This window comes from Podarcis bocagei (assembly GCF_964188305.1).
Source record: "Podarcis bocagei genome assembly, chromosome: 4".
Classification (NCBI taxonomy): Eukaryota; Metazoa; Chordata; class Lepidosauria; order Squamata; family Lacertidae; genus Podarcis; species Podarcis bocagei.
The window spans coordinates 8390202-8532777 of record NC_138128.1 but is presented as its reverse complement, the minus strand read 5'-3'; the positions used below and the strand labels follow the sequence as shown (position 1 = coordinate 8532777).

The window sequence follows — 142576 nt, the reverse complement described above, 5'->3', positions numbered from 1 at the left end:
TCAATAGCAGAAATCCTAATCCACCATGGCAGACCTGAAGATCATTGCCGTGTTATTACCATAGGGGAAAAAGTCACCGAATCAATTTTCTTTTATCACACAACAGCCTTTGTTTCCAGAGCAACAAGGTGGCAAGTCATACAGCTCTAGAGACATAAAAACTGACAGTTCAATTGGTTTCAAAATTTGTTGCACTCACAGAGACACTTTATAAAAAAAAAAAAAGAAGTAGTAAAAAAGAGGGGAAGGAACCCTCTGTGGCTGAATGCTTTCAGGAACCTTTCCAAACCGATGACGCCCTCTCTAGACAAACAGCTGTAGTGTGAAACAAGCTGTCTCCCTACCAGATGCCCAGCAGATGTTTTGGAAGATGAATTCCACCAGCCAAGGATGAATTCCTCCACCAACACTGGAGGGCACCAGCTTGGGGGAAGGCTGGTGTGGACTGCGCGACTTTGGACTGCGAGCGAGGGGCTGGGTGCCTTCCTTCTTGCAGAAACAAGAAATGAAATGTACAAATCTATGTTGTGACTGCACTTGGAATACAGTGGTACCTCGGGTTAAGTACTTAATTCGTTCCGGAGGTCTGTTCTTAACCTGAAACAGTTCTTAACCTGAAGCACCACTTTAGCTAATGGGGCCTCCTGTTGCTGCCGCGCTGCCATCATTAATCATCTTGGTTGTCCTCCTCTGCACAAGTTCCAGCTTGTCAATATCCTTCTTAAATTGTGATGCCCAGAACAGTTCTGGTCTAGGTGTGATCTGACCAAGGCAGAACAGAGCAGGGCTATTCCTTCCCCTGACTTGGACACTGCACAATCTACTGTTGTGAGATTTCATAGCTCAGTCCTCGTCCGCCACCTCCTTCCCTGGCACAGCCTGATGCCAAGGCTGCAGCTGAATGCCTTGGCAAATGCCACCCACACTGCAAGTCTGGAGCATGAGGAAGTCTCACATGAATGGGGAACAAGCAAGAAACCCTGCCTGCAAAGAGTCCAGCTAAAGCAGGGGTCAGCAAGCCATGGGCTGGATCACTCCCGCAGAGATCTTCCGTGGGCCGGGCCAGCACAGCATGGTGCCAGAAATTGCATCTGCGCTGGAAATCGCTTCTGAGCATGCCCAGATGCCGAAAATCGTGCCTGCACAGAAGCAATTTTTGGTGTCTGGGCATGCACAGAAGCAATTTCCAGCACCGCAGACATGCACAGACCCGATTTCCAGCATCTGGGCATGTGCAGAAGCGATTTCCGGAGCCGCGGAAGAGAGTCCCCACGCTGCGCTGTGCCAGTTTAGCACAGTGTGTGGGGACTCGCCAAGTGGGCGGCTCAGTTCGGGGGCGGCTCATGGGCTGGTTAAAAGGCCTCCGTGGGCCGCTTCCAGCCCATGGGCCTTGGGTTGTCGACCCCTGCAGCTAAAGCATGAACAAATCATTTTTCTCGCTAGCCAAGCAATCTCCTTCCTTTGTGACTCTCTTCCTTTTCGCCACTAGAGGGAGGCAAAAACCAGCACATCCCAGAGGGGAGACGCAGCCCCAGGCTGTAAAGGATTTTGGGTGTGTGTTAGAATCTTCCAGTGATTCCTCTGACTTCTGTACATTCCAGAGGTGCCGCCTATAAGCAACAACATGTATCCCTGAACCTGCACCGCCTTGCTCATGACCACCCTCCCCTTCCAACTTCAAAGCACCTCTAGGATGTTCTTGAGAGCATGCAATTAATCTGCACCATAAGGTTGACTGTGTGAGTCAGCTCTGCAACAGAGTGCCATCGTCCTGGGGCAGCAGGTGTTTCCAATTCTGCCTGCCAGTGCCTGCTCAGGGTCCTGCTCCCCTCCCTGCTTGCACAGCTGCCGACAGATCCAGGTCTGGAGCTTCAGTGGTGGCCACAGCAGGAGATGGAGGTCTCCTGGGGCAGCAGCTGCAGGCAGGTCCTGGTCTTGACCCCATGGCAGGCAGGCTTTGTATCTCCTAACACACCTCTCTTCTTGTGAAATTTTGCCTAAAATACATTCACAGAAGGTGCCAGGTTCAAATTGCTTGCATTTCAAAATAGGGCTGGGAATGTCTTCCCTCTGAAACCCTGGTGAGCAGCTGCCAGTCAACGGAGAGCCAGAGCGACCAGCAGTTTCCTCTGCTCCTGATTGCACATGGGAGATCCGTGATCAGCTCCTTTTCATGCTTAAAAGGAGAGGAAGGAAGAAGGCGGTGGGGTTGCCGTGGCATGCAATGCTAATCTTCAACAAGAACAAACTCTTCAAAGTGAAGCCCATCTGGGTGGCTGCTGGGCTTGGCATAATAATTCTTATCGCAATCATTAATGGGTCCTTTATATAGCAGGGTAAATTTACATTGCAATTTCCAAACACTGAGCGTATCATGCTTGGCTTGAGTCAGCGGACAAGCAGAGGTTGCAGAGAGGCCTCTGGCGTGTTCTGGAGGCCAGGGGTCTTGCTAAGGAGGAAGGATTTGCAGGCAAGAGTTTTTACTACACTTCATGGTGATTTGCCTCACGATGGTATTGGGGCAGTTATACACCATCCCTCTGTTTGCCCGGTGCTGTTTGTGCCTGAGAAAAGTTTTGGGAGAGACTTGCGTCTTTGTTTTCGATCAGTGTATGTGCTGTTGTTGTTGTTTAGTTGTTTAGTCGTTTACCCCATGGGCCTGTCTTCCACTGCCTCCCGCAGTTTGGTCAAACTCATGCTGGTAGCTTCGAGAACACTGTCCAACCATCTCAGGGACGCGGACTTATAAAAAAATTGGGGGGGCCCCGGGAAAGCTCATGAATAATAAATAAGCTCATGAATATGCAAATAAAGTGGTGCCGCCTCCTCGTGAGCGAATAGGGGAGAGCGTGCTGCGCCTATTAATCAGCTCCGAAGGAAATTGGGTGGAGCTTTTGCTCGGGAGGGAGGGCAGGAGGCATGCAGCCCGACCCTGTGCATTTTGGGCTGGGGGAGGGGCGGCGATGGCGCTCTGCTGGAGGGGCGCCGGAGATTATTGGGGGGGCGGAGCCCCCCCAAACAAATTTTTGAGGGGGCTCGGGCCCCCTCAAGCCCCATGGAGTCGGCGCCTATGAACCATCTCATCCTCTGTCGTCCCCTTCTCCTTGTGCCCTCCATCTTTCCCAACATCAGGGTCTTTCCCAGGGAGTCTTCTCTTCTCATGAGGTGGCCAAAGTATTGGAGCCTCAGCTTCAGGATCTGTCCTTCCAGTGAGCACTCAGGGCTGATTTCCTTCAGAATGGATAGGTTTTATCTACTTGCAGTCCACGGGACTCTCAAGAGTCTCCTCCAGCACCATAATTCAAAAGCATCAATTCTTCGGCGATCAGCCTGTGTTGTAGCTTCCTGCTAAAATCCTGTAGCTTCTCACAACCCTAATATTCCAGTTTCTTTCTTTCTGTTGTCCTGCTGTGGTTGCACTGCAGCACACAAGTGGTCTTCCAGATGGCAATATAAGGCAGTTATGCCAGGAAAGCACTGCAGAAGCCAAATGATGTGTGGACAGCCCAGTATGTATCCACCACCGATGCCCTATTATTTCATCAATGGCACATGGCAGGAAACTAGACTTGTACGCCTCCTTCCGGCAACTCCTGCAGCCCAGCTGGTGCCAAACACATTGCTCTGATTTCTTTGGACCACATCAGCGAGGACCAGAAGGAGGTATTGTCATCTAGGAAGCCCGGGACGTCCCTGCCCAGTGACCCAGGCCCATGCCCCGAGGAGGTCACTGATGCAGCGGTTTGACTTCACCCTCGGAAGCACACTCCATTGTACCTCAAGACAGATGGATGCCACCAGAGATGTGGAGAAATTATGCAAGCAAAGCTTTTCCTTGAGACTGGGCCAAGGCAGGGAAAGCCTCCGCTGCTAGATTTCTTCATCTCAGGCTGCTCTCCAAGGCATACAAGACGAGACAGCGAAGACCTGCTGCGGAAGCTGGGAAGCTCAGCATCTTCACGCTGTTGCCAGCCACTTGGTTCACTGACAGGGATAGATGCCCCAGGAAAGTCAGGGCTGTGCTTTGTTAAGGCTGCTGGGAGTTCATAGCTCTGCGATGGGGAGACGGGGGACCACAGCTCCCAGGATTCTTAAGATGTGCACTGGATGTGTTTTAAATGTATGGTGAGGATCTGCTCTGTGTTGGCTATTTAGCAAGCATTTATTCTGGTTTGTCTGCAGGGAAATTTGATTATGTTGATTCGAGCAAGCGCTACATTCCCAGTGAATTGTCCCATCACCGTCCTTATAGAAAAATGGGTTTCGTTTGGGGCAATCAACTTTAAATGCACAACCCGAATTGAGCAGTTTGTGACTGAATCCCACCTGAAAACAGGGACAGTCAGGAAGTACCTTGAGGCTCAGCCCTGACAGGGGCCTCTTGGGTGCTTCCAGACATGGGATGGGTACTGCATGTAAATTTTCCCATGAGTGCATTTCGGACATTGAAATGCCATTCCATACCCCTCACCCCATTTTATTCCCCATTTCAATGAAAAACCGGATCATCTATTTTTTTTTACCTGTTGCCAATGAGAGGTTTCCATTTGCGATACCTAAATGGCCCATTAGCAGTATTAAGCCCCTGGATGCACCTATTATTCGTTGTACAACGTGTACTTTTGCCCGTGCCAATCTGATCTCCTTGGCACCAGTCTGCCACCTGCAATTCTGGCAGAGAAATGACTGCACTTTCTAAGGTACAGGGAACCAGCCTTCCCATTCAAAACACATGAGATCATCAAGCCCACCTCTTTCACCTCCTTTCATCTACGTACTTCATTAGGTGCTGATTGCTTGCATGATGGGGATTAATTATTCCATTTAGCTTGGCAGAGGGGGGATGCCAACATCCACCCACACAACTCCTTCCCTTTCATCTCTCATGACTGCATGTATCTGAGAGTTACTTAGAGCACACCCCATGCATGAGTTTCTCTTCCTCCTCTTGTGTGGTCCAAAGGGTGGTGCCTTTTAGAGAGATGAGCAATTCAGAGACTGAGGCTGTCTTCATGACAGGCCAGTTCAGATGATGCCTCTCAGCTAATCAGACCTCAGTGCAAGTTTGGAGCAAGAATGTTGATCCTGAACTGATTCCCACCACACCTATGCAGGCCATTAAGAACACATCATCTTAACACTGGCAGCATAAATTCAACAGTGTAAAGGAGTTTTGATGGATGCAATAATAGAATACTGAATGGTATAGTTTTTGTAAAATATGCAGGAATTTATGATATGTAAAATGAACCATGGAAAGAGAAGAAGAGAAGTCACAGATATCTTAAGGATGTAAAATGAGTATTTTAAATTGTAAAACAGAAAATTTAATAAAAATTATATTTAAATAACAACACATAGTATTTCCACAATGGTTAATTGGTTTCTGTTTTTGACATTTTAATGCGGTTTCTACTGCATGGTTTTATGTATTTCTACTGTAAGCCCTTTGATATTTTTAATGAATTTGCAGTCTATAAACATTTTTTTAATCAATAAAATTGGTGAAGAAAACAAAATGCCTTAACTGTCAAAGATAAGGTAAAAACATAAGGAGGGCTTCCTGGATCAGGCCAAGGGCCCACCCAATCCGGCATCCTGTTCTCACAGTGGCCAACCAGATGTTAGGATATAGTTCCGTTCCACCTTTAGAACCGGCATGTGGAGTTGTTGTATATCACATGTCTGTTTACTTCCAGCACAGTCTGCTGGGAACGTCAGTTGTATATAGCTTTTGCTTATGCTGTTTTGCTTGGACACGAAGGGAAGCAGACATGTTTTTCCTTCGTCCTGATGCTCAATAAATGCTTGTAAATATGCTTACATATGCCTCTGTCCTCCACTTCTGTTGCAAAGAAGTCTTCTCTCTGCTGGCTTGCGTGCTCAGTCTCTAAAGGTCTCTGAGGCTTGAGTCACAGTTTTGATGCTGTTCCAAGAACCGGAGTTCACCCGGCTGCCGGTGGGTGGGCTGGAGCCAGCAGGGGACCTGCCAATTGCCCCTGTCTCCCCGGACGCATCCCAACACCAGACGCCCATGGGAACCTGAACACAACAACACTCTCCCCTCCTGTAGTTTTCAAAAACTCTTATTCAGAAGCATTGCTGCCTCCAGGTGTGGAGGTAGATTATAGTCATCATGACTAGTTGTAGCCATCATCGGCCCTCTCCTCTGTGATACATAGTTGGTAGAGAGATAGACCTGTACGGTTGGAAGGGACCGCAAGGGTCATCTAATCCAACCCCCTAATAAGCAGGAATCTTTTGCCCCATGTGGGAATCAAACCCACAACCCTGAGATTAATAGTCTCATGCTTTACCGACTGAGCTATCCCAGGCTTCTAATTGAATTTCTCTGTTGTTGTTGTTGTTTAGTCGTTTAGTCGTGTCCAACTCTTCGTGACCCCATGGACCAGAGCACGCCAGGCACTCCTGTCTTCCATTGCCTCCCGCAGTTTGGTCAGACTCATGTTTGTAGCTTCGAGAAAACTGTCCAACCATCTCGTCCTCTGTCGTCCCCTTCTCCTTGTGCCCTCCATCTTTCCCAACATCAGGGTCTTTTCCAGGGAGTCTTCTCTTCTCATGAGGTGGCCAAAGTCTTGGAGCCTCAGCTTCAGGATCTGTCCTTCCAGTGAGCACTCAGGGCTGATTTCCTTAAGAATGGATGTGTTTGAGTTTCCTCCAGCACCATAACTCAAAAGCATCAATTCTTCAGCGATCTACCTTCTTTATGGTCCAGCTCTCACTTCCATACATCACTACTGGGAAAACCATGGCTTTAACTATACGGACCTTTGTTGGCAAGGTGATGTCTCTGCTTTTTAAGATGCTTGAATTTCTCTAGTTCTATTTTAAAGCTACCTAGGGCCACCACTGCCTCCTGTGGGGGCGAGTCCCATCGCTCAACGAAATGCTGCATGAAGAGGGACTATTTTGTCTGCCCTGAATCTCCCCATATTCATCTTCCCTTGATGCCCATGACTTCTAGTGTTATGAGAGAGGGAGATAAAAGTTTTCTCCATCTGCTTTCTCCATGCTGTGCATCGTTTCATAAACTTCCCTCCTGTCCCCTCTTGGTCGCCTTTCCTCTAAACTGAAAAGTCCAAAATGCTGCAACTTTTCCTCATAGGGGAGTCACTATGTGTCATCATCATACAGCGAAAGGATTTTACAAATATAAATTAATTACAATACCAGTTACCGTATTTTTCACTCCATAAGATGCACTTTTTTCTTCCTAAATAGTAAGGGGAAATGTCTGTGCATCTTATGGAGCGAATGCGTGGTCCCTGGAGCCGAACTGCCCAGGGGCAAAAAGCAGGTTGTGCTTTTTTTTTTTTAAGAAAGTGGGAAGGGGGTGTTGAAACAAAGCCACTGAGCAGCTGATCTGCAAGTGATCAGGGAGGGAGATAAGGGGCGCTAGAGATAAAGAAGGCTGCCTGGGAGGGGGAAGGTAAAAGCCCATGGATCCTCAGGATTTTTGCATTGGGTCACCCCAAATTCACCATCAGATCACATAGCATGTCCATGGCTATAGCCTGCACCCCAAAAAAATCACACACCCACTGTTGCGTGGGGCCGCAATGGCGCAAAAACGTGGTTACAAAGCATGAATCCACATGGATCCTCAGGAGTTTTGCATTGGGTTACTCCAAACTCACCATCAAATCACATGTCTGTGGCAACAGCATGCACCACAAAAATCATACATCCACTGTTTCATTCAGAATATTTTTTTTCTTGATTTCCTCCTCTAAAAACTAGGTGCGTCTTATAGGGCGAAAAATACAGTACATACCCATAAAGTGAGATTCCTCTGAATCTCGAGACTTCCCCCCATCCCCTCCGTGAATCCTATTGTCAACATTTCCAGCTGCATATTGTTTCATAGTCTATGTTTTGTATCTATCCATATTATCCATGGTATTTGTTACATTACAAGTGAGATTAAAATCCTGCTCATGTTTTCATCTGCTTACAGTGGTTTCCTAAATAAATTATAATCTATTCCCGTTCTTTCTTGAATTTCTTGTCTACTTGGTCTCTGAGTTTCCCGGTCAGTTTTGCCCAGTGCTTTTTTTTCTGGGGTACGCATACCCCTAAACATTTTGTGAATCTTTGTACTTTTGTCCATTTACTCTATTTATTTTTCCAGGTTTTAACTATAAAATGGTGATTTTCCTGAGTCAAAATGTACCCCTAAACATTTTTTTTTAATAGAAAAAGCGCCAGTTTTGCCATTTCTGCATAGTCTAACAGCTTAATTTGCCATTCCTCACCGGTAGGCACTCTTTCTTCTTTCCATCTCTGGGCTAGTAGCATACAAAATAACTTTTGTAAAAAAAGAAAAGAAAGGCAGAAGCCTTTTTTTTAAAGGAATTATAGGTATCGACATTCCTTTTTTATTTTTAAAACATTCTATTAGTTTTTAACATATCATTTCCAACAATTATTAAACATACTTTTATATCTTATACAATTTTTTTGACTTCCATCAATCACTTCTGAAAATTTTCCAATCTTTTCACTTAATATTTCTTATTTTCACTATTACATTTAAATCTCATAACTAATATCTCTCTTCTTTGCAATATTTCATATATTTCTCCTTACGAAACTTCTTGTAATCCTACTAGCGTAATTTGCTGATTACAGTTGCTCTTCAAATAGTTCATATATTTCTTCCAATCTTCTGTAAATCTCTGGTCCCGCAGGTTTCGAATCCTTCCTGTCATTTTATCCAATTCTGCGTAGTCCATGGTACCAACATTCCACAGGAACTGAAATAACTTTTTATGTATGTGACAACAGCAGCACGGATGCTACTAACCCAGGGAAAGGATTCTTGATAAGGCAAGATTGCCTGCCAAACAGACAGGATGGTAGGAAGTGGAAGGGTTGACGCTCAGCCATCCCCATCCCATTCCCCTGCTTACCATGGAAGTTGCCATTAGAATAAGAAGAATAAGAATAAGAATATCTTTATTGTCATTGCCCCATTCGGGGACAACGAAATTACTTGACTGCTCCATAAAAACACTAATTAAACAATACAATATAATACAGCAAGGGAGATTAGATGACTTTCAAAGTCCGGGCTTCCCATTCAGGGCCGAGATCGCTCTGGAGAAGAAGCTGTTCTTAAGACGACTCGTTCTTGTCTTCATCGTGCTGTATCTCTGTCCCGACGGCAAGAGCTCGAAGAGACAGTGACCAGGATGCGATGGATCTTTTACTATGTCCAGTGCCTTCCTATGGCACCTTGTGGCATAAATCTGCTCTAAGGTGGAGAGTGGGCAGCCAACAATGCTCTCTGCTGCCTTAACAACCCTGCACAACCCCATCCTGTCCTGGGTAGTACAGCTTCCGTACCACACACATAAGCCATAAGTGAGCACGCTCTCAATGGCACAGTGATAGAAGGCAAGCAGCAGTTTCTGCGGAAGATGGTCTTTCCTTAGTATTCTCAAAAAGTACAGTCTCTGCTGCGCCTTCTTCACAAGCCCCCTTGTGTTGACACTCCAGGACAGATCCTCTTGTAATTCAATGCCCAGAAATCTGAACGTTGTTACCCTCTCCACACAGACCCCATCAATAAAAAGTGGCTGGATGTTGCTCTTCTGTCTCCTGAAGTCCACCACAAGCTCCTTTGTCTTCCTTGTATTTATGAGCAAGTTGTTAGCTCTGCACCACTCTGTCAGCCGCTAGGGAAAGGGTATGCTTCTGTGTCTGGGAAAACCCAAGAGTACATGTAAGAGATTTTTGTTTCTTGTTATTTCTTACTTATTAAATTTCTATACCACCCACCCCTTTGCCTCCAGCATTTGTCAGGATGCCTCGACCTTGACCGGAGTTTTCTGTGATGCAAGCATGACTGGTGATCGCCTTTGATGCCTGAATCACAAGCCCCCTCTTTGTAGGATGCTGAGCTGTGGAGCGCTGTGGATGAGAGATGCTCCCAGAGATAAGGGCCATCAACACAGAGGCTGTTTGTGCACAGGGAGGGAGATGCAGAGGTGGCAGCAGGAACGGGCCAAGGCAGGCCTGTGGAGGAGTCAGGAAAAAATTCCAGGCTCCTGTGGGAGGCCATTTGGACTCTGCTGGCCTCAGCTGCTTCCAGGGGTGGAGGGGAGGGTGCAGGGAGAACAACAACAACAACAACAAAGCTCCAGTGGGGGAGGTGAAGTTGCCAGCAGGGTGGGGGCACAGCTGGGATGGCCATCTGTCATGGATGATTTAGCTGTGATTCCTGCATTGCAGGGGGTTGGACTAGATGACCCTGGGGTCCCTCCCAACTCTACAACTCTGAGAGCATTCACCCATCTAGCTCAGTCTTGGCAACACTGACTACCAGCGTTTCAGACAGGCAATCTCTCCCAGCCTTGGAGGTGGTTAGGATTGAACCTAAAAATTTTTAGGGGTACTCTCATTTTGACTCAAGAAAACCACCATTTTATAGTTCAAATTGGGAGAAATAAATACAGTAGGACAAAAGGCTGCCATCGGGGTAGTAATAGAACTGATGATTCACCGTGCTAGAGAAGAAACTAAAAAAATTAAAATTTTAAGTTTCTTCTCCCATTAGATTCACAAGCTGTTTAGGGGTATGTGTGTCCCTATGTCCCCCCCCCCAGAAGAAAAGCACTGGTCCTGCTGCAAGCTGTGTCACCAAGCTGAAAGCAGCAAGAGACGGATGGATCTGTCCACTGAGGTTTCTCTCAAGTCGTTGGTTGGTTTGTCTCAGCTAGACAGTCTGTTTATTGAGCATTCACCCTGCATTTATTCCATTTTATTGGTTGTTCCGTAGCATTTCACCCCACGTTATGCCACATTATTGCTGCCCAGATGACCAAAGTGGAAACAAAGAAAGCCCGTGGTATGAAAATCTGCAAGATTTCAGTGGGAAGTGACAGGTTATGCACTGAAGCCCCCCCCCCCCAAAAAAAAAAATTATGCCGGCACAAAAAGTATGGAAAGCAGGATTGCGTGTGACTGCCCTGATGACCTCATGAGCACAAGTCATCAATGAAACGGAAGCCTGAAGGAGCCCACTCTGATGGTGAAAACTTTGGAATTAATGCCAGTTGTGTGGATATTAAAGACATAGGAACCCTTCCAGAAGAAAACTTGGCCATTCTAATCCTGATGCTAAAATTCCAGTACCAAACAGTAACTATATTGATTATTTTATTTATCTGGTGTATGTCAGGTAGAGATACCCACATGCTTGGCCAGAATGAGTGGAGAGAAAAGAGGACTAATGGGGGGGGGGGGACAGGACTGTAGCTCAGTATGGAGAGCATCAGCTTTGCATGCCAAAAGTTCCCTGTTCAATCCCTGGCATCTGCAGGAAGTGCTGGGAATGTCCCTTCTGAAACCCCGAAATGGTTTCAGCATTGATGATTTTACGCTAAGTGGACCAATGGTCTTTCTCTATCTAAGGTAACTTCCTGTGTTCCTGTGACTGAGAGGGGAGGGGACAGGTCCTGTCAAACTCCGCCCACAAGTGCAGACAACAAGCGGTGGAATAACAATGAACACTCATGGGTGGAAAAACAGGAATGTGTGGACGCTTAACATGCCAAACCCACACACAGAAAAGCTGGATCTGTGTGGCTTGTTTCAGATCTAATGTCCCTGTCCGGAAGCACCCAAGGTTAATTTTTTTATATGCTGCCCTGGGCTTTCTCTCGACTTCTGTCCAGGAATCTTCCCAGTCAATTGAATGCACATGGCAGAGAGTTAACGCTTCCTTGTCTTAGGTGACACAGTTGCTTCAACACAGTGCTGTTTTTCTGGAAAAAGAGGTGCCAGAAGAATTCACTATTAATGCCTCCCTTGTTCTCTTATAATGGCAATGGCGCCCACCTGAGAGGTGCTGGAACTGAGTTCAGGCTGGGGAAAAAGCCCCGCTTCTCCATCTCTGGAGACCTATGCACACAAATTGAGGGTCTAGGGCAGGGGTAGGCAAACTAAGGCTCGGGGGCTGGATGTGGCCCAATTGCCTTCTCAATCCGGCCCACGGACGGTCCCGGAATCAGCGTGTTTTGACATGAGTAGAATGTGTGCTTTTATTTAAAATGCGTCTCTGGGTTATTTGTGGGGCATAGGAATTTGTTCATTTTTTCCTTCAAAATACAGTCCGTACCCCCCACATGGTCTGAGGGACGGTGGACCGGCCCATGGCTGGAAAAGGTTGCTGACCCCTGGTCTAGGCATCTATTCCTAGGTCTGAGCTATATGGAGCAGTTGCAGCAACTGGGCACACCACTCCCCCCCCCCAGGGGGTTTAGTTTCCTATGTATTCCACACCAGTGCTAGAGACTTTGCCATCCTTGTAATATTGGCTTTATGTACAAATAAACAAGCAGGGCAATAGCCGAGGCCAAGAGGCAACGTATTTCCTGTCCTCTGCATCTGATTGCCAGGGAGCCATTTGTGCAGCTCCTTCCTGCAAAGCTGCACCCCAGTTTACAACAAATGATGGCCACCAAGTTGGATGGTATTTAAAAGGAGTTTAGACAAATCCACCAGTGATAATGGCATACTATGCCTCTGAATGGTGGGACGTGGGTGGCGCTGTGGGTTAAACCACAGAGCCTAGGACTTGCTGATCTGGTCGGCTGTTCGAATCCCTGTGACGGTGTGAGCTCCCGTTCCTCGGTCCCTGCTCCTTCCAACCTAGCAGTTCGAAAACATGTCAAAGTGCAAGTAGATAAATAGGTACCACTCCAGCGGGAAGGTAAACGGTGTTTCCATGCGCTGCTCTGGTTTGCCAGAAGCGGCTTAATCATGCTGGCCATATGACCCAGAAGCTGTATGCCGGCTCCCTCGGCCAAAAAAGCGAGATCAGCGCCACAACCCCAGAGTCGGCCACGACTGGACCTAATGGTCAGGGGTCTCTTTACCTTTACCTATGCCTCTGAATACCAGTTGCTGTAGGGCGAGAGGACTGCTGTGCTCAGGTCCTGCTTTCAGAGTGTCCCTAGGCATCTGGTTAGCTCCTGTGAGAACAGAATGCCAGACTAGATAGGACATTGATAAGTGTGGTATAGTGGTTAGAGTGTTGGGCTAGGGCCTGGGAGTCCTGGGTTCTAATCCCCACTTGGCCATGAAGCTCACCTTGGGGCAGTCACTGCCTCTCAACCTAAACTTCCACACAGCTGCTGTGAGGGTTAAAGAAGGAAAGGGGAACAGTGTACACCCCCTTGAGCTCCTTGGAGTATAAATGCAACCAGTGCTTTTTTTCCCTTAAAAAATATATGTTTAGGGGTACGCTCATTTTGACTCAAGAAAATCACCATTTTATAGTTCAAATCAGAGGAAATAAGTACAGTAAATGGACAAAAGTACAAAGATTCACAAAAAGTTTAGGGGTATGCACACCCCTATGTTCCTCCAGAAAAGCACTGAATGCAACAACAACGATGATGATGATGATGATGATGATGATGATGATGATGATACTCATCTGACTGGGTTGCCCCACTCTGGGTGGCTCCCAACAAAAATAGTAAAAATACAACACAACATCAAACACTAAAATCTTCCCTAATAAATTAACTCTGCCTGGAAGAATTCAACATTCAGTCTGCCTTTCCCTTTGCCAATCTCCAAGGGGGGTGGGGGTGTTGTCAGTTCCCCTCTGCCTCCTCCCTTTCAGCTGGAAATGCATCTTCTCAAAATTCTGATGGGCATCTCTCAAAACATTCAGGCGAGATCCCCAGCTATCACAAGGCCATCTCTTGGCATTTAGCTCCTGTTGATGAAGCATCAGCCACCCACTCGCTCCTATTAGCCTGCAATCAGCCCTGACAAAGGCATATTTTGAGGGTCCTGCTGTTCTCTCAGATATATCTAGATATCTCCCCCAGTTAATGCCAGGGCCCATTGAGAGCAGAGGTGTCCATGACGCATGAATGAAGGTGTCGCTTTACACATCCAGGTCCCCAGGAGAGGAATCTAGGGAACGGCCCATTCACAAAAGCAGCAGGAGGCCTTCACACTCCCTCTCCCTTCCTCATGCCACAAGCTGTGCCAAGAATGCAAGTTCTTCAGCAGCATTTATTCTTGTGTGCATTGACATGGATGGGCCTGGCAGTTGTGTAAGATCTTACAAGGGCAGGAGAAAGCTCTGCATGTAGAACACCCTGTTCACAGGACCTGGGCACATTAGGTTATTTTTTTTTTAAAAAAAGATATTTATTAGCATTTTCACAAATTTTATAAAACATAAAAATCACAAAAAACACCAAAAAACAAAAACAAAAATACATACAAAAAGACAAGAGAAAAAAAACAAAAAAACCCCACATATATAACTTCATTCCCTTATGTTCATGAAAATTTCTTTCCCGACTTCCTCATACCTCTCCTTACTGCATTCCATTCTCTAATTAATTCTCTTCAACAACTCCTTCCCTTGATTTCTATTAAACTTTTCAGCTTTCTTTTCATATTTACGTAATAATTACAGCTAGCAGCCCCTTAATTTCAGAATCAACATCGTCTTAACATTCTGCAATTTTACAATATTTCTTAAGATAGTCTTTAAATTTCTTCCAATCTTCTTCCGCCGTCTCTTTCCCCTGGTCTCGGATTCTGCCAGTCATCTCTGCCAGTCCCATATAGTCTATAACTTTCACCTGCCATTCTTCCACGGTGGGTAGTTCTTCTGTCTTCCAATACTTTGCAATGAGTATTCTTGCTGCTGTTGTAGCATACATAAAGAATGTCCTATCCTTCTTTGACACCAATTGGCCGACCATACCCAGGAGAAAGGCCTCTGGTTTCTTTAAGAAGGTATATTTAAATACCTTTTTCATTTCATTATAAATCTTCTCTGGGCACATTAGGTTAAGAAGGATCTCGATAAAAATTGATCCTGAGAGGTTAAAAAAAGGACAAGCCAAACCACTAAGGGCTTTGGGTCACATGCTGAACAGATCTGGCCTGGTCAAACAATAGCTGGGAGTTGGGAGTGTCCACAGTTGGCAAGTCAAGGAAGGGGGCATTTCAAACAGCTGCAGTTCAAGAATCCATACTGGTGGAAACAAAACTAAGAAATTTTAAAGGCTAACCCCTTCTAAATCTGCAGGTGTTTAAAGTACTACAATGCTCTGGCTGCATACACATGAGATTTGATTCCAGAATCAACAGAACCCTCAGTTCTTGTTCTTTCTACAGAGTCCTCACACAAGCTAGATCTACTGTGTAATTTATTTTTTAGCTCCCATAAGCGCTTCTTGAGCAATTGGCTCAAGCATTGACTCTCAGTGTGCCCATTTGAAAACAGATGGAAACAGGCATAGGCAGTCCCAGCAATGTTGTGTATCCACACCTGTACAATGACATTGATCACAATTATTGCTTCCTATTTCATTCACCTGAGGCATGTGCAGAGAGGAAAAGGGATGGATAGCCTGACCAAGGGGAGAGTTTTCAAATGCATATCAAGTAACTAGTTTGTTAAGTGTGCTTGTTAAGTGCTTGTTAAGTTCTTAAGTGTGGTGGGAACAGGTGGTTCTGTGATGGAAATAGAGACCTCCTAATAACTCTCTTGCCAACACCTTGTCACTTTGACACCTTGTCACCTTGCCTACAAAGGTCCTTATAGTTAAGGTTATGCTTTTCCCAGTAGTGATGTATGGAAGTGAGAGCTGGACCATAAAGAAGGCTGATCGCCGAAGAATTGATGCTTTTGAATTATGGTGCTGGAGGAAACTCTTGAGAGTCCCATGGACTGCAAGAAGATCAAACCTCTCGTATTCTGAAGGAAATCAGCCCTGAGTGCTCACTGGAAGGACAGATCCTGCAGCTGAGACTCCAATACTTTGGCCACCTCATGAGAAGAGAAGACTCCCTGGAAAAGACCCTGATGTTGGGAAAGATTGAGGGCACAAGGAAAAGGGGACGACAGAGGACAAGATGGTTGGACGGTATTCTCGAAGCTACAAACATGAGTCTGACCAAACTGCGGGAGGCAGTGGAAGACAGGAGTGCCTGGCGTGCTCTGGTCCATGGGGTCACAAAGAGTCAGACAGCAACGACTAAACAACAACAACAACAACAACTCCTCTCCCCCCCTTTAGCAAACTACAGTTCTAGGATCTTTTGGAGGGAAGCCCTGGCTGTTAAAGTAGTGTAAGAGATTATCTGGGGAAATTTTTACTTGTGGCACCATACCCTACAGCAGGGGTCAGCAAACTTACCACGCCTCAGGCCAGTGTCTCCAGTGCCGATCACGTGGCGGGCGGAGGGCGGGGAGCGCGTGCCCATACGTGTGCACACATGCTATTCCCGGCGCACTTCCGGGTCGGAGGAGCACCGGAAATAGCTTGTGCTCATGTGCATGGGCCTCCTCCAACCCAGATGTGCACCGGAAATAACGCTTGCGCATGCGCACAAGCTATTCCCAGTGTTCCTCTGACCAGGAAGTGGGCAGCCGCGTAGCGCAGTGCCGGTAAGAGTGGACGGTGGCAGCAGGCGGCAGTCACCGTGGGCCGGATAAACAAGTCCCTTGGGCCTTATCCAGCCCATGGACCTTAGTTTGGGGACCCCTGCCCTACAGAGTATCACAGGGTGGTGATCTGAAAACGGGCATTTTCTGCCATTTCCCCTGCACTCTGGAATACACGTTCCTCTGCCAAACATCATCCATCAGTTGCTTCAGATATCTTGTGAAGACATATCATTTGATTAGGCTTTTCCTGATGCATGAAACTGATCATATTGTTGAGGAATTCCTATTTTTAATAATACGGCTTGTTTTTATTTAGGAACCGTTTTGTGATACTGATCTGCTTGTTTTTATTTTGTAATTTTGTATTAATATTTTTTTTAAAATATTAAGCACTTTGGAGTTGCCTTTAAATAAAGAAACAAGAAAACAAAGCAGGCAGATTTGGTCTCTTGTGCAACGAGCCTGTTTCGCCCTCCCCCCCCCCCCAAAAAAGATCAGGCTTTGCAATAAGGAATGAAAGTGACAGGCAAATGCACTGGGAAGCAGGAGATAACAACTGCTTGATGAAACACCAGCTCTGTAAACATTACTGCCTTAAAATGCAACGAGGTCATTCTTTTTCTCAATTAGGATCAAAACTGGGTTGCACTTCCTAAGAAACAGCAGACTAGATGTGGTTAACCTTGTGTGAGCTCTGCTTCCCAAACCAGTGGTGGGAACACACTGGATGTGGAGTAAACAAGACTGTGTCCACAGCCATCATATAACCTCTCCACAAACAGTGGTAGCTGGTACCCATTGGGAGTGATAGGGTGAAAGGACAGAAGCCGGAGCCAAGGCCAGACCAGACGGAACTGGCAAATTCTGCTTTTGAACTGGCAAATTCTACTTTTGTCCCCATCCTTTTCCCTCCTGAATTCCACAAGGACAGTGATGGGATTGAGCCATGTTAGTGTTATAAATTTAATATACATAAAATGATGTGCTCAAATGCATTGTCTTTAAAAAGTTGTAATGGAAAGTTTGCCTTGGGTAAAAAGGTTCCACTCTGGCAAAAGCGTCGGAGAAGGCTGGAATTTTCCCATTAGATTGAGATAAACTACTTTTGATGACTCATTTCTGGAAACACAAGCTGCAGAGTTCTCACAGCAGGGAGGTGAAACTTGAGAAGGCAGCTTGTGCCTTTTGTAGATGGCTGGTGGCTGCAAGTTCTGTGATGATGAACAAGCTTAGGCTCTAGTTCTGGGACCAGAGAGAGGAAAGTTTACTGAACTGCATAAAGGACTGAAACTTATTGCTTGTTTGCTATGTGTTACTTTGTTATTTTGCAACATTTATCTTATTGTAGCTAGTATTTAAGAAAAGCTTTGAAGCACATACTTGTGGTGGAGAGAATTCCTTTTTACACAAAGCTCCAGATCAGGGATTGTGCTGAAATACTCTGACAAGGAGGAGGGATTACTGAAGCAGTATATTTGATGCACTTTAGAGCATGTAAAAGTGCTATAAAAATTAAGCTTTATTCTCAGCCCTGAGATCGCAGGTCTCCGGCTGTACTGGTGTATTCCGTTTGCAAATTCCCTTTTTTCCTTGGTGAACCTCAAGGTGGCATATATGGGCTTCTCAGGCTGCCTTGCATCCAGGAGGACCTGAATTCCAGGTGCTGTCCAGGCTCAGATCTGCCTAGCTTCAAAGAGGTGTGTACGTCTTGCACCTTTGAGACACATTCTTTGTCCCAGTTGAGAAACCACCGAGTATCATTAAAGGGAAGGGGGAGAGGAAGGTTACTAAGGTGGGTCAAGGTTTGTAGGAAAGAGACAAGAACCAGATTCAGCAGGTCGGATACAGGCTGGATGTTGCTTCTCTACCATAAATCCATTATATTTGTGATGCTATAGTGGGAAGAGGTAAAGTCCACATGAAGAATGGGGTGGTGCATTTCAGGTCCCAGCCAGCAGCAGGCAGGACACGGGTCCACTCTGTGTGTGTGTGTGTGTGTGTGTGTGTGTGTGTGTGTGTGTGTGTTTGAGAGAGAGAGAGAGAGAGAGAGAGAGGGAGGGAGGGAAAGTAAGGCAGGCTTGAAAATCAAGGCATCCACGTGCACTAAGTTACCTCTCCACTACTGGGCCAAACGGCTCACATTTTCAAAAATTAAAAATAAAACTGAATACAGTGGTACCTCGGGTTAAGTACTTAATTCGTTCCGGAGGTCCGTACTTAACCTGAAACTGTTCTTAACCTGAAACACCACTTTAGCTAATGGGGCCTCCTGCTGCTGCCGTGCCGCCGAAGCCCGATTTCTGTTCTTATCCTGAAGCAAAGTTCTTAACCTGAAGCACTATTTCTAGGTTAGCAGAGTCTGTAACCTGAAGCGTATGTAACCTGAAGCGTATGTAACCCGAGGTACCACTGTATTTGGATGGACAACATGAAAGCTTTTCTCTCTAAAGACCTTTTTACATGCATGATAGCTGCAGCTAGGATTTCAATAGCCCAGCAATGGAAAACCTTGAAAAACATACATTTGTCTTTGCGGTAGAGGAACTTATGGACTAGGGCTATGGTGGAAAAAACAACAACACATAAACTGCCCATGTTTCAAGGGGGTGGAGGATCCAGGTCACTCGTCTGTCATCTGATGGGATTTTCATTTCGCTTTGAACTGATGCAAAAAAAGAAAAAACCATAATAAAAACATAACTTTAAAACAAACTTATATCAAAGAAAGTAATATTCAATAATCCATTAGCATGTAATAGTACATAATAAAATTAAATACCAGCAAACAGCAATTAAAGAGAAATTCACTCTTAACAATGGCAACATATGATTGCTAAACTATAATCAATAGAAATGACAGCAAGACACAATGCATAAAATACCACCGGATGTACAAAACCATGTGAAAGAATCACATTGAGAAACAAAGGCAGGTTTGCTTGGTCTAAGTTATGATGTAATACCCTGCTACCGCACTTTTGGGTTGTTCATAATAGCAATAAAGGAAATTTCAAAAGCCCCAATTTTGTTTTTCAGTGACAACCCGCCTTCCTTTCCACCAAATGCTACAAGGGGGCACGCTTTCTCCTTCTTTCCAAATTGCCATTTGTTTTGTTTTGAGGCGCCAACCTCAGGAGCAACAGTTGAGGGGCTGCTACTGCTGCCCCTCATAATCTGCAGCCTGAAGTCGTTGCTTCACCCTACCTAATGGTAGGGATGGTTCCACCTATGTTCACAGGGAGAAATTCAAGAAGCAGGAAGCTATCTACGTCAAGGCCAGCTTTTGCAAAATATCCTAGTATTTCATAATTCAGATTACACAGCTCAAGTACATATGCCTTTCCCTGGTTGCAGGATCCCAGGCTCACCGGCTGCAGTCAGAGCGATGGCTTCCTTATCGATGGAAGAAAAAGGGGACAGTTAGAACCCAGCCCCACCCTTTCGTACCAACCAAAACGGCCGCCATGACCTTGGCTCGAGGTGGAAATCCATGGAAACAGACACACTAGATGTGTCATAAAGCAGAGCTTATTTACAAAGAAAACAGGAACTGGCGAGACCTGAATTTAAGTAAGAAGCTGTTAAGACATACTGCGTAGGTTTCATCTAGAAACAAAAGCTGGAAAAGCAAACAAATCTCTTTAAACTTCTGCTTTATTGATGTGGGCTTGAAAAGTCTAGTCTAGTCTATGCATGGGGTTTATTTTGCCTCTCCCCAGAGACTCCCAAGGCTCAAATGTGTCCTTTCTCCAGGGATTAGCCTGCGTCTCATTGTCACCTGGGGTAAGAGGCTAAAGCACATCCCATAACTGCATCCGCCCTGCCCATCTTCCCCCCTCCCTCCCTTCACTTGCCTACGCTGGACTAGGGATGGGCAAGAATGTCAATCACAGTTTCTCATTTTTGCAACTCTTACATTCAGTTCTCCACATTTCCTCATGCTTGGTTTTGTTATGCTTATGATGGTGACAATTTCAAAACTTCTCATGAAAGTTCACCAGCATTTTGATGTGAATCTCTCCCACCAAGCACATCTTCGCACAAACACTTTGCCTCCTATACAGATTTCCAACGTCTTTTTTGGGTATGTTACTTTCAGCAAGATGTGTGCTATGTTTATTTATTGCGTTCCTATCCTACCTTTTTCTCTAAGGGCCCCAAGGTTCTCCACCTCCCTCGTACAACAGCCCTGTGATAGAATTGTAGAGCTGGAACGGTCACAAAGGAATCTCAGGTGAAGCATCCTTGACAGATGTCTCCTGCGATTTTGTGGGACTCCAAATCCCATCAGCTCCAGCCAGGCTGGCCAATGGTCAGGAATGATGGTGTCTGGAGGGTCAACTGTTCTAGAGAAAAAGAATTAAATGCTTCCACCCTGCCGACTCCATGGTCGTCCTCCTCCTCTAGGAATGCTGCCCAGCTTCTCCTTATCAGTGACACAACAGTGGAGTACCTGTAGGTCTCATGGACACTAAGCTGATGAGGCGCCATCTCAAAGCCAGGTAAGCAAGGCACTGGACTCTGGGAAGGAGACATTAGACTCTGACAGGGTCCTAGAGTCTTCCTGTGTGCTGGGCACGGGGGTAACCCGAGAACCGCGGTCCAGGTCCAGTCCAGAATCCGAAGGTTCCACTAGAAGCCAGTCTGACAGGGTCAAGGCAGGAAGCCAGGCAAGGACAGGGACAGGAACTCAGACAGGATCTGGCATACAGCAATGTTGCTCCCACAACCTGGGGCAGGGTCCAGCAGTCTTTTATCTTTGTAGGGGTAACGACCGGTCCTGATCCCCCGGTGACTCACCCCCGTTTCGCCTGAAGGCGAGCTCTCCCCCTGTGAGTACTCAGGTCTCTCCTTCTCTCAAACCTTAGTCTCTGCAGCTCGGGAGACGTCGGTGGGTTACCAGACCCAGGGACCGCCTCAGCCTCCCCTGACCAAACCAGTAATGGAGCAGCTGTAAGTGATGGCCCAGCTGAAGGCAACGAGGTAATCCCCACATCTCGAGCCAAGGCAGGCTCAGGCCCCTGACTCGGCCCAGCTGGTGTTTGTTGCAGGGGAACCTGTGCAGACTGGGACTCTTCAGGATCAGGCCCCAGACTTGGTTCAGGTGATGCCTGAGGCAAAGGATCCAGTGCAGACTGAGACTCCTCTGGTTCCAAGTCTGAGCCCGAGTCCCAGGCCATCACACCCTGCCTCTTCTCCAAAGCCTACTTAGTGCTTTCCCAGCTTTGCGTAGGAGGTGAGGACCCTACCGGAGGCCCCCCACCTCCTTCCCAAAGCTCAGGGCCTCCTTAGCCACCTTTGGAAAGGCTGCACAAGGGCTGGAGGCAGACAAATTGTGGCCTCACACAGGGCGCCATAGTACCAAAGTCTGCCACTGCCCTGCAGCCCTCCCCCAAGCTGCTCCCACCTGTCTCACCCCAGATGTCATGTTTGATGCCAAGTGTGGGGCAGGTAAAGATGTAGCTCCCACCAGGTTTGCAGCCACCTGGTGAAACCCAGCGCATATGCAAGTGGATGGTGCTGGTGAAAGGTTGTGCTTGAGATCAGGTGATTGGTGCCGCCTGCAAACTTGGGGCTCAGCTACATTAGTTAAACAGCAACACTTTGAATTTGTTATAAACATGCAGCACCACATGGCGCCAGAGAGCAAACAAATTCTCTATGTGATTTTTACATAGCGTTTTTCCTCTCCTTTTGTTATAACGATTTAATTTCTGACTTATTTATAGCAGTTTCCCCCCGTGTGTAGATCCACCCTCAGTCAAAAAAGAAGGGAGGGGGAGGTAAGGATTCCACAAACAAAACCATAACAAAGATGTGTGTGTTAATTACATCCACATTACTCTTTATATCGGTCCTTGAGGTTTTGTTAAATATGATTAGAAAGGACCAAGAGGTTAAAGGTATACAAGTGGGAGCTAAACAGTACAAACTGAAAGCATTCGCTGATGATTTAGTATTGACTTTACAGGAGCCAGAATTTAGTACTAAAAGGGTTTTGGAACTGATTCAAGAATTTGGACAGGTAGCAGGTTTTAAGTTGAACAAGATGAAAACTAAGGTTTTAGAGAAAAATTTAACTGTGTATGAGAGAGAGAAGTTTCAGGAGGAGACAGGTCTAACACTGGTTAAGAAAGTGAAATACTTGGGGGTTAACATGACTGCTAAAAATGTGAATTTATTTAAGGATAATTATGAAAAATGTTGGATTGAAGTGAAAAAGGATTTAGAAATATGGACAAATTTGAAGTTATCTTTGTTAGGCTGAATTGCTGTGATAAAAATGAATGTGCTGCCAAGGATGCTGTTTCTGTTTCAAACATTGCAAATTTTGGATAAGATAGATTGCTTCAAGAAGTGGCAGAAAGATATTTCCAGATTTTGTCTGGGAGGGCAAGAAGCCTCGAATAAAATTTAAGATACTAACTGATGCCAAAGAAAGAGGTGGATTTGCCCTGCCAGACCTTAAACTCTACTATGAATCAGCTGCTTTTTGCTGGCTGAGAGAATGGCTGCTTCTTGAAAACACTGATGTGTTGGACCTAGAAGGTTTCAATAATGTATTCGGTTGGCACGCATACTTGTGGCACGATAAGGTAAAAGCACACAAAGCGTTTTAAAATCATATTGTTAGAAAAGCATTGTTTAATGTCTGGATAAGATATAAGGACTTGTTGGAAAGGAAAACCCCAAGATGGTTGTCACCAATGGAAGCGAAGGCACAGAAAAAACTCAATATGGAGGCCAAATGGCCGAAATATTGGGAAATTCTGGAACAAGATGGAGACAGATTAAAATTGCAGAGTTTTGAAAAATTGAAAAATAGAGTGCGAGATTGGCTCCATTATTATCAAATAATGGAGACATACAATTTGGATAAAAAAGTTGGTTTCCAGGTGGAAAAATCAAAATTGGAAACAGAATTGTTAGAACCAAAAATTAAGAATTTGTCAAGAATGTATAACTTGCTGTTGAAATGGAACACTTAGGATGAAATGGTGAAATCAGCTATGATTAAATGGGCACAAGATGTTGGACATAACATAATGATGGCTGACTGGGAACAGTTATGGACCACAGGCATGAAATTCACGGCATGTAATGCCTTAAGAGAAAATTTAATGAAAATGATTTATAGGTGGTACATGACACCAGTCAAGCTTGCAAAAATTTATCATTTGCCCAACAATAAATGTTGGAAATGTAATGAGACTGAAGGTACTTTCTTTCACCTTTGGTGGACATGCCCAAGGATTAAGGCTTTCTGGGAGATGATCTATAATGAAATGAAAAAGGTATATAAATATACCTTCCTGAAGAAACCAGATGTGATGGCCTGGGATTCCGATTCGGAGGATGAAACAGAGGAATCCCAGCCTGCACAGGAGTCCCCGCCTCCAGGGCCGGCTGAACTGGGGCAAGGCCTAGAGGCTGAAGAGCCTGCACCTGTGGCAGTGCAGCAGGAGCTGGCCCCAGGTGAAGTCCTCCTGGCCCCAGAGGGGCCTGATGACTCAGTGGCCACAGGTGAGCCTCCTCCAGGGCCCAGTAACCCTTCGGCCTCTCCTGATCTGCAGAGGCTTAGGGCAGAGAGGCGAAGGGAACTAGTTGCCCCCAGGAGGAGTGCTCGCCTTAAGGCCAGAGTAGGCGGGGCTCCTGGGGGTCGGGACCGCCCCTGACCTTAGAAGAGGATAAAAGCCCACTCATCCCGGCCCCAGGTTGCGGGAGCAACGTCGTTGTTGGCTTCGGACCTTCCTGTGATCCTGATCCTTGCTCGGCCTCCTGTTCCTGACTAACCGGTACTCCTGTTCCCTGCTCGGCTTCCTGTTCCTGACTATCCAGTACTCCTGTTCCCTGCTCGGCCTCCTGTTCCCGACCATCCGGTGTTCCTGTTACCTGCTCAGCCTTCTGTTCCAGCGTTCCTGTTCCCCGCCCGTCTCTCTGCATCGGACCTCGCCCCGCTTCGTGTGGACTCTGCTACACTCACGGTACCTTACCCCCGGGACCAGCACAGTTTGCTCCCGCCACACCCACACTCCCCCTTCGTAGGGGTGCGTTCGGGAAGAGCCAGAGGCCATGGAGGACCAGGCGGCTGCACTGGTGACTTTGGCCCAGGAGAACCAGGCCTTAACTCACACCGTGCAGCAGCTCAGTGACGCGGTCGTGGCATTTCAGCAACGCTTAGAAGCCCTACCGGCTCCTGGGGCCGACGCCCCGACTCCTGGCAAGTACCCAGTGGCTTTGCCTGAGAAATTTGATGGAGCCCCGGCCAGCTTTCCTATGTTCCTGGCCCAGGCCAAGCTATATATTCAGGGGCGAGCCCGGAACTTTCCTGACGACCGCACCAAGGTGCACTTTTTGATTAGTTTGTTAAAGGACCAGGCGGCCAAGTGGGCGTTGCCGCTACTCAGGCAAGACTCCCCCTTGCTGGCAGACTATACGGGGTTTTGCAATCGTTTGGAGGCCGCGTTCGGCAACCCCCAGAAAGGGAGTCAAGCCAACCGGGCGATTCGGCGGTTGAGACAGGGCAAGTCCACGGTGGCCGCATACACCACAGAATTCCGGCTGCTGGCACAGGACTTGACCTGGAACGACTCGGCTCTCCGGGACCAGTATCTCGAGGGGCTTTCAGATGAGATACTGGACCAGCTGGCCACGATGGAACGCCCCACCACGCTAGACACCCTTATCCAATGGAGTCTACAGATTGACGATCGGCTAGAGGACCGGCGTCAGGCTCGGGACCGCCGGCACCTCCAGTTCTTGGCCCCAGTGTCGACCAGCAGCCCCACGGGCCCAGCTAAGTCATTGGAGGAACCTATGCAGCTTGGGGCAGTGCGGCCACGCCTCTCCCCCGCAGAGAAGTCGCGGCGTCGGGAGGGGAATCTTTGTCTCTATTGTGGCGGAAGCGGACACTATGCAAGGTCCTGTCCTGAGAAACGCCAGCCGCAGGGAAACCACCAAACCCCAGTAGCTGATGGCCCTGGCTACCTGGGGTCCCAAACAGCACAGAATGGGGCCGCACCAATTGAATTACAACACCTTATGGTTCCGGTACATCTATACCCTCCAGGAGGGCCATGGATTCTTACCCATGCGCTGGTGGATTCAGGCGCAACCCGCTCTTATATGGATGCTGCTTTTGCTGCCCAGCATCGGGTGCCACTGCGGAACAAGCCAGAACCGGTGCAGGTGGAGGCAATCGACGGACGGCCCCTGCGTTCGGGTGCCGTCACTCAGGAGACCCAGCCCCTGGTCCTGTGCCTCCAGCAGCACCGTGAGATGCGAACTCTGGATATTGCCTCCATGCCCCGGTTCCCCCTGGTGCTTGGGATGGACTGGCTGGAGGCTCACAATGTGCGGATTGACTGGGTCAAACGGACTGTACACTTCCCAGACCCCAGTTCTCCTGCTGAGACTGAGATGCTAGCAGCTGCGCCCACTGAGGAGGTTGCTGCAACGCTTCCCGCTGAATACCGGGACTATCACGACGTGTTTGAGGAACGGGGGGCAGACCAGCTGCCGCCGCATCGGTCCTTTGACTGTGGCATAGACCTCCAGCCCGGAGCGCCTCTACCGGTGAGTCGCTTATACTCGTTAACCGAGCCAGAGCGCGAGGCTTTACAGGACTTCTTGCGCAAGAACCTGGAGCGTGGGTTCATTAGGCCTTCTACCTCGCCCACTGCTGCGCCAGTGCTCTTTGTTAAAAAGAAATGTGGGGAGCTCCGCCTTTGCCATGATTACCGGGCCCTGAACAAAATCACCATCCCGGACCGGTACCCTTTGCCCCTTATTTCGGAGTTACTGGAGCGGGTGCAAGGGGCGCAGGTGTTCACCAAGCTAGACCTCCGGGGTGCCTACAATTTGATTCGGATCCGCGCCGGGGATGAGTGGAAGACCGGATTTGGGACCCGGTACGGACAGTTCGAATACCTGGTTATGCCCTTTGGTTTGTGCAACGCGCCTGCTGTGTTCCAACGGTACATCAACCACGTGTTCCAGGACTTGCTAGACAAGTACGTGGTGGTGTACTTGGATGACATTCTGGTTTACTCCCGTGACCCGGCGTGCCACGAAGGCCATGTCCGGACCGTGCTGCAGCGCTTGCGCGAGCATCGTCTGTATGCAAAGCTCAGCAAGTGCGAGTTTCATCAGCGGTCAGTGGACTTCCTGGGTCACCGACTCTCACCAGGTGGGGTGCAGATGGATCCTGGGAAGGTGGCAGCGGTTCGAGAATGGGCGGCACCTCGGAACCGCAAGGACCTACAGCGTTTCCTGGGGTTCGCCAACTATTACCGAACCTTCATTGCGGACTATGCTCACCGCACCACCCCGTTGACCCGACTACTGCGCCCCAAGACGCCGTTTTCCTGGGACAAGGAGGCGGAGGAGGCGTTTCAAGGGTTGAAGGCCTGTTTCCAGAGAGCACCAATCTTGCAACATCCGGATCCTTCTCGACCCTTTGTGGTAGAGACTGACGCCTCCAGTACGGCTCTCGGTGCCGTCTTGTCTCAGCAGCACGGACCGGAAGCGCCACTTTTACCCTGCGCCTTCTATTCCCGCCAGCTCCTCCCAGCGGACCGTAACTATACTGTGTGGGAGCGGGAACTACTGGCCATCAAGGTAGCCTTTGAGGTCTGGCGCCACCATCTTGAGGGGGCACGACATCCGGTGGAGGTGAGAACCGACCACCGGAACCTCGAGTACCTCCAGACCACCCGCAAGCTGAACCAAAGACAGATCCGGTGGGCGTTGTTCTTTTCCCGGTTCCAGTTTCGGATCCGCTACATCCCTAGCTCTCAGAATCAGAAGGCGGATGCTCTGTCCCGGAAACCTGAAGACAACGCAGACACGGTACAGCAAGCAGAACCCACCACGATTCTACCTCCGGCTGCATTCCTGGCCACCCAGGAGGCGCAGCCACTGCAGGTTCGGGTGCGGGAACAGCAGCGGGTCGACGCTTGGGCCCAGGATCGTCTCCGGGAGCTGGCTGAAGGGTCCAGTCCACAATATCCGGGGCTGGTCCTGCATCAGGGCCTGCTGCTGCACCACGGTCGTCTGTACGTCCCGCCAGGGCCACTACGGTTGGAGGTTCTCCGGATGGCCCATGATGCCCCAGCAGCGGGGCACTTTGGACGGTATCGGACCACCCATTTGGTCAGTTGGGAGTTTTGGTGGCCCTGCCTGAAGGCTGACGTGGCTCGCTACGTTGCTGGTTGTGATGTCTGCCGTCGCGCCAAGGGTCCTACCGGGCGACCCCCCGGCCTACTTCAGCCATTGCCAGTTCCACCGCGCCCTTGGCACACGGTTTCGTTGGACTTTATAGTGGAATTACCCTCGTCTCGTGGCTGTACCTGCCTTCTAGTTTTCTCCGACCATTTCACCAAGATGGTACACTGCGCTCCCTGTCCATCTGTACCCACAGCCAAGGAAACTGCGCAGCTGTACCTTCAGCATGTCTTCCGCCTGCATGGACTACCTGAGCGCGTGGTGTCCGACCGGGGCGTTCAGTTCACATCCCGGTTCTGGCGAGCATTACACCGGACCCTCGGGACAGAGGTCTGCCTCTCGTCAGCCTACCACCCACAGACCGATGGCCAGACGGAACGGGCGAACGCGGTGCTAGAGCAGTACCTCCGGTGTTACTGCAGCTACCAGCAGGATGACTGGGTCGACCACCTGGCATTGGCGGAGTTCGCCTATAACAACGCGGTGAATCCGTCCACCCAGCAGACCCCGTTCCAGGCCAGCTATGGTTATCATCCACGGCTGTTTCCAGAGGTGCTGCCGGCATCCGCGGTCCCGGCAGTGACGGAGTGGCTTCAAGAGCTCCAGTCCCAGCAACAGCTTTTGGTGGAGCAACTGCACCAGGCCAAGGAAGCGTACAAAGCCCAGGCCGACCGCCACCGCCAGGTGGGGCCGGAACTTCGCGTCGGTGACCTGGTTTGGCTCTCCACTCGCCATCTCCACCCCTCTCGACCTTCGCGGAAGTTGGACGCCCGCTTCACCGGCCCGTTCCCTATCGTGGACCAAGTCTCTCCTGTGGCATTCCGTCTCCGGTTACCCGCAACCCTGAAGGTGCACCCGGTCTTCCACAGGTCCCTTTTGAGTCCTGTGGCCCCACCCGACGAGTTCCACCCGAACCGTCCCCAACCGCAGCCAGTGTTGGTTCGGGGAGAGCCTGAGTACGAGGTGGAACGCATCCTGGACTCCCGATACCGCAGGGGAAAGCTACAGTATCTCATTGACTGGAAGGGGTATGGACCGGAGGACCGTTCCTGGGAACCAGCGGCCAACGTCCACGCACCTGCCTGCCTCCGAGAGTTCCATGCGACGTACCCCGGCAAGCCGGGTCCGGACCCTCGGTTGAGGGGGGGGCCTGGGAGGGGGGATGGTGTGATGGCCTGGGATTCCGATTCGGAGGATGAAACAGAGGAATCCCAGCCTGCACAGGAGTCCCCACCTCCAGGGCCGGCTGAACTGGGGCAAGGCCTAGAGGCTGAAGAGCCTGCACCTGTGGCAGTGCAGCAGGAGCTGGCCCCAGGTGAAGTCCTCCTGGCCCCAGAGGGGCCTGATGACTCAGTGGCCACAGGTGAGCCTCCTCCAGGGCCCAGTAACCCTTCGGCCTCTCCTGATCTGCAGAGGCTTAGGGCAGAGAGGCGAAGGGAACTAGTTGCCCCCAGGAGGAGTGCTCGCCTTAAGGCCAGAGTAGGCGGGGCTCCTGGGGGTCGGGACCGCCCCTGACCTTAGAAGAGGATAAAAGCCCACTCATCCCGGCCCCAGGTTGCGGGAGCAACGTCGTTGTTGGCTTCGGACCTTCCTGTGATCCTGATCCTTGCTCGGCCTCCTGTTCCTGACTAACCGGTACTCCTGTTCCCTGCTCGGCTTCCTGTTCCTGACTATCCAGTACTCCTGTTCCCTGCTCGGCCTCCTGTTCCCGACCATCCGGTGTTCCTGTTACCTGCTCAGCCTTCTGTTCCAGCGTTCCTGTTCCCCGCCCGTCTCTCTGCATCGGACCTCGCCCCGCTTCGTGTGGACTCTGCTACACTCACGGTACCTTACCCCCGGGACCAGCACACCAGAGGCCTTTCTCCTGAGCATGGTCGGCCAATTGGTGCCAAAGAAGGATTGAACTTTTTTATGTATGCAACTACAGCAGCAAGCATACTCATCGCGAAGTATTGGAAGTCACAAGATTTACCCACCTGGGAAGAATGGCAGATGAAGTTGATGGACTATATGGAATTGGCGGAAATGACTGGCAGAATCCGGGACCAGGGAGAAGAGTCGGTGGAAGAAGATTGGAAAAAGGTTAAAGACTATTTACAGAAATATTGTAAAATTAATGAATGTTAGAAAAATGTTGGAATGAAGTTATATGGCTTTAGTAGAAATGTTATAAGGAATTAAGTATAAATAGATTAATAGAGAATTAAAGGGAAAAATAAGGTTAAAATGTGTTAACATAATTATAGGATAGAAAACAGAGGAAGATGGAAAGGAATTGCTGAAACAACTAATAGAAGTGGAATACGAAAAGGGAGGTGTGAGGAGGTCATGGAAATAAGTGAATGAAAGATTGAAACTATTTGACGTGTTTTAAATTGTTTTTGTTTTGTTTTCTTAGTTTAAATTGTTTTTGTTAGTTTAGTGTTAGGTATTGTTTTTGTATTGTATTGTTTATCTTCTTTTCTATGTAATGTCTAAATTGTTGGAAAGTAATAAATATTATTTTTCAAAAAAATAATTACATCCACTTCATTAACATCAGTTTGGCCCACGGTCTTGAGTAGCTGACTAGGCTAGGCTCCGGCCTCAGGGCCAAAGTACATGTGGGAGCTATTAAGGATCAGTGTGACCCCGCAGAGCTGGCTCTTATCAGGGGAAGAGGCTGGCAAGAGGCTGACTGACTTGCTGCTGAAACACACATCTCTGCGTTATCCAGGAAGTGGTTATTGCCTCCCTGGAAGCCATAGCAGCTGAGAGGAGGAAGAGACTAAGGCTGTGTCCTCACACTCCTGTTTCCTGTGCCCTCTTTGCACTTCCAGTGCTGGGTTTTTAAACCCGTGTTCACACGACATTATCCCAAATGCGCATGTAACTTGTACTTTCTATTGTAATAAAATAGCGCTGCTTGATGCGTCGTTTCTCAAACTGTCCTCACATGGATTGTGCTGTTTTCAATTCACCTCTAGAACAAGGTAGCATTCAGCCACACATTACAAACATATGGCTAGCAGTGGCGTAGCGTGGGGGGTGCAGGGGGGGCGGCCGCACCGGGCGCAACATCTGGGGGTTAGGGTTAGGGGGCGCAAATCCACGGGTTAGGGGGCGCAAATCCACGGGTTAGGGGGCGCAAATTACTTGCCTTGCCCCGGGTGCTGACAACCCACGCTACGCCACTGATGGCTAGGGACCCCCAGCACCCTTAACAAGCCACAGTTCCTGGGATTCTCCCATGTGCTTTAAATGTTCTTTTAGATATACGGTGTGTGTGAGACCAAAAGTATGGACGCCTTTGCATGGGGTAAATACATTCCTGGCCATCAATAACTCTCCCCCCCCCATGTGTACACAGAAACAAATCAGAGACAACTGAAGGTGAAATCCTAACCCTGTCTACTCAGAAGTAAGGGGGTTAGGACTGGAGCAGCTTTAATCCTGTAGAGAGGGGTGAGAAGAGATATGAAAGCATCCATGCTCTCTGTTCAGCTATACCAGCACTTGCTTTGGGCTTGGCTCCTATTGCTGTTGTCAGGTTTCTCCTGCAAATATTCATATGGTTTTAATTGAGGAAATGCAATCAAGCAGATTTCTTGACTGCAATTTCTGGTTCAGTTATGACTCCAACGTAACTTCAGGCCATCAGCCACAGCATCTCCTGACACCTTATTTTCTTTTTTTTTTTTAAAGACAGCTATTGCGGAAGGGTTAACCCTTTCTCCACACTATTTTCCTCAATGGAAATTTACCCTCTCTTTTCCCTTTCTTTATTTTTCATTCATGATAGGGATATGAGGCTCACCTTGCAAGGCGGGCATAATTTTACACCACCTGGTACCACCAGACCTGTAGCCAAGCAGGAAGGCAGTATAAGAATGAATGAATGAATCTTTATTTGCGTCAGCCATCGGCCATAGCAATAAAACAGCAATACAATATACAAAGAGTAGAAATAAAAAGTGAATTACCTGTATATAAAATACATTGCAGGGTTTTGAATCAATAGGAGGGCAGTGTAAAGCTCATGAGTCTGGGGTTTCTCTGGGCCTCAAGGCTGCAAGCAAAGGCACACCCCTTTCCCTTCTGCTTGCTCAGATGAGCCATAAGCAACCAGCATGTACAATGGACACCTCTCAAGTAGGCCATGGTTCACGGCCAGGCTCCTGCAATAGAACATTTTGTTTCTTTATGTTATGGTTCTCAATTGTCCCACCTACAACCATACTTTGTTAGCTTTGTGAATTGCATGCCATTCACAGGGCAGATATGGGCTGTTTTCTCGCCAAAGGATCAGCTTTCACCTTCCTTCTGAGTTGCTGCATTAGCAACCTCCCTGGGACGTGAGCCTGGGCAGTGCGCGTGGAAGTCCTGGGCTGCCCAGACAATAAGATCTCCCTGTCAACCACACTGATGGGGTCCAAAGGAAAGCAGAGCAATACATCTGGCACCAGCTTGGCTGCAGGAGTTGCTGGAAGGAGGTGACAAGGTGCCATCTTAAGAGACTCCAAACCAGATTTGCGTAGGAATGCCCCAAGTGTCAATACTTGTCATGTTAATGGTTGATCTCCATACTCTCTTAAGAACATAAGAAGATCCTACTGTATCAGGCCAATGACCCATCAAGTCCAGCATCCTGTTCCCACAATGACCAACCAGATACCTCTGAGAAACACCCGCAAGCAGGATCCGTGCGCAAGAGCCCTCTCCTCTCCTGTGGTTTCCAACAACTGGTATTCAGAAGGCAGCCCTGTTCAGGGAAGTTTTTAATGTGTGACATTTTAATGTATTTTTAAGCTTTGTTGGAAGCTGCCCAGAGTGGCTGGGGAAACTCAGCCAGATGGGCAGGGTACAAATAAAATATTATTATTATTATTATTATTATTATTATTATTATTATTATTATTATTATTATTAAGAAGCACTGCTGCCTCTGACTATGGAGGGAGAATGACCATCATGGATGGCCAACACCCCTGCTTTTTAAATTTAGCTTTTACTTATGATTTTTTCTGTGACACAAAACAAATAAACAAACAAGGAGAAGTACATCTAGTGTCTCCACTTTCAATTCATAGAGTCTTTTTTCACTGTTCGTTTACATTTGGCATCTTCTTCTTCTTCTTTAGCGTTAACTCATAGCTGAGTAAGATTGTCTTCCATAAACACGGTTTTAACAGTGAACCCGTAAGTGACTGTGGGGGCCAATTCTGGATCCACATGTCCTTCCACAGTGGGGACATAGGTTTCCGGGTGGAAGATGATCAGGGTTTGCCAAATGTGCCTTCCTCTTAGCACATTTCTCCGTTTCGTCCTGAGTTCGAGCGTCTTCAAAGCCCATGACGCCTTTGGTAAAGACCTGTTTTCCAACTGGAGCACTTCCAGGCCAGTGTTTCCCAGTTGTTGGTGTTTATACTACATTCTTTTAGATTTGCCTTGAGAGAGTCTTTAAACCACTTTTGATGACCACCAGCATTACGCTTTCCATTCTTAAGTTGGAAATAGAGTAGCTGCTTTGGAAGACAATAATCAGGCATCCACACAACATGACCAAGTCCAACAAAGTTGAGGTTGAAGAATCATTGCTTTGACACTGGTGATCTTTGCTTCTTCCAATACACTGTCATTAGTTTCCCTGTCTTCCCAAGTGATGCGTAAAACTTTTCAGAGACACCATTGATGGAATCTTTCAAGGAGTTGGAGATGGCGTTTATAAGTGGTCCATGTTCCACAAGCATACAGTAAGGTTGGTAGTACAATTTGGTATGAGACACTATTGTCATAAATTTTGTGGGGAGAGAGGAGAGAGAGGGAGAGGGTTGGGGGCATGGAGGTGATGAACTTTTCATTCTCTTGCATAGTGTTTGAGCAGAGTTTTTTTGTCAGAATCTCGTGCGTAGGTCCTTTATTTATATGGTCCTTTGTTTTTATTGGCGTTGTGAGAGATTGGAGTGTCCAATCCCTTTTAAAGCCCTCTAGGTTGGAGGCCATTGCTGCCTTCTATGGGAGTGAGTGCCATAGTTTTAACTATCCACTATGTGTAGAAGTAGGGATGCAGGTGGTGCTGTGGGTTAAACCACAGAGCCTAGGACTAGCCAATCAGAAGGTCGGCGGTTCGAATCCCCACAACGGGGTGAGCTCCCGTTGCTCGGTCCCTGCTCCTGCCAACCTAGCAGTTCGAAAGCACGTCAAGGTGCATGTAGATAAATAGGTACTGCTCCAGCAGGAAGGTAAACGGTGTTTCCATGTGCTGCTCTGGTTCGCCAGAAGTGGCTTAGTCATGTTGGCCACATGACCTGGAAGCTGTACGCCGGCTCCCTCAGCCAATAAAACGAGATGAGCACCGCAACCCCAGAGTCGGCCACAACTGGACCTAATGGTCAGGGGTCCCTTTACCTTTACCTTATGTGAGGAAGTACTTTCCTTTAGGCTCTTCTAGCCTTTGGACATAGTCATCTTTCTGTTTTAATGAGCAGGTAGTCCGAGCTGCATCTTCTGGTGTGCTTTTATTGACTATTGCTCCTGCGTTACAGGCCACGGCTGAAATTGCCTTGACTGGCTTTGCGTTTTGAAGTTTATGGTTTTATTGTGTTCTCGGGAAGAGCGAGCAGCACCCTTAAGGAGTCAGGCAGGCGAGAAGTCAAGGGAACAAATTTGGGGAGTTTCTCGGAATGCCAGCAGACCTGACTTCCCTCTTTTACACATTAACAGCCCAGCCATCTGTCTGCCACCAGTGCAAATTGCTGACGAAGTCATTTCCAAAATACTGGAGCTATGTGTGGAAGCAGAGTCAAGTAAGGCAGAGACAGAAGGTGAAACGTAGTGGGATGGGCAGGATCCAAAACATGCTGGATTGTCAGAAACCTACAACTTGGCAGATTCCCTGAAACCATGGGTGTAGGCAAGGGTGATGCCCGTGCCAGAAGCCCCTCCAAATATGCCCCTCATCACAATTTGTTTTGGTTTGCTGTATTTTATTTTATTTTATTTCATGCACCAAATATGTTAGCGGCAAAGTGGGACATTAGTAAGGTCAGAAAACATAACATGGCTGGTTGCAAGGTGGTATGTACTGAGTTGAATAGGATCCAAAAGGCAGCAGTCTGATTGGTCCTAGAACAATAGGATTCAGAATGCAGCAGTCTGATTGGCTCTAGAACAATAGGATTCAGAATGCAGCAGTCTGATTGGTCCACAGGAGCCACCCAATCCAGCTCCAGGTAGAAGTGAATCCGCAACCTGATTGGCCTACAGGTGAATCCAGGAATTAGCCAATCATGTGGGGCCCATTGTGGAAATAATGTATTTAAAGCAGACATTCTGGGGGAACTTCCATTCCTCCTCACCACTATGAGCTGAATAAAGAGCATGAAATCCACTCTCGACTCCGAGTATATTTCACAAGCAATGCAGCGAAGGATAAATTATTTTGTTTTGTAAAGAGTCAAAAAATAAGCAGCCATTTGGAAAAAAACAAAACAAAACCCAAAAAAACCCCAAAAGGGGGCAGTGCCAATTCTATTAAAGATCTGACCATTCTCCAGATCCTGTACTGCTGTCTGAATCCCCAAATTCAGAATTTGACCATTCCTGGCCTAGAAGAGCTTGAAGGTTCAACAACTTTTGAAGGGAGGGGAAACATTCCCAGGGCATCAATTTGTAGCTCTCCCCCTAAACCTCCATGTAGAAAAAGGACAGGAGATGAACCTGCAGGAACAGGCCAATGGCATCCTATTCTCACAGTGGCCAGCCAGACAGATGCCTGTGGGAAACTTGCAGGCAGCCTCTGACCACAAGAGCCCTCTCCCCTCCCATGATTTTCAGCAACTGGGATTCGGAAGCATTTCTGCCCCCAACTTTCCTTTCTCTGTTCCCAAATCTTCCAACATTCAGCTTCACTGGATGTCTACGAGTTCCAGTGTTCCAGTGACGGAGAAAAAAACATTTCTCTATTCGCTCTCTCTGTGCCGTACATAACGCTATAAACTTATGACTTGCCTTTTCTCTATATTTAAGAGATCCAAACACTGCCGCCTTTTTCACAGGGGTTAGAAAATGACCTTGGCCATTTCCCCAGAGTGGCTGGGGAAACCCAACAATAATAATAATAATCTCCAGGGAATTGTGCGACAATAGAAAGCTGCAATTTACCAAGCCTACCTCACTGAACTGAGTTCCACCAAAGACGGGTCACGTTCCAGGAGCAACCGGATAGACCTGCCTCTGAAATAGTCTCTGGCGATTAAGATCAGATTAAAGCAGGCATGTGGCAGCTCCTTAGAGCAGTGTTTCCCAACCTTTTTTGGGCAAAGGCACACTTGTTTGATGAAAAAAATCTCGAGGCACACCACCATTACAGCCCCGTGACGTCAGCGCGCAGTGTCACTTGAGCTCCTTCTCCTGCTCGTTCAGGGCCGGGTCGCCGCCGTGAGGGAAGGGCGCCGGGGCGCTGCTGCTGCTGCTGCCGCTCCCGGCAGGCATGGGCCCAGCTGAGGCGGCGGCGGCTGTTGTGGTGGTGGCGGCGATAGCGGGCGGAGGAGTATGGCTGGAATATGCACTATGGCAGGGGTTGGCAAGGTTTACCTAGCCTGGGCCGGTTCACTCCAGCGGAGATCCCTTCGTGGGCCGGATCGCCCGCGCACTCGCATTTTTCGGCATCTGTGCAGACGTGATTTTCGGCACTGTGGAAGCGAGCCCCCATGCCATGCTGGTTTAGTACAGCATGGCAGGACTCGCCGAGTGGGCAGCTCGGTTCAGGGGCAGCTCATGGCAGGTTAAATGACCCCCGTGGGCCTTAGGTTTCCAACCCCTGCACTATGGCAACAGAATTTTATATTTTAGTCCCTTTCCTAATAATGTCCAACAGCCTACCTTTTTTCACTGCTTCCTCTGTTACAGTGAGCCGTCCACCACTACCACAAACCTCTTATAGCAGTCAGTCACAACCAATTAAGATCCCACCCATCAACTTTTATCTCTTCTTTCTTTCTTTTGCCTTGGTGTGCATGATTTTACACTTACATTGAAACTCATTTGCCATTTTGCTGCCCCTTCACCACATACGGAGAGTCTACTGTGGCCTTCACCATCCTGAATAATTTGGGAGTAACCTGCAAACTTGGCTGTGATCATTTTGAATGACTTGAAATGCATCAGTCCCAACACACTTCTTCCTTCCATTGATAAAGGAACTTGGTGAGAAAGCAAGCCTTACAGATGTTTCTGGAAAGGCCCGTTCCCCTTACATTTCAGAATGCAGTTTCAGAAAGCAAAGCACATTAATCTGCTCCTTTATTTTACCATAGCATACATGTCACACTGCACATAACTTCTTTCCAAACAGAGACAAGCAAAGTGATCCAGTTCTCGAATAAAAGACCCCTACATTGTCAAATAGCCTGTGGTGTTTTTTTTGTTTTTGTTTTTAAACTTTGTGCTTTCTACTGGAGCCTGTCTACTGTCAACCTGCATACAGCATTTTGGGGGCGGGGAGGAATCAGTATAGGTACAACAATATCACGTAGCTTTTTATCACACTGTGCAAAATGTTTCCTTCGGGCCATGGGCTTACTCCCCTATCCCTCCCCACTCCTGTGCACGTTTATCCCGCGACTTCTTGCCTCTAGCTAAGGTATTATTTTTAAAGCCAAATGCCAGGCCACCTTCCTTTCCGCCGCCCCCCTTTAATTACAGGGACGTGAGCGCCCGCTTTCATTCATAACTATTTGCAACGGTTCTCGAAACCGCCTCCCGCGCGGCCTCCCAAGTTTGCCCACCCGAACCCGTTCCGCGTCTCCCGGAGATTGAATCGCGGGAAGACCCTCCACATTCAAGCCTCGCGCTTCTCCCTCAAGTCATTCCCCGCCGAGAAACTACCTCTCGTCTTCCCCCCGCCTTCCCCAACGGCCCACCCGGGGACTTGTTGAGGGGGCGACACTCGGGCCGGCCGAGCTCTCTGCCGAGTCGGCCGTGAGGGAGCCTGCCCGCCCGCCCCTCGCGAGGCAGATTCAAATGGAGAGAGAGGACCGAGCCCTCTCGCCTCCCGCGCCATTGCTCCCTTTCCCCCCCTCACCACGAGGCCCTTAAATATTCGCCGGCGGCGACGCCGCGGCCCCTCGAGCGGAAGAGTGGCTCAAGCCACTCACCCGCCCGCCCGCCGCCGCGCTTGCCCGCTCGGCCCGGAGTCTCCTTTCGCCGCCGCCGCCGCCGCGCTCTTCACCACCTCGCCACCGCCATGTTAGGATCTGGTGCAGCACGGACTGCGTCAGTGGAGGAGGGGAGGGAAGCGGGGAAGCCTTGGAGTGGCGAGGGCGGGACGGGGCGCGAGCGAGCGAGGATGTCTGCCGAGGAGAGCGGGCTGGAGGGGAGCCCTCGGGCGCCAGGGCCCTCTCTCGACCTCTCCAGAAATGGGGCGGCGGCGGGGCAGAGGTGCCCGGCGGCGGGTGGAGCAGGAGGGCGGCCAAGGCCAGTGAGGGAGTAGGGTTGCCCGGGGCTTGAGGAGCCGTCGCCGGGAGTTGCTGCTGCTGCCCGGACATGCCGGCTCGCGCTCCTCCCTTTTGCGCACGCTGCCCCGCCGCCCACGGAACACCAGGCAATCTCTCGCGGCACACTAGTGTGCCGCGGAACACCGGTTGGGAAACACTGCCTTAGAGATCCATCATGCTCCCACCCAGTGGCACATGCAAGAACAGAAAACATCTCTCTGGGGGCTGCTGCCACCCCCCCACGCTGCCCTCTGCTTCTGTAATGTAGCCTGTAACTGGGAAAGGCTGTGAATAAGGAAGACACATCCTTGCTTGTTCTGCAGGGCACCTCCTGCCAAGCAGCTGTGCCCATTTCCAGGAATTACGCCTCTTGCAAAGGCTGGCAGCCATTGTTGACATTTCCACTTTACCCGAGTGGCTCCAAACCGGTGCCACGATGTGCCGCGTCCCAGTAAGCAAGAGCAGAGGAGGGAGACGGCATGGGGGCACCAACCCAGTGCGAGGGATCTACTGCCTGCCCTCCATAATTTGCCCACACAGTTAAGCTATGGAACTTGCTCTCGCGAGATGCAGTGCCAGCTACCAGCTTAGATGGCTTTGATAGAGCATTGGAAATATTCGTGGGGGAGATGGCTGCCAATGGCTACTAGACCCTGATAGCTATGAATCCAGAATACGGAATGCGGCAGCTAGACTGGTGACTGGGAGTGGCCGCCGAGACCATATAACACCGGTCTTGAAAGACCTGCATTGGCTCCCAGTACGTTTCCAAGCACAATTCAAAGTGTTGGTGCTGACCTTGAAAGCCCCAAATGGCCTCGGTCCAGTATACCTGAAGGAGCGTCTCCACCCCCATCATCCAGCCCGGACATTGAGGTCCAGTGCTGAGGGCCTTCTGGCGGTTCCCTCCCTGTGAGAAGTGAGGTTACAGGGAACCAGGCAGAGGGCCTTCTCGGTAGTGGCGCCTGCCCTGTGGAACGCCCTCCCACCAGATGTCAAGGCAATAAACAACTATTTTACTTTTAAAAGACAACTGGAGGCGGCCCTGTTTAGGGAAGTTTTGAATGTCTGACGCTGTATTGTTTTTAATATTCGGTTGGAAGCCGCCCAGAGTGGCTGGGGAAACCCAGCCAAATGGGCAGGGTATAAATGATAAATTATTATTATTATTATTATTATTCTCTGTCTCCACAGTTGGAGGCAGTGATGCTTCTGAATCCCAGTTGCTAGAAACCACAGGGAGAGTTGCTCTTCTGCTCAGATCCTGCCCCGCTGGCTTCCCACAGGCATCTATTTGGTTGGCCAGTGTGAGAACAGGATGCTGGACAGGATCAGACCACTGGCCTGATCCAGCAGATGCTCTTCTTATGTTTTTACGTCTTACCCTTTCATAATAAACGTTTAAGATATTATTTATATATTTATTGCATTTGATAGTGTTGTAGATTTGGGAGGGGCCCCCCCTTCCTAAGCCCTAGAAATTAATGCATGACCATGCTGTAAGATCTGGACTCCCTCCATGCCAATAGGCGAATAAACCACGTTTCTTAAAGCAACGACAGTCTCTGCCGTGTCTCAGTTCTCCAAAGGACCACAGACCTTGGGGGAGCGCCTGGGACCCCATGGGTTCTTGCCACTGCTCCAGCAGAGTGGGACGGGTAGGCACCCAAGTTCTGAAACAATATTTTCAACAATATGGGCTAGGAAGGGGCAACCCATTCACAATGTACACCACATGTGCAGAAGATGGAGAGGCGCAACATGCAAATTAGAATATATTTTTTTAATGGGGAGGGCCTTTTTCCAACCTAAGGGCCGCATTCCCTTGCAAGCAACCTTCCAGGGGCCACGGACCACTGGCAGACAGGCCAGAAGTAAAATTGTGTGTTTTGGTTGCTAGTTGCCAACATTGTTGCTAATAATTGTTTCGTTGCTAATACTGTTTTGTGGATTGAGCACTGTGAAGCTTTGTGAATCTTATAAAATGACTTTTGTTGCGGCTGTGCCTAATTTTTTTAGTTGCTTTGTTAGTGTTTTATATGAGGAGGTAATTTTACTGATAATTTGCAATTGTTTTACTGATGATGCCTTAAACCATCCTGTATGTTGCAGCTGTGATATTCTATTCTGTTATTGTTATTTATTGTTTGTAACCAGCTCCGTGACTCGTGTGAGTGAAAAGCGGCATAGAAATAAAATAAACGACTCTCCCGGCGACCCCCCCCCCCTTTATGCAATTAACCTCAGCTCCTTCCGGCATCGGCTGGGAGGGGTGGGGGCACGAAAGGCCAGAGAAAAGTGATCACTGCAGGAAGCCACTGGATCCTGCTGCAACAGGATCGGGTGCGCGCGTGGGGAGGAGGGTCAGCTTGGTCCTCCCCACCCCCCGCAGCGTTATACTGAGAATAAAGACGTGCGTGGGGGGAGAGAGAGGATAGGGTCCCACTGCGCAATCCTCCCCGCTGCAACCTCGATGGCTGCGCAGTCCTCTGCCTTTCTCCTTAGGAGGTAACCTCTGCTGATTCAAAGTGGCTTCCTCGCGAGTAATACCGCCCGGCTGCGAACTTCCGCGCGCCTAACCCGAGAGGAAGTGCCATCTCGGACCTCAAGGGAGGCTTTGTCCCGTGTAAACGAGCCCGGGATGGGACCGTCCCACCTACGCGCGCTCCCGGCTTGCAGATCTTCGCCCCTTGGCTCCATCCCGGGCTGGTGGGCGTCGGGTTGCCCCGCCACGACGCGCCTCTTGCGGCCCCTCCCCAAGCGTCCCGCCGGTCCGCCTCCTCCTCCTCCTCCTCCTCCGCAGCGACGGCGCCTTTCCCGGTGGAGGCGGAGCGGCTGCCCCGGGACCTCCCTCGGGCCTGCCCCTGCCAGCCAGTCCGGTCCCGCCCCGTGCTGGGGGCGTGGGGAGAAGCGAGGAGAGGAGCCAGGCGTCCGGGCGCAGGGCGCAGCGAGTGCTGCCGGGGCTGCTCGTAGGAGCCTGCTGGCGGGAGAGGGGCGCCCGGAGCCGGCCACCATGGCGGCGGACAGCGGCCTGGAGCAGCGGGCGCTGCAGTACGAGCAGACCTTGGTGAGTGGGGCGGGCTCTGGGCGGGGGGCTCTGCCTCGGCGCTCAGCCTCGGGGTTTCTTTGCACCGCAGGAGAGGGGAGAGAGTGCCTTTGAGCGCGTGCAGAGCGCCGTTCGCTGCGCGCGGGTTCCCAAGGCTGCCTTCAAGCCAGGACCTTTTCACGGTCAAGTCCTGGGAATTTGGGGGAAGAGGCGGAGGAAAACAGGGCTGCTGCATTCAGAGGAGGGGAATCGCGGGACCGGTTTGCCAAAAAGAAGAAGAGTGCTTCTGAGCATGCGGGGAGTGTCGCGTGGCGCCTCAAAAGACCACCACATTAGTGCCGCTTGGCGGAGCGGGCGCTAAGAAGCTTGCGCTCTTGTGCGCTGTTCCCTTGGAGCAAGTCCCATTGAACTCAGCCGGACTTGCTTCCTCCAAAGATACGCTTAGGTTTGCACCGTGGAGTTAGCGGCAGGAATGAGCTGTCTTGTGGAAAGCCAGGCCACTAGCCCATTCATGTTCAGTGATGTCTGCACTGACAGGCAGCTGCTCTTCAAAGGGATCGTCCCCAGTTCTACCTGTGCGTTGAACCCGGGACGTTCTGCATGCGGAGCATGTGTTCTGCTGCTTAGTTGTTGCCCTTTCTCTCCGAGTTCCCATCCCTGTTGCTCCAAGCCCCTTACTACGCATCTGGGTTTATGGGGCATGGCTCAAAGGCATTCATGAACTGCAAATCACCCCCACCCTCAAAAGACCCCAACAGGAATGGCATGGTTGTGGGGTTGTTGGTTAATGCCCTTGGCTTCCTTCTTAACAGGATGCTAAATGTGGGGAGAAAGCCATTTTCCAAGGGATTTTAAGGTGGTGGGCACCAGTGGCGTAGCGTGGGGGGTACCAGGGGTGCCGGCCGCACCGGGCGCAACATCTGGGGGGGCGCGCTCGCTGCCTCCGGAGTCGCCGAAGAGCCTCGGGCGCAGGCTGTAGCAGAGCCGCATGTCTCGCGGAACTGCCGAGCTGTGCGCGCGTCCGGGCTGAAGGCGCCCGGCAGGCAGCGGCTCTCAGCGCTCGCCGCGGAGGACGCGCCAGGCAGCCCCTCCTCACAGCCCCGCCGCCGCTGCTGCAGCTGCTGGGCCGTTGCATTTTCCTCGCCTCTCTGCCCCCCTCCTCCTCCGGGCAAGCGGCGTCGTTTGGGCGGCAGCGCCAGCGGCAACTCGCAGGTTAGGGGTTAGGGGGGGCGCAAATTACTTGCCTTGCCCCGGGTTAGGGGGCGCAAATTACTTGCGTTGCCCCGGGTGCTGACAACTCACGCTACGCCGCTGGTGGGCACCACCAGGGGTTGGTGCAGATCAGGGTGGCAAGAGGGACAGAGAAGGCGATGCTTCGGAGGCGGGGGAGGGGAGGGATGAATAAGGCCACTTGTGGGTCCCTGGTTAAAGGTGGGTAGCAGGGCATCTTGAACGGGCATTGCCAAGGGGATCTAAAAAGGTAAAGGGACACCTGACCATTAGGTCCAGTCGTGGCCGACTCTGGGGTTGCAGCGCTCATCTCGCTTTACTGGCCAAGGGAGCCGGCATTTGTCCGCATACAGCTTCTGGATCATGTGGCCAGCATGACTAAGTCGCTTCTGGCGAACCAGAGCAGTGCACGGAAACGCCGTTTACCTTCCCACCGGAGCGGTACCTATTTATCTACTTGCACTTTGAGGTGCTTTCGAACTGCTAGGTTGGCAGGAGCTGGGACTGAGCAACGGGAGCCCAGCCCGTCGCGGGGATTTGAACCGCCGACCTTCTGATTGACAAGCCCTAGGCTCTGTGGTTTAAACCACAGCACCACCCACATCCCTTAAAGGGGATCTAGCCATGTACATTCAAGCTGCCTTAAGATGTTTGACCAGGACTTGTGTTTAGGGAGGGAGCATATGAATCCTGTTTGGGATTAAATATATTAAACAAAATAAGCAATAAGATGGATATCTCAGTTGGGGGGGGGCTGGCGTCTTTCCCCTAATACCACAGGTGTTGTATGGGGTTTGGAAAGAGGTCGTTTCGAATTTGGTCTTGCAAATTTTTTTTTATTAAACTTTTTTTTTTATTTAAAAAAAACATGCTGCCTGCCTGCCTGAGTTTGGCTTTAGTCTCCTTCTCAGAAAAGTATCCTTTCAGTAGAAGGACATGTGAGACAGGTTAAAAATAAAATTCTTTTTTTTGGTATATGGTCTTGGTTTGTTTCGAAAGAAAAAAAAAAGATGGGTATCACAGGAGCGTAGGGTGAGAGCAGGCAGGGGGATTTCTCATCCTGGAAGGATCAGTTGCAGCCGGCAGGACTTTCTGCAAGAGAGGAGCGTTTGGGAACTGGTTTCATATTGGCATGGGAAAAATTGCCTGTAGTAAAGCGTGGTTTTGCCATGGGGAACTGAGGAAGGCAAAGCTGCAGTCGAGTGTATCGGGGGACAATTCCTAGGGCAGGGGTGTCCATGAGAGCCCCCTCTCAGGGACTTGGACATTTGCTAGTGCCAGTTTGGAAAGAGTCAAGACTGTCTGCCGCTGGCAGGGGAGGTGGCAGCGCAGTCATGCAAAGAAAGCTTCAGCTTTCTGTCTCGAGGGAAGGGAGTCTTACTTGAATACGTGCTATGAAGGTGACTTGTGTTTGTTTCTTCTTTTAAGGGGGAAAAATAGAGCACTTAAAAAACCCAAAGGAATCTACCTCAAACAATATAAAACCAATAACAAATAAAAACCAGCAAATAGTAAAAACCATGGTTCGTTTCTAAATTATGTGTTTGAATAGGCTTGCTATCAGGTTAGCTTCTTCTTGAAGCTGTGGGGAAGACAAATGCCTATACGTGTTCTGCTTTCACATCTGGAGCCCTCCAGATGTTGGACTCCAACTCCCATCAGCCCCAGCCAGCCTAGCCAATGATGGGAGTTGTAGTCCATTAAGACCTGGAGTCTTCGTAGCTTTATGTACAAAATGGCTAATAATAATAATAATTTATTTATACCCTGCCCTTCCCGGTTCAGAAAACTGGGCTCAGGGCGGCTAACAACAGATTTAAAACACTTAATGGTGATACAACAAAAAACAGCATAAAGTACAGTATAAAAGCGTGAATAAGAATAAATTCAAAGCTCTAAAATCAATTTAGGGGAAAATCCATCCAATAAACATTAGGTGATCACCAGGGCTAGCTGGCTAAAGTACGGTAGTCCTATTTGGGCCAGCGAGGAGACCAGGGGAGAATTAGCTGTGGGATCCCAGAGCAGCTAATCTTCATAAAAGGGGAGGGGGAGGGAAGGAAGGGGAATAAAAGATCAGGATAAGTTCAAATTGAAAGCCAGGTGGAATAGCTCTTACAGGCCCTGTGCAAAGAAATCAGATCCTGCAGGGCCCTGGTCTCATGGGACAGAGCATTCCTCCAGGTCGGAGCCATCACTGAAAAGGCCCTGGTCCTGGTGGAGGATAATCTGACTTCCTTAGGGCCCGGGACCTCTAAACTATGGTTATTCATGGACCTTAAGGTCCTCTGCGGGGCATACCAGGAGAGACGGTCCCATAAATACAAGGGCCCTAAGCAGCTTGTTCTAGAGGCAGCTTGTGAGGAAGGAGACAGAGAGCGTGCTGAATTTTCAAGGAAGGTCCCTGGGATATTGCTAGAAATGACGGGCTCCCAACAACCTTTAGATGACCTATCCAGGACAGTAGTGAAATACTACTCCACCTCTGAGATGAAAACTAAAACATTAAAAAAAAGATTTATTAAAGTGGCCAAACACTTAGGTTATTCAAATAACTTCTGCAAACTATTTTGCATGAGTTGAGTGGTCCAGAAAAAAAGGATATACATCAATAGGCTTTCCAGAAGAAGGCCTTCTCTGTGGCGGCCCCTAAGTTGTGGAATTCCCTCCCTACAGAGTGCACCTAGCAAATGCTGAATACCTGGCTCTTTGCTCTGGCCTTTGACCCCTGAGACCGGTGTTTTCAGGACTCACCCTATTCCTGCAACTGTTATCTGTTTTAACTGTTTTCAATCCTGCACTGGCTTTTCCAGGGGGTTGGAATGGATGACCCTTGGGACCCATCCAACTCTACAATTCTGTGATTCTACAACTGAATTTTCAGTTGTCGTAACCCACCCTGGGACCTGCTGGTTAAGAGCAAATTGCTGTTGTTGATGATGTGGGGAATATTAAAAAAGTTAGTGATGGGTAGACATTCATACTTTCAACTGAACGTCACACTGCCCCAAATTCTACCACCTCATTATGCCTCCTTCATAGAGCGGCTGTTGAATCCATCTTTCCGCTGGGACCAAAACAGATTCCTGGCATCTTTTTACATGGGCCTTGATCCTCCAGCTGGGGTTCCTCCTTCTGCCGCTGCATCTGACATGTGCTGTTGACCACAAATGAAACTTTCCAAATTGCTTACTGATCTGCGCGCCCCCCCTGCCCCCTTTCTACTTTCTGCTCCCATCGCCTTTCCGCCTAATCTCATGTTAACACCACTCAAATGCTTGCCACTGGCACCAGCCCCTGGCTAGACTTATTTAGCTCCTTTAATCTTCCCTTGTAGTCGGCTCTCCCAGCTCCGTAATTGTGTAGCTGTGGGCATGTCCAATTTCTTGCTGCATTGCCTTCATCCTCATCCTCTGTTCTTCCATGTATCACACACACACACACACACACACACACACACACACACACACACAGCCTCAGCAGGGCATGACGACCGCTGATTTTGGCTTTTGCATCTCCGCTCATTTCCTGGCTTCCACTACTTATTGCCTAATAATCATTGCCATCAAGTCATTGCAGCCAGTTTTCTATGGGTCCCTTTGATCAGGTTGTAAAGCTGCCCTTACTTCAGGGCTGCATGGGGAGCCTGCATGGCATACCACAAGGGTGGGGAACCTGTGGCCCACCACATGATCGGGGAGGGGCCTTAGCTCAGTTGCAGAAGGTCACAGGTTCAGTTGCTGGCATCTCCAGGTGAGGCTGGGAAAGGAATCCTGCCTTGAAGTCCTGAAGTGATACTGCCAGTCAGTACTTAGCTACCTAGACACGGGTGGTCTAAACCACTGAGCTTATTGGGCTTGCTGATTGGAAGGTCACCAGTTCGAATCCCCACAACAGAGTGAGCTCCCCTTGCTCTGTCCCAGCTCCTGCCAACCTAGCAGTTTGAGAGCACACCAGTGCAAGTAGATGAATAGGTACTGTTGCAGTGGGAAGGTAAACAGCATTTCCATGCGCTCTGGTTTCCGTCATGGTGTTCTGTTGCACCAGAAGCGATTTAGTCATGCTGGCCACATGACCTGGAAAAGCTGTCTGTGGACAAACACCGGCTCCCTTGGCCTGAAAGCGAGGTGAGCGCCGCAACCCCGTAGTCGCCTTTGACCGGACTTAACCATCCAGGGGTCATTTACCTTTACCTTTTTACACAGACCAATGGCCTGACTTGGTATCAATGTTAGAAACTCAGATATATAACCTAGGTACCAAATGGCTCCTTAAACCAAGGTTAAAGTCGCCAAAATGGAATGTGTAGTTGCAAGACTTATTTTTCAAACAATGGACTGACTGTGATTGATTCTTAGTTAAAAATTGGACTGGTTCATATGACAACCTTGAGCTAGGTTAAGAGTTTTGAGAACTTAAAGGACAGTCCACATATATATTGGCCTATTCTGACCTCTTTTTCTTAATGGTGACTGCTCCTGCTCAGGCTTCACAGAAAAAGCATTTTGGTTCCTGAAATTCATTCTGATTGTGCAGATAAAATGTAACTGATAGAATAATACAGGATAGGGTATTGGTGTGTAAAAACTGTCAGGATCCAATGATCCCCAGGCATGTACCTCCCGATGGCACCTAGGCATCTTCACTTCGTTGCAAGTGTTTGATGGCCAGGTACAAAATGCACCTGGCTAATTTCGAACACAGTTTGGTATAAGGGACCTTCCTCTGCGCTGTCCCAAATGGCTGGACTAAGTTCCCCTCACCCCTGGCCATTGGGCATGTTTGCTATAGTTGGTGGGAGTTGGAATTCAGCATCTGTAGGCTTGCAGGTTTCCCACACCTGGTGTAGTGGTGAGAGTGTTGCACCAGGGCTGGGGAGGCCCAGGTTCAAAGCTCCAGTCACCCGTGAAATGCACTGGGTGACTTTGAGCCAGCCAACAACTCTGAGCCTGGTCTGCCTCACAGGATTTCGAGGAGAGTTGAACCGTGATGCAGTATACACAACCTTGGATTTCTGGTTAAAGGCAGCCAATGACTGTGAGTCTTGTAGAAGACTGCCTGTTAAAAACTTGTATTCTGGGAGGAAGGTTAGGCTGAGCACTTGAGTCCATTCACAGATGCAAGCTGTTGCTTGACTGGGTGAATCGGCCTTAGATACTGGGAAAAGGAGACTTCAGGAACAGAAACAGTTCCTTCATGCATCTCATTTTCTGAACGCTTAAGTTTGGTTCACCCTATGAATAGTTGTTGTTTGATGACTACATCACCATCAGGAGACAAACCTGCCGGTGTGTCAAAGCTACATACTTCTTCCCACGCCACCTGAAATTCAAGACTTTTCAACCATCCATTCAGCTGCCAGGGCCTCATTCATAAGCCTTCAGTTACCATGCACGCTGCAACTTGCAACCAAATTGACTTCCCTGTGAAGTGTTATGTATGAAACATCACACGCAGGCGAGCGTTCTGTGGGTGTTGCATTCTCTGTGATGACCCTGTCCCATGGGGAAATTAATCACCGGCCTTGTTAGCCTGTTCAGTCATCTGTCCCTGGTCACAATGGCCTTTGTCATAAGGTGTCTGTTACATACATATGTATGAATGTAAAAATGGTAAAGGTAAATGCATGTATAATAATAATAATAAATTTTTATTTATATTCCGCCCTCCTCAGCTGAAGCTGGGCTCAGAGCGGCTAGCAACAATAAAAGTAACACAGCATTCTAAAATCAATTCATTCTAAAATCAATTCAAAATCAAATTAATGGCAACCATTGGGCTAGAGTTCTCTGAGGATTACCAAAGGAGGGGGTCAGACTGTGCCTTGGCCAAAGGCCTGGTGGAACAGCTGTCTTACAGGCCCTGTGGAAAGATGTCAAGTCCCGCAGGGCCCTAGTCTCTTGTGACAGAGCGTTCCAACAGATCGGGGGCACAGCCGAAAAAGCCCTGGATCTGGTTGGGGCCAGCCTAACCTCCCTGTGGCCCAGGACCTCCAAGATGTTTTTGTTTGAAGACCGTAAGCTCCTCCGTGGGACATACCAGCAGAGGCAGTCCCATAGGTACGAGGGTCCTAGGCTGTATAGGGCTTTAAAGGTTAAAACCAGCACCCTAAACCTGATCCTGTACTCCACTGGGAGCCAGTTCAGTTGGCATAGCACTGGGTGAATGTGATCCCATGGCAAGAACCCCATACGGAGTCTTGCCACGGCATTCTGCACCCGCTGGAGTTTCTGGGTCAGTCTCAAGGGCAGCCCCATGTAGAGTGAGTTACAAGAGAATGCACGCAGGGCCAAGTATAGATGCTGTAGACCGCTTTTGCAATCTTTCTGTTGGCTACCTGAAAGTCTAGATATGCATGTGGAGAAAGTGGGCAGGAAGACATTTTCCTCCCTCCCTCATAATATTCTCTCCCATGGGCATCCAATGACTCTGAATTTTGGCATCTTAGGACTGGCAAAAGAAAGCACACCACACAAAACATACACTATGCAGTTTGTTTTTGGATTATATGCCTCAAGAAGATTGTGTTTATAACCCCCTGAGATTTCATGGTAATATCCTAGAATCGTAGAGTTGGAGGGGACCCTGAGGGTCATCTAGTCTAGCCCCCTGCAATGCAGGAATCCCAGCTAAAGCATCCATGACAGACGGCCATTCCAAACTCTGCATATGCATAAAGGTTTTTTGGAGTTCCCTGAGAGAATTTGAACTGATATTTTTAAGCAAAGCGGTTGATGTGTTGTGAGTTGTGCTTTTTTTTTATGCGTGGCGTGAAAAATGAAAATCAATAAAAATATTTAAACGAAGACAAAACTATTCCGTTTGCTCCCCCGAGAGTCAGCGGTGGTCACCAGCTTGGATGGCTCCAAAAAGAGGATTAGGCAAGTTCGTGGACTGTCATGGGCTGCTAGCCCTCCTGGCATTGTCATGCCTCCACTGTTGGAGGAAATGTGCCTCTGAATGCGAGTTCCTGGGAGTCACAAGTTGGGATACTGCGGTGGCGCCCAGATTCTGCTTGCGGGTTCCCGCAGGCATCTGATTGGCCACTGTGAGAGGAGAATGCTTGACTAATGGTCATTTGGCCTGATCTAGCAGATCTCTTCTTATGAAACCTTGTTTAACTGAAACTTCTGGGACTGAGGAGCTGCAGAAGGGAGGCAAAAGTCCGGGGTCCTCATCCAGGTCTGCGAAAATCTCTCTTTAAACTTGTTGCATAGTCTCTGTTTGCTGTTCCTGAAGGTCTAAAGCTAGGGAAGTATTTCAGATTCTTAGAATCTGCAGAGGTACTGCAGAGATAAAAATGTACCTGTCTAGGCCAAAGTCTATGATGGAGAAGAAACAGTTCAGCCTGCCTCTGTTGTCTTTTCCTAGGAAAGATGGTCAGAAACAATGGCTGAAGTGCCACTTCAGAAACATGGGAATCTTCCTTATACATTGCTCCATCTAGCACATTGTTTTCCAAACTTGGGTCTCTAGCTGTTTTTGGACTACAACTCCCATCTTCCTTAGCTAGCAAGACCAGTGGTCAGGGATGATGGGGATTGTAGTTCCAAAGCAGCTGGAGCCCTAGTTTGGGAAACGCTGATCTAGCTCAATAATGCCTGCACTGACTGACAGCAGCTCTCCAAAGGTTTCAGATGGGGAACACTCCCAGGGACCTTCTCCAGCCAAAGCAGATGCTCTGCCACTGAGTTCAAGCCGTTCCCTAAATATTCTTCCTCTCCTCCCTCTGGCCTTGCCTGTGTTTCTTTTGCATTTTTAACAAAGTTGTGAGCTGACAATGGTGCCACTTCCAGCCTTCTGGGAAAAACAGAGTCTCCGGCTATATCACACTTGCACCATTCAGGAATGTGTAACTGGAGAGGAGTCGTAGCTCAGGGGTAGAGCATCTGATCTGAGTTCATTTCCTGGTATCTCCAGGTGAAGAGCAGAGGCAGTGACTTGCATTGGGGTAGGGGGTTGTGGGGGGAGAATCCCCCTTGAGACTGCAGAGAGTCACTGCCAGCCGCAGCCCCAGGTTGGATGAACAAATGGTTTGCCTCTGTGTAGGACATCTTCATCTGTTTATGTTCCTTGGCCTCTGCAGTTATGTTCCCAAAAACCCAGGGCATTTGTTGTTGGGCACCTGATTTTGCATTAGGTGGATCTCAGCCAGGGATGAAAGTGGAGTCTCTCTTTTGCCAGGACTCTTGCAGTGCTGTCACAGAAGCAAGAAGGAATCTCAGGGCAGATTAAAGACTTAACAGATTGATCACGGCATAGGTTTTTGTGGGACCAGATGTTTAAGGGGTTGTATACACACCTCTGTACATTTGCAAGCCAATCTCAGCCCATCAGCCATTCCCACCACCCTTCTGAGTAATACCCCTCCCCACCCTCTCACTATATATAAGGGTCTGGTGACTTCTGTTTCAGTGTATCTGAAGAAGTGTGCATGCACACGAAAGCTCATTCCAATAACAAACTTAGTTGGTCTCTAAGGTGCTACTGGAAGGAGTCTTTTTATTTTGTTTGATCTACTACAGATCACCTTGAGATGTGCCAGAACAGATCTTGATTTCCGTTTTGCCCATCCCTGTTATAAATATGTTCCTTATGAAACACTCCATCTTTCCAAGAATTTCCATTGCCCTTTTGCAATATCTCCTATCTGTCTATCTGTCTTGTATCTGCTTGTAATATGATGGAACCACCTTTCCTGTCTGGGGCTCTTGGCAGACAAAGATATTGGGAAATGGAACTGTTGCTTAGATGGCTGCGGGTGACACATTTTGCCAGCTGTTGTGAAACTTCTTTCTCTCTCCCTCTCTCCCTCTCTGATCTGCCCCTGCTGCCCAATGTCTGGATTTGCAACCTCTGCAGTTGCCTCTCTCCTGTCCATCAGTCATGGTGTCTGGCTTTGGAAAACTTCAAAGGGGACCAGCGGATAGGCATTTGTGATGGTTATCTAGACAGGGTTGGGGATGGAAAAGAGACCACATACTGCCCAGTGTGTTCCCCGTCCCACACTAGTCTGTCTTGCAGAGATGATGCCTTGATGGAGCTTGATCAAGCTGGTTTGAGCAGAGAGCCAGTGGAAACTGATCTCCCCGCCCCTCGCCCCACTTCCTTGCTCCTTTGTAGTCAATTGGATGCATCCTATTCTCCCTGGGGGGTGGCTGGTGGACAAATAGCTCAGTGTGAGAACAGGCTTATTTGATTCTTTGAACATTTATGATTATGCACGTGCATACGATAAATCAAGGCAGCTCACATCATAAAATACAACAAAATCAATTTGTAAATATCTATAAAGCATAATTGAAAACAGCAAACAAACAGCAATAAGTCCTGGTTGGCTAAAAGGAGAAATCCATATTGTGAAGGCAATATGTATTGTCTAAAAAGTACAGCTTTCAAGAAGCACCCAAAAGAAGGCAGGGACAGTTCCTGGTGAATCTCCAAAGGTAGGATTGAGGTTGAATCCTGACAAGGCAGAGGTACTGTTTGGGCGGACAGGGGGAGGGCAGATGTGGGGGATTCCCTGTTCCCGAATGGGGCAACTGTGCCCCTGAAGGACCAGGTTCACAGCCTGGGAGTCATTCTGGACTCACAGCTATCCATGGAGGTGCAGGTCACGACAGCTGAGACCCTACCTGCCAGCACAATGTCTCACCAGTGGTCCATGCAATGGTCATCTCCCACTTGGACTACTGCAATGCGCTCTATGAAGGTGACTCAGAAATGACAACTGATCCAGAATGCGGCTGCCAGACTGGGGACTGGGAGTGGCTGCCGGGACCATATTACACCAGCCATAAAGGATCTTCACTGGCTCCCAAAACATTTCTGAGCATAATTCAAAGTGTTGGTGCTGACCTTTAAAGCCCTAAATGGCATCTCTACCACCATCATTTATCCCAGACATTGAGATACTGCTCTGAGGGCCTTCTGGCGGTTCCCTCCCTGTGAGAAGTGAGGTTACAGGGAACCAGGCAGAGGGCCTTCTCGGTAGTAGCACCCTGCCTGTGGAACCCCCTCCCATCAGATGTCAAGGAAATAAACAACTATCTGACTTTTGGAAGACATCTGAAGGCAGCCCTATATAGAGAAGTTTTTAATGTTTGATTTTTTATATTGTGCTGGTAGCTGCCCAGAATGGCTGGGGCAACTTAGTCAGGTGGGCAGCATATAAATAATAAAATTACTATTACTATTATTATTATTAGTAGTAGTAGTAGTAGTATTAATAGAGAGTTAATTCACAGGGCAGAGCCTGCAACGCTGATATATATCTAAATCCTGGAGGGCTCCTATGTTCAGAGACCTCTGAATTCTCCTTGCTGGAAATGGCAGGAGGAGACAGTGCTCTTTCAAAAAAGTCTTAATTGTCCAGGATGCTGGACTAGATGAGGCCTTCGCCTCATCCAGCAAGATCCTCTTACGTCCTTAAGATTTCTTGTTGTTTCACGCCTTAAGAGATGCCGTTCCCTTCCTTTAGAGGCACAGTTTCGAAAAGCGTATTTACACTCTCACTGAGTAACTAGCTATTAAAAAGCCAGGCATTTAATCAATTATAAATTTGTTGAGTGGCAGATAGCCCTGATATTTACAAGTAAGTTTGTTTTTTAAACCATTGTAACCTGACCTTTGGATGGGCTGGAACACATTGGAAGACATCAACGCGCTCTTTGCAAGCTCCAGATGGGGACTGTGTTGCTGTTGTTGCCGTGGGGAGCAGCTTAAATAATAATAATAATTTATTATTTATACCCCGCCCATCTGGCTGGGTTTCCCCAGCCACTCTGGGCGGCTTCCAAAAGAATATTAAAATACAATGATACATCAAACATTAAAAGCTTCCCTAAAGAGGGCTGCCTTCAGATGTCTTCTAAAAGTCTGGTAGTTGTTGTTCTCTTTGACATCTGGTGGGAGGGCGTTCCACAGGGAGGGCGCCACTACTGAGAAGGCCCTCTGCCTGGTTCCCTGTAACTTGGCTTCTCGTAGTGAGGGAACCGCCAGAAGGCCCTCGGTGCTGGACCTCAGTGTCCGGGTAGAATGATGGAGGTGGAGACTTTTGGCCCATATCTGGATGTAGGGTGGGGAGAAGAGAAAGTGGATGAAGTGTTCAATACTAGGAGCGTCCTTGGAAGTTGGGGCTCAGTTTGGAAGCCCCCCTGCCTTTACTCTCCTGGCCCTCGTGTAGCATGAAAGTATATACTTCATATACTTCCAGCGATAATCTTGTGCCAATGGGACAGCTTGGTTGGAGACAATCCTAAATAAAGAAATGCACGTGCTGCCTTTTTTTGTTGAGAAGGATAAAGAAAACCCTAATCAACAGGCCCTCTCTCCCTTTCTAACCACAAGCTTCAGTTCCCTTGTTTTGTGCAGTGTTTGGTTTTCTGAGCTGGGGTGCTCTCCTCTCTCCTTCTTTCTCCCCTCCCCGCTTCCTTCACACACCCCGCAAAAGTTTGCCCGACTCTCTTTGGCCATTCCAGTTTTGCTTCTTGCTGACCTTGATCTTTCCCCTGGTGGCTGCCTTATCGCCCACGAGCTATCTGCCGCCTAATCCCATTTTATGACGGGCTTTTATGCTCTCCCTAGTCAATACACTTGCCCCAATTGCCAGCGCAAACGTTGCACAACTTTTTCCAGGGAATGGTGATACGGAGTTCTCTTCCTCTCTCTCTTCCGTCCCTGCAGCTCATCTTCTCCTGCCTTGCTTCCTGTCGGGCAGGGATAACACAGAGTGGAAGTCATGGGTGTAGTCAAGAGGGGCATCTGCCCAGTAAAACACTAGAAATACTTAACTAACTGACCAATCACATCGGTTGATGGATCCGTGGTCTGGCTCAGTGTAAAGGCAGGATCCCCTTTTCCTGTGAGGCAGAGTGGCAAAACAGTGGCTATCTAACACTGAATGCAGGGCGTTTTGCAACACCTATCCTCATATTAAGGATTGTGTGCTGCTCAACACTCCCTTTCCCCAGTCTGGTGCCTTCCAGATGTTCATAGAATCATAGAGTAGCGTCATCTAGTTCAACCCCTCGCAATGCAGGAATCTTTTGCCCAACGTGGGGCTTGAACCCATGACCCTGAGTCTCATCCTCTGCTGACTGAGCCCTGCTAGCTGTAATTGGGGGCGAATGGGAATCATAGCACAAAACATCTGGAGGGCAGCAGGTTTGGGGAAGGCTGCCTTAAGGTTTTGCTCTGCCCTGATTTTTGCCATAGCGTACCTTCCTACATTCATTCCTTCTCTCTCTCTCTCTCTCTCTCTCTCTCTCTCTCTCTCTCTCTCCAACAGTGTTTACTATACTGATTTATCTCCCAGTGCAGCCAGCTGTGCTTATTGCAGAATAGCTGGATTGGATGTTTTTTCTGGGGGTAGAGGGGAATGGAATGGAGGCAGGGATCTATTTGATTCTTTTGCTGTTCTTCATATGCATGCTTTGGCACAAGAGGGTCAGGAAGCACTTCACATCAGCATTCTCAAATGCATAGGGTGGGGCGGGGGGAATGAAGTATAAATGATGATGGTGGTGATTTTATTTATTTGTGTAGCTCAGGGAAGATCACAGCATAAAAATACAAGATAAAAACACAAGATACATAATAAAAAGAGGAACAAAAACAAAACAAAGCAATAACTCCCCCTCTTCTTTCTGCACCTGTGTACACATGCAGACTAATTTTTGCAATGGCACCTGGATAGCTCTCCCTCTAATGTAGGGCTGTGTAAACTAGGGCCCTCCAGATGTTTCTGGACTCCAACTCCCATCACCCCAGGCCTTTGGCTGTGCTTGCTGAGGCTGATGGGAGGACGGCGTGTTGGCTATCCCAGGGAGAGTGAGTTAGAAAACAGGCATTCCCTCTGCCAAATAGGCATTGTTGGTGTGTATGGCCATCAAAGCACTAAGTAGCCCGGTCCTGGGCATGTTTGGGGGTTTCTGCCTTCAGTTTGCAAAGCCTGTGTGGCTGTGATCAGCTTTCATGGCAACCTACATTCAAAGGAGACAAACGGATCTGTTCTTTTAGCTGCTGTTCATTTTGTTAAGAAGAGAACAAGGGATGGATAGTCTGACAGCAACTTGGGGTCAAAGTAGGCTTGACCCTTACTAACGTGGGTGCCATTTTAGCATATCTGTTTTTACCGTTTCAGTAAGCAAAAGCTCTTGTTGTTGTTGTCTAAAGCAGTTCCAGTAAGTGGGACCTGCAACAAACACGGCGTAGACAGCTCCTGTTCACTGTTCCAGCTGCACAGCCCATGCCCGCCTCCAGGAAACTCCATTTCATCCCTCCTCCCTCCCTTCTGGTTTTCCATTCCCTGCCCAAACAGCCAGTCTGCATTCCTCAGAACACCGAGCATGCTCATATATTTACCGTATTTTTCGCTCTATAACACGCACCCGACCATAACACGCACGTAGTTTTTAGAGGAGGACAATCCGTAGGCATGCCACCCATAGGCATTCCACTCCATAACACGCACAGACATTTCCCCTTACTTTTTAGGAGGAAAAAAGTGAGTGTTACGGTGCAAAAAAATACAGTATTTATTGTACTTCTGCAAGTCTTGGGGTTCCTTCCCCGCAAAGTGCTGACGTCTCCCTCGTGTATTACTGCTTTGGATCCACAAGCGTTGCTGATTACAGCAGAAAGGAAAGAGAGCAATTATGCTGTGCCATCGATGCACCTTAGATTTTGCAGCATGTGAACAGGTCCTTTCTCCTCCTAAAGAGGTAGAATCAATCCTAGAATTGTAGAGTTGGAAGGGACAAAGAGGGTCATCTAGTCAAGCCCACTGCAATGCAGGAATCTTTCCCCTAACGTGGGGCTCAAACCCATGACCCCAAGATTAAGAATCTCATGCTCTACCAACTAAGATCAGATCTTGCAGTCTATGGCAGAGGAAGGGGAGGAAGGGGAGGTGGGGCTGTGGGAGCAAACAGGGAAAGAAAAATGAGTATTTCAGTTGCCAAAGGCTTAATGGAAAAAGTGAGGGTTTTTGGGGGTGGGGTGGAGGAGGGATCTGTAGGAATGAGAGTGAAACCCACGGGTTTGCACATTGTGCAGCATAATAATAATAATAATAATAATAATAATACTCCGCCCATCTGACTGTGTTTCCCCAGTCACTCTAGGTGGCTCCCAACAGAATAATAATAATAATAATAATAATAATAATAATAAAGCAATAAAACATCAAACATTAAAATATTCCCTAAGCAGGGCTGCCTTCAGTTGTCTTCTAAAAGTCAAATAGTTGTTTATTTCCTTGACATCTGATGGTGTGTGGGTCTTGCTGCCTTCCCATTAACCATAGCCAGCTGGAGTCCAAAGTGTCTGGAGGGCACTGGGGGAGGGCAGGGGGCAAGGGCTGAAATCTTTTTTTGTCCACAAACACACTTGGTGGCCATAGGCAAGGCACTATCTCTCAGCCTTGGCTTTTCCTCCCCCCCCCCAACACCCCCCCCCCCAGCAATAAGGGATTGATAATAATCCTGAATGGTTGCAAAGATTACTGAGATAAAATATGTGTGAATCACTTTGAACCTTCTAAAGCATAGTATGAGAATGACTGGTGCTATCTATCCAAGACGTTTCATGCCAATTCCTTTGCCAGCAATTTTTACACGGTACAGATAAAGAAGTCTGTGTTGGACATTCTGAGAATCAAACGCTGCATGGGGCATAATGGACTGTGGCCAGCAATGCAATGCCTTTGCAGTTTCCTTCTGACTTGCCCGCTTATTTGGGGTTCCAATCCACGGGTTCACCATTAATGGCTGGCCTTGGTAGCCCAGCTAAAAATCGTGGTTGCCAGGCCCCTGTAGTGGTCTCTGACTTGTTAGCACCTCCCCATACTGAAATCAAGGTACAAGAAGGGAGATTGTGACCCAACATCAGGAAAAACTTCCAGACACTGAGAGCTGTTTGAGAGTGGAAATAGACTCCCAGTAGAGGCGGTGGACTCTCCTTCCTTTCAGGTTTGCAAGCAGAGTCTGGATGACCATCTGCCATGGATGCTTTAGTTGAGTTTCCTGCATTGCAAGGGGCTGGACTAGATGACCCTTGGTGGTCCCTTCCAACTCTACAATTCCATGATTCTGTGACTTCCAGCCTCTGAACCTGGAGGTTCCATTCCATTCCGTTCCATACATTCATTTATTACATTTCTGGCTTGCCTTTCTTCCAGAGAGCAAATGAATGTGTGCAAGGTCTTTCAACCTTCTCCTTTTCATTATCACAACAACCCTGTGGGGTAGGCCAGGTTGAAGATTGATGACTACTGGCCTAAGGCTGATTTTTGAGTTTCATGGCCCAGCAGGGTAGATTTGAACCTGTGTCTCCCCAGTCTGACACGACTAGTGGCCATTGAGAGACCTCTTCCATCCATTTGTCTAACCTCGTTTCAAAACTTTCTGAGCTACTGGCACATCACCATAACTCATGGAAGTGAATTACATGAAACAGTTGGGAAGAATTTTCAGTGACGGATGTAGAGAAACACAGAGTGGACTCCTTTTGGGTGGGGGGTACAAGCTTTAACATTTGGAACAGTTTGCATTTATAACAGCAGCAGACAGACTTCAGGCTTGTAGGAACCACAACTGGATCTAGGTGTAAAAGACACATTTTGAGCTAATAAATAAAAAAAAATCTCTGAGCAGCTGCTAAACCCAGGGGTGCTTCATCCACACTGTCACAATTTGGGCATGACATTCAATCACATGCCGAAAAATTCAGGTTGCAGAATTGAAGTTGGTTAGCGCTCTTATGCAACAATTGGACTTCTTGCTATAAGAGAAAATGCACTGAAAAGCGTGGGAAAAGAATGGCTTGGCACAGCGCTGTATAATCTGCCCGCAAAGAAATCAGGACGAATGTTCAGTAAATAGCCAATGTGGTTTAAGCTCCCTGCAAACTTTGCGCAAAAAAATAAATAAAGTTCTGGGTGAAAGCTCGAGCGACGGGTTATCTGGAAGCTGAGAGGGGTTTGTTTTGAGTGCCAGAATGGAGCTGAGCTCCCAATCCTTCCACACATAGATCCTATGTCTGGTCATCCTGAAGGGTTATTCCTTTTATCAGCCTAATTCTGGGGTGGGGAAGAGTCCTATTGTTGCTAATACCGCTAAACAGAGGGAATGTGGAAAGCCGTGCTGATCTACTGCAAAATCACCCACTGTCTACCAGGTGATTCCATTCTGTCTTCTGCCCATCCCTGATTTGGAACATTCAAAACTGATGGCCAAGCCATGGCAGAAGATCTGCATTGTGGGTCTCCTGGTTTGCTGTTTCTGTGATAGCAGTAACATCTCTGCTGCCATTTCCCCAGTCTAAATGCCTTCTTTCCCCAACCCCAAGCTACTACTTGCCCTGAATCTGTTGTCTGGTATCTTCCTGAAGCAGTGCCTATGAATCCACTTATCAGAAATTTAGCACATGCTGACCTCCAGTGCAGGAATGTTGCTTCCTGTCCTTGGTGACCAAGGTTTGTTAAGAATCAAGTTGGCTCCCAGTGCATAGCCTAGCCTTGGGCCTTTCTCTGCACCAGGGTCTGTTTCTTGGCCACTCCAGAGGTCCCTGTGGAATGCTGGGAATGGGCTTTCCATGTGCTACTCAGGTGAAGGGGCAATGGTGGCTGGCTCTGTCCTGGCATCACTGTATGCCAAGCAACCATTGAGCATGGACAGTCATATACTTCCACACTTTATTGAGCCCTCTGCACTTGAGGGCCCAGAGGGGCCATGTTTGCTGGGGCTGATGGGAGTTGTTGCTGGCACCCATCTGTCTTGGGAGACAATGGAGGAGTGCGCCTTTTGCAGGTGAAGTCAAACTGTTGATGGTTACAGTGCCTGCTGTGGCTGTAGAGACCAATACAGGAGAGAAGGTGCCTGATTGTACTACTGCAGATGCACCATGGCGTTTTGTTCTGACACAGCGCATGTGGAAGGCATTGAGCCGTCCTTCCTGGCAGTTGGAAGTTGCCCATGACTCACTTCCATAAAGCAGTAGTAGTCTGCAACATCTGGAAGACCTGAGTTCTGCAGATCTGGTCTACACTGGCTAGGGGTTGCTCTCCAGATTTCAGAGAAGGAACACACCCAGCCTCACCTGGTCATGATGAAGATTGACCTTACAAAGCTGGTGGTCTATGGCTGAGCTGCCCTCCTTCCTTCTCTGTGTGTGATAGCCATCTTCACATATCTTAAGGACTGTTACTTGGAAAAGGGAGCATGCTTGTTTTCTCCTGCTCTGGAGGGTTGGGCTCGAGGCAATGGCTTCATGCTACAGGAAAGGATATTCTGACTAAACTTCAGGAAAAACTTTCTGACAGTAAGAGCTGTTCAACAGTGGGACAGATTCCCACAAGAGGTAGTGGACACTCCTTCCTTGAAGGTTTTTAAGCAGAGGTTGGATGGCCATCTGTCATGGATGCTGTAGCTGATATTCCTGCATTGCAGGGGGCTGGATGAGATGATTCTATATATCAGCTTCCCTCTAGCAGACGTCCAAGCTCAACAATCCCTTCATGTGTTAAGAAATCTACCTTCAGTTGAGCAGGGCTCCATGCATTGATGGGGCTGTGCCTCTAGCCCCTCTCCTGACAGCACAACTAGCCCAGGCCCCAGGATGGAGATAGTGATGGTCATAGAATCAGTGCAAGAATCTCAGCTAAACCATCCATGGCAGATGGCCATCCAACCTCTGCTTAAAAACCTCCAAGGAAGGGAGTCGGTTCCACTGTCAAACAGCCCTTACTCTCAGAAAGTTCTTCCTGATGTTTAGTCAGAATCTCATTTATTGTAACTTGGAATCCATTGGTCCGGGTCCTATCCTCCAGAGCAGGAGAAAACAAGTTTCCTTCACTTTCCATGTGATGATATTAGGAGCAGTGTTAGTGGAGTGGTCCCACAGCTCTGTCAGTAAATGGAACGCCTCTCCACTGAATAAGTAACATGATTAGAGCCTGCTGGATCAGGCCAGCTGTCCATCAGTCCAGCATCCTGTTCTCACAGTGGCCAGCAGGATGCCTTTGGGAAACCCACAAGCAGGACCCAGGGGCAGGAGCACTCTCCCCTCCTGCCTCCAGCTAGTAGCCATTGATAACCTTGCCATCTATGAATTTGCCCAGTCCTCTTTTAAAGCTACCCAAGTTGGTGGCCGTCACAGTCTCCTGCGGCAGCGAATTCCACAGATAAACTATGTGCTGTGTGAACCAATGCAAGAATTCCATAATGGGGAATTAATATTATTATCCCTGCGTAGCAGATGGCTAGTTTGTGGGTGGGTGCCCACACATTGAGTTTGAACACTTATCTTGCCACCTAGAAAGTTTGTGTCGCGGGAGAGATTCAAACCAAGGATGTGCTTCTTTGTACTGTTCCTTCTCTGGACGTCTCGTCCTGTTCCAGCGTCTGCCCGAGACTCTATGAGTGAAGCCTTTGTGTGATGGCCCACAAAAATGGGGCCAAATGCTAAAGCGACATAAAACCATGCTGTACCTAAAGACAGCTTAATTCTTGGCAGAGTTGGAAACATGAAAAAGCCCCAGTTATTTTAAGATCTGTCAAGAATTTGATTTGCATATTGTCTCCCTGAATCTGACTGATGCAAAGATGCAATTGATGGATACTGCGGCTGCTGCTTAGCATTCACTTAGCGCTGTGTGCTTGGGGACAGAGGCCTTGCTCCAGACTCCTGTTTGGAAATTAATGATTATTTTTTGGTTAACTTTTTATCCTGCTCTTCCTCTAGTCAAGGTGGCATGCTTGGTGTCTCTGTGTGTTTTCACCACAGCCCTAGCGAGAGGAAAGATCGATCAACTGATAGATAGATAGGAAGAAGAGGTTTGGTTAAGGGTGCTGGGAACTGTATCTTTCCAAAGGAATGAAACAGGTGCATTGACTGCATTTGCAGTCTTGACATGACTCTGCAGCCTGGTCCTGAGTTGTACACCTTAGGAAACCTCCCAGAGTCCTTTGCAGTGTGCCAGGGTTCCATAGCTGGCAGGCAGGTTCGCCGGCAAGTCACTTTGGCACGGGAACTTTGCCACAAGAAGCAAAAGTTGTGTGTGTCGGGGGAAACCGCAGGCTTCTGTGCGGAGAAAATTCTTCTGAGCAAGAATTGCCTCCACCTTAGCCGTCCCTGGGCCCAGCAGGGCAGAGGGTCCTTTGGGATTAAACTTCACAAGCTCCCGTTGTTCCGCGTGCAGCCGATCGGGACTGATTAGAGCGGCCTGGGAGAGATTTGCTGAATAAATTCAGCATGACACAGATTTTCAGCCGCTGTTCCCTTTGTATCCAGCGCTCTTGGCACTCTGTGGCAGGGGCAGACCAGGAAATTGTGCCAGAGAGAATAAAGGCTGGCAGGTTTTCTCTTCTTTCTTTCTTTCTTTCTTTCTTTCTTTCTTTCTTTCTTTCTTTCTTTCTTTCTTTCTTTCTCAGTGAGCGGTTGAATCTAGTGACATGGAAAGAGGGCAGCCACCTTCCCCTCAACGTTCCTGAACATTATATCTTTTTGAAACCGAGCTTGCTGATGATTCAATCCACAATTGAGCCTCTTCAACTCTGCCCTCCTCCTGGGCTGGAATTGTCTCTGGAGTATTCTGGAGTATCTCTTCTTAGCATTAGAGTTCCTTTACCTAAGTGTCATGTTGTGGGGTGGTGGGGGGAAAAGAGAGAGGAGAGGAAGTTTTCCTCCATCTCACATTAGACCTCACGGACAGAAGCTGAACATTGAAATAAGATTGAGTGCAGGCAAAAGAATGTACTTTTTTGCACAGTGCATAGCTGAACTGTGGAATTCGCACCCAGAAGACGTAATGACGACCACCAAGTTGAATGGGTTTTGCATTTGTTTTGTTTTAAAGGATTTGTTTTTTGGGGGGGAGGCACTCCCGTGGCATCATTGACTTGCCTGCCCTGGGCACTGGCAACCCACGCTACACTGCTGCCATGTTAGGTGCATTTGAGCTACTTGTAAAGGTTCTGTACAGCATTAAACGCCCACAGCCACCCATTTTCTGACAGAGGGAGTAAGGGCGCACCAGGATTTCTTGTCTCAGGCTGGGCTGCAGCCCACAAAAGTGGAGGGATCCTGGAAGCATTGCAGTCTCCCAGAAATCACTGGACAATTTGATGTGTCGGATGGTGGGACACAAAGAAATTACTCACCTCATTTTACTGACAGCGTTTCTTCACCACCCGTTCTTAACAGCAGCCCAAATTTCTTGGCAGTCCACAGACAAGAGGTTAAAACCCATGAACTGTGAAAGCAGAATGTCAAATCATAACACAACAATTAAAACAGGTGATCCGCAATCAGAATAAAACCAGCAGCAGGGAAAATAGCCATGGGTGGCGCTCAGCTAAACAGTTCTGCTAGTACAGTAACTTTTAGCTATGAAGTGGAAATTCCAGAGGGTGGAAGGAACCGCACAGCTAAAAGTTATTGTGCTAGCAGAACTGTTTTAGCTGCATGCTGCCCAGGAATGGTAACTGATCTTGTGAGTCTGGGAAGACGAAAAGGTCTTTACCTGGCAGCCAATATAGGTGCGAGAAATGGACATAATATTGACTAAGTATGCTTTCAGTCTTAAATCTAGAACAAACTTTACCATTGTTACCTAAACAATGAGCAGGCAGGAATTCAAAAAATGCGGAGCACGGCCTCTCTATGTACCCTTGAAGCTTTTGAGTTCTATGGATGTAGCTGTTTTCAGGGTGTGTCATGATCTTGCCGTTAATTTTTGCGCATTGTTCCGAAGGCAAAGGGAGCCCCAGGGTGATTTCAGTTGGTTTCCCCCCCAGGTGGATTTCCATCGCACGCTGGCAAATTCAGATTGTGCTGTTATAGTCGGTCTGGGGGTCTGGTGCAACAAACCTGCTTCCACAGAAGATAAAGAAGGGTGCCAGGAAAATGCAGAGGAAAGTGTGGCATAACCCTTGCTTTGATGCAATGTCATCTAAAATCTCTGCAAACAAATCACAATAAGCACTCATTAAATAGCCCACGTCATCTAATCCCTCTGCAAATAAACCAGAGTCTTCAATAAGCAGGTTGATGGCATTCCCAGATAAGCATCATTTTCTGATGTGATTGAGTCACATACTGGCAAATTCAGGTTGTATAATTAAAGCTCTTGCAAGGAACTCATTTCCTCCCCAAACTGGACTTCTTTTTTTGCAGTAAGGGGCAGAAAATGCACTGGATAGTTCTGGATGCAATATCATATGACCTGCAGACAAATCCGAGTGAAGGTTCAGTAAATGGTCATTCCCCTTCCTGCCCACCAGTGTGAAAACCAATCAAGGGGGTTGCTCAGCAAACAGGGTCACCTGGAAGTGACTCCAGAAAAACCATCTTTTCATTAGAGGGTGTTTGATTACAAATCAGTACACAGGTAGTGAAGCAGTATATATAATTCCTGTGGAAATTGGGTGCATGCAGGAAATGTTTTAGCAAGTAGTAGTTGGAAGCGGCATATAAGAAGGCCTGCAAGTCCTTTTTAGGGAAGGTGGATGGCAGGACAGAATCCCAAACCAATTAATGTATGTCAAGACACTGGAGATCAGGGCACAGCCAGCCTTGTCTGGGGCTGCTGGCCTGAGCTGCTGGTCCTCTGTGGGGCTGCTGCACAGGGAGCAATGACTTGTTCTGCAAGGGACAGGGAAGAGCCCAGTGGGTGCAGGGAGAAACACCTGTCTGGAAGGACCCAGTTCTATCACTTCCTCCTTCAGTGTTCCCCTCCTCGACATTTGTAACGATGCCCACATGATGGATGTGCTCACAACTCTGCAATCTGTTAACGTGAGTCAGCAGTGTGATACAGCAGCAAAAAAAAGCTAACTCTATTCTAGGCTTCATCAACAGAATTTTAATGTCCTGATCAAGGGAAGTCATGGTACCACTCTGTTCTGCCTTGGTCAGACCACACCTGGAATGCTGTGTCCAACTCTGAAGGATGCTGACAAACTGGAAGGTGTGCAGAGGAGGGTGACCAAAATGATCAAGGGTCTGGAAACCAAGCCTTATGAGGAACGGTTGAAGGAGCTGGATATGTTTAGCTTGGAAAAGAGGAGAGTGAGAGGAGTTTTGATAGCCATCTTCAAATATTTCAAGGGCTGTCACATGGAAGATGGAGCAAGCTTGTTCTCTCTTGCTCTGGAGGGTAAGACCCCAACCAATGCCTTCAATTTATGAGAAAGGAGATTCCAGCTAAACACCAGGAAAAACTATCTGACAGTAAGAGCTGTTTGGCAGTGGAACAGACCCCCTCGGAAGGTTGTGGACTCTCCTTCCTTGGAGGTTTTTAAGCAGAGGTTGGATGGCCATCTGTCATGGATGCTTTAGTTGAGATCCCTGCATTGCAGGGGGTTGGACTAGATGACCCTGGGGTCCCTCCCAACTCTGCAATTCTGTGATTCACCATGTGCAAAATTCTGCAAGCCTAAGCGTGTTTTATTTGAAGAAGCAAAGTCGTGTTGAATGTGGGCTCGTGTGTAACTGCCCTTGTGTGCACCAATAATCAGGAGTGTGCAATAAAAATGACTTTTTGGAAGGGCCCTACATCTCTCTCTCTCCTAGCTGAAGCAGTCATCCAGCCTGCCTGCCCTGCTAACTTCTCCTGGCTCTTTGGTATTCCTGGCTTAGGGCAGAGGGGAGGGAAGCCAGGCAGTTAAATCCTTGGCAGGGCCTGAACGGACAAGCTGAATGCAACCACTGACCTCTCAATGATAATTTCCTGGTTGGAAGACTCCTGCTGGGTGATCCTAGAAGCTGGGAAGGGACTTCTAGAGCTCAGCAGAGCCACCCCCTGTCCGTGAATGGTTTCTCTGTACACAACCATATTTTCGCGCCCATGTTACAGGTGGCAGAGCTGAGGCCGAGAGAGCCGGGGGCTTTCCTTCAGGCTACCTAGATTGGGTTGTAGCTACCTCTTTGCCGGTGCTCAGTCTGGCCTGGCCTGGCCTGACCCCCCACCGCCCTTGCCCAGGCCCACGTGGCTATTCGTGAAATCGGGCTGGCTGGGCGGTGCTGTTCGCCAGTGCCAGCTGGGAACGCCAGCCCGTTTCCGGCCTCAGTGCTGGGAGTAGCATTGCACTGGGGAACAATGGCTATTGATCCGCAGGGCAGCCTCCTTATCTGCCTGCCATTGTTCTGGAAGCGGCCTCCTTGGAGAGGGAAGAGGCCTCTGTGTTTGCATTGCCTAGACCCTTCCCTCTGCCTGGTCCGCACCATTGGCAGAACTGCCGGGCTGCCAGCGAGCCAAGAGGATGGGAAACGTGGAGAGAGAGGAAGGGGAAGCACGATATAGGTCAGGGGTAGAAGCATCTGTTTTGTATGCAGAAGGCTGGCTCTATCTGAAAACCTTGGAGAGCTGCTGCCAGCCAGTGTTGATGGACCTTCCTGTGTTCCAGCGAGAGGCAAACCTGCAGCTAGGAAGGGGCTGTGCTGAGATGTTCATGGCCTTTTCTGCAGAACGTTGTTTGTTTTATTTTCTGAATCAAAGCTGGAAGCTTCTATTGCTTCTATTTATGCTGAGATAAGGAGAAATGCGCAAGCAATAGTCCACCCCACTGAGCAAGAAGGAAGTTTGTTCCCACCTTCTGATGTCTCCCCAGCAAGTGAAAAACCACTAGAAATGCCAAACAAGTTTTGAATAACTTTCCACCTCGCGGGCTGCTACTTTGGAGCAGTGGTGGTGAATTATTATTTTCCTGGTCATTGATTGCATGATAGCAAACACGCTCACACACATAGGGGCATAGGAAGGTGCCTTATACTGAATCAGGCCATTGGTGCATCTAGTTCAGTATTGTCTACACTGACTGGCAGCAGCTTCCCAGGGTTTCAGGCAGGATGCTCTCCCAGCCCTAGCTGGAGATGATGATAATGGTGATTTGTTTTAAAAAGAGACAGAGGTGCTGGGGAATGAACCAGGGACCTGCCACATGCAAGGCAGATGTTTTACCCTGGGAGCCATGCCCCCCCCAGCAGGATATTAAGGGATTCTGCTCCATCCATCCTCACAAGACTTTTGGCTATAGTACCAAAGGGTAAGGGACGCAGGTGGCGCTGTGGGTTAAACCACAGAGCCTAGGACTTGCTGATCAGAAGGTCGGCGGTTCGAATCCCCGCGATGGGGTGAGCTCCCATTGCTCAGTCCCTGCTCCTGCCAACCTGGCAGTTTGAAAGCACGTCAAAGTGCAAGTAGATAAATAGGTACCACTCTGGTGGGAAGGTAAATGGCGTTTCTGTGCACTGCTCTGGTTCGCCAGAAGCGGCAGAGACATGATGGCCACATGACCTGGAAGCTGTACGCCGGCTGCCTCGGCCAATAAAGTGAGATGAGCACCACAACCCCAGAGTCTGTCACAACTGGACCTAATGGTCGGGGGTCCCTTTACCTTTACCTTTTAAAAAGGGTAGTGATGTCAGCTTTTTGTTTCTGGGTCTCTAGGCCAGACAGGAGAGGTGCAGAGAGCCTGGCCAGCTTTGCTCAGAACAAAGGACTTTGTGTATGTTGTGTCAGCAGAGAGTGTGGGGCTGAGCCTATTCTAGGCTCCTAGGACAAGGTGAAGGAGCTGTACCTGGAAGTGTAGGGCTGTAAGAGGTGATGTTATCAAGTGGCCACAGTGCCAGCTCAACTCCTAGGACATAAGAGCATGGAATCATAGAATACAGGGTCATCTTGTCCAACCCCCTGCAGTGCAGGAATCTTGACCAAAGCATCCATAACAGATGGCTATCTAGCCCAGTTTTGTCTAGGCTGAAAGGCAGAAGCCCTCTGAGCTTTCACACATCCTTGCCTGGAGCCTGGCTCCACCACTGAGCTACAGCCCTAAACCTGGAGTAGCAGTCGGGGGATGCAGGTCAGAGAGACAGGATGGAGCCCGGACACCTCTCTTTAGAAACAAGTTAAGGGTTGCTTGAGGGCTTAACCTTGAGATTTGTTTTTCGTTCCAAGATCTCCTCAACCCTGGAACATTTTAGACGAGATAAGCTAGTGCTTCGCACAGTGCATAGCTAACTTGAGGAATTTACTGCTGTGGGAGGGAGGACGAGGCTGGGCAGCAGCTTCTGGACATCATTATGGCTATATGCTGCCTCCAGGATCCGAACTCCAGTCCCTGAGAGACAACAGCCAGAGAGTGCTGCTGCATTAAATACCCTGCATGTGCGTCTGTGGGAACAAAATGCAGAATTTGATCGATGTTATGGACTGATTCAGGAGGACTCTTCTTACATTCTCAAGGAAAGGAGGAGAGCACCACCGAACATGTGCTGAGGGCATTTTGTGTACCTCCAAATAACCACAGTCCTCTGGGATAAAGGGGGAAATTCCATAGTTTCCAGTCTCTCTCCTTCCCCTTGCATTATGCGTTATTCTCCTGAGCATTGCAGGGTCAGTACTTTGGGCAACTTGTATGCATAGCAGGAAGGCCTCCTCCATCCATGGGGGATTGACCCTTGACCTCCAAGGACAGGGAGGTGCCTTCCTCCTGATCACCCAAATTGCTCCGTCTTCTCCTTCACATGCCCGGCTGTGCCCTTGACCCTTCGCTGTGTGTTCCGTCCCCAGATGTATGGCCGCTACACGCAGGACCTGGGAGCCTACGCCAAGGATGAAGCAGCCCGCATCCGCCTGCAGCAAGAGCGCTGGAAGCCATCCCCAAAGGACCGCCTGCGCCCCTCTGAGCTGCTGGAGTATGACCAGAGCCGATGCGCCCGATGCCGCAGTAAGGAGCCTGCCGTGTCCTGGGGAGCGGGGAGAGAATTGGGGGTGGAAATGCGTCTTTATAAGTCCTTGCAGCCTCTGGTGGGGGGAGAGGAAGGGGAGGGGCATCCTCGGCCTGCCATTCAGCTCATCAAAAATGTGACACCAGAGGGCTCTGCAGAGCAATGGAAAATCACATTGAGAGGCATATAACTTTTTTAATAGCGTTTTTACAGATCAGTGTAGATCCAGCCCCTGTCAGAACTGGTGTACGTAGTCCAAAACCTATGTTCAGAGGCTCGCTTGGCTTTGCACAATTGTGCTCTTGGCCTTCCATGCTCCCTTGGAGGTCACTAGCTAGTGTTTTTTGTTACATGCTGATAAAACTTCTGCCTTGCTGTGCTTTTACGTATTATTTCATTCTGTAAATGCAAGCAGGCCACATCAGATTTTGGGAGGCCTTGGGACGCATTGTTCTTTTCTCTCTTTGCAGTTGTCTCCATCCGAAGATGGAGAACGTCTCAGCAGCATGAAATTGGCTGGGAACAGCGTAAACTCTGCTTCTGCCTCCAGGCGTTCACCTGGGGGTTGAGGGTGGTGGTCCTGGGAAAAGATGTATTGGCCTTTCCCCACGTCACTCCCCATGCTCCCCCTTCATTTCCCATGCTCCCGCTTGTTTACCACAACACTGAACAAGTAGTAGAGGGTTCATCTCTTGGGCAATCCCTTACTGCAGCCACTTGGTGCATCCTGATCCCTTTCTCATGCCTGTGCATAAATGGTACATGCATACTTTTAAAGAATCGGCATGGAACTTTGCTTTCAGTCTTTATTTCGTGTGAACCAGGCTAGACTTTACCTGTTGCATACATCACTCTCTGTATTCATGAATCGCTGTATACTTAGAATCATAGAATCATAGAGTTGGAAGAGACCACAAGGGCCATCAAGTCCAACCCCCTGCCAAGCAGGAGACACCATCAGAGCACTCCTGACATATGGTTGTCAAGCCTCTGCTTAAAGACCTCCAAAGAAGGAGACTCCACCACACTCCTTGGCAGCAAACTTGACAGTTTTAGTACACCTGCTCCTGTGCACAGTTTCTTGGGCTGCAGGAAAGTACTTATGCATCCCAGGCTTTCTTTGCACATGCAACTGTGCAGGGAGTCCTCTTGCTACCGACTGACTTCTCCTTTCTGTCGCTTCTCTTGCTTCCGCCTTCCTTTCTTCCTCAGCCTGTCTCTGTCTGTCTTCTCGGACTGAGCGCTCTCAGCATCCTCTAACAATAGGCAGAGTATTCATGACCTCAGCCTGACAGGCCTCCGGATGAATCCTTGGCATAAACCGGGCATGCGAGTGCACTGAGCCAGCGGGAGATACAATTTCGCACGACTATTTGTTGGGCTCTCGGAGGAACAGGGTCAGAGAGCTTTCACAACATCTCCTGTGTCGTAAGCTTCCCCAGCAAAATTGCCAGAGGTCCTGGGCGCCCTTGTTTGAAGGGCTGCTTCCCCCCATCTCCTGCAAGGTCACCCAGCAAGTTCGTGGCCAAGCGGGGATTTGAACCCTGGTCCCTTGCGGGATCTTAGTCCAACACTCTCTTTGATACCAGGTTCACAAAAGCTCAGAGTGAGGGGATGGAGGAAAAAGACAGAGAACATTCTTTCAACTAAATAAATAAGTAGCACTTTTGATGTCCCTGCTCCTGCCAACCTAGCAGTTCGAAAGCACATCAAAAGTGCAAGGAGATAAATTGGTACTGCTCCGGCGGGAAGGTAAACAGTGTTTCCGTGCGCTGCTCTGGTTTGCCAGAAGTGGCTTATTCATGCTGGCCACATGACCCAGAAGCTGTATGCCGGCTCCCTCGGCCAATAAAGCGAGATGAGCGCCACAACCCCGGAGTCGGTCACGACTGGACCTAATGGTCAGGGGTCCTTTACCTTTACCTATTGCTCTCTTCCATGGGTAGGCAAATTAAGGCCCAAGGGCCGGATCCAGCCCAATCGCCTTCTAAATCTGGCCCGCGGATGGTCCGGAAATCAGCGTACTTCTATTTAAAATGCATCTCTGGGTTATTTGTGGGGCATAGGAATTCGTTCATCCCCCCCAAAAAAATATAGTCTGGCCCCCCCCCCAAGGTCTGAGGGACAGTGGACTGGCCCCCTGCTTAAAAGGTTTGCTGACCCCTGCTCTCTTCCTTTATATCTTGGCTTTACATATATATATATATATATATATATATATATATATATATATATATATATATATATAGCAAAGCACCAGCAGATGAGGAGCAACTTTTAAACAGCCTTCCTTCCAGCTCTAAAATCCTAAGACCCCTGGATAATCCAGACCCTCTTTCCCTCCCTCTTTCCACCCCAGGGCCCGGATACCCTGGCCAAAGATCTCCCGTCGTCATTACTGGGATCTGCTTGTTCCTGCTGCCTTAAAATAGTTCCCTTAGCAACTGCTGAGGCCGAGGCCTGCATTGTTCTTGAGGCAAATTCTCTTGTTAAATGTCGCCGGCTCCCTGGGGCCGCAGCGTGAGCCAGAGAGCCGCTCAGAGCCGGCCTGTCCCGGCATGGCCCCGGGCGTGGCCGCCCTTTCCCCACCCCGCTCCCAGTTGCCGCGTTGTGTTGACCGATGCGTTGTGTTGCTCTAGCGTGACGGCATGTTTTGCTAACTCGGCGTGGGGCTCCTCCATCCTTGCCACCCTCTGGGCCCATCTGCTGGCTGCCTGTGGCTAGCATAGCAACTGAGTTGGGGGGGTGGCAGGCCCCAGGCCCCCCTCACAAAGCCAGAGGGGGAAGGCCATCCCCTCTGCAAGCCCCAGGTTTTCGTGGGCAAGGGGGCTGTGGCGCAGGCGGGGTGCGCCGGTGGGGTGGCGGCAGCAGCCTTGTTCTTACAGCTGCCCGAGTGTCGCAAAACAAGTGAGCTGGCTTGTGCCTGGAAACATCTCTCTTTTGCCCACCCCAAAACAACCCCAACTTGGAAACTCAGCGGAAATATCTTCTTGGCATGTTTTTATGATTCCGGTGCTCGGTGGAGCAGCTCAGTCGATCCCGCTACGCAATGGAGAAATGTCCGTGGTAGAGCCACAGCGGCGGAAGCTGGCTTAAGCATGTATGCAGGATCAGGCCAGTGGCCCATTTGGTCCAGCATCCTGTTCCCACAGCAGCCAACCAGATTCCTGAGGGATCTGGAGCACAAAGCAGGATCTGAGCACAAAGCAACTCTCCCCTCCCGACAGTTTCCAGAAACTAGTACCCTAGATTCCAGCGTATAAGATGACTTTTTAACCTCGGGAAATCCTCTAAAAAGTCGGGGGTCGTCTTATATGCCGGGTATGGGTTCGCTGGGCAGCGGCAGTGGGTGGCAGGCTCCGCGCCGGGAGGAAGCTGCCCGGCAAAGCTGCCCAGCGATGCTAAGCTGGCTTCACTGGGCGGCTTCCTCCCAGTGTGGAGCGGAGCCCGCCGCCCACTGCTGTTGCCCAGCGAAGCTGCCGCGTATAAGACTGGGTGTATAAGTCGACCCCCCAAATTGGCAGCTGCCAATTTGAGAGCTCGTCTTATACGCCCAGTCGCCTAATACGCGAATCTACGGTATTCAGAAGCATGGCTGCCTCCAACCGTGGAAGGCAGAGGGTAGCCATTGTGGCTCGTAGCCGTCAGTAGCCCTCTCCTCCTCCATGAATTGGCCAAATCCTCTTTCGAAGCCAACTAGGTGGGGGGCCATCATTGCCTCTCCTGGCAGAGAGTGCCATAGGTTAACAACGCGCTCCGTGAAGCATTATTTTCTTTGGGCTGTCCTGAATCTTCCAGCGTTCAGCTTCATTGGTTGCCCAGAAGTTCTAGGGTTGGTCTAGTGCTTGTCATGCTGGCTTGGCAAAATATCTTCTCTTTCTCTCTCTGGTCCCACAAAGAGTCTGTCATTTTTTTATATATATACATTTTTATTGGTTTTTTAAACATATCATTTCCAACAATCATATAACATAACTTCTTATCTTATACAATGTTTTAGACTTCTGTCCACACCTCTGATGATTTTTCGTTCTTTACCACTTATTCTGCATTTCTCAATTTCTCTGTTACTCTTAACTATTGTTAACTAATAATTCTCCTCATAATCATTCTTTCTTGCAATATTTCAAATAGTCCTCCTTACAAAACTTACTGCAGTCCTACTAGCGTAATCTGTTCATTACAGTTACTTTTCAAATAGTTCATACATTTACTCCAGTCTTCTAAGAATCTCTGGTCCCACAGGTTTCGAATCCTTCCTGTTAATTTATCTAATTCTGCATCGTCCATCAATTTCATCTGCCATTCTTCTTTCATCGGTAATTCTTCTTTCTTCCATTTTTTGTGCCAATAATATTATTGCTGCTGTCACTGCATATAAAAACAACTTACAATCCTGTCTATTAATATCATCTCCTACAATGCCAAGTAAAAATGATTCTGGTATCTTAATAAATAAGAGTCTGTCATTTTAGCATGCCAATGATGGCGCTACCTCCTGGTTCTATCCCTGATTCTCTTGCTATCTCTTTCTGCTCCCACGAAGGGTCTGTCATTTTATACTGCTCAGCTGGGTTTAGGTCACTTCTTGTAGGCTAGAGCCTGCCGGCCCTCACCCCTTCCATGGTCTTGTTGGTCCTCCATGTTGGACATCTACTGCCAAAATATTGGCTGAGGGCCACCAAGTTATTTCTTGCCTCCAGCAATGACCTGAACCTAAGGAGAGAAATCAGCCAGAGGTTTGGGATCAGCTTTCATTAGCAAGCTGATAACGGCACTACATTTTGCTTCTATCCCTTGACCGTGATACGGAAGCGATAGAGGTGGTAAATTGGTGTCACTCATTTGGGAGAGTGACAGCAGTCACGAAATTAAAAGACGCCTGCTCCTTGGGAGAAAGGCGATGGCAAACCTAGACAGCATCTTAAAAAGCAGAGACATCACCTTGCCAACAAAGGTCCGTATAGTTAAAGCCATGGTTTTCCCAGTAGTGATGTATGGAAGTGTGAGCTGGACCATAAAGAAGGCTGATTGCCAAAGAATAGATGCTTTTGAATTATGGTGCCGGAGGAGACTCTTGAGAGTCCCATGGACTGCAAGAAGATCAAACCTATCCATTCTTAAGGAAATCAGCCCTGAGTGCTCACTGGAAGGACAGATTGTGAAGCCGAGGCTCCAATACTTTGGCCACCTCATGAGAAGAGAAGACTCCCTGGAAAAGACCCTGATGTTGGGAAAGATGGAGGGCACAAGGAGAAGGGGATGACAGAGGATGAGATGGTTGGACAGTGTTCTCGAAGCTACAAACATGAGTTTGACCAAACTGCAGGAGGCAGTGGAAGACAGGAGTGCCTGGCGTGCTCTGGTCCATGGGGTCACGAAGAGTCGGACACGGCTAAACGACTAAACAACAACAACAACAACAACTTGGGAGATCTGCTGGAGCTTCTTGCACTCCTGGCGGGTGTAAGTTGCCCACGACTCACTACCATAAAGCAGCATGCTCAACACGTTATTATTATTATTATTTATATACCGCCCTATACCCGGGGGTCTCAGGGCAGTTTACAGAATAAAATCAAGATATAAAACCACAAAATACCTATTAAAACTAAAAACAATCCAATAACACCCCCCCCAAAAAAAAAATTAAAAGGGCATAGGATGTAAATCAGATCAACCAAAAGCATGGTTAAAGAGGAACGTTTTTGCCTGGCGCCTAAAGGTGTATAATGAAGGCACTTGGCAGACTTCCCTGGGGAAAGCATTCCACAGACGGGGAGCCACTGCAGAGAAGGCCCCGTTCTCGTGTTGCCACCTTCTGGACCTCTTGAGGAGGAGGCACCCAAAGGAGGGCCTCAGAAGATGATCTGAGGGTCCTGGTAGATTCATATGGAAAGAGGCAATCCTTGAGGTATTGTGGTCCAAGCCTAAGTCTGTGGTGCAAATTACGTACCCTTGGTTTCAACCCCTTTTTCATAGCTCTCTTCCCCCTCAACCTCTTGATTTGAGAGCAGTGAAATCTGAATGATGCATTGAGAAACAACCTGCTCCTTTATCTGCAGATAAGACTGAAAGCAAGGGGGGTGTTATTGGGGAGTCCTAACCATGTCCTGAAGGTACATAATTCTTAATGGTTCTTGTCTCCTTTATTGTTCCAACAACCTTGTTGAGCTGTGCTAGGCACAGAGACCAAGAGAGCCAGACCTACTCAGTAAGTTGTTCAGTGTGAGGCTCCCCTTAATTCCCAACTGGGGAAATGTTGAATGAGTTTAAAGCCTACAGCCGTTTTACAGCAGATGGGTCAAGCAGCTGTTCCGATTAGTTTTAGTGAGCTGTGACTTATTCGGTATTATGACTATAGTTTTTGTGTTGAAGGGAACTTCAAACACTTCCTTAACGCTTTAAAGTCTGCCCTGCTATTAAAAGCTTGTTAGGGGCTTTTGGGGTGGGGGAGTAAAAATAATTACAATAATAATTTTATTATTTATACCCCGCCCATCTGGCTGGGGTGCCCCAGCCACTCTGGGTGGCTTCCAACACATAATAAAACACATAATAAAACATCAAACATAAAAAACTTCCCAACTTCAGATGTCTTCTAAATGTTGTGTAGTTATTTATCTCCTTGACATCTGACGGGAGGGCCTTCCATGGGGTGATTGCCACTGCCAAGAAGGCCCTCTGCCTGGTTCCCTATAACTTCACTTCTCTCATTGAGGGTTCTATATGAGCTCCTTTTAACTCCTGGATCCAGCAAGTGTTAAAATATAAGCCAGGCTAACTTCCAGTGTCAAGGTGATAGCCTGGGTGATGAGCCATTAAGGGGGAACAAAGGAAAGGGGCTCTGCGTGAGATGGGCAATGGGTGGGGACTGTTGTTGTTGTTGTTTAGTTGTTTAGTCGTGTCCGACTCTTCGTGACCCCGTGGACCAGAGCACGCCAGGCACTCCTGTCTTCCACTGCCTCCCGCAGTTGGTCAAACTCATGCTGGTAGCTTCGAGAACACTGTCCAACCATCTTGCCCTCTGTCATCCCCTTCTCCCTGTGCCCTCAATCCTTCCCAACATCAGGGTCTTTTCCTTTTTCTTTTTTTTTAAATTATATTTTTATTGGTTTACAAATGCAAAAAAACAAAATTGTACATTTCAGCTTCTTAATTACATCTTAATTCCATTTTTGACTTCCCTCAATTTGTCTGAGCTTCCTTCATTTTATCACTTTTAACACATTCCTACCCCTTGTTATTAAAACTATTAGATTCAATTCATTATTTTTACTTATTGTTACATTTTCACATCACAGAGCTTCTTTAAAATTTACAAACGTAATCTGGTTATCACTTAGTTTTTGCAAATATTGAATAAACTTCTCCCAATCTTCTGTAAATCCTTGATCTCGTCGATTCCAGATCCTGCCTGTCATTCTATCCAATTCCGCATAGTCCATCATTTTAGTTCTCCATTCTTCTATCGTAGGCAGCTCCTCTTGCTTCCATTTCTGAGCCATCAATATTCTTGCTGCTGTCACTGCATATAAAAACAACTTCTTCTCTTTCTTACTTATCTCATTCCCTGTAATGCCTAGTAAAAATGCTTCTGGTTTCTTAGTAAATATATATTTCAACATTTTCTTCAATTCATTATAAATCATTTCCCAGAAGCATTTTACCTTCTTACACTCCCACCACATATGAAAGAAAGTACCTTCCTTTTCTTTACATTTCCAACATTTGTTACTTGTCTTATACATTTTTGCTAACTTTACGGGGGTTATATACCATCGATACATCATTTTCGTAACATTTTCTTTTAAAGCAGTACATGCAGTGAATCTTAAACCATCTTTCCAGAGTCTTTCCCAATCCTCCATTTGTATGTTATGTCCTATATCTTTGGCCCAATCAATCATCACTGATTTTACCTCCTCATCCTTCGTATACCATTCCAGCAATATTTTATACATTTTTGCTAAGATCTTACAATCATTTTTTAATATGTATGTCTGAAAATTGGATTCTTTATCAGCAAAACCCCTTTGGTTTAAATCTTTTCTAAACATCTCATTAACTTGAAAGTAATGCAGCCAATCATTCACATAATTCTTAACTTCCTCAAATGGTAACATCAGGGTCTTTTCCAGGGACTCTTCTCTTCTCATTAGGTGGCCAAAGTATTGGAGCCTCAGCTTCATGATCTGTCCTTCCAGTGAGCACTCAGGGCTGATTTCCTTCAGAATGGATCAGTTTGATCTTCTTGCAGTCCATGGGACTCTCAAGAGTCACCTCCAGCACCATAATTCAAAAGCATCAATTCTTCAGCGATTGGGTGGGGACTAGGTCTGGGCAATTTAATGATAAATCATTGCAAACCAATTTGAAATCCACGTCGCAATTGCCAGTTCAAAATATCTGACTTGCCAATAAACTGCACAAAGCCAACTTTTGTCTGGTGGGTGCTCTGCCCTCTCAGCTCTCCCCTGCCTCCTTCAGGGGACAGCAAAGCACAGAGCAGGGGCAGACCGGGAACTTCCTCTGGCACTGCTGCCATAAGCTTCTCTTCCAGGCAGGCTACATGGTTGCTTGGTGGTGGTGTCTGTGATCAGCAAATGGGAGCTGCGCCGCGGTACCCATGGAGCAGCTCCTGGTAGTCGCTGTTTGCGGGACGTGACCTTCAATGTGAGTGGGAGCTGGCCCAGGGTGGGCTCTGGGGAGAGACTGTGCCACGATGTCACTGATATGGAGGGCTGGCTGGCTACCGAGCCAATTCAAACTGATTTGACGTCCTCTTTCCCCTTTATTTTCACACATTGTGATGTATCTCTACATTGCAACATTTAGCTGGCAATACATCACAATGTTGAAAACCTGATATTGCATAGCCCTAGTAGGGGCCCAATCATGGTTAGAGAGTTTAGAGTTGAGTTGCAGTGATGTGATCTAGAAGTAAAACAGCAAGCTGGAGAGTCAGAGCAACGTCTGAGAGCAACATTTGATTTCTGTTCGATTCCACGGCTGTGGCTATGGCGGAAAAGGCCTTTTGGAGGAGTTAATGCTGTGAACCCCTCCACTGTAGGCTCAGGTTGTAGATATCTATAAATAAACCATAAATTATGTAGACACCAAAGTCTCTGCTGTACTTGTGTTCCAAAAGGAAACATAAGTGCCTGGATCCCCTGGAATCTTGCACCACTCAGAGATTGGGGTAGTGTGCAACACTGGTGTCAGAAGTGGGATTCGTGTTTCCTGGAGGAAGGGCCTGTGAGCTGGAGGGAGGAACAGCAACATAACTGGAGCAGTTCAGGTTGATGATCCAGCAGCAAAGCCCAGCACCGGATAGAGCAGCAGAACTAGTGGTTCAGTGAAATGAAGCAGCTGCAAGCAGAATTTGTGAGAAGCCTCCTTGGAGAGAAAAGTGTGGCTCCAGGCGAGGTGGAAGGCCTGCCTGATGAGATGCTACAGGGGGTTGAAAGTGACCCTGAAGCCCAGGTGGAAGGCACCCAGGTGGAAGAGGTGGCTGAAGAGATCCAGAATGTGGATGGGCAATTGAGGGGTTGGGACTGCGAAGAGATGCGGATGGTAGCTGAAGGAAAGACACACCTCAGAGAAGGGTGAGCTGGCTGGGGCCGAGGAGCCACTGATTGATTTCTCCATTCCCTGGGAGCGTGCTACGGAAGACGGGGAGCAGCTGGAAGAATTGGAGGTGCATGTGAATGTGCAAGAAGAGGGAAATGACGGTGGCTTACTTACTGGAGGAGAAAACACAGGGAAGTCTAGAGACCTGCATGCATGCACCAGAGGAGCAGCCATATCCTGCTGACTTGGTGCAGGAGGAGATGCAAGAGGCACTCATGCATGAGCAGGAGGAATGGAGATGTGCATGAATGTGCAGCAGAGGAAAACACACAGAAGAAGCTGGAGGCCTGTGTGCATGTGTCCGAGGAGCTCATGCTGAATTGGGTGAGATTAACACACACACCCCCCATGACAAACCAATGACAGCATCTTAAAAAGTAGAGACATCACCTTGCCAACAAAGGTCCATATAGTAAAAGCTATGGTTTTCCCAGTAGAGATGTATGGAAGTGAGAGCTGGACCATAAAGAAGGCTGATCGCCGAAGAATTGATGCTTTTGAATTATGATGCTGGAGGAGACTCTTGAGAGTCCCATGGACTGCAAGAAGATCAAACCTATCCATTCTGAAGGAAATCAGCCCTGAGTGCTCACTGGAAGGACAGATCCTGAAGCTGAGACTCCAATACTTTGGCCACCTCATGAGAAGAGAAGACTCCCTGGGAAAGACCCTGATGTTGGGAAAGATGGAGGGCACAAGGAGAAGGGGACGACAGAGGGCAAGATGGTTGGATAGTGTTCTCGAAGCTACCAGCATGAGTTTGACCAAACTGTGGGAGGCAGTGGAAGACAGGAGTGCCTGGCGTGCTCTGGTCCATGGGGTCACGACTAAACGACTTAACAACAACAACAAACCCCCCCCCCATGATTTAGCCCTTTGAGTTCCCCAAGATGGCCTTGTGCAGTGTGGACCAGTCTGTATACTGGGTGCAGCCCTTAAGCAGGCCCCAGCAGGAAGGGACACCCAGGGTCCCGTGAGTTTGGTGGGCAAGAGCCACTGGGATGGCTACCTGCCCATGAGGAGAAGTTGGGAGTAAGCAGAGAGGGGCATTCTTGGCAACGGACTTGCATGGACTGGGTCGGCTGATCCTGAAGAAGCTGCCCTTTGATAGAGACTTGTGGTAGGACTTTGATTTACAGTTTGGGCAGGGGATAAAGTGGACCAACCCAGGGGCAGCAAATGGGAAGTTTTTAATGTCTGACATTTCACTATATTTTTATGTGTTGTAAGCTGCCCAAAGTGGCTGGGGAAACCCAGTTGTGTGTGGCTACTGAAACTGTTTTGGGACTAGAGTGTGAATTTGGGGGTCTGATCCACAACCAGAGGAGAGGCCAAGGAGAAATTGGCTCCAGAAGACTGAGCCTGTGATTAGAGCCCCAAATTAGCTGTTGATCTGCATGGACGGAGAAGTTTGTGAAATCCCAAGCCAAAGAGTCATGCAGGCAACCCAATAGTGATCCTTCCTAAAAAAAATTGCCGTTGCTTTTTGCATGTCTGCAACGATGGGAACTCTTTGAAGATTTTAAGGAATTGTTTCGACAGCTGTGCGTGCACCCAGATAAGTGCTTTGCGCTGCAGTAGCCCAAGGCAAAGGATGAGCAAGGTTTTGGGGTACAGTCATACCTTGGTTCTTGAATGGCTTAGTTGCAGAACAAATCGGCTCCCGAATGCTGCAAACCTGGAAGTGTTCCAGTTTTCAAACATTTTTCGGAAGCCGAACGCCCGATGCGGTTTCCACTTGAGTGCGGGAAGCTTCAGCAGCCAATCGGAAGCCGTGCCTTCGTTTTCGAACAGTTTTGGGAGTTGAATGGACTCTCGGAATGGATTAAGTTCGAGAAGCAAGGTACCACTGTACTAAGTTCTGGTACTGAGGCTAGCATCCTGGGTTCAACATGTCAGAACTCCCTATTTGAGGCTGCCAAATGTGTAAGCTGCTCTGGGATGCAGAACTGGGACAGGGACTGTGCAACAAGGAGAAAGAAGAAGGCTTGAAGAGATCCTGTTGGACTGGAACTTGCCTGAAAGGAAGAAGCTGTTACCGTTCTGGTGTTGGGTTAAAATAGTAATTGTGTTTTATTATCAGTTTTGGCTATGTGTGCTCTAATGCCTTTGCTAACTTGTCTGTTTTGTGTTTTTTTTACAAGGAAGCTGTTTTTTTGCTGTTTGTTTGTACAAATGGGGACAGATGTCTTGTTTGGGGGGGTAATGTTATGGGTTTTGGGTGTGGAGGAACAAGCTGTTTCTTTTAGCAAAGCAAAAAAAGAGAATATTGGTGGGGGGTGGGCAAGGAACTGCATTTAGGACAGCTCTCAAGTCTCCACTGGAGGGAGCTACCGGTCCGCACTGATGCTAATTGTGATTGCTTCTAGAGAAAGCAAGCACTGTGGCTGACTCCAAAAGTAATGTATTGATGAAGCTTTTTATGTGAGCGTTAGGGGACACACGGGTGCATGTTTGTGTGGTTATGTAACAAGCTTTCGCGTAGAGTTCCAAATTGGCGACAGAGTCTTGTGTTCCAGTTGGCCGAGGCAAGTTTGCCAATCATTGTTCAGGCTGACCCAAAGCTTTTATTTGCGGTTCTTAAAATGCAACTCCTTATTCAAACTCATTCATGGATTCCACCCCCCACCCCACCCCCGTACGGGCTGTTGGCTCTGCTGAGACAAGAAGTCCCTTTTCAGATCTTGAATGTGTGTCGTTACTCGAATCAAAACAATTTAGTTTCATGGAAACGTCTAAAAATATAAATGTTTTCCCTCCCTCCCCCCCCGCCCCCTAGCTTGAAAAGTAACCGGAGATTTTAAAAGAGTAAGGAAAGGAAAGGGAGCCAGCTTTGGGCTGCTGAGTTTGCACAACACCCCAGCAAGCTGCAATCTAAGGATTAGGAGCGAGCAACGTGCTTATTTGTGGTATACACCGTCGTGTTTGCAGAGGCTTGGCACGTCTCCGTCACTGTGTGTTCACGAATTGTACATGTGGCAAAGATCAGTAGCTGAACACGTGTGCTGAGATTAATGTTTGAAAGCCACTTAACGTGTACAGTGGATTGGTTTTACTGAGAATCTTGTTTAAAAAAAGTTTTTTATTTATACTTTTCAAATTTATACATTTCATTAATTTTACAATCCACCTAACATTTCAAAATTTGACTTCCTTCCCCCCTTTCTTCGGTTCCTTAAATTCATTTTTTCATAACTTCTGCATATCCAAATTAATTTAGTTTACTCATTTAATTACCTTCTGTAAACATATACTCTTATAAAACTGTAGGTTATTACAATAATCCTGCTAATGTTTTATTTTATTTTTTTATATAATATTTTATTAAGTTTTATCAATAGAAAAGTTCAGAAAAATACAAAAACAGAAAAATACAAAATTACAAAATACAAAAATACAGACATTAAACACAAAAAAAGAAAAAGAAAAAACACATATAAAAGAAAACAAAACTCCCTCTTTTTTTTGATTTCTCATCTTTAGTTAACTTATTTTCCTGACTTCCTCACGCCTCCCTTTTTTTCTCCCTGGTCTCGGATTCTGCCAGTCATTTCCGCCATCTCCATGTAGTCTATTAGTCTATCCTGCTAATGTTTTAATCTGTTTACGATTTATCTGTAAATATTCAATAAACCATTTCCATTCTTTTATAAAGAGTCTGTTATCTTGATTTCTTATTCTTATGGTAAGTTTTGCCATTTCTGCATATTCCACAAGTTTTTCCCTTTGCTGGGACTTCTGCTTCCTTTCCATTTTTGAGCAAGTAGCATTTTTTTCTGCTGTAGTAGCATACATGAATAAATTTCTATCCAATTTAGGTGGTTCTGTCCCTATGATTCCCAAAAGAAAAGCTTCAGGGGTTTTTTAAAAATAAAAGTTATTTTGAACATCTTTTTCAATTCATTATATATCATTTCCCAGTAAGCTTGAACCTTACCACAAGAATCAAGGTGGGGAAAGGTGCTCTCTGTGCCTCATGACCAAGGGGGGAGTGCTTGGGAGAGGGTGCGCAAGGCTGCACCCGCTGACGCCATGTTGGTAGCCCCAATATATACAGAAAGCATTTCATTTGTTTGTTTATTTATACAGTGGTACCTTGGGATGTGAACGGGATCCGTTCTGGAGCCCCATTTGCATCCAGAAGCAAACGTAACTAGCGATGGCACGTCTGCGCACGTGGACGTCGCTTTTTGCCGCTTCTGCACATGCGCGTGATGTCATTTTGAGCGTATGCGCGAGCGGCAAAACCCGGAAGTAACATGCTCCGTTACTTCCGGGTTGCAGCGGAGCGCAACTCGAACGCGCTCAACATAAAGCATATTCAACCCGAGGTATGACTGTACATTCATGGCCCTTGATTTCCATCCCTAATACACCCCCTCTCTCTCTTTCTCTTCCTGCAGTCTGCACTGTGCGGTGCCAAAAGTTCCTCATCTCCAAGGTGGGCGAGGACTGGATCTTCCTGATCCTCTTGGGGTTGCTTATGGCCCTGGTGAGCTGGGCCATGGATTTTGCCATCGCCACCTGCCTGCAAGGTAAGGAAAGTGCTGACACAGAGGAAGGCTGGTGCTCCCCACTGTCAACTGGATGGGCCGGCCGGCTGCCCCAGCCCACAGGGCTGTGAATCGGCTGTTCACCATGGAGTCCAAGGCCCTTGGCATGAAAGGGAGGAAAGTTGGAGTCATTTTAAGGAAGGAGGAGACTAGGGGACCAGATAGCAAATGGTAGAACTGGAGGAACAAAAGTCCTGGGCAAAGAGAGAGAGATTGGGAAACAAGGGCATAAAGATATAGAAGTTTGGCCTGCATACCCCTTTTCTACTGATGTCTGTTCTTGACTTCAGTGGAGCATCTTTATTATCCCCTGAATATTGGAAATATATAGTTATAATAGGTTAAGATATTAAGTAAAGATAAATGATAGAGGGTAAGGATTTGCTGAATTAACCATGTGAACTGGAATACAAAAAAGGGGGTGTGAGGAGGTCAGGAAACAAGTAAATGAAATATAAGACATGAAAATATTGATTTCTTTTTAACTTTTTTTTCTTACTTTTTATGTATTTTGTCTTTGTATTTTTGTATTTCTTTTTCTTTTATTATTGTTATTCTTTTTTTTATTTCCTATTTTTAATTTTGTAACTTTTTATTGTCTGTAAAATTTCAATAAATATCATTTAAAATAAATAAATGAATATTTACCCTCATCCTTTCTCTTTTAAAAGGACCCCGAGGGTCATTTAATCCAACCTTCTGATCTCAACATGCAGTCCCCCATCCAATTTGAAAACCTACTGGCCCCAGCTTAGCTTTGCAAATATGCTACCAGTTTTATTGCTGCACCACTAGGAAGCCAAGATATTAGGCTTGGTCCTTAGTTGATGCAGCTGGAGCGGAGAGTGAGCATCACCTGCAAAAATCCCACCTGCTTTTTCCTTTGGCCTCCTGAAAAGGGGGGCCCTTTTGATGCTATGGCTGCCTTCAGCAGAGAGAGAGGATTCTCGCCCCGGGCTTACCAGGCAAGAACGTCCCCCTTGCACACTTTACAAAAGTACCCTCCCCTTTTCTGTCTCTGTGCAGCCCAGAAGTGGATGTATGGGGGTTTGGATGCCAACATCTTCCTGCAGTACATGGCCTGGGTCACTTACCCCGTGGTCCTCATCACCTTTTCAGCCGGCTTCACTCAGATCTTGGCTCCGCAAGCTGTAGGTGAGTCCAGGGATAGCGGATTCCTGTGGGGACAAAAGGTATCATTTCCAAGGGGCTTATGAAAGCAACCTTTTCTGCCAGAGTGTTCCTCGCCCCACACCCAATTCATTTTGTGCTCAGGTCTGGAGGGGCACCAACGTTATCTCTGCAAAAAGCTTCAGTGTTCCAGACCTTGGAAATTTCCATATTAGACTTTCATTTCCGTGTGAACTGGCTGAATCTGATTTACTTGCACACAGCGTGCCCTGTCTCTAACCAGAGAGACAGAGCAGAGCAGAGGTCACTTACTTTGCAGTTGCAAGAGCAGGGGGTGGGAAGCCTGTGGTTCTTCAGCTGTTTATGGGCTTCCAACTCCCATCATTCTGAGCCAACATGGCCAGTGGCCAGGGATGATGGATACTGCAGCTCATCAACACCCAGAGGACCACAGCTTTCCATTTATTTCTCTGTATACAGCTCCCTCTTCTTGTCCCTTTCTCTCCCTCCATCCCTTTGTCTCTCTCTTTCTCCCCAGGCTCTGGCATCCCCGAAATGAAGACAATTCTGCGGGGCGTGGTGCTGAAAGAGTACCTTACCCTCAAGACCTTTGTGGCCAAAGTGATTGGCCTGACGTGCGCCCTGGGCAGTGGGATGCCCTTGGGCAAAGAGGTGAGGGGAGTGGGGGGTCCAATGGTGCCGTTGAGACACAGCCAGGTGGGGCACACAGGATGGGGGCAAGACTGACCAGATTGAAGACTTCTTGGAGAAAGAGTTCTGGGGGTTTGGGGGCAATGGGAGAGGTCTCCCTCCTTGAACCTGCTGCTGCTGCTTGATTCTCAAAGGATCTGTATGTCGTGGGGCAGGTACGGCCACCTTGCTGACTCCTCTTTCCCTCCCCCACACAGGGACCATTTGTCCACATCGCCAGCATGTGTGCCGCCCTCCTCAGCAAATTCCTCTCACTCTTCGGTGGCATCTATGAGGTGAGACGCATGGGGTTGCAAAGTTCTGAGGTGTGAGGATCTCGTGAAAAGCCCTCTGACCGCAGAGGGCCTTCTCGGTGGTGGCGCCCTCCCTGTGGAATGCCTGTCAGGGACTGGGCTGGGAAAGGAATGGTGGGAGCTGCCCCCTTTTTTCGGAACCTTCCCAAAGGCAGGAGGACAGTATTGATTTAGAACAGTGGTTTGCAGAGGGACAGAGTCCAGAGGGGAAAAGGTGGGAAGTCCTGGGGCTAGAAGCGCAAACACCAGGAGAGAGACAGCTGGCAGATTCACTGTCTTTGGACAGCGTTCCTGACCCCCCTTCGCCTAGGACTAGACGGGCTCTGAGAGTGATAGAGCAGAAAGCGCAGCGGCAGCAAGCTCAGCTTACCCCCAATGTAGGAGTGACATAGATTAATGGGGACAGAGGGGGTAAACTTTCATTGGGAGCAAAGCCATTTTCTTTGAGAGATATGCATTCCTTTTTCTCTTGCTGTGATTATGAAAGAAACTCTGGTATGTAAATAATAATAATAATAATAATAATAATAATAATAATAATAATAATAATAATTTATTATTTATACCTCACCCATCTGGCTGGGTTTCCCCAGCCACTTTGGTAAGAATCCTCCTTTCGTTTGATCTTCTTAATCACTGTCACCAGGGGAGGGATCCGATTTCCCAAAACCCGACAACGCTCTCCCATCAGATGTCAAGGAGATAAAGAACTACAAACTTTAAAAAAACTTTCAAAATCTTCTGTACCTGGAAGATTTTAACGTTTGATGTTTTAGTATGTTTTTATATTTGCTGGAAGCCACCCAGAGTGGTTGGGAGCTTTCGTGTGCATGCACACTTCTTCAGATACACGAAAACTCATACCAAGAACTAATTTAGTTGGTCTTTAAGGTGCTACTGGAAGGAATTTTTTTATTTTGACTATGGCAGACCAACACGGCTACCTATCTGTAAGTATTAGTATTAGTATTAGTATTAGTATTAGTATTAGTATTAGTACAGTGGTGCCTCGCAAGACGAAATTAATTCGTTCCGCAAGTCTCTTCGTCTTGCGAGTTTTTCGTCTTGCGATGCACGGTTTCCCATAGGAATGCATTGAAAATCAATTAATGCGTTCCTAGGGAAACCGCCTTCAGACCAGGTCCGGGGACAGTCTGTCCCCGGACCTCTTCTGAAGGCTGGGGGGGGGGATAAGGGCTTTTCTTCCCACCCCCAGCATTTTAAAAAACCCCGGGACAGCGGAGGACTTCTCCGCTGTCCGGGGCGATTTAAAAGCCCCTGGGAAGGCAGGCAGGGGGGACAAAGACTTTCGCCCCCCGCCCGCCTTCAGAAGGTGTTCCCGCCCCCCGCCCCGCTTCGGAGCAGCGTTTCGAAGCCGGGCGGCGGGGGCAGGTGTTCCCTCCCCCCCGCCCCGCTTCGGAGCAGCGTTCCGAAGCGGGGCGGCTGGGGCAGGTGTTCCCGCCCCCCGCCCCGCTTCGGAGCAGCGTTCCGAAGCCGGGCGGCGGGGGCAGGTGTTCCCGCCCCCCCTCCCCGCTTCGGAGCAGCGTTCCGAAGCGCGGCGGCTGGGGCAGGTGTTCCCGCCCCCCCCCGCCCCGCTTCGGAGCAGCGTTCCGAAGCCGGGCGGGGGGGCAGGTGTTCCCTCCCCCCCGCCCCGCTTCGGAGCAGCGTTCCGAAGCAGGGCGGCTGGGGCAGGTGTTCCTGCCCCCCCCGCCCCGCTTCGGAGCAGCGTTCCGAAGCCGGCCTTGGGGGCAGGTGTTCCCTCCCCCCCGCCCCGCTTCGGAGCAGCGTTCCGAAGCGGGGCGGCTGGGGCAGGTGTTCCCGCCCCCCCTCCCCGCTTCGGAGCAGCGTTCCGAAGCCGGCCTTGGGGGCAGGTGTTCCCTCCCCCCCGCCCCGCTTCGGAGCAGTGTTCCGAAGCGGGGCGGCTGGGGCAGGTGTTCCCGCCCCCCCCCGCCCCGCTTCGGAGCAGCGTTCCGAAGCCGGGCGGTGGGGGCAGGTGGGGAGAAGCGATCTCCCCGCAGCCCCTTGCTTCAAAAGAGGTCCGGGGGCAGCGGGAAGCGCTTCCCGCTGTCCCCGGACCTGGGGCTGCGGGGAGAAGATCGCTTCTCCCCGCCGCCCCTTGCTTCAAAAGAGAAGACCCGCTGTCCCCGGGGCAAGCTTCGTTTTGCGAAGCAAGCCCATAGGGAAATTCGTCTTGCAAGGCAACTCGAAAACGAAAAAACCTTTTGTTTTGCGAGTTTTTCGTCTCGCGAGGCGTTCGTCTTGCGGGGTACCACTGTATTAGTATTAGTATTAGGGTTGCAAGGAGCTGAGGGGGTGAGAGAACCAGTTTAGGCAGAGGTTCTTGCTGCAAGAGACAGGAAGCACAAGAGACGTATCGAGCAAGAGCTTTCAGATGGTGGGGCAAGTTTTTCTTTTTTTAAAAAAAAATTATTAAGGTTTATAGAGAAAAATACAAAACTTTAGATCTTTTCTCTTTTCTTAACCAAACCAAAACTTTTATCTAGATACAATAAAAAAACACAAAAGGGAGGAGAGTGGGGAGAAAGAAACAGAGAAAGAAGAAGAAAGTTTTTTTAAAAAAGATTAGGCAATTGGTTAAAAGAGAAAGACAGAAAAATAAAAGAAAGAACTTCCAATTTGTCATCTGTCTGCTATATAATACAATATTTTCTTCATCCAATCTAACATAACTCCCAACAAAGCCACTTTCTATAAACAAATGTTGTCTTCAATCCTCAAATCCAGGTATCATTTCTTTTTTGCGCAAAAAGTCCACAAGAGATTTCCAAGCTTTAACAAATGCTAACAATGACTTTTCTCTGATGAAACACATCAATTTTGTGGGGCTAGTTTTTCAGGGGCGCCACAGCGCCGATTCAGAATGGGTGCCCATTGCTTCAAGTTAACCTGATTCTTAAAGAGCTCCTTCTCTGAAGTAGACAAGTGGAAGTCGCCCATCCCTTCAGACCGCTTCTCTTTGTGCAGCTCCTCATGGATTCTGTGCCCTTTGGTCTTTTTTTCAGAACGAATCCCGCAATATTGAGATGCTGGCAGCTGCCTGTGCGGTGGGTGTTGGCTGTTGCTTTGCTGCTCCGATTGGAGGTAAGGATACCAAAATGGTCTCTGAGTATACAAAGAGTTCCAGGTCCCTAGTTTTGTATATTAAAATTAAATCCAACCACAAATGGTTTGGTTTTAGAATCATAGAGTTGTAGAAGTGGAAGGTACCTTGAGGATCGCCTAGTAATTTATTAACATCCCCACCACCACCTTAAACATGCATCTACTCAGATTTCAAGCCAACCCCACCTAAAGTCTGGTGGGTAAATTCTTTAATGGGCCAAGAAGTGACAGACTTTATGCATAAGCAGATCAAGCCAGACTGAATTACATTGTGCATTATGTTCTGAATCGCAACCCACCTTGTGACAGATCAGAAGTCACCTGGAATACATTCCTCTGCTTGTTCCAGAATTTTTTAAGAAGGTCAGTCAGGCTATTTCAAAATCAGATGGTTGCTGGCCAGTATAGACAAGTTTGTTGCCTGGAGGATAGCTTTATACAAGCTAGCAGTGAGAAAGTTATGTATGGGCTTTTTTTGGGGGGGGGGGGGGGTTAAACTTAAAACAGTGTGGCCTGGCAAGGGGATTCCCCTTCCCACCGGCAATCAAAATGATCTGGTGAACTTCACAATTTCAAATTTTGAGAATTTACAAGGCTGAAAGTGATATTTTAACTTGCACTCTAGGATTGCCTTGTTTGCTTTTTGTGATTTATGTTGTGATTTTGGGCTGGCTACAAAAAAACACACACACACCCAAAACCTGAATGAAAGTGTATCCACATCGAATGGCCCTGAGAGATGTGTGGAGTGACCTAGAGAAAACAATTTCCAAATCTTATTACTGATATATGCATTTTTATGCATACACATGCTAGGGAAACGTGTGCATAAAAATGCACACACTAGTGAAAATAATGTGCACAAATTCATTATATGGGGGATTTTTTTTATGCAAAAATGTGTGTGTTAGGTTAAATCGCATACAAAAATAGGTAGGAGAATTTTAGAGTGAAATGCTGATTAATTGCCTGGTTGCCAGCTTCCTTCTCAGTCTCAGTGTCACCCTCATAGAACAGCAGGGAGGAGGAAAGGGTTGAGTTGGCTCCTCTGCCTGTCATTGGCTCTGGCGCCACCTACTGTTCGTCTCCTTGTATCCCACCCTACCAGGCACAATGAACACCAGCCTGTGAGAGCTCCTGCCCAGAGCATTCAGTTCCAGCTGCCTAAGTGCTGTGGCCAGTTGCAAATGGATTAGTGGGAGGAGTTTTCTGAGGAAGGAGTGGCCCCCAGCTGACACCCCCCACCAACCTCTCCTGCTTCCCATATCTCTACAGAGGGAGCAAAAAGAGTAGGAGCTGTTTGGGAAGGGTCTGCTTTACAGGGTCTGGAGAGTGAGAAGAGTAGGGACAGCTCTCTCAGCTGGACCCCCTCTGGTTGGGGAGGTGAACCCTGGCGGACAATGTCCACAGGGTCACACCCCTCTCCCAAAATATGTCTTTGCTTCTGCTCAGTGCAGAAATGAAGCCTAAAAGTTATTGCACCCTAGTCCTAGTTATGTGGGAGCTGGCTGTGCTTAAGGACAGAGAGAAATAGCACTCTGCACGCACTTAAGTGCAGTCTCTTCTTCGGTAATGCCAAAAAAATGGAGTCTGGGGCCTAAGCAATACCCAGAGTGGCTGGGGGAACCCAGCCAGATGGTCAGGGTATAAGTAATAAATTATTATTATTATTATTATTATTATTATTATTATTATTATTATTATTATTATTATTATTATTATTATTATTATTATTATTGAGAGCTGGGGAGCCTAGCCTCAAAACAAGCCCCCTGAACCATAAGGATTGGAAAGGAGCAATTTGTATCCTCCTTAACTGGGCTGAGCAAAGGGTTCTCCATCATTTGATCCCTGAGTATTTTGGGTTTTCAGGCTATACGCTGAGCCAGAGCTTAGAGAGTTGGACTTGGACCCAGGAGACCGGCGCTCAAACCTGCGGTCAGCCATGAGTCTCACTGGCTGACCCTGGGCCAGTCCCCATCTCTCTAGGCCCCGCCCACCTCACAGGGTTGTTCTGAGGATATAAAGAGGGAGGCGAGGGAGAGCTGTTGTATAGTACCTTGCGCTCCTTGGATAAGAATAAGTGCAATTACTCAGTGCACCATGCAGCTGATGTGAGCCTTGGGTGGGGTTTGGGGTCGGGGCGAACCCTCTCTCAAACTGCAGGCATAACTTCGTTTCCTCCTTCCCCCTTTTTTGCTGCGGGCTCCTCCCAGGCAGTCCTTCCTGTGCATCCTCTTCGCCGCTGCTTTTGCTCTTCTAGGTTGGTGACTGGTGTCTGTCTCCCTTTCCGTGTTGGTTTCTGTTGTGAGCAAAGGCTTAGTCTGTGTATCTGTGTGTGTCTTTCCCTTTCTGCCAGCTTTCCCAAAAGAAATAAGGGGAGGGAGGCCCTTTCTCATTTGCCCAGATAACAGCTGCATACATGAACAGGAGTTTCCTGTCGGCATGTGCAGACATAGGAGTTCAAAAGCCAAGCGAAACCAGCGGATGGGGGGGGGATGACTAAGTGGCCCTCCATCCCGGCTGCCTCTCTCTTTAAGAGGAATTCAATCTGCAGCAGTTGCAGGAAGGAAGGGATTGAATTTGCTGGTGAGAGCAAATAAAGAGAGAGGCTTCCAGGCAGGGCATTGCACGGCAGCGGTTAAATCTGCAAAGGCACACAGCCACTCATTGCATGAAGAGCCTGAATCAGGCCAGTGGGCCATCTCGTCCAACATACTCTTTTCACAGCAGCTAGCCGGATGTCTCTAGCAAGGAGGACGTGAGAGCAAGAGGACTCTCCTCGCTTGCATTCCCAAGGAACCAATATTCAGAGGAAATGCCATCTCCAATATATGCCATCTCCAATATATTCAGGTCCTGTATACCTGAAGGAGCATCTCCACCCCCATCGTTCAGCCCAGACACTGAGATCCAGCGCCGAGGGCCTTCTGGCGGTTCCCTCATTGCGAGAAGTGAGGTTACAGGGAACCAGACAGAGGGCCTTCTCGGTAGTGGTGCCTGCCCTGTGGAACACCATCCCATTAGATGTCAAGGAAATAAGCAGCTATCCTATCTTTAAAAGACATCTGAAGGCAGCCCTGTTTAGGGAAGTTTTTAATATTTAATGCTGTATTGTTTTTAACACTTGATTGGGAGCTGCCCAGAGTGGCTGGGGGAACTCAGCCAGATGGGCTGGGTATAAATAATAAATTATTATTATTATTATTATTATTATTATTATTATTATTATTATTATTGCCAAGAGCATGAGGTTTCCCCCCCTAATTCTGTTTTGAAGCAATCCGCTCCATCTTGCGGAAGCAAATTCCAGATTCTAACACAACGAAATTAATAGTTGCAATCAAGCGCTTTTTCCAGAAAGAGGGATTCTAGCGCCATGGAAGAATTCCTGCTATGCATGAGGGTTCAGTCCCTCATACCTCAACTTTCTCCTCCCTCATTTCATTTTGCTGACTTCTAGCAGTAGAGGCAGGGAAGAACACAGCCTGAGTTGGGTTGTATTGGCATATTCCCGGAAAGCCAATGGAAAGAGGGACCGAGTGCTGCTAACTCCTGTCTCTTGTAACATCTCCTTCCACCCTCAGGCTGGCACCATTTTTGTGGTCTCCTGCTTCTAAGCAACAGTCGTGGTGATGCGGGACAAGGGAAGGGGGAATGTGGTTGGGTGGGGTCTCACTAGTGCAGGACAAAGGTTAAAAAATGGAGATTATTGAGGGGAGAGAAGGCAGGGGACAGGAAGTGGTACTACGTATAGTGCCCCATGCTGATCACGGGGGGCTGCCTCTACTTAGCCCAAGATTTGTCCTTGACCACCCCTCTTGATTGCTGCATATCAGTTGTCCTTGGGCCACCCTGCTTGCACTCTCATGCATGTTCATGTGCACAACATGTACTGAGACACCATTACTGGGCAACATATCAATATATCACCCAAACTGTTTTGAAGTCCATATCGTGATGTCGGTTTCATAATTTCCGACCTGTTGCTATATTGCAAATCATGATGTGTGTTTGTTTATGTGTGATATGCAAAAAACACCATGTGAGGAAAACCATGAAGCCAGCTGTTGCTTCTCTCGATTCCTGCAGCCCCTGTTAAGTCAGCCGGCTCAGCTCTCTCCTGCCTCCTGCAGCAGGCAGCAAATCACAGAAGCAGGCGCCAGCAAAAGCCATGATGCAGGGAAAACCCTGAGGCCAGCCAGTACCTCTACATAGCTCCTTATTCCAGACACCGTGATATATCAGTATATCGCGATGTGATATTAAAAACCAGATATCGCCCAGCCCTAACCACCCCCCCCCTCTTCATCTGATCTGTGCGAATTGGAAAGGGGTCATTTATATCCCCATCAGGGTGCTGGGCTGAGCAAAGAAGCTTAAACTTCTCTGTATCCACCTCGTGTATATATATATTTCTTTTTACCATTGGGATCTCACAGAGGGACAGAAGAATTTTCTTCGGGAGGCAAATTGGACTTCTTAGCCAGGGACTAACTATCCAAAGCTCTAGAAGCACAGCCCAGTTTTCTGGTTTGGGATTCCTTAGCAAACAGGGAAGGGCATTCATTGGAGAAATAGGGGATTAATCTTACCATCTGATGGCTGATTAGAGATGAAGCTTTGAAATCCATCCTCGCAGAAGGGCATTTGCCGACAGTTGTGGCATGGCGACTTGTGCGTGTTGTGTGTTTTGGTTTCGGCAATGTGATGTTTGTCAAGAAATAATTTCTTGCCCGTGTTCACTTAACTGGCGAGGAAACTGTGTCCTCGGTAAGAAATCTCAGTATGTTGCTTGCACTTTGGAACTGTCATAATATTTAGACCTGTAGCTTGAACACACTGGCATCTGAGGAAGCAAAGCACGGAACTGAGCAAACCTATTTTGAAAGATAGGCACACACACACACACACAAATATTTACTTTAAACCTTTGAACAGCATTGCTGTACTTCAAGTATGGGGTGTCACTTGAAGGGAGGAAGGAAGCTCAACTGCTAAATGATACTTTTTTAAAAGAAAAAAGTGCAAAATTTGGCCACTTTCGTTTGAAAGGAAAGCAGCCAGCAGGATCTCTGATCAGAACCCCACACCGATTTATTGCCCAAAAGTGCCCCCCCCCCAGCTGCTCTTTGCCTCCAAAGGTGTTGTTTACTACAAATGCAGGGAAGGAAACTGACGTGCGTCCCTATCAGGATTGGTGCCTACTGCCACTTTTCCTTCAAAGTAACAGCAGATAACTTTATGCGCACTTTTTTAAAAAGCATGAGCAGCGTAATGTGTTGTTTCGCCCTGACTAGCTGCTCTGGAGTCTGAAAAATCTGCCAGATTTTCCACAGCACAGCTGTCTATTCCCAGCTCAGTAATTCCCAACTTGAGGGAGATGGGATTGGACCTGCCGTTGGATCGGTAGTTGAGCCAGGCTGCCAGCACCGGGTCGATGCAGCCTCTGTTTTCGATTCAGTCCTGGACGTGTACTGCATTCCCTAACTCTATGAGTTTGGCAAACTCAGTCCTAAGAGGATAACCCTGGTAGTGGTTTAGGGGCCTTGTGTGCATTGAGTTTAGAACCCTCTGGTGGCTCCCAGACTCTTCCCTCTTCTTTGTGTCCACCAGGTGTCCTCTTCAGCATCGAAGTCACGTCAACCTTCTTCGCCGTCCGCAACTATTGGCGTGGCTTCTTTGCTGCTACCTTCAGTGCTTTCATCTTCCGGGTTCTCGCTGTGTGGAACAAGGATGAAGGTATGGCCCTTGTCTTCCTTCCCAGAGAGGAACATCTCCAGTGCTTGCTTCCGAACTTGTCTACTTTGGTGGTGAGGCCGGGGCTGGAACCAGGGAGTGCTGGGGTCCATGCAGAAGTGGACATCTCTCTTGACCAATCATGATGACCCCTCTGCAGAACTCTTGAATCAATGCAGCCCAAAAATCAGGAATCAGAATAACTCATTCAACTTGCATTAAAAAGAAAAAATAATAATAAGTGCTTTATGCCTGCCTGCCTGCCTGCCTAAAATCAAGACAGCAAACTGTCATTCTAAAAATACAGAACAAGAACTGTCAGAAGATAAATCCAATCAAATACAACAATGTCCAGGCTTGCACATCATGAGAAGCCATAGTTTGTTTTTCATAGTTCTAGCAAACTATGCAGAAGTGGCAAAATTGACAGCAAAATTAAGAGAATCTAATGACGAGTGTTTTACTGAAGAGTGGATGCCTTTGTCGGACAAATTAAGGAACAGAATTTGAGCTATGAGCAACAGAAGTAATTAGATTATAATATTGTGGTTATGATCTGCTAGATAGAAGATAGGGTGCACCAGAAGGGGAGCAGGGGGAAAACTCATTGGGAAAAATAAGGGAAAAGATGGAATTGTGTTGACTGTATATGTTAAAAATGTTGAAACTTAATAAAATATAATTGGGGATTAAAAGAGAGAAACCATGGTTTGTCTTAAACCATGGTTTAATTGTGGGCATGGCTCCCCTACTCCCCACCTAAAGCTTGCTGTGTCATCTGAACCCTGGCCACCGTCTTGTTCATTTCATGCAAACTGTGAGTGTTGAGCCAGAAATAAGACAAGTGCAAACCTTGGCTGATTTCTGGCTTACAGGCCATGGTTTGGTTTTTGGGGGGTGGGGAAAGCAAACTATGGTCTGGGTTCATCTGACACAACAAGCCATTGTATGGTTTGTGTGAGCTGGGCAGCAGGCCGAAGGCACGTTTGCAAATAAACCATGATGTAAGGCAAACCATGGTTTATTGTGATGCATGAGGCAGACCAACATTTGTTTGTAACAAATCTGTTTGTAACAAAATCCATAATGGCTGTTTAAAAAGGGGGGAAAAACATTGTGGGTTCCTAGGGCCAGGTAGAGAAGCCTAGTGGCCACATTCCCCCCACCTCTTGTCCTAGAGACCTGAGATTGGTCACCCCAAACCCTTCTCTTTCCCTTAGAAACCATCACAGCTCTCTTCAAAACCCGCTTCCGACTGGACTTCCCTTTCGACCTGCAGGAGCTGCCGGCCTTTGCTGTCATTGGGTGAGTCTCGTAGGGTTTCTCTGGTGCCACCCCACACTTCCCTCCCTCCCGGCAGGACCCCTCCTCCCCACACTGAGGCCTTCGGTGTAGTGGTTAAGAGTGGTAGACTCATAATCTGGTGAACCGGGTTCGCTTCCCCGCTCCTCCACATGCAGCTGCTGGGTGACCTTGGGCTAGTCACACTTCTGTGAAGTCTCTCAGCCCCACTCAACTCACAGAGTGTTTGTTGTGGGGGAGGAAGGGAAAGGAGAATGTTAGCCGCTTTGAGACTCCTTAAAGGGAGTGAAAGGCGGGATATCAAATCCAAACTCTTCTTCTTCTTCTCTCCTCTTCAGGATCGCCAGTGGTTTTGGCGGTGCACTCTTCGTGTACTTCAACCGGAAGATTGTCCAGTTCATGCGCAAGCAGAAGGCCATTAACCGGTTCCTCATGAAAAAGTAAGACACGGTGGCCGCTGGACACATGGGTGCCTTGACCTGAGCATGAGTGGGGCCCCAGAGAGGGCAATGGAGGCCCAAGGGTGGCTTAGTCCAGCTGTGTAACATTTGGGGTCAGGCTGGAGATGGAGGACAGAGGCCCTTTTCGTACCTACTTCTGAGTTGATATTTGCATGTTTTGGACTACAATTTCCATCGTGCTGGCTGGTGCTGATGGGAATTCTAGCCCAAAACCTCTGGGGACCCTGGCATAGAAGTAGTCTGATAAACTAGGGAGGTTCCTATGTGGGTGAGTGTTGGGCGCATTTTATTTCAAGTGGTGAATGCAGCCCTGTATGAAATGCTGCAGAGAGTACACTGTTCTAATACCGCTTCCACCCAGCTGCGGGGGGGGGGGTCCCTTTCCTGCCTCTCCCCCCACTCGCAAGTGCCTGAATCCACTTTCTATGCATGAACAGTTGCAGAATACTGGCCTCCCCTGGCCCTTAAGACGGAAGCCTTCTAATCCGCCCAGGGGCAGCTGTTTCCCCAAGCAAGCGGCAATGACCTTCTGAGCCTCTGAGGGTTTGCCAGCCTTGGGGAGCATAGTTGTGCCCACTGTTTGCCTGTTTGTTTATTATTATCACCTGTCGCATTTACATCCCGAGGAGCTCGAGGTGGCGTTCTTGGTTCTCCCGTTCCTTATTTTAGGCTCACAACAACCCTGTGAGGTAGAGTTGGCTGAGAGGCAGTGACTGGCCCAAGGTCACACCCAGGGAGAGCTTCGTGGCTGAGTGGGGATTTGAACCGAGCCATAGTCCAATGCTCTAACCACTACACCACGCTGCCTCTGTTGGGGGGGACGTGCAGTGGGGCCACTCTCTTTTTTTAACCACTGCTGTCTGTGACCTTCCAGGCGCCTGCTGTTCCCCGCTCTCGTCACGCTTCTCATAGCAACACTGACCTTCCCACCTGGCTTTGGGCAGTTCATGGCTGGGCAGGTAATTTGTAGCTCTTGAACAGTTATTATTATTATTAGTAGTAGTAGTAGTATTTGTTAATTGTATATACCACCCTTTATCAAGAGATCCCAGGGTAGTGCACAACATTAAGAACACTTCATGTAGCATCAATAATAAAAAATATGGTCATAAAAAAAAAATAATGACGGTCTCTCCCCCTCCCTCGGCTCATCTAAGAAGAGTAACTTGCAATTCTGGGCTGACGGTACCCTGTTTATTTATTGCTATGATCCACTTATAGGTTACTTAACTATCTGTAAGATAGTTTAATAAGTACCGGGGGGCGGGGGGGGGGAATAAACCTCCGGATCAAATGATGTGGGGGGCAAAATACATAAATCGTATCCATAACGTAACATAAATAAAACCAGGGAGAACTACCGGGCAGTACAGTCATACCTCGGGTTGAATGTGCTTCAGGTTGAGCGCTTTCGGGTTGCGCTCCGTGGCAACCCGTAAGTAACGGAGTGCGTTACTTCCGGGTTTCGCCTCTCGCGCATACACAGACGCTCAAAAGACATTGCATGCACGCGCAGAAGCGGCGAAACGCAATCTGCGCACACGAAGATGCACCGTCGCGTCTTACGTTCTGTTCAGGATGCGAACGGTGCTCCGCAATGGTTCCCATTCACATGCCAAAGTACCACTGTATAAGGTAAGATTTCAAGCCATGCAACATACCGTACTTTTCCGTGTATAACATGCCCCCGTGTATAACACGCCCCCTATTTTGGGGGACTCAAAATTAAGAAAATGGGGGGGAGATTCCCTGAAGTTGTTAAGCTGAGGGGGGGCAGAGTTATTGAGCTCACCTGCCAGACCGACAAAGCAACCTATCCTCTGTCCCATCGCCAAATAAAGCAGCAAATAGCCCACCCAATTGCCGCAGTGAACAGCGAATCAACAACAGCCCTTGCCGCAGCCACCAATAACAATCTCCAACTTGTGGCAGCAACCACTCCCACGGCCCCATGATGTATAAGACGGCACCTAATTTTGAACATGATTTTTTGATTTTAAAATATAGTCTTATACGGTAGAACCTCAGCTTATGTTACCCTTGGGTAATGTAAACTTTGGGTTGTGAAAGCAGCAAACCCGGAAGTCTTTTTTCTGGGTTTGGCCACTCGCGCATGCGCAAAAGCACTCGTATCGTGCTGCGCGCATGCACAGAACAGACACCTCTGGTTGCGGAAACCTCAGGATTTGACCGGAGCTCCGGAACGCATCCTGTTCACAACTAGAGGTACCACTGTACACGGAGAAGTATGGTACATGCCGCCGTTCGCCCGGTGTCACTTCGTTTCACACAACTGCTACAACATTACCACTCTCCCTAAGGAAGACTGCGGTGTTAGCCTGTTCAGTTCACAGCCAGAGCTTACGCTTGCGGGCAGGCATGGCTCCCTTCTCGCCCCCTGATTTCTTCCCCTTCTTCGCCTCTCAGCTCACCCAGAAGGAGACGCTCGTGACCCTGTTCGATAACCGCACGTGGGCCAAGCAGGGCCTGGCTGAAGAGTTTGAGTACGTGGGCCCCTCCGAGGCCTGGAAGCACCCACGCTCCAACGTCTTTGTCACCCTGGTGGTCTTCATCCTCATGAAGGTGCGTCACCCTTCCCCGTCACCCCTTTCTTCCGGTCGAATCATGTGATTGTAGAGTGGAAAGGGACCCCCAAGGGCTATCCAGTCCAACCCCCCATCAATGCAGGAATCCTGCCCCTACAGCCATCCCTGGCTGGGATCGAACCGCCAACCTTCCGCTCAACCGCAAGGTGCGCTTGACCCATTGTGCCACTGAAGCAGTTGCCAGCTGCAGGGTCCACGCTGTCTGTAAAATCCGTGAACAAGAGCTTTGCTGGTTACCTTCCCAGGACTCAGCTGGGCTGAGTCACCAAACACTTGCCCCTGGGTCTTCAGGGCTGTGGTACACAAGACGTTGCTGAAGGGTCTAGAAAATGCAAGCCTATCTTCCGTTTCCTGCCCACCCTCTCTTCTCCTTCCTCTCTCCCTCCCCCCTGTACTAGCTGATTGCTTAAGTGCTGGAGTCAAAACAGCCTCTTCTCCCTTTCCAGATAAAACCTACCAGTAGGGAATTCTGAGGACGTCTCCATTTCAGACTGCAGCTGGTTCCTTCAACCACGCTGCTGCAGATTAGTCCCCAGGCACTCGGGTCTCGTTTGCTGGTTCCCAAACTTCCCCCAATAGGGACCGCTGGAAAATTGCAGAGGTTTTCCTGTCTGCTGTGGGAATTGTAATCTTCAGTCTCTTTTTCTGTCCTGGGGTTTGGGCCCTTCTCCTTTCTTCTCTCCCCCTTCCACAGCGCTTCAGCACAAAGAGGACACTTGGCTTCTGCCGATAGGGCATTCCTGGTTCTCCCCTCCTGATAACGGGCTCCTGTCTCTTTGTCCTCTCCCCAGTTCTGGATGTCAGCCTTGGCCACTACCATCCCAGTGCCCTGTGGAGCCTTCATGCCTGTCTTTGTCATTGGTGAGTAGGAGACCCTAGAACTTTCTCTGTGCTTCTGTGCAATGACCCTTAACTCTGCCCAGAGAGGATCAAGCAGCCTCCTTTGGTGGCCAATGGGAACGGGACAGAAATTCGTGCCGTTTGCATTTTAAAAGTGATCCGGCCTAATTCACACTTGCCAGACCAATAAGCAAACTGAAACGCAGCCTTCCTTCGGAAGCTGCAGTTCTGCAACCAGTGTTTGCGTGTGAAAGATGCATATAGCAGTGAAAATGATTCATGTTTTGCACACAAAATTCCATATTCTGGGATAAATGGCACAAAATTACATATAGACAATGCATGCAAATTTTCATATGAACTTTGTTTAAACAAAAAAATAGGCAAACTGAGTTTCCTAAGTTTGGAAAACTGATAGACTGAGAGTAACCAAAATTGACAAATACTCACCCACCCTAGTGACCACTTTTGACTAAAGCTATTTGGGGTGACAAGATTACCCATAATTCCTTTGTGCATGCTGAATAGCCGTTTCTGCTCTTGTTTGTCCTGGTCCCAAGCCCTATATCCCCCTGTTGCCATCTCCTCTGTGGGTTAAAAAAACAAACAAACCACATATGGGGTTTTATTTTACTTTAAAAAAAAATTGGGGGCCAAACTTAAAGAGCCAGGAAGATTTGCTGGCAGGGACATGGGCATCCTAACTTCTGCAAGAACTCAAGTTGCCTGTGGCCTCTTGGTGCCTGGATTTTTGCACATTTTTTATTGTTTTCTATACATATTATATTTATATACCGCCTTCCGCCAAAAGATCTCAGGGCAGTTCACAAGATAAAAGTGCAAATAAATAGTTTAACCAGAAGCCACGTCACAATACCCGCCCCCCGCACAAACACATTTAAAAGGCCGTAGCGTAGAAGATTAATCAGCCAAAGGCCTGGTTAAAGAGGAATATTTTTGCCTGGCACTTAATAATAATAATAATAATAATTTTTTATTTATACCCCGCCCTCCCCAGCCAAGGCCGGGCTCAGAGCGGCTTACAAGCAATAATAAAAACAAGATGAGTGATTACAACTTAAAAACAAAAATAAAATACAACATTAAAATAATGGAACATTAAAATATTAAAATGGAGCCTCATTGCAGGAGAAGGAAAAGAAAAAAGAAAAAGGGGGCGGAGGGAATCAAATTGGCTCCAATCCAAAGGCCAGGCGGAACAACTCTGTCTTACAGGCCCTGCGGAAAGAGATCAGATCCTGCAGGGCCCTGGTCTCATGAGACAGAGCGTTCCACCAAGTTGGGGCCAGTGCTGAAAAGGCCCTGGCTCTGGTTGAAGCCAATCTAACTTCCTTAGGGCCTGGGACCACTAGGGTGTTGTTATTTATGGACCTTGAGGCTCTCCGTGGGGCATACCAGGCGAGGCGGTCCCGTAGGTACGAGGGTCCTAGGCCGTGAAGGGCTTTAAAGGTCAAAAGCAGCACCTTAAATCTGACCCTGTACTCCACCGGGAGCCAGTGCAGCTTGAAAAGCACTGGATGAATATGCTCCCATGGCAGAGACGCTGTGAGGAGCCTCGCTGCAGCATTCTGTATCCGCTGGAGTTTCTGGGACAGCTTCAAGGGCAGCCCCGCGTAGAGCGAGTTACAGTAGTCAAGCCTGGAGATGACTGTCGCATGGATCACTGTGGCCAGGTCGGGGCGGGAAAGGTAAGGGACCAACTGCTTGATGCGGCGAAGGTGGAAAAATGTCGCCTTGGCTGTTGCTGTGACTTGCGCCTCCATGGAAAGGGAGGCGTCAAGGATTACACCCAAACTCTTAACGGAAGGCAATGGCACTAATTGGGCCCCCGCAAGAGAAGGGAGTTGGTCCCTCATCCCCATGCTATCCCGACCTAGCCATAGAACCTCTGTCTTCGAAGGATTTAGTTTCAATCGGCTCCCACGAAACCATCCAGCCACAGCTTCCAAGCATCTGGTCAGTGTGTAAGGGGCCGAGTTGGTGTGGCCATCCATCAGTAGATAGAGCTGAGTGTCATCAGCATATTGATGACAGCCCAGCCCAAAGCTCCGGATAATCTGGGCAAGGGGGCGCATAAAGATGTTAAAAAGCATTGGGGAGAGAATTGCGCCCTGCGGCACTCCACACACCAAGGAGTGGCGTGACGACATTTCCCTCCCTAGTGCCACCCTCTGTCCCCGACCAGAGATAAAAGAGCACAACCAGTTACGGGCTATGCCCTGTATCCCCACGTCTGCAAGGCGATGGTCCAGAAGATCATGATCGACCATGTCAAAGGCTGCTGACAAATCTAAAAGGATCAGCAGTCCTGACCCGCCTCGATCCAGTTGTCTACGGATATCATCTGTTAGGGCAACCAGAGCCGTCTCCGTCCCAAAACCAGGACGGAAACCGGACTGAAATGGATCTAATGCCGATGTTTCCTCCAGAAACCTACCAAGCTGTTCAGCAACCGCTCTCTCAATTACCTTACCCAGGTATGGAAGATTTGAAACTGGGCGGTAATTGGATAGGTCTAAGGGATCTAATGAAGCTTTCTTTAAGAGTGGACGCACCACTGCTTCCTTCAGTTCCCCTGGGAATGTCCCCGTGTCAAGGGACAAATTGATAATTTCAACCAGGGGGGTCCGCGCAACATCTGGACACTCCCTAATCAGCCAAGACGGGCACGGATCAAGGAGGCAGGTGGTGGGCCTACCAACTTGGAGGAATCTATCCACATCAGTAGGGAGTATCCGATCGAAATGGTCCAACACTGGACCTGAAGTCATTCGAGGGGCCTCCAGTTCAGTCACTGTATCTAAATTGGCAGGGAGGTCACGGCGGAGCAACAGGACTTTCTCCGCAAAAAAGCTCGCGAATGCCTCACAGCTGTGGGTCGAATTTGTGCTTAAATTTGGTTGTCCTCCTAAGGACGTTATTGACCTAATTATTCTAAAAAGTTGTGCCGGGCGAGAGCTAGCGGATGCAATAGAAGCTGCAAAGTAAGATGTGCAATTAAGGCGCCAGCCAAACCTCCTTGGGGAGACTGTTCCCCAAATGGGGAGCCACTGCAGAAAAGGCCCTTTCTTTCTTTTTCTTTTTTTCAATATGGTTTTTATTAAATTTTCTGTTTTACAATTTCAGATAAACATTTTACTTACTTAAGATATCACTGACTTCCCCTCTTCTCTTTCCATGGTTCATTTTGCATATTGTATATCCCTGCATATTTCACAAAAACTATATGAATCAGTTTTCCATTATTACACCCATCAGAAATTATTTACGCTGTTGAATTTATCTTAATGCTGCCAGCGTTTTCAGCTTGCACACAATTATTTCCCGTATATTCAATAAACATTTTCCAATCTTCTTTAAACGTATGTCATTCTTGTTCTCTTATTCTGTGTTAAGTCTGCAAGTTGTGCGTGTTCTGTCAACTTAACCTGCCAATCTTCTTTAGTTGGGACCTTGCTCATTTTCCATTTGGGAGCTAACGAAACACGGGCCGCAGTTGTTGCATACATAAGTAACCTTTTCTGACACCTGGGAATTTCAGTCTGAATTACCCCCAACAAAAAGGACTCTGGGGGTGTGTTTTTTGTGGGGAGAAGGCCCTTTCCTGTGCTGCCACTCTCTGGACCTGACACGGAGGAGGCACGCAAAGATAGGCCTCCGATGATGATTGCAGAGTCCGGGTGGGTTCAGAGTGTTCCTCTGCTCTTCTTCCAACCATACCTACCCAAATCCACCTTTGGACTCTGCCCCTGTCTCTCTGGGCAGGTGCGGCCTTTGGGCGGCTGGTGGGCGAGAGCATGGCAGCATGGTTCCCGGACGGCATCCACACCGACAGCAACATCTACCGCATTGTTCCCGGCGGCTACGCAGTGGTGGGTAAGAGGCAGCTTCTCTTGTACCATTTCCAAAAACTGGGATGTTCAGCTGGGGGTGGGCACTCCCTCATCGAAAGAGGGTCAGGGCGCGGTGACAGGAGCCCAGATGGATCAGACCAAAGTCCACCTTCTTTTCCCATGTTGACCAACCTTGTGGGCAGCCCACAAGGAGGGCTTGAGAGGAATAACCCTCTCGGGCTGTTTTTCGTTCCCTAGCAAGTGGTATTCAGAGCTGCACTGCTTCTGATCTTGGAGAGAGTGCGTGTCTCCTTCTGTAATCCTCATAGAACTCTAGCCCAATGGTTGCCATTAATTTGACTCTGAATTGATTTTAGAATTGAATTGATTTTAGAATGTATTTCAATTAACTGATTGTGATTTTATGTAAACTGTGTTATTTTTACTGTTGTTAGCTGCTCTGAGCCCGGCTTCAGCTGGGGAGGGCGGGATATAAATAAATAATAATTATGCCAGTCACAGCTGAGAGCTACTGATAGCCTTATCCAAGGTGAATTTTGACACTCCATGACCTCTTTGGCCCAGGAGCCTTTGAGAGTGATAGGAGCTGAAACATTGCTTCTGGATCCCCTCTGAGTGTCTCATTCAAACTGTGGATTTTCAGACACGGGCCCCTTCCTCCACCACCACCTCTTCCAAGAACAGGGTGGCATAGTGGTTAGGGCCTGGGCGCTTCCTGGTGAAGAAGGAACGACTGGGAATGGTAGCTCTGTGAGGGGGAAGATGGCACCCTTAGCAGAACTACCACTCCCAGAATCCTTTGGGAGAAGTCATGGCTGTTTAAGGCGGTGTCATCATAGTATAAAGCAGACATAGGCAAACTCGGCCCTCCAGATGTTTTGGGACTACAACGCCCATCATCCTTGACCACTGGTCCTGTTAGCTAAGGATGATGGGAGTTGTAGTCCCAAAACATCTGGAGGGCCGAGTTTGCCTATGCCTGGTATAATGTGTGTATAATGTGAATGCAGCCCACGCCTCTGCCTCTCCCTCTGTTACCATGGACCTTTCTATGAACTGCAGGAGTCCAGAGGTTGGGAGTGGGGCCTTTGAGCAGAGTGTGTGGAAGCTCAGACGCAGGGGCCAGATGTGGGTCTCCAGGGCCCTCAGTCGCTCAAGTCTCTCTGCAAGCCATGCCCTCCATCAGCCCTGCTTCACTCTTTCCTAGAGTGTCTCCCCTCCCAGCTGACGCTCTAATAATTCATATTGGTTGCCTGGATTAAGAACAGAGAGGAGGGGTGTGTGTGTGTGTAAAGTAGCTTGCTGTGCAAAGGCAAAATTTGCATGGGTTGCCCTGCCCACTTTTGCCCTTGGCCCCACCCACCACTGACATGTGGCCCCAGAAGAGAGGGGGGCATGGGTCACCAAAAAGTATTTCCTCCCTTTCCCTCCCAGAATGCACGAGGCCTTGAGGTGTGGCATTTCCACTGGGGGTGCCTCTAGGCTCCCAAGAGCCATCGTGAGAGCTGGGCTGGGCTTGGCATGCTGCAGCCGACCCCTGCCTGGTCTTTTGGGGTGGCTGGGAGCTTTCTCAGGCCCTTGCTTGCCTCTCTCCCCTGCTGGCTCTAAGACCTCCCTGCGTTTCTGTCAGGATGCTGTCAGCGGCTCCCGGCTGGTTGCCCAGGAAAGTTTAAAGACAAGGGAAAGTTTCTTACCGTCCTTTTTTATTTCAATGTTACAGAGAGAGGCTATAGAACCCAGCCTCTTGGGTAGTGTCGTCCCGAGTGAATCTCCACCCCCGTCTCTCCCACTTCCTCATTCGTCTCCTCTACGGGTGCTGCTACGTGCCCTCTGTCTTTGAGCTCTTTGCTCTCCTACTTTTAAGGCTCGCCAGGTTCTGGGAGATGGGGGGGGGTCTGAAATGCTATCTAAAGACACTGTGTCAGCCAGCTTCCGCTCCGGTTCTGCCTCCTCCTTTCCCATTATTTCCCAACTTTCCCCCTCCTCTGCCTCTGAGTTGGGACCTCCCGGAAACCCCTGTTGTAAATCTATTCCTTCTTCCTCTTCCTCCTCCCTAGAAGGGTCAGGATGAGAGGAGGTGGCCTCCACCATTTCTCCTCCTCCTCTGCCCAGTCCCTGACAGTTTCCGAGGCACCTGAGCAGACGGTGCCCTTCACACAGCTCACTCCCGTGCTTAACCCCCACCAGGTGCAGCTGCGCTGTCTGGAGCCGTCACTCACACCGTGTCCACGGCGGTCATCGTCTTTGAGCTGACAGGCCAGATCTCCCACATCCTGCCGGTCATGATCGCAGTGATCCTGGCCAACGCCGTGGCCCAGAGCTTACAGCCCTCTCTTTACGACAGCATCATCCGCATCAAGAAGTTGCCCTACTTGCCAGAGCTGGGTTGGGGACATCAGGAGTAAGTGTGCCTCTGTGTGTTGGCCTGGTGGCTGTCAGGGACACAGAGGAATTGTGGGAGGAACCAGCTGGGGAACCCTCAGAGGAAGAAGGCTCAGAGCCTGGGAAGTGGTGGTGGGTTGACGGTGAGCGGTCAGAGGGAGAAGCCTGGGAGGAGGAGGTGTTGGGAGTGAAAGAGGCAACAGGGCTTAGTGAGCTGGGAGATTCGGTGGCAGAGAGAAGTGCAGAGATGGGTCAGGCTTCCTTCAGCGCCTCTTGTGTATTGCAGGAAGTACAATGTGCGCGTGGAGGACATCATGGTGCGCGACGTGCGCTACATAACCCTGAACTGCCGCTACCGCGATCTTCAGGATGTGCTGCATGGAACCAAAATGAAGAGCTTGGCTTTGGTGGAATCAGCTGGTAAGAGAGAGGCAAGGCAGATCCTCATGAATATGTCTTTCCAGAGGAGTAGCCTCTGTGTTGGTCTTTTGCAGCAAAAAATATAGTCTTCTGGCACCTTAAATACTAACAAATAGATACAGTGGTACCTCTGGTTATGAACTTAATTTATTCCAGAGGTCCGTTCTGAACCTGAAACTGTTCTTAACCTGAGGTACAGTGGTACCCCGCAAGACGAACGCCTCGCGAGACGAAAAACTCGCAAAACGAAAGGTTTTTTCGTTTTCGAGTTGCCTCGCAAGACGAATTTCCCTATGGGCTTGCTTCGCAAAACGAAGCTTGCCCCGGGGACAGCGGGTCTTCTCTTTTGAAGCAAGGGGCGGCGGGGAGAAGCGATCTTCTCCCCGCAGCCCCCGGACCTCTTTTGAAGCAAGGGGCTGCGGGGAGATCGCTTCTCCCCACCGCCCCTTGCTTCAAAAGAGGTCCGGGGACGCTGCCCCCGGACCTCTTTTGAAGCAAGGGGCTGCGGGGAGATCGCTTCTCCCCACCTGCCCCCACCGCCCGGCTTCGGAACGCTGCTCCGAAGCGGGGCGGGGGGGAGGGAACACCTGCCCCCACCGCCTGGCTTCGGAACGCTGCTCCGAAGCGGGGCGGGGGGGGGAACACCTGCCCCAGCCGCCCCGCTTCGGAACGCTGCTCCGAAGCGGGGCGGGGGGGGGGAGGGAACACCTGCCCCCACCGCCCGGCTTCGGAACGCTGCTCCGAAGTGGGGCAGGGGGGAGGGAACACCTGCCCCCACCGCCCGGCTTCGGAACGCTGCTCCAAAGCGGGGCGGGGGGGCGGGAACACCTGCCCCAGCCGCCCCGCTTTGGAACGCTGCTCCAAAGCGGGGCAGGGGGGCGGGAACACCTGCCCCAGCCGCCCCGCTTTGGAACGCTGCTCTGAAGCGGGGCGGGGGGGGCGGGAACACCTTCTGAAGGCGGGCGGGGGGCGAAAGTCTTTGTCCCCCTGCCTGCCTTCCCAGGGGCTTTTAAATCGCCCCGGACAGCGGAGAAGTCCTCCGCTGTCCCGGGGCGATTTTAAAATGCCGCCCGCCAGCATTTTAAGATCGCCCGGACAGCGGAGAAGTCCTCTGCTGTCCCGGGGTTTTTTAAAATGCTGGGGGTGGGAAGAAAAGCCCTTGTCCCCCCCCCCCCCAGCCTTCAGAAGAGGTCCGGGGACAGACTGTCCACGGACCTGGTCTGAAGGCGGTTTCCCTAGGAACGCATTAATTGATTTTCAATGCATTCCTATGGGAAACCGTGCATCGCAAGACGAAAAACTCGCAAGACGAAGAGACTTGCGGAACGAATTAATTTCGTCTTGCGAGGCACCACTGTACCACTTTAGCTAATGGGACCTCCTGCTGCCGCCATGCCGCCGGAGCCCGATTTCTGTTCTCATCCTTGGGTGAAGTTGTTAACCCAAGGTATTACTTCTGGGTTAGCGGAGTCTGTAACCTGAAGTGTTTGTAACCCAAGGTACCACTGTACTTGGGTATATTTATCCTGGAAAAGAGGAGACTGAGGTGACATGATAGCCATATTCAACTATCTGAGGAGTTATTACATGAAGAGTGGAGCAAGCTTGTTTCAGGAAATTTTTAATGTCTAATGTTTTACATTTTTTTATGTGCTGTGAGCTGCCTCGAGTGGCTGGGGAAACAAGATGGAAAGCCAGCCAGATGGGTGGGGTATAAATAACATCATCATCATCATCATCATCATCATCATTATTATTATTATTATTATTATTATTTCTGCTGCTCCAGAGGGTAGGACCTGAACCAATGGATTTCTGACAGTAAGAGGTGTTTAATAGTGGAACAGACTTCCTCGTGAGGTGATCGACCCTCCTTCCTTGGAGGTTTTTAAGCAGAGGTTGTGTGGCCATCTGTCATGGATGCTTCAGCTAAGATTCCTGCATTGCAGGGGGTTGGACTAGATGACCCCTTGGGTCCCTTCCAACTCTAAAATTCTGTGATTCTGGTATTCTTTCCTAGAGTACAGCCCACTTCATCGGGTACAGGAAGTGTTATCCTCAGATGCATAAATACATAGCTGCTGGGAGGGGTTGTATGTAGTGGGTGAGATCCTTCTTTCCCCCACTCTCAGCAGGCAGGTTTGCCCACCTGTCAGCTACCTGACATAGTGACTCGCAGGCCAAATGTGGAGACCCAACAGGCCTGATTGAGTAATTGTTGGGAGATTTCCCACCATTGCATTAAATAGATGCCATTCTTCTCATTCTGGAACCTGCCAATTTCACGTCCAATTGGAACAGAAATTCTGCTGAACGATGGGCAGGGGAGGGCACAGAGTGAGTCTCCAAGTCTCCACCTCTGCTGCAGAAGCCAGACAAGTACAGCCAAGCCTCCCTTTTTTTATTAGCTTTGTTGAGTTCCTCGCTCTTGTTTCTGCCTCTGCAATGCTCACATAATGCAGGCAAATAATAAGCGTTGCACATCTACAATTGAGTGTTTTCATCGATTATTTAATTGAAGGCCTCTTTCATGGTGACAAATTTAGATCCTCCAACTTCTCCTGACGCCTCTTCCAAGGCAGCTGATGTAATAGGCTATTTTCCTACACGTATCGATTTTCATGGAACTTTGAAGTGTCAGGCATAGCCCTACTGGCTTTAGCCCAAACGTAGCAGAGTTTTCCTGCACAGCGAAGAAGCTAGTTGCGGCAGTAATGACTAGTCAGCTAGACTCAGAATAACTATTTACAGGATTTATTAAAAGGAAAAATAAAACCAGCAGAGTTTCTGCATACAAATAAAAGCAAAATAAATCCTATCTCTCTCTCTCATAACCATACACAGCACTTCTAACTCCTAACACACCTCACATCAAACTGAGCTAACAATCCCTTGATAACAGAGTTGAGTGCTGGTCGTTAACCAATCAGAGCGAGTAGTTTCTAGGTCAAGCAGACCTGGGCTTTCTGCCAAGAGTAAATTGCCACCAGCTGGAGTTAATTGGTGAAGCTAGAATCTGCAAGTTTCTCACGAGAACCAATTAACAGAAACTGAAACCGAAACTGAACACCCCCTCACAGATTCTGCTGAACAATTAACACCAAATACACCTATGTAGGAGATTATTTTTCCAGCAAACCTAAACCCTTGCACATTCGCTTGTTCTTTACCTTTGCCAATGGTTTAGTTAACACATCTGCTACATTTTCTTCACTTGACACATAAGTACAGGTGATTACATTGTCTTGTACACAGCAACGCACATTTTGGTATTTTACAGAGATATGTTTGGAACGCGATTTGAAACCCTCTGTTTTACTTAAGGTTATACAAGCTTGATTATCAATGTAAACTTGTACTGGTTCTCCACAATTTACATTTAAATCTGCTAACAAATGCTTGAAATAAATCACCTCGTTGCACAATTCACTCAATGCGGCGTACTCTGATTCCGTTGATGACACACTTACAACGTCTTGCTTGCGTGACCGCCAGCTGATTAAAGCTCCACCGACCGTTATAACTAGTCCTGTGACAGATTTTCTATCTGGCAAATTTCCCCAGTCACTATCACAGTAGCAACTCAACATTTCATCCTCTGAAGAATTTAATTGTAACATATAGCCAATTGTCTGTTTGAGATATCTCAGAACTTGTTTTACCCCTTTCCAGGCATTTAGTGTGGGTTTTGAGACCAATCTACTTAATATGCCTACTGCATAGCTAATATCAGGTCTGGACCACTGTGCTATATACAATAAACTTCCAATTACAGAGTGATATACATCAGGATGTTCAAATTCAGGACTCTCATCTATGTGAAGTGTTTTTATGAAACCTGGATCCATAGGCACCGCTGCCCCTTTGCAATCCTGCATCCTGTATGTAGTCAGTAGTTGTTTAACTTTGTTCTGCTGACTAATTAGGCAGCTGCCATCTTGGGCCCAGCACACTTCCAACCCTAGATATGTCCTAACCGGGCCTGAGTCTTTTGTACACCCACCTGCAGCCTACAATCTTTGCCCCCTCAGGCGCTGCTACTGGTGTAAAGACCTTATGCTCATTCAGAGAGGACATCTCTTCCTCCATTGCCTGTTTCCAGCGCTCTGCCTCCTCTTTTGGTAACTTTAACACCTCCTGAAAACTCTTGGGTTCTGCACTTACACTAAACACATTTGCAGTATCAGGAGAAAAACGCACCGGAGGCACTCCTTTATTTTGTCTTTTAGATCTTCTGGGAGAAAATTTTTCTTCTGACCCACTTTCCTCCTCAGAACTACGACCTCTCTTTTGTTGCTTAGCAACTGGTCTCTGGCTAACTCCACTTTCTTGAGAGCTCTTATCTGAACTTTCCTCCCCCTCAGACTCTGATTCTCTGTGTCTACTTTCAGAGTCATGAAGCTCCTGGGAAGGTTCAAACCAAACCTCAGTATTGGCATGTAGTCTCTCCCAGCCACTATGTTCACAAAAACTGGCATTCCTGGAGATCACAATGCCATTTGTCCCTTCAGCAAAGCGGAAACCTTTTCCCAGCTCCTGGTAACCCACAAACACTAACTGTTTGGTCTTAGGATCTCCCTTCTTTCTCATTTGTTTCGGAATTAATACCCAGGCTTTTGATCCAAACACATGCAAATGGTCAATTTTAGGTTTTTTCTGAAACAATTTAAAGTACGGGGTTGTACCTATTGTTTGATGAAAGAGCCTATTTTGGAGATAACACGCGGTGAGCATGCTCTCCCCCCAATAAGACATGGGCAAATCAGCATCATCAAGCATGGCAAACATCATATCTTGTAAAGATCTGTTTTTTCGCTCTGCAACGCCATTCTCCTCTGGGGAAAAAACGTTCGTTTTTCTATGCCCAATGCCACGCTTCTGTAACCAATCTCTAAAGGCATTTGACATAAACTCGCCGCCTCTGTCCGTCTGAATCCTTCTGAGTTTAATGGACAGAAATCTTTCCACAGATGCCACCCAGCCTTTAAACTTAGTGAACACGTCACCCTTATTTTTCATGGGAAAAACCCAAGAATAACGCGTGGCGTCATCCACAATTGTTAGTGAAAAGCGCGATCCACCCCTGCTTACAGCAAATGGACCAATTACGTCCATGTGAACCAGCTGTAGCGGTGACTCACTAACTCTGTCACTTCTGGGGTAAGAGACTCTGTGGGTTTTAACCTTTTTACAGACATTACAATCAAGGTACTTGTTACAACTCTTTAAATTACCCCCATCAGCCAATTCAGACATTTTTAGTACACTTTTCCAGCAAGCATGCCCCATTTTCCTATGCAATAAGTGCACACAGTTGTCATGTATAGCTTTGTTATTCACTGCAGGCTGAGATTTACTGACTACTACTGCAACTTGAGATCCTGCTTTAAGCCAAAACAAGCCTCCCTCTGACTTAGCAGTGCCTAAAATCTCACCAGCCTTCTTAATAATGCAACTGTCTCCTTCAAAATGCACTTTAAACCCAGCTTTTAGCAAACAATCTACAGACATCAGATTGCTCCTTAATGACGGCACACAAAGTACATTTTGCAGGCATTCACGAAGACAAGGAACAAAAACTGCACCCCCCGAAATCACTTCGGATGTACTTCCGTCTGCTAGAGCCACCTGGCTGCGCTGTGCTGAGTTCTTGGAAACAAACAATTCATCTGAATTCACGATGTGGCGAGACGCTCCCGAATCGACCACCCAGACCGCTTGTTTCTCATCAGCAATCTTGACCTCGCCGGTCACCAGCTGAGCCGACAGTTTTCGTTTGAAGAAGTTCTTTTTCCGCTGCTGCTGCTGATGATGCTGATCTTGTCTCTGCTCCTGCACCGGCAACTGAGACTTGACCAACTCCGGACATTGTCGTTTTAGATGCGCTGAAGACCCACATCGGAAACAACGCCTAACAGCAAACGCTGACTCCTCACCAGTACGCTGCTTTTGCGTCACCTCTGGCACAGCATGAGAACTCCTTCCAAACTGTCCGCCAGTAGAAGCCTCTGCAGCCACCGACCTTTCTTGCCTCTTCTGCCATTCTTCAATCAAACGCCCAGTAACGTAACTGACTGATAAATCATGCTCCTGCATGCCTTCTAGAGACAAAACTAAATTATCCCAGCTTTCCGGGAGAGAACTCAAAATAATAGCCACCTTCTCCTGCTGGTCTAACGCACAGTCTCTTTCCTGGAGCGCAGCAAACTTTAACTGAAAACTGTGTAGGTGTTCCTGCATTGTAACCCCAGGCTGTAACATTGCCTTGTACAATGCCTTGCGAATGAACAGCTTGGAAACCGCTGTCTCACGCACATGGAGTTCTTTAAGTGCTTGCCACACACCTCTAGCTGTCTTGATTCCCCTCACATACGGCAACTGGGAATCTTCCAGCCCCAAGACAATTGTGGCCCTTGCTCTTTGGTCTTTATCGAGGTCTTCATCATCAGGCTTCGTAGGAAACTTACTCACCACTTGCCAGAGACGATCCCTCTGCAGCACTGCCTGCATGCGTTCCGACCACAGCAAGTAATTGGAGTCATTCAGACGCTCAAAAGCCATCTGAACTGGTTGTGAGGCCATCTTGAGAGCGATGTCCCTGGAACCCGGAACCAGCTACTCACGACCACCGAGAGAGAAAACAGGAACCACAGCACCCAGCACTCACACGCTGCAGCTGTTGTCCTTGTGTCCACTGCGTCACCAGCTCACCACGGTCAGGAACCAGCCAGAGAACAACGACTTCTGGAACTACTGGAACCAACGCCGTTGATGCTGACACCACCGCAACTCAGGCTGGCAGCACAATGCCCATAACCTCATGGAACTTTGAAGTGTCAGGCATAGCCCTACTGGCTTTAGCCCAAACGTAGCAGAGTTTTCCTGCACAGCGAAGAAGCTAGTTGCGGCAGTAATGACTAGTCAGCTAGACTCAGAATAACTATTTACAGGATTTATTAAAAGGAAAAATAAAACCAGCAGAGTTTCTGCATACAAATAAAAGCAAAATAAATCCTATCTCTCTCTCTCATAACCATACACAGCACTTCTAACTCCTAACACACCTCACATCAAACTGAGCTAACAATCCCTTGATAACAGAGTTGAGTGCTGGTCGTTAACCAATCAGAGCGAGTAGTTTCTAGGTCAAGCAGACCTGGGCTTTCTGCCAAGAGTAAATTGCCACCAGCTGGAGTTAATTGGTGAAGCTAGAATCTGCAAGTTTCTCACGAGAACCAATTAACAGAAACTGAAACCGAAACTGAACAGATTTAGTGAGTCGGTGGAATAGTTACCACAATACAGTGGTGCCTCGCAAGACGAAATTAATCCGTTCCGCGAGTCTCTTCGTCTTGCGGTTTTTTCGTCTTGCGAAGCACGGCTATTAGAGGCTTAGTGGCTTAGCGGCTATTAACGGCTTAGCGGCTATTAACGGCTTAGCGGCTTTAAGAAAAAGGAAACCAACTCGCAAGAACTCGCAAGACATTTCGTCTTGCGAAGCAAGCCCATAGGGAAATTCGTCTTGCGGAACGACTCAAAAAACGGAAAACTCTTTCGTCTTGCGCGTTTTTCGTCTTGCGAGGCATTTGTCTTGCGAAGTACCACTGTAATTTGGCCAAAATGATAACAAAATCAGAGCATTCAGGGCTGGAAACATAACTGGACCAGAAACGTTTACTAATCCAATCACTGTCAGTAACGCAGCCGTCTTTTCAAATCCTCTCAAGTTTGTTTGTTTGTTTGTTTGTTTGTTTGTTTTGCTTTTGTTTTCACATGGATGAAGCTCCAGTAGGTTTTTGCACCCTCAGGCACTGCCTCCATCCATCGTACACCTTGAGCAAACAGGACTTCCGTATACACATTTCCTCCATTACTTGCTGGGCTCTTGGTACCCTCAGCTGCAGACACCTCTTTGGAGGGACTCTGGAAATGTCTGTGGCCACTCATCCTGCTATGTGGAATCACAGAATCGTAAAATTATAGAGCTGGAAGGGACCCCAGAGGTCATTTAGTCCAACCCCCTTCAGTGCAGGAATCTCAGCTAAAGCATCCATGACAGATGGCCAACCAACCTCTGCTTAAAAACATCCAAGGAAGGAGAGTCCACCACCTCCCCAGGGAGTCCGTTCGAGCTCTGACTGTCTGAAAGTTCTTCCTGATGTTTAGTCGGAATCTCCTTTCTTGTAACTTGGGAGTTGTTGGTTTGAGTCCTACCCTCCAGAGCAGGAGAAAACAAGCTTGCTCCATCTTCCATGTGACAGACCTTAAGATATTTGAAAATGGCTATCATATCTCCTCTCAGGCTCCTCTTTTCGAGGCTAAACATACCCAGTTCCTTCAAGCACTCCTTGTAAGGCTTAGTTTCCAGACCTTTTATCATCTTGGTTGCCTTCCTGTTCCAGCTTGTCAATATCCTTCTTAAATTGTGGCGCCCAGAACTTGGACACAGCATTCCAGGTGTGGTGTGACCAAGGCAGAATAGAGTGGTACTATTACTTCCCATGATGGAGCCTACCCTCGAGGTTGGTCCAGAGGCTGCAGCTTGTGCAGAGCCAGCACCTAGGCTGTTTGCAAGAGAAAGCCACTGCAAACATAGAACACTTTGTCTGTGGGATCTGCACTGGCTGATCATCTGCTACTGGGCAAACTCGGAGGCAGAGCATAACCATCAGGAATTTGGTGATCATCACTGCCTCCTGTGGGAGTGAGTTTAACTCTGAGCTGTGTGAAGAGGGACTTTCTTTTCTCTGTCCTGATTTATTTGGCCTCATGGTTGCAGTTTTTGACCGGTGTATTAATTTGCACGAGTAGTTCTGAACCTGACTAGGATTGCAGAACCTCCTCTTCCAATATGTGCATTCTGGGGGCCTTTTTACAGACTTGCCTCCAAAAACCATCTTGGCGAAGTGACTATGCAGCAGCAGCAGCACCCTCTCTCTGCCCCCCTTTCATCCCTCCTGCCTGCCACCTGTTGCTCCCTGGGAGATGCCATTGTCGTCCTGCCTGCCTGGGGCTTGATCCTCTCCTCCCTTCTCCTCCCAGCTTCATGCCACGCAGCTCCCCTGCTGCGACATCGATATCTTCCTGCTAGCCACAGCTATCATTTACGGGGCTACCGCAGCAACAGGGACAATGCTGTGTTGTCATGGCAATTTGCAAAGTTTGATGGGGAGGGAGTCAAAGCTGACTGATTGGAGCCAGGCCCTGATAAGCAAGATAAGCTGGCAGGGAATTCAGGTGTCTTCTGTCCTCCATGTAAAGACCTAGAAGTTGTGCTGACTTGCCACACCAAGAAGCAAGACCCCAGCTGTGCATTGCAGCCGCCTCGTGGTTCACTCCCAGAATCCATTTGCAACAAGGCAGCGCATACGCAAACTTCCAGTCATAGCTTCTGCATCAAAATACCGTATTTTTCGCCCCATAGGACGCACCGGCCGATAGGATGCACCTAGTTTTTTGGGGGGGGGAAATAAAGGGGGGAAAATTTATTTCCCCCCCCAGGTGCGCTGCGCTAATCCCGAAGCTTGGGGCGTGCGGAGCTCAGCGCGCCCCAAGCTTCTGGGTGCCGGCAAGGTCTCCGCTAGCCGTGGGAGAGCCGCGTGGCTCTCCCAGGGCTAGCGGACCGCTGCGCTAATCCCGAAGCTTGGGGCGTGTGGAGCTCAGCGCGCCCCAAGCTTCTGGGTGCAGGCAAGGTCTCCGCTAGCCCTGGGAGAGCTGGGTCTCCCACAGCTAGCGGATAGCTTCCTGAAGCCTGGAGAGCGAGGGGGGTCGGTGCGCACCGACCCCCCTCGCTCTCCAGGCTTCAGCGAAAGCCTGCATTCGCCCCATAGGACGCACACACATTTCCCCTTCATTTTTGGAGGGGGGAAAGTGCATCTTATAGGGCGAAAAATATGGTACTTGCTGTCTCAGAGGCATTTATGAGGTATTGTGGTTCATCAGAAACTACCAGCATAGCAAAGCGAGGATCATGTTTGAATACTTGCTCCTGTTACCAAGAAAACATTGCATTTGGACAGCTAGCCCCTTTCAGGAGAAGGGCACTCATAAATTCTCCCAGATGGCCCATACCTTTCTACGCACAGGGGTGTTATTCTGTGTGTGGGTCTGAGGATTTCCCTTCAGCATGGAGCACCTCCGCCCTCCCACACAAATTAGCCCTGTCGGTAGAGCATGAGACTTGATTTCAAGGTGTGAGTTCAAGCCTCACATTGGGGGAAAGATTCCTGCATTGTGGGGAGTTGGGCTAGATGTCCGCTGGGATCCCTTCCAATTCTATGGTTCTATGAAATGCCTGTATTCTGAAGTGGCAATGTTCAGTGCTGCCTGCATGGGGCACTTTCCCAAACATTTGAACCTGGTGTCAAGGCTTCAGGGAATCCTGTCCCTCCCACGGTGGAATGCCAAGAAGCAGAAAAAACAAGAAGAGTTCTTACCAAGTAGTTTATTCAATATTCACAGAAACAAAGGAATACGGTCTCTCTTAGATAATGGTGTTGCTCCAACTAAAGTCCCACCCCCTCAGTCACTCCTATTCTACATCAGCCCTGTGTCTGTGCTTTCTGCCTCTGAGATTTCTGATCTGCTACTCTCATGGCACTCCTGGTTATGGGAGAAGGGGGATTAGGAATGTTTTCAAGAGACACTGAGTCTGTTAGCTGTCTCTCCCCCAGCGCTGCTTCTTCCTGATGCTCCCCCAATATTTCCCAGCTTTCCCCCTCTGCTTCCTCTGAACTATGCCCTTCTGCAAACCACTGTTCTAAATCTATACTGTCCTCCTCTTCTCTGGAAGATGCAGGTAGTGGGCAGGCGGCTCCCACCATTCCTCCTCAGTCCAGTCCCTGACACCTGGCTAGCATGAGCACCTTTGGAGATGATGGTGTTGCAGATGGGAAGCACCCAATGTCACATTTCAGGTGCCTCCCCCAACACAGTCCTGTGCAAAATTTGGCCTTGTCGTTTCTCCTTGTGGAGGCATGTTGCCCGTATCTCAGGTGGAGAAGGTACCAAAGTTGTGCTTCAGACAAGCTGGCGGTGCCCTGGGAACAGGAAGCATTCGGGTTTCCTCTTCAACCCGCAACATCTCAAACTGTCCTTGATGTCCTTCTGCCTCTCCCCGGTCTTGTCCCCTATCTCTGAATTATTTTTAGAAGCTTGCCACCTTGCCATCAAAGCACATGCCTGGTCTGTTAGCAAAAAAATGGCTTCTCGGCCCAGAAATAAGCTCAGCCTGGTTTCCCTTGCCTCTGCAGAGTCCATGATCCTTCTGGGCTCCATCGAGCGGACGCAGATCGTGACCCTCCTGAGCGAGCAGCTGAGCTACGCACGCCGGCTCCACTACATGCGCGAGAAGGCCCAGGCCGACCGCCGAGCCACCGAGAAGGTTCCAGAAGGCGAGGAGGAGCACCAGACACCTGACACGGGCGTGCGCTTTCAGGTGGGCAAAGACCCAGGAGAGTGGTGTTGTTGTTGTTGTTAGCATTTTGGCAAATATGCTCATCGTTGAGGGCCTACGTTGATTTGGAGAGGCAAAGAGCAGACATAACTAAGGAATGTGGCGTCAACAGAAGAAGAAACCCATGTTGTCTTGAGGTGCCAAAGCGATAGGGTCCAAGTCTTGATCCCTTTTGAAATGCCGTCCCTTTTTCTCCCTGAACACTCAGATCATCACCGAAGAATCCTCGTTTGTCCCGCCGCGAAGTGAGTCCCGTAAGCCCTTGAAGCCGGCACTGAAGCGAGCCTCCAGCACTTTATCCGAGAGTGTCTCCAGTGAGTCCTTTGTCCCGCTTTCGCCCTATGGCAGGGGTCAGCAAACTTTTTCTGCAGGGGGCGGTTCACTGTCCCTCAGAACTTGCAGTGGGACGGACCGCACGCATGCACACGAGCGCACAGGCCTTCCTTTCGGCTGGGGAGGGGGCACCCCACTGGTGCTGGGTCTCAGTTTGCGTGGAGGGGCAGCAGCCACCCTTCTGGGAAGGGCCCCTACTCCAGGGTGTCCATGACCGTGCTGCTAATGTGCCGAGCAGCACAGAGGAATCCTCCTCCTCTTCCTCCTCCACTCCCGCTTCTTCCTGCCCCTTCACTTCTCCTCCCTTCTTGGAGCTAGACTTCAACAAGGCGCCCTGCCCTGTGCCTCGCCCCGATTGGAAAAGCGAGCCTCGGGAAGGGTCGCCACTGACCGCCAGCTCACGTCAAACTGGCCAATGGAGGGAAGGCCTGAGGTTGCTAAGGCTTCGGTTTGGCCAGCGTCATGGAAGTCTGAGCAACCTCGGAGCATGCTGGGATATGTAGTCCCGAGAAAGCGCCTCTCTGCAGAGCTAAACTGGAGCTAAAACCGGCGCGGCGACTGACCGAGCGGGTGGCAGGCTCCGCAGGCTGGATTTATGACCCTGGCGGGCCTTATCTGGCCCCCAGGCCTTAGTTTGCTGACCCATGCCTTACAGCGTCCCTTTCCAGTGAGGCCCCTCTGATGTTTGACACTCTCTCTCTCTCTCTCTGGGCAGGTGGGACTGTGGACCCCCCAGGCATCGCTCTGAGGAGCCTTTTTTGTGCTAACAACACGACAGCAGAGCCAGCTGAGGTGAGGCCTCTTTCCTCCCCACCCTCCACCCCACCATGTGCCACGTTTGGGTCTGTTTCTGGGCAGAGGCTCTTCTCTTCCCCTGGGAATTATGTGCTAGCCGTCCCACCCCCATAATTCCTCTCTCTCTTCCTTATTTTCTCCCCCTTGGTAAAATAAGGATGAGAATTCGGGCCTGCCTGAAAAGCGCAAGTCGAAGCGTGTCCGCATTTCCGTGGCGGTAAGTGTGGGCCACGCCACGTCCATGCAGCTCCCACCCAGACAATCACAGGGCAGGAAGCCTTTTCCTCCCCCAAATGTGTCCATCAAGGCCTGGGACTGTGCTGAAGGTTCCCCCCCTGTTTTGTAGTGCCAGGCCCTCCAACAACTGGGGCCTGCCCAAGATACTGAGAATAATAAGATTCCTGTTAGATCAGGCCAGTAGCCCACCTAGTCCAGCATCTGTTCTCACAGTGGCCAACCCAATGCCTGTGGGAAACCAGAAAGCAGGATTCGAACACAAGAGCATTCCCCACTCCAGGCTGAAGCTGGAGGTAGAGAGTACAAATGATTCCTCCCTTCCATCACCACTCCCCATCTGTGTGTGTGTGTGCACGCTGTTCCACTAAGGTCAAACAATGATCCCGTACAACCGTCATTTGAAATAAATGTGATTTGCACAGGAAAAGTCCTGATTCCCTATGACTTGGGACCCAATGACTCTTGGGGAGAAACAGGTCCAAAACAGACAAAATCTCCCTTCCCGCCTCCCCGAAGATCTAGCTCAGGGTTTCCCAAACTTGAGTCTCCAGCTGTTTGAGGACTACAGTTCCCGCCATCCCTGACCACTGGTCCGGCTAACTAGGGATGGTGGGAGTTGTGGTTCAAAAACCCAAGTTTGAGAAACCCTGATCCAGCCACTCCCTTAGGTGAGTTTTTAAAAGGAAAGGAAAAGAATGCCCCCCAATTAACCACAAAAGTTTAAAAAGAGAACAAGAACTCTTCTCTGTGAATTTGCAAATCACTGCCTGGTAGTCCTAAAGTCTAAATAAAACCTCCATGTTCAAGCACGGGATATCCGTGAATACTGCTGGAAGCAGAATGCTGGGCATGGCTGGACCTTTTGATCTGATCCACATGGGCGATTCGTACAAGGGAAGCAAGGTGCAGTGTTGGTCTGGAGTGAACCCAGGGTTGCTCCCGACGCTGTATAGGAAATGGTCCGAGGCCCCTGCTCCTTCCTCGGTTGACTGACTGGAGAAATTAGTGCCATAGCGCGAAAGCAGGGCAACGGCACAGCCAGAGCCTTCAGCACAGTTCAGCCTCTTGTTTTGATTCATCTTTTCTCTCTTAGTGGCACACACCCCCCCAAAAAAAAAATCCATACCCCCCCTCCCATTTTTTTACAAACTAACTGATTTATATAGCGATCTCTGCTGGAACAGCCAATCAGAAATCTCCATCGCCTTCATCCTTGCTTCAGAATCACTTGTTTCCCCAGCTAATTCACGCCTCTTCCAACTCCTGTAGTGAAATCCTGCAACATTGAGATGATTTCAGCGATTCTGTGTGAGCTTCCAGAAACACCATGATTTGGTTGGGGTTCAAATTATCTTGTTGGGTTGTTGCTTTGGCCACCAGTCCCTCGGTTTTTACACCGACTCAGCTTCTGCTGCCTGTTCTCTCCCCACGCACCTTAACCGAGAAGCATCAGAAGAGAGGCTGACCTGATCTATTATTGAAGAGCAGGAATCCTTTTTGCTGCCAAGATGTGTGTTAAAGCCAGAAGCTGGTTCAGCAAACCACACAGCTAAGTGTGTAACACGCTAAGGACTTTTGAGGTGGTGGGGAAGCCTCTGGCAGTGGTTTGCTCAACTTCCCTGGATTGTCACAGAGGTCTGATAGCTAGAAGGGCTGCCTCTTGGCTGAATTATCCTGGCCCCAAGTCTGGACCCGTGCAACGCAAACTTAAAAGAGGCGTTCGCTCTCCTAAGGAACTCAGGGAACTGTGGTTTCTGGTAGGTTTTTCTTAACAGTCTCTGACTGCCATTTGAAGAAATGCCTTCCTCCTAGAGAGAGGGGGCCGGGCAGGCAGAAGGACCCCAGAAAGGAAAGAGAAAAGAAATGGGGAGCTAGGAAGCAGCCCCAAGGATTGACATGCTAGAGAGCTGAGAAAGAGGAGTCGCAGCTCCTTGTAGAGTCTACCCTCAGTGACAAACCAGGTTTCTCTGACACACAGCATTTGGGGTGGCTCTGAGGCCTATCAGTCTGCACATCAAGTATAAAAGGTAAAGGACCCCTGGAAGGTTAAGTTCAGTCAAAAGCGACTATGGGGTGCGGCGTTCATTTCGCACTCAGGTCGAGGGAGCCGGCGTTTGTCCACAGACAGCTTTCTGGGTCATGTGACCTGCAGGACTAAACCGCTTCTGGCGCAACAGAACACCGTGACGTAAGCCAGAGCACACAGAAACACCGTTTACCTTCCCGCGACAGCAGTACCTATTTATCTACTTGCACAGGCGTGCTTTCAAACTGCTAGGTTGGCAGGAGCTGGGACAGAGCAACGGGAGCTCACCATTGTCGTGTGGATTCGAACCGCTAACCTTCCAATCAGCAAGCCCAAGAGAATCAGTGGTTTAGACCACAGCGCCACAGGCGTCCCTGACCAAGTATACAGGAAGCATTCAGCTTGAGGGGCTTGTAAATCCTGAGCAGAAACCTACCTGTCGGACAACGCCAATCTTACATTGCTGTGGGGAGACAAGTCTCCAACTTACAAGTGTAGGAATATGACCACATAGAAGGCTTTGCGTGGTGAGAACTGATATTTACCACACAGAAGATTCTGTTCCAGTATAGTAAATAGCAGCTCTTTCCACAGGAGGGTGCCTTCAGGCAATGTATTCACTATGCAAAACCAGCAGGGCAAAATTCACTTTGTGGTGGCATTGCCGCATCAGAAAACAATGTATGACTAGGGCTCAATTTAAACCGAAATGTGCACAGAAGCCTTTGATTTCCTTGCCCTCGCAAAGCTGGGATGCACAACTCTTCTTTGCTACCTGCTACCCCTGGATGCCCAGAATTTTTCACACCTTGGGCTCCAATTCTGGACTGTTAAGAGCCTTGTATTCTTCTGGGGTCAAATTCACTCCCTGCTCCGTCTCCATCTCTCTGTTTTCCTTGCTCAGCTCCTCCCCAATACCTTCCCAGGGTGGCATTGACAAATGCGGCTCCTTTTCTCCCTCCTTGTAGGATGAATATGAAGTAGCTGGCGAAATGACCCCTGCAGAGGTGAGTACCCATCATTCACAGGCCCAGACAAGCAAAGAGGCCTCCCTATAGTACAGAGCAGTTGGATGATGTTGAAATTGTGCTGCGCCCTGACTTTTGCCCTCTTGGAGGGCTAACTCCTTGTGCCCCTAGAGAAAATAACCGCAAAACCCCAACATTCCAAAAGATGGCATATAGCATACAGCTTGGCTGGCTCGATTTACCTGGGTCAGTCACTGGCTCTAGTTTTCACTCCCCAGCCAAAGGAAATCACATGGCAGATGTGACTGTTAAAAGTGGACACTTACCGTGGTTTCCATGGCTCCAAATACCCATGCACAGTAGCCTAGTGTCTAGGCAGCTATTCTCAGGTCTGAGCTCTATGGTGCAGTTGCAGCAACCAGTGTCACTCCTCCTCCAGCAGCTTAAGTATCTTCCCCAGATGTGCCGTGTGCATGCAGCCAGAGACTATGCCTGCCTGGAAGCGTCCTCTGCTCTTCCCTCTTTGATCCCCTCCTGGTTCTGGGACACAGTGGTGTGGGAGAATGTGGGGAAGCACCCAGCCCTTCACTTGCCTGAACTGCCTCTACCTCGTCTTCCTCCAGTGATCCACCCTCCAGCTCTCAAGCTTCCTTTGGCTCTGACTCTGGGCTCCTGGCTGGTCCCCACAAATCACTGCCCCCCTCTCCTGAGTCAGACTCCAGCCCGCCTTCCCCCGGTGCACCCTCATCAGCATCCTGCCAGCCCCCTGACCCTGTTGGCGTTTGGCTTTCTCCTGCTCCCCGCTGTTCAACATTGTGGTTGGGATCTTGTGGGCTAATACCAGAACTGAGGGCCACCCAAATGAAGTTGAACAGCGGGTGATTCCTGCCAGACACAGAAGGAATTGCTTCTTCACTGTGCAGCCAGGGCATGAGGAACCTCAGGTCCACACCCTGAATGCGGCCCCAAGCATCTCTTTCTGGCCACTGAGACTCTTCCCCAGGCCACAACCCTTGCCAGTCCTAGTCCATATCCTCCTTGAATGCCTTTGCCAGGCTGGAACGTGTCCTTAAACTGCCTCTTGCTTGCCTATATGGACACACAGAGAGAGATGTGTTCAGGTTTGTGTGCAGAAATGCCTGGCTTTTGTGCTGCTGAAGTGTGAACCTTCTATATGCAAGAGCCTCTTTTGTCTCTAGCCCTGCCCACTTTCGCCTCTGGCTCTGCCCACCACTTGCCATAAAGGTCACGCATCCCATTAGCCCATGAAAGGTCAATGCATTGCAGGGGGTTGGATTAGATGGCCCTCGGGGTCCCTTCCGACTCTACACTTCTATGATTCTAGGTGGTGGTGACCCCCACCGTGGCAAGACTTAAAAAGTCATGCTCCTGTTCATGGCTGCTGGCCATTGCGGCTGCATGCTGACTGCAGGAACAGCTGCAGTGCTCCTGAGCACTGAGCACCATTCTCTAGCAAACAGCAGCAGAGAGATGGGCTGGGTGGTTTCCTTGGATGAAAAGGAGGGGTATATATAAAATGTAATGAACAGAATCTGGTCTGGCTTACAAGCCTGGCAGCTACAGGCTCCTCCTGGCAGACACGCTAACTTGATTTGCCGCCTTTCAGATCCTGGAATGGGAGGAGCAGCAGCTAGAGCAGTTTGTCAACTTCAACAACAGCAAGATTGACCCAGCACCCTTCCAGTTGGTGGAACGCACTTCTTTGCACAAGGTGTGTGTACATTGCGTGTGTGCACTCTGATTCTGCAAGCATACCACACGAGTGCTGAATTCACTCTACCGAATTCAGCATCCTGAAAACCTCCATTTTCCTGTTCTTTTTTTTTAAAAAAAAGTTACTAGCCCTAGTGGCTATGAAAATGGCTTAGAACATTTCCTTGCAAGGTGTCTGAGGTCCAGGGAGGCTTGGCCTGAATAAGATTTCAGAAGGGGCACGACAAAATGCTCCTATGAATGTGTAGCTCCATACAGACCTCCTTTCTCCAGGTGATAAATGGTGCACAGCTAGAAAAAGATGTGCAATATGTAGATAGATATAGATAGATAGATAGATAGATAGATAGATAGATAGATAGATGATAGATAGATAGATAGATAGATAGATAGATAGATAGATGATAGATAGATAGATAGATAGATAGATAGATGATAGATAGATGATGATGATAGATAGATGATAGATAGATAGATAGATAGATAGATAGATAGATAGATAGATGATAGATAGATATAGATAGATGATAGATAGATAGATAGATAGATAGATAGATAGATAGATAGATGATAGATAGAGATAGATAGAGATAGATAGATAGATAAATAGATAGATAGATAGATAGATAGATAGATAGATAGATGATAGATAGATAGATATAGATAGATGATAGATAGATAGATAGATAGATAGATAGATAGATAGATAGATAGATGATAGATAGATAGATAGATAGATAGATAGATAGATAGATAGATAGATAGATGATAGATGATAGATAGATAGATAGATAGATAGATAGATGATATAGAGATAGATAGATAGATAGATAGATAGATAGATAGATAGATAGATGATAGATATACACACACACATGTGCAGAACATGACACAATCCAGGGTATAGCTGAGAAATTCCCCATGATGCTAGGCTCAAGAGGCAAGAGTTGGCTGGGGTGGGGAGGGTGAGGAATGCCTGAGCCTTGGAGGGATGGGTCCTTGTCAATGATTCAGAAATATGACTTGCTGGGGAGCCCTGTTCTGGTGCTGGTGGTTATTTGCTTGTTAAATTTTTCTGTGTTGCCTGCCTAGGCAAAGCCTTCCCAAGGCAGCTTGCATGCATAAATAAAACAGGAAAACCAAAGCGCATTGCTCCAATAAAACTAAACCATCAAAACAACAGTTTGAAAACATTTCACAGCGCAGCAGAGCGCTCATGTAAAAGCAGCTGAAGCAACTGGAAACCCCTTTGAATGGCAAAACTGACATGACAAAATGTATATCCGTTGGGAGTTGCACAAACTTAGAGCCACCACTGAGAAGACACTGTTTCTTGATTTGCTCTTAAGGGCAGGCCACAAACAGGGCCTTTAAGGCCCAGACAGGTTCACACAGAAGCAGACCGGTTTTCAAATAACCTGCCCCGAAACCCAGTTTAGGCCTCTAAAGTAAACACCAATATGCAAAATTAGAAACCAAGATGAGGCAGAATTCAAGGAGGATTGGAGGACGTTTGTAGATTTTTTAAAAAAGCCACTATTGTAAATATGTTGAAATGCAAGTGGCTTTAGAGTAAGAACAGCATTAAAATATATGTTTGAAAGTACTGTGGAGAAGATAAGGTATACAATAATAGATGGGTAGCCGTGTTGGTCTGCCATAGTCCAAATAAAAAAATTCCTTCCTGTAGCACCTTAAAGACCAACTAAGTTAGTTCTTGGTATAAGCTTTCGTGTGCATGCACACTTCTTCAGATACACTGAAACAGAAGTTGCCAGATCCTTCTATATATTGAGAAGGTGGGGAGGGGTATTACTCAGAAGGGTGGTGGGAATCGGAGATTGGCAGATAGCTGAGATGAGCCTGTTGACGACTCTTAACGACTGCAATAGGTCTTACAGGAAAAGGCAAGGGGTGAGGAGGTGAGAGATGGCTTAGTCACCTCCTCACCCCTTGCCTTTTCCTGGGGGGAGGGGAGTCCAAATTTAAACGATTGTAAATCGGATAGTGTGTGTGTGTGTGTGTGTGTGTGTGTGTGTATGTGTGTGTAAAGGGGGGGTGGGGGAATTAGCACCAATACTTGTAGTTGGGCCAGAAAGCATGCAGGTAATTGCTGAAACTTACCAGAAGAGTAAGAAATCAAGATAACAAACTTTTTATAAAAGAATGGAAATGGTTTATTGAATATTTACAGATAAATTGTAAACAGATAAGAACTTTGGCAGGATTATTGTAATAATGTGCAGTTTCATAAGAGTATATATTTAAAGAAGATGAGCAAATTAAGTTAACTTGGATATGCAGAAGATATTAAAAATAAATTTAAGGAACCGCAGAAAGAGGGGGAAGGAAGTCAAGCTTTGAAATGTCAAAATGATTGTAAAATTAGTGAAATGTATAAACTTGAAAAGTAAAAAGAAAGAAAGAAAGAAAGAAAGAAAGAAAGAAAGAAAGAAAGAAAGAAAGAAAGAAAGAAAGAAAGAAACATGCATGTAACCAATGCCAAAGGTCCATTTAGTCCAACATCCTCTCCTCACAACTGGATGCCTGTGGAAATTCTGCAGGCAGGACCCGAGTGCTACAGAAGTAGAATGTAATGTCTTCCAAGAGAATCACCTCCAGGTGCTTCCAGGTGGCTATGTTCTGTACCAGTTGAAGTTTCTTCAAGGGCTGTCTCATGTGGAGCGCATTGCAGTAGCCTAGCCCGGATGCTTTGTCAGGGCAGGAGTCACAGAATTTTGGTTCAGTCCTAGATACTGAGATGGTGAAGCAAAGGAGTATGTGAGTGATTGCTGCTGATTTTGCTTTTGGCTCTTCCAGACGCACACCATATTCTCTCTCCTGGGGGTGGACCACGCCTATGTCACCAGCATCGGGCGCCTCATTGGCATGGTGTCCCTCAAGGAGGTGAGTACTCAGTCTGGGGGTGGGAAAGCTTAAGAGGACTTCCTTTCAGTCCTAACATGCATGGGCCCCCTCCAACACACACACACAGTGGAAGGGGGTCTGCCGTCTAATCCACCCCAGATGCCTGAGGGTAGCATCACCCCAGTGGTTTGTTGGCAATAACTGGGATGGAGCAAAAGGTAGCCGTGGCGAGGCAGGGACCTTCAGTCTCAGCAGCCAATCAATCCATGAAGCCAAACCTGGGAGATACAAGTTGCTGTGCTCATTAGGCCTGACACGCCTGTGCAAATCCTGGTTCTGCTAATAAAGAGTTAACACCAGCTTGTTCAGTGTGATTTATTGCTGGCTCGCTCCTATTACCTGGTTGGAGAAAAAAATGTGGGATATAAATGTCGTAAATAAATAGTAAATAAATCAATCTCTCCCTCCCTTTCCCTCCTCTTTCTCTCTTTCTCCAGTTGCGAAAAGCCATTGAAGGCTCGGTAACCGCCAAGGGGGTGAAGGTGCGGCCCCCATTGGCCAGCTTCCGGGACAGCACGACTAGCAGCAGTGAGACAGAGGCCACAGAAATCCACCAGCTGTGGGACCGGCGAAACAGGCACTCCATCCCCCGCGAGTCCAGCCCTTCGGAGAGTGACGAGAAATGCCAGTGACGGCGGAGGGAGTCTTGCTAACCGGTTGGCAGAGACGCCAGCATCGCCACTCCACGGCCGTTTAGTTCCGGCCAGAGTCTTCCCAGGGTCCTTCGCTTAGCGTTCCAACCCGGGGACCCACTACTGCCCCGAGAGACTTGCGAAAAGGCCTCTCGGCCAGAAAACCAGAGCAGCTTCAAGGCCTCACCGGGCACGAAGCCGCAAGCCCGTCCCTGACCCGTTCTTGCTCTGGAGGAGAGGAGGCGGCAGAACAAATTCGGAGCCGAGTGAGAGGATCCTGCTCCTCTCGTCAGCCCACAGCTCAGTGGGACCTAGATGTCTGAGAACGGCAAGTCCTTCATCCTGCGCCTTGCCTGATGTTGAAGTCACACCTGTGCCACTGTTGGGGTCCTGTTTTCGCTCGTACACCCCTGCAGTCCCTCCCACGCTGCCATTAGTCTCAGGGCTTCCTCAAGATGTTTGTGGGTAAGAGGGCATCGGTTTTACAAATGCGCACACACAAAATAAGTAAACACACCCCCTCCTACCTTTCCATTGGCCCCACCTCTACCTTAAAATGGGATCCAGTCAGATAGGACCAAGGAAATTGTGAGCTGAGGTGTTCAAACCCCACTTGGTCCACCTCTGCTTCTTTGCACAGGTCACTCTTAACCTGAGGAGTGGGGGGCATAAGACACTGGAAGGAGCCACTCCTGCAAGTAGGACTAGGCCCAAAATCCAGTTGTCCAGGCCATTATCACCTGCCTTTTCCTTTTTTGCTTACCTCTGCTCCCTCACTGCCACTCCACACCCATTTGCAGTCCAGTCGGTGAGTCCTGGGTCTCCAACTTAGGGACGTCCGAATGTGAAAACAATGCAGGAGTGGGGGGGCTGTGTCCCCCCTCCCCAAAGTTGCTGGACTACAACTGCCACCACCCCTGACCATTGGCCACACTGCCTGGGGCTGCTGGAGAGTTCTCCATCCTTGATACAACGGATAGGCTTTCCCTCGCTTTTATTAATGATTTTTACATGGGTGAACACACTGGATCTCGAGCTACTGAGCCTTTGGGAGCCTCTTCCTCCCTCTCTTCCCCACTGCCCCCCAAGAAGGACTCTGAACTGCTTTACTTTCCCCACCCCCCCTCTCTGGCGCCCACACCCCATTCTTGAATCCAGAGGTGAGGAGCGGTGAGTGGGGTTGGTACCTGACATGTAAATACAGAGGGGTTTTTTATATTAATTTAATAAAAAGAAGAAGAGAGATTGCAAATAGAGCTATGAAATAAAACAAACTAATGAGTGTCTGTTGTCTTGTGTAAGCCACGTGGTACTTATGGGGCGTTAGGGGAGGGGTAGTACCTCTGGTGAGGGGCATGTCGTGCTGCTTCTGGGGCAGTTTGCCCACCTTTGCTCCCCACACTGCACTCAGCTGTCAGCATGCGGCAGCGGCCCTGCCCTAGGAATGGCTTTGACTGGCTAGCTAAACTAGCTGAAGACAGACAATGGGTCTCAAGCCCTCGGTGAGTTAGGGACTTCCCCTTGTAGGGATGTGTATAGGAACTAGGAGGATATATTTCTTAGATATTAGCCCTCTTTGCGTTTGTGAGTTCAGCAGGGTGCATCCCTTTGTCAGCAAAAACAAGGAAGCTTTAGCCTTTTCATTTAAGTAATCCAGGATGCTTTACTGCAGACTGGATTTCCTGTTATTTCCCCTGTTCCTCTCCCTTAAAACAATAAACACGCAAAACACTCTTCTTGCTAAGTAAAGATCAGTTTACTCACCAGCTTTCACAGTAGCAGTCTTGAGGCAGGCTTAAAACAGAACCACAGTCGTACCTTGGCTGTCAAACTTAATCTGTTCCGGGAGTCTGTCTGACTCCCGGAAAGGTTTGAAAACCAAGGCGCAGCTTCCGATTGGCTGCAGGAGCTTCCTGCACTCAATCGGAAGCCGCATCGGACGTCCGGCTTCCGAAAAACACATGCAAACCAGAACACTCACTTCCGGGTTTGTGCCGTTTGGGAGCCAAAACAGCGTTCGACAACCAAGGTGCGGCTGTACAGACATAGTTTAGATTAGGATTGGAGTCTGAGCTGTGACTCAGCACGCATCCTGCATCCCTAGTCAATGATGAAGCATTGAAGAGATCACATAGCAGGGATCAGAGAGAGAGCAGGCTGGGGACATGCACAGCTTCCATGGGTTGTGCCCCCTTACCTGGCTGGGCACAGTGGGAGTGGCACTCTCAGAGAATTTCCTGTAGACCCTGGGAGATCCAACTTCCTCCGTGTGTGTGCTTCTCTAGCAATCAGAAGCAGTCAGTTTTGATTGCCTTATTTTAGATATCACACACCATTGCATGAGAATACAGGCTCTGGCAGATTGCAAAGAAGAGACCAATAGTGTCTTGGGGGTGCCACATGCCAGTGCTTCACACCCAGAACTTGCCCTATGTGGAAATCCCTGTGTCCTCAACTCTGGCTTGTGGAGCCTTAACCTGGAATTCCCTAATACTTAGCCACACGCAAAGAAGATTCTAAGTAGGCTATTTTGGCAATAAACCCACCCACCTTTGAATTTAACCTGCAGGTTTTTAGAAATGCACATGGCACCAGAGGTTGGGGGAAGAGAGAAGGGACTGATGGTGAATTGCGACCACAATAGGGGTGGAGTGTGTGTGTTTGTGCGGGGGGGGGGCGGTTTAAACATTTGCTCCCCTGCTGCAGGTCCTGAGGAAAACCTACCCTCCCTCCTCCGCCAACGAGCCCACCCTGGTCTCTCCGGAGAGCCTCCTTAACGCCGAAATTTTGGGTCCCCTCCAAACCTGTGCCAAAGTTTTGTAGTCGTTTCGATTACTCAGTTTTGGGGTGCCTGGCATAACGCTCGCGCTACAAAACGACGACGAATCCTTGGCGCCAGTTTGGAGGGGATTCGAAATTTCGGGGTTCCTAGTTCATGAAACTTCGCTGCAGCCTCCCCCTTGCATTGGCCTGCCCTTCCACCTCCTCTCCCACACTGCCACCAGCGCCGCCTCCTGGCTCCAGCTGCTTCCCGCCGATCGCCGTGCTCTGCCGCCGCTTCCCCTCCCGGCCGCCTCTCTCCGCTGACACCGAAGGAGAAGCTCTCCCTGGGGCTGCAGCCACGCTCGTCAGGACGCGCGGCGGCGGCGGCGCGCCAGGGCGGCCGTGTGGCTGCTGCAGCGGGCCGAGCTTGCTGCAAGACCCGCGACCCTCCGACCTCTTTGCCCGCCGGCGGCAGCTGGCGCGCTCCGGAGCTGTTGCGCAGGGCTCGCCTCGGCCCCCGGAAAGGCGTTTTTCGCCGCGTGATGAGTGTCGCGTTGCAGGAGGAGGAAAAACGAGGGAGGCAGAGGGATGGAGGCGCCTGGACCAGTACGCGGGTGCCCAGAGCTGCTGCACGAAGGGGAGATGCTTCTGCAGGCAAAAGCAAACAAACAGACCGGACTACCCAGGAAGGGGATAGAATCTCCTTCAATGAGAGGTTGGATAGCCAGCTGTCAGCGATTCTTTAACTGGGGTTTCTGCGTTGCAAAGTTAGGACTACTCTAGATGACCCTTTGCAACGCTACAATTCTGCGATGCTTTGAGAAGGCAGGGAGGGGCTATCCTTCATGGTTTGCATGCGGAGTTCAGTCCCAACTGAGGTCATTCACAGAAGCCCAGCAGAGAAATGGCGACCCTGCTTGAACTGCGGAACTCCCCGCCACAACTGGTTGCAGGGGCTGCCAAGCTGGCTGGGTTTAGAAGGGGATAGGACAAATTCAGCTGTCAAAGGTGATTAGCCACGGCGAAGGCAATGTGCCTGAAATGTCTCCAAGCAACTTGACCACGCTGCTGCCTGAGGCAGCCACCTCCTTTTGTCTAACAATAGGGCCGGCCCTATGTGAATTGTAAGTTGGAAGGTACCCGCAAGGGTCATTTAGTCCAACCCCTTGAAATGCAGAAATCTTTTTGGCCAAAGTAGGGCTTGAACCCATGACCCTGAGATTAAGAGTCACATGCTCTGCCGAGTGAGCTATCCCAGCTTGGTAGAAGGCAGCTTCATGCGACACAGAGCTAAGTAGCACACACGGAAGTCCTCACCCCATCCCTTGGCACACTTTTAACATTTTCTTATGGGCTGCTGTCTCGCCTGGATTTTTCTTAAAAGGTGAAAGCACAACCTCATTGCTGCCACCATCTCTCTTGCCCCTGGCAGCTGGATTCTGTGCTAGAGAACCAGGCCTGTGTTTTCCATGGGGAAGTGTGCCACATAGGAATTGGCCTGCATTCGTCACTGAAGGATTCTGGGAAGCTAGGATTCTGCCCTCGAGCTCAGATCTTGCAGAACTCATCTCCTCCTGCCAACTCCAGCAGCTCTCTCCCCCCCTCTGCCTTTATTTTATTGCCAGAAACACACACACACACACACACACACAGCCCAGTCAATAAAGAGTCTGAGCTGGCCTTCCGGGAGCTGCGCAAAAGAATGCTGAGCCAGGGATCCTGGGGCTTGGAATAGAGAGGGAAACGGAAATAAAACTACTGTGCTATAGAGATGTAATGAGCAGCTGGCATCTCCTCCGGAAAAAAAAGAGGGAGAGAAAAGAACGAGGCAGTCAGCGAGTGCCAGCAGCTCCTCCTCTGCCAAAGTTGTGCTGGTCCTTTCAAAAGAGCTTTCGGTGGGGTGGAGGCGGCGGGCTGGTCAGCTGCGGAGAAATAAAACTATTTCGGGTCTCTTGGCATGGGTTTAGACTGGGGCCAATGGAAGGAGGGGTAGAAATGCTGCCTGCCCCTGTGGCAATGTATGTGGGTGCAGCAAGGTCAAAACTGGGCAATTCTTTTGGAGCTGGGCAAGCGCTGAAAAGCCCCGCGCAGAGGTCAAGTAGCTCTTTTTTTAGCTAGCCTCTCTGAGCTCTCCTGCTTTCTACTTGGAGCTCTTGGGGAAAGGCCTGGCTTAGCTTTAGAGCATTTGCTTTGGGTGCACAAAGTCCTGGGTTCAATTTCTGGCATCTCCAGGTAGGTCTGGGAAGGACTCCTGCCTGAAAGCTCTTTCACAGCCTTGGAGGGCCAAGCAGTGTTGATAATAATGAGCCTGGTGGACCAATGGTCTGACTCAGTATACAACTCCTATGCCATGATGGTTTTGGCACAGAGGGGTCTTCAGCTTTAACCCTTTCCTCCACCCTTTCCTTCCTTCCTTTTTCTTTCTCTTACACACCCAAAGCAACACCTTGAACTAGGGATGGGCAGTGTGCTGTGGGACAACAGCATCAGCAGGCACAGTGGTTGCTGCTGCCCATTGAGGATGGGAGGCCACAAGCAGATGGAGCCACAGCCAAACCATTCTACTTTTGATTCCACCCTCCTACCAGCCAAATTCTTATTGCATCTGTAAGCTGACTTGAGTCTTTAACAGGGAAAATGGTGGGAAATAATGATGATGATGATGATGATGACACAGTCATACCTCAGGCCGAAGTAGCTTCGGGATGAATATTTTCGGGTTGTGCTCTGCGGCAACCCGGAAGTAACAGAACCCGTTACTTCCGGGTTTCACTGCTCGGCATGCGCAGACGCAAAAAATGACATCACGTGCATGCACGGAAGCAGCAGACACGGGTTGCATTCGCTTCAGGATGCAAACAGGGCTCTGGAACGGATCCTGTTTGCATCCAGAGGTACCACTGTGATGCCAATTGGACAAGGTTCATACCATGAAGACTGTTCAACACACATGTAAAGTGTGTTGACCTTCTCCAAAGAATCCCGGGAAGCACAGTTTGTTGAGAGGGCTGGGAATTGGGTCATGAAGAGTTGGACACGACTAAACAACAACAACAAAGGGGAAAATACAGCTGCCAGGATTCTTGGGGAGAAGCAATATACTTTGGATGTGCTTCAAATGTAAGGTGTGTGCAGTGCCATCCCCTCGACTGGTTGTAAGTAAGGAGGTAGACAAGAGGATGCTGGCAGAGGGGTTTGGGGGGCAATGCCCCATCTACTCTAACATTCTGCTGTGATCTGGCACCTGTCCTCTGCTAGCACCCCAGCAGGGACCCTCTGCCCCCCTCTGTCAACCCTCTGGCTCTGCTCCTCTTCCTCTTCATTGCTTCTGTCTCTTCACCTGCTCCTGCTCTCTCCCAGCGGGCCAGGAGGGAAGCCTTCAGGTGCCTTGCCCTCTTCTTCAAGACATGTCTGGGGCTTGGGATCAGGAGGAGAGGGCAGCTGAGGCCATGGCGAGCAGGCAGGGCTAGACTGAGGGTATCTTCTCCCAAGTGTCCTGCAAAACGTGGCGTAACTGGCGCTGATTGTGGCCCACTGGCTCATTCCTGGTGGACCTGCCAGTTACCAAGTTCCCTTCCTGCAAGGGTGTTAGATAAAGTTTGGCACTCCCCAACCTGACGCCTTCCAGAATTTTTGGAAGAGACTTAACCAATTTGTCTTTGAGGTGCCACAAGACTCTTTTATTGCTTTTGCTGCAAAAAAAAATATCAACACAGCTAATCTTCCAGCAATAGATAAAGGTCTGGGTCCCATTTCATCCTTGCCCATTCTATCAAAGAGGGGAATTGCTAGGGAAAGAAGCCAAGAAGAAGGTGACATTGAGACAATTCTAGTCAGGAGCAGAGACCTTGCAGGGCAGGAAGTGATCTTTATTGAAGGATGGAAAAATGGGAGGTGTTTGAGCAAGATTAAGGGCCTCTTCTTCAGCTCCTGTGGTGGTTTCCAGAATTGTAGCAGGGGTCTCCCAGTCCCACAGCAGGGCCCCAGAGTCCTAGTTTGCATCTAGTGCCAAGGAAGGAAGGGCCATAGCTCAGGGGTAGAGCATCTGCCTCGCGTGCAGAAGGGAGCAGGTTCAATTCCTGGCATCTCCAGGTAGGGCTGGGGAAAACTCTGTGCCTGAAATCCTGGGCAGCTTCCGCCTGTCACTTGGCAGTACTGAGATAGTCTGACTCAGTATAGACACACTGTTCTAAGTCTACAGGTAGTTTTTATCCCTGCAGCAAAAGAGACGTGCATGGGGATGGGTCCCAGCATGGATTTCAGGCAGAAGTTCCAAGGTTCTGCAGCAGCAGTGTATGGTGGGACATTGGGCTATTCAGAGGTGCCAATCAAACAAATCAAGAACAAGACTACTAGGCAAATCTACCCAAGGCAAGGTAGTTTTATGAAGGATCCCTGCTTCCCAGGTTGTGACAAAATCCGCTGTTAAAGCTTGACCTCCGTGCGAAAGACAGGAGGTGGCGCCAGGAGTTGTCGCTTGGCAGTGATGACCAACATGCCGGAATCGTTCAGGGAGCAGCTGATGGACAGAGGATCCATGTCTGCCGGGAGCTGGCACTTGTGAGTGAAAGTGTTGGAGACAGTGCCGTCTTCGGCCACCTGTGGGGCAAGCAAAACACCCTGCCTTAGACGTTCCCCCCCAAACCAGCTCTTGCATTTTACACATCTCACGTACCAAACTTACACTGGCTAAAAGATAAGTTCAGTTCTTCAAAGGAGCACCTACCATCATGCACCAAAGCAGGACAAAAAGTTCAAAGGTGCGCAAATTAGGGAAAACCTGCGGCATCCATCTCTAGCTGTTGGTTCTTTTGAGTAGATAAAATGTAAGAAACTGCCTTATCCCAAGCCAGGTCTTCCATGCATTCAATTCAGTAATAGAACTGTCTGCACCTGCATTCCCCAATCTGGTTCCCCCACCCCTATAATTTCGTACTTCAACTCCCATCTGCACCAGCACGGCCATGTTCTGGGTGGAAGGGAGTTGTCGTTCAAACCATTCGGAAGGCACCAGTTTGGGGATGCCTTGTTGACACTGACTGACAGAGGCTCTCCAAGGATTTTCCTAGCTCTCTTGCATGCAGATCAGATGTCCCCACCCCCTCCCCAGCTAAGGTCTTTCCATGCAAGGCTGTCCTCACCCCCCCCCCCAACTATAGCAACGGCTGGAAATTTTGCAGCCAAAACCACAAATGCATGACTGCTACAGAGTCACAAACAGGAGACTATATGGTGTCACATCCTCTAACTTCTGTGGGAAGAAAGGGAACAATAGAAGACTTAATCTTTTTCTTCCTGTGGCTGCACTCTCTTCTTCTAACCTACAATGGGATGGGCCATCTGCGAGCTCTCCTCAAAAGTGTGCACTCCATTTCAGACTGGACTATAGATTTTTGTAACTTTTAGGATTATTGCCTGCTTGATTTTCAATAGTGTATGTGTTGAATCCTGGCAAGACTTACAAGTGAGTAAACCTTATATTTTCTTCTTTGCCTAAAAGAGTCTGAGGGTGATTTTCTTTGTCTGAGGGTTTGCACATATAAGAAGAGAGGTGATCCGAATCTGCCTAAGCTTCCTTGCAGATCATAATTGTTCTTTCTAGAAGGTTATACAACCTTGTCTCCCAAGCTTCTAAATATAAGCTGCACATGGATGGCGATTTTAACTGTGCTGAAATAGGTGTTTGCATTCTTGCACAAGTAAGAGGATAATGAATAAACAAAATATCCTCTGCTTCTCATCAAAAATCCACCCATCAGCCCATGGGCGTAGCCAGGATTTTTGTTAGAGGGGGTGGGCAGCCAAAGGTGTTGAGCTGTTCTTAGGGGATCAGCCAAAGTTGTTGAGTTGGGTGTGTGTGTGTCTTTTCGATGCTTTTCAATATTTTTTGGTGGATCTGTCCCCCCTTGGCTACGCCCATACAACAGCCTGCAACCATGCCTCCTGCAGTTTTGATTCCAGCCCCCCCACCCCCACCGTCATTGACCATCTCACCTTCTCTGCCTGGATGACAATGCAATAGTTATAAGTGGTCACCACGATGTCGTGAGGCTCAAACTGACTGACGTCCGCCATGACCTGGTACTTGTCGCCACTGGCGATCACGTTGCTGCTGCCCAGAGCAGAAGGGTGTGCTGAGGGGGGTGAGCCTGTGGCAGGGTGGAGGGAAGCAAAGGCAGAGGAGATGCAGAGGAGTGAGCATGGGCCCCTGGAACACAGGTCTGACCATTGTAACAACAGGTGTGGGTGGGTGTGAAGAGGAGGCTGGAGGGAGAGAAAGAGGGCCAGAGAGGGGATAGGAAGGGGCGAAGCTGAAATGGATGGGGTGATGGGAGGTGGAAGAGGGAAAGCCCTGGGCAAACCATCACTTCAGAGTTCTGGCAGGAAGGGGGACCTGTTCCTGTCGCAGCAGGAGAAAGATGGAAGTGCAGAGAGAGGAGAGGGGAAAGAGAGAGACAGAGAAGGGGATGGCAGAAGGAGAGAGGGAAGGAGGGAGGGAGAAAGGGGGTGGCAGAAAAAGAGAGAGAGAGAGAAAGGGGGTGGTGAAAAAGGGTAGCAATATGGCAAGAGAGAGAGAGAGAGAGAGAGAGAGAGAGAGAGAGAGAGAGAGAGAGAGAGAGGTGTGTGTTGGCAGCAGTGGCGTAGCGTGGGTTGTCAGCACCCGGGGCAAGGCAAGTAATTTGCGCCCCCTCTGCCCTAGGGGCAGAGAGCTGCGAGTGCGAGCGCCCCCCAGATGTTGCGCCCAGTGCGGCCACCCCCCCTGCACCCCCACGCTACGCCACTGGTTGGCAGAGACAGAGAGGAGGGGTGGGATGGAGAGAAAGGGATGGGAGGGAGGAGAAAAGAGAGAAAGAGGTTGACAGAGAGAGAGAGAGAGCGAGAGAGAGAGAGAGAGAGAGAGAGAGAGAGAGAGAGAGAGAGAGAGAGGATGGCCTTGCACGCTTTGGCTGCAGTCCCATCAGCAGCCGTAGATTAGGCTCCCCAGAATGTGGCCTTTGAACAAAGATACCCAGCCACTGACCTAAGGTCAGGCAGCCAAAAGACTCAAAAAGTCCATTCACCTGGCACTCCCTTGGGCCAACCCTGACTCTTGCCTCCTGTTGCTCAAGCTCAGAGCCTGTGGGATCAGTGCCCCTGGCTGCCCCCAGATGGGCTCACTCACCTGAGTACCCGTAGGACTCTCGAGCTCTCCCGGCCCCGAAGATCCCATGGGGAGGGTCCAGCAGAGGTTCGAAGCGAGGCTTCCCAGGGCTGTAGGTGCTGATGTGCTCTGAGCGGAAGGTGGAAGAGGACGAGGACGAGCTCACCGAAGACATGGCCTGGGCGATGGGGGCGGCAGCTCTCTCCTGGGTGCAGTGTGGGACTAAGGGGTCTGCAGTGCCTACATGGGCGGGGGAGGGGAGGGCTTTGTCCTGGTCCAGCAGAGCCAAGATGTCCATAATTGGCCTAGTCGCTGTGCCCTCGTGCTGGAATGTGAGATAAGGAGGCTGCATTATCAGCGGCAGGGAGTGAGAGGTGATGAGAACAATGGGGCAGGGTGAAGCCCACCCCCACCCCCTCCAAACCTCACAATATTTGGAATGGGAGCAGTGTCCAGCAGAGGACCTATTTTATGGGAAAGGGCCATAGCTCAGTATTACTATTACTATTACTACTACTACTACTACTACTATTATTATTATTATTATTATTATTATTATTATTATTATTATTATTATTATTTTCATATGCCAGCCATCTGACTAAATTGCCCCAGCCACTCTGGGCAGCTTCCAACAAATTTAAAACATGGAGCACAGTAAAACATCAAACATTAAAAGCTTCCTTATAGAGGGCTGCCTTCAGATGTCTTCTAAAAGCCAGATAGTGGTTTGTTTCCTTGGGAGGGCATTCCACAGGCAGGTGCCACTACTGAGAAGGCCCTCTGCCTAGTTCCCTGTAACCCCACTTCTCGCAATTTGGGAACCGCTGGAAGGCCCTCAGAGCTGGATCTCAGTGTCTGAACTGCACGATGAGGGTGGAGACACTCCTTCAGGTCTGCAGGGCCAAAGTCCCAGGTTCAAACCCCAGCATTCCTTGGCAGGGCTAAGAGAGAGCCCTAAAGGGAACTGCTGCCAGCCAGGGTAGACAATACTAGGATAGATGGACCTGTGGCCTGGCTCAGCTTCCTATGAACGAAGCACGATGCTGATGCCCATATTAAGCATTGGGGCTCAAAGAGCTTTATGCACGACCTCACACAATAGCCTTAAAGGGTAGGCTAGTGCTTTATTATTCCTGTATTGCAGGTTTGGAGAGAAGGAGAGGCTGGCAGATGGTGGCTTGGCTATTGCCATCACATGATGTTGTGGTTGTTCCACACCACCTCCTATGATGCCTGGAGAGCAACAGCCTCCAACTCCCAGCCTGACCTACCTTACAGGGTTGTTGTAAGAATCCAGAGGGCAGGAGGAGACCCAGGTAAACCATCTAGAGATCTTCGGATGAGAATGGGAGCAAGTCAAAGTCATACCCCAGTCATTGTGACCACAGTCTCTGGGTGACCGCACGTGGGTCCCTGTGCCCACCCCTGGTCATCTCATCTCAAAATGGATTTTGCAAAACTGCAGAAAAGGGCAGCAGAATTTTTCAGCAGAGAGAACTCCCCTAGGAGAAAAATCTAACCTCTGGGTTGAGATCTCCATTTCTTGAACTAAGTGAAGATTGTGGTGATTACAAAAGAAGACACTGAGTTTATAAGCAAGATCTCATGGGAACACAGCCAGTTGTTCATATTGATCAGTTCCCTGGGGATATGCTGAGATCTGCTGATCTTGCAGAAGAGATGGTGTGGAAAGCTGGTAAAGATTAGACTGCGGTAGTCTGGGGTGGTGGAACTGCAACAAAACCTTGCAGCGTGTTCAGAAGTCCAGTCATGCCATTCTGTTCTCTAACACACACACACCCCACACACAGGGATTTTGGTCCTTATTTGAAAGCTTTGGGGTTCTTTCCCCCCTTATGGCTTTTATATACTTCTGAAAAGCTTGAGATTCTCCCAGCCCTACCAACACACACCTCTTGGGAGTGGGTGATTACCTTGTGGCTGCACATGAGAGGCAGTGCGGCGTACTGGTTAGAGTCTCAGGCTAGGACCTTAGAGACTAGAGTCAAAATCCTCACTCAGCCATGAAGCTCACCCGGTGACCTTGGGCCAGTCTCCATCTCTCAACCTAACCTACCTTACAGGGTTGTTGTGAGGGTAAAATGGAGAGCAGGGAAAACCATGCCTGCCACTGTGAGCTCCTCAGAGGAAAGGTAGGGTGGAAATGTAATAAATCAAACAAAAATGAAATAATCAACACAGTGGTGTTGCGTGAGGTGGCCCTGGGTGCAAAATTGTTAGGGGTGCAAAATTCCAACACCTGGTGATGCCTTTATGCAGCTGCACACTTCCATTGCAAACGGCTTCTCCATACGAACCATGAAGTGACCTCTCCAGACTCTTCTGATCTCTGTGGCTGCAGTCTCCTGGGTGGCTCAGATACCACTGGATGTGCATGCATACTCAGTTTCCCTCACATAGTGGGAGTGATTCCTTCTGGATGACCTTGCGACTTCTTGGAAACCCACCAGGTACCCCTCAGTGAGAAGCTCACTGGTGGCAGATTGGCTCCCCTGAATGATAGCTTGCCCTGTGTTTTTCTAGGTTATGCTCTCAGTCTGGGAATGAGGAGGAGGCCTTCTGCTTGTCCATCCAAGAACCCTCTGGGAAAAGGGCTCCGTAGGCGGAACGTTTGCAAACCACCCTCCCAATCCTACTTGTGGGAGGATGCAGTGAGCGAAGTTAGTAGGGCCAGTCCACAGAGACAGAGAAAGATGCACACACATGGAGAGACACAGTCAGGTAGAACCAGCCTTTTAATGAATTACAGATACAAACAGAACGAAAACAGACACTCGTACCAGCCAGGTGCATACATCGGGAGCAGGGCAGGGCAGAAACAGGGACACACGGAAACAATATTGTGCATTTGGGGGCAGGGAGCCTAGTGCAAGGGCTGGAGAGGATGGGGGAAAGTGGGGGAGGGGTGCATAGGCTTTGGGGCACAGCTCTGCAGGTGCATCAAGGGGGGGTGGCAGGAAGGGGAGGACTGCCCAGAGGCTAGTTGTGGGGCAGGGTGGTCCACCGACTTTGGACTGGGTTTGCACAAAGTTGTGGCGAGGGGAGGAAGCCATGATAACTATTCAAGCATCCTTGACTGGAAGGGATCTCCTTGAACTGAACCTGGTTTTATTCCTCCCTCTCCCCTCCCCTTCCCATCACCTGAACAGTCCTTCAGCCCTTCGTCCCTCATCTTTCACTGTCATCCTTGTAGGCTGTGCCAGAGCTGCCTCAAAATAGCTACAAGGGGCCACTGCGGTACCTGACCGTCATCGCACCTTCAGCAAACCTGTCTTCTCCAGTCAAGATGGCACATAGCTGGTGAGAGATGCCCTGGTCTCTGTCCATCCCTTGGTCTATCCCTTGCCACAGAGCAGCTCCCTTAAATTCTTAGGAATGAGCTACTTTTTCCAAAGGCCTTGCTTCTCCTAAAAGATGGACAGCTGTCTGTGAAATTGCACTTTCCATAGAAGGTGCCAACGAACACAGAGAAGCCTGGGGCAGAACAGAGACCAAGTCCTGCGTGGGACCCTGCTGGGACACCAGTGGCGTAGCGTGGGGGTGCAGGGGGGGCCGGCCGCACTGGGCGCAACATCTGGGGGTTAGGGTTAGGGGGCGCAAATCCACGGGTTAGGGGGCGCAAATTACTTGCCTTGCCCCGGGTGCTGACAACCCACGCTACGCCACTGTGGGACACACACATACACATTTCTGCATTTAGCAGTAACCACTCATTTCCAGACTTTGGAGCCCGCCCACCTCGTGTCCTGTTCCTGCTGCCCGTCGTTTTGCCATCTCCCTCCAAGCCCAGCTAGTGCAACCACCCAGAGTGGAGAGCACAAGGCAAGCAGAAGATGCTGCTCTTTCCTCACTCTAAGCAGGTGAGTAGATAGTGAAAGCAAGGAGGAGGAGCAAGGTCAGGAGTTTGCAGGGGTCTGAGATACCCAGCGAAGCCAGTGGCCTTGCAAACCATTTTCCCCTACCCTCACCTCCAGATCATGAGAGATATTAGGAACTTGGTTCTTTCCCTGCTCCCCGTTCCACACACCAAACAGAAGCATCTCTCAGAAGTCCCATTTCACTGCTCCCCAACCTGCTCTCTGTGGATTACCTGGTTAAAAACAAAAAATAGGAGAGGCAGCCAAACCAGGAGGGATGGACCTGATTGTCTTGATAGGGAAGTTGGGGTCTGTATTCATGCATCTGTGTGTGTGTGTGTGCGAGTGCTTTGGGGCATGTGTTTGCATTTACCGCACTTCTCTCCTGATGTGCATTCTTCAGGGATATTTCTCAATGGTCATGCTGAACGCAGGGTGACCAAGTGCAATAGGGCTCCTGTCCTTGAAGAGTTGTGCCAAAGAATGAAATCTGCAGAGTCCACGGGATTGGGGGGGGGGGGCTTGCGCGATTGCTGCATCAGATGAGCCCAAGATGAGCCCTGTGGATTAGACCAGAGGTATACTGCCTCTGAACATGGAGGTTCTGCTCCCTCTAGAGGAAACCAGGGGGAGCCCTCACATCCATTAGAGCTGATCATCTGCACTGAGGAAACAAGTAGAAAGCTGGGATTAAAATGGGGGCAAAGAGCCAAATGCAAAATGGTTTAAAACTAGTCATCAGGGCTTCACCCCAAAAGTGTGTATGGAAGCATAGCTACTGGGGTTGCTGAAACATCTTTGTTAAAGCGAACCAGCCACCTATCAGAATTAGGGTTGCCAACTTCTATTACTGATCCTGGGGCCTTTACCAACTGCCTGACCCACTGAAATTTATCAGGTGATAAGCAATTTAGCATAGAGAAACAGTGGCGGACAGTGAAGCTTCACCTGCAACACTTCTGTGGGTCAGGCTGATATCACAGACCTAGGAGAAGGGGCAGTCTTAAACATTGGCAACCCTAAGAATTACAATTCCCAGAATTACTGGTGGGTGGGAAAGGGTTTATGCTTTTTAACTGCTTTAAAAGAGGTGTGTGTGTGTCTCTTCTGCATGTGCATGTGGGGGGGGCGCAGGGAGCAGACTTGTGCTACAGTACACCTGTGTGCATGCAGGTGGCAGGATTTATGGAGCAATGCACGCCAAGGGGATACGCAGGCTTGCATCTGTGCCCCCCCTTTTTTCTGGGCATATAGGTACGCGCTGCAGACTTAACACTGCTTTTTGTAGCTCTCCTCCCCAGGGAACTTTGCTACAGTAGTTGTGTGAGGAGGTGCTAAGGATCTTTAACAGAACCCTAAGGGCTCTGACCAAACCAAAGTCCCAGGGGATCCTTCTGAAGCAGCCGTAACAATTGAGCTGGCATAAAACTGGCAGAAGTTTGGAGACTAGATAAACCTGGCCTGTATGCCTAATTAACCCACCATACAGATTTAGACCTGTCCATACCCTGGTGGTTGCTGAATCCCTAGTGCCTCCTTTAACTTCCCCTTGTCCATGTGGCGTTCTCCGCACAACTACTGCTGCCCCACACTTTCTCATCCCTAATTATATGGTGCAGAAAACAGCAGCCAGGTTCCTCAGCGGGGGGAAACAGTTCAAGCGTATTACACCTACCCTGGCCCAAACTGTGCTTGCCGCTAATTACTTTCCAGGCCAGATTCAAAGTGCTGGTCTTGACCTATAAAGCCTTAAAGGGCTCAGGACTGCAATACCTCAAGGAACACCTCTCCCCACATGAACTGATCCAGACCCTGAGATCATAATCCAAGCCCCTTCTTCATGTGCCTCCTCCACAAGAGGTCCAGAGGGTGGCAACACAAAAACAGGGCCTTTTCTGCAGTGGCTTCCCATTTGTGGAATGCTCTCCCCAGGGAGGCTTGACTGGCGCCTTCATTACATGCCTTTAAGAACCAGACCTTTGGCTAATTAAACAACCCATTGCCTTTTAAATGTGTCTGCGGAGGGGTGGGTGTTATTTATTATTTTGATTTATTTTTTTTGTTACGTGTTTTGTGTCCTTATACTGTGTCTTTGGGTGAAGAGCATTATAAATTGGAATAAATAATAAAATAAATCTGGAGAGTCCTTGTGCAACTGATGCAGCCGTCCTGTTTGGATTTTCTAAGCGCAAGGAAACTTTGCTTAGGAGTGAGAAAGGGTGGAACAGCAGTAGTCAGCCGCATGGACAATGGGGAATTAAAGGGAGCATGAAAGGTTCCCTAATCCACAGTAAGCCAAGGCATGAGTGGACCTGAAGTCATTCTAACCCCCTGGCACCACCTTAGAGCCCTGCTGGAGGGTAAGGGTCCCCCTCACATTTGGAGCTGCTTAGAGCTGGGGGCTGGGGGAGGCGGATCCCTTCCTCATGGGGTCTTGTGCAGTGGGG

At 48.9% G+C, this 142576-nt stretch overlaps 2 protein-coding genes across 3 annotated transcripts; one reads left to right on the top strand and one right to left on the bottom strand.

Annotated features, from left to right (window-relative positions):
* The first annotated feature begins 40786 nt into the window (after positions 1 to 40786).
* Positions 40787 to 127618, top strand: CLCN2 (chloride voltage-gated channel 2). 2 transcript variants are annotated; one of them, XM_081190059.1, is made up of 24 exons: positions 40787 to 41227; positions 68010 to 68166; positions 82204 to 82335; positions 83380 to 83508; positions 84023 to 84156; positions 84393 to 84470; positions 87512 to 87590; positions 93228 to 93353; positions 94571 to 94655; positions 94991 to 95092; positions 95988 to 96072; positions 97541 to 97696; positions 98511 to 98580; positions 102346 to 102456; positions 104622 to 104835; positions 105103 to 105236; positions 116489 to 116673; positions 116900 to 117005; positions 117740 to 117816; positions 117977 to 118036; positions 121051 to 121089; positions 122678 to 122782; positions 125605 to 125691; positions 126150 to 127618. In XM_081190059.1, the coding sequence occupies exons 1-24, from the start codon at positions 40802 to 40804 to the stop codon at positions 126342 to 126344; spliced, it is 3072 nt and encodes a 1023-aa protein (XP_081046185.1). In that variant the 5' UTR covers positions 40787 to 40801; the 3' UTR covers positions 126345 to 127618. The 2 variants fall into 2 exon arrangements, with proteins under 2 accessions (XP_081046185.1, XP_081046186.1); XM_081190060.1 differs by lacking the exon at positions 117977 to 118036.
* Positions 127619 to 133457: 5839 nt separating this feature from the next.
* LOC308586479 (alpha-crystallin B chain-like) lies at positions 133458 to 136561 on the bottom strand. Its single transcript, XM_081193125.1, has 3 exons — positions 136270 to 136561; positions 135102 to 135256; positions 133458 to 133706 (listed from the first exon to the last, which is right to left on the bottom strand). The coding sequence occupies exons 1-3, from the start codon at positions 136544 to 136546 to the stop codon at positions 133533 to 133535; spliced, it is 606 nt and encodes a 201-aa protein (XP_081049251.1). The 5' UTR covers positions 136547 to 136561; the 3' UTR covers positions 133458 to 133532.
* Between the last annotated feature and the right edge of the window lie 6015 nt (positions 136562 to 142576).

What these genes read in the sequence shown, in the direction of transcription:
- CLCN2 (XM_081190059.1), top strand. Translation starts at nt 40,802, where the DNA reads ATGGGACCGTCCCACCTACGCGCGCTCCCGGCTTGCAGATCTTCGCCC. An exon ending in TTTATCCGAGAGTGTCTCCA is followed by an intron (nt 117,006 to 117,739) that starts GTGAGTCCTTTG and finishes CTCTCTGGGCAG; the next exon opens with GTGGGACTGTGGACCCCCCA. An exon ending in AACGCACTTCTTTGCACAAG is followed by an intron (nt 122,783 to 125,604) that starts GTGTGTGTACAT and finishes TGGCTCTTCCAG; the next exon opens with ACGCACACCATATTCTCTCT.
- LOC308586479 (XM_081193125.1), bottom strand. Translation starts at nt 136,546, where the DNA reads ATGGACATCTTGGCTCTGCTGGACCAGGACAAAGCCCTCCCCTCCCCC. An exon ending in AGAGTCCTACGGGTACTCAG is followed by an intron (nt 135,257 to 136,269) that starts GTGAGTGAGCCC and finishes ACCCTGCCACAG; the next exon opens with GCTCACCCCCCTCAGCACAC. An exon ending in TTGTCATCCAGGCAGAGAAG is followed by an intron (nt 133,707 to 135,101) that starts GTGAGATGGTCA and finishes CTTGCCCCACAG; the next exon opens with GTGGCCGAAGACGGCACTGT.